Source organism: Callithrix jacchus, chromosome 8 (genome assembly GCF_049354715.1).
Source record: "Callithrix jacchus isolate 240 chromosome 8, calJac240_pri, whole genome shotgun sequence".
Lineage (NCBI taxonomy): Eukaryota > Metazoa > Chordata > Mammalia > Primates > Cebidae > Callithrix > Callithrix jacchus.
The window spans coordinates 91858203-92002381 of record NC_133509.1 but is presented as its reverse complement, the minus strand read 5'-3'; the positions used below and the strand labels follow the sequence as shown (position 1 = coordinate 92002381).

Below are 144179 nucleotides of genomic sequence, written 5' to 3'. Positions count from 1 at the left end.
AAGTACTAATTATTAAAACACAGCCACATTAAAATGCAAAATAGTTGCTAATTAATTAAGCCCACATTTCCTTCTTTCAGAAGTGGACCTGGGGACCATCTTTTAAAGTTTACATTTGTTCCAGAGGGTGGTAGAGAGATCACCATCTAGTGGCAATGCACCCTGCAGAACAGAAGCATTCATAAAAAATGCTAGGGACTATGGTAGACACACCTCCAGTGATTCCCAGTGAGTCACACCCTTGCATAATTTTCTCCTCTTGGGTGCAGAAATGGGTGACTTGCTTTTAACCAATAGAATGGGGGTATAACTCCTTAGGGTAGGTTATACTATTAATACATGGAAGAGGTGATGAGATGCCACTGTTTCAATTATGTCTATTATATCAGACAATATCTTAGCAGGCTGATGGGAGAGATTCTCCCAGTGACCTTGAAAAAGTAAGTTGCCCCCCATTGTGAGATGCTCATGGCAAGCACCTGTGGGTGGCCTTTAAAGATCTCAGGGTGGCCTCCAGCTGAGAGATAATAAGAATGTGGAAGAGGTAGGCTGATGCCTGTAATCCCAGCACTTTGGGAGATCAAGGCAGGCCAACATGGCAAAGGTCAAGGGTTGGAGACCAGCCTGGCCAACATGGCAAAACTCTGTCTTTACTAAAAATACAAAATTTAGCTCAGTGTGGTGGCAGGAACCTGTAAATCCAGCTACTTGGGAGGCTGAGGCAGGAGAATCGCTTGAACCCAGGAAGTGGAGATTGCAGTAAGCCAAGACTCCACCACTGCACTCCAGCCTGGGTGATGGAGCTAGACTTTGTCTCAAAAAAAAAAAAAAAAAAAATATATATATATATATGTGTGTGTGTGTGTGTGTGTGTGTGTGTATGTATGTATATGTGTATATATGTAAATGTGTGTGTGTATATATATATATATGTATATATATGGATCTGTAGTAATTAAGCTGAAAGAAATGAATTCTGCCAATAACCTGAATAAGCTTTCAAGTGGATTCTTCCCCAATTAACTCTCCACATAAGAATGCAGCCCAGCTGACATCTTAATTGCTGCCATTTGAAACCCTGATCTGAGGACACAGAAAAGCTTTTCCCAGACTCCTGACCCATAGACACTGTGAGGTAATAAATGCATGTTGTTTCAACCCTTTAAGTTTATGGTAGTTTGTTACAGAAATAGAACACTAAGACCGGATGCGGTGGCTCACGCCTATAATCCCAGCACTTTGGGAGGCCAAGGCAAACGGATCACAAGGTCAGGAAATTGAGACCATCCTGGCTAACACAGTGAAACCTCGTCTCTACTAAAAATACAAAGAATTAGCTGGGTGTGGTGGCACATGCCTGTAGTCCCAGCTACTCTGGGAGGCTGAGAGGCAGGAGAATCGCTTGAATCCGGGAGGTGGAGGTTGCCGTGAGCCAAGATCTTGCCAGTGCACTCCAGCCTGAGTGAGAGTGAGACTCTGTCTCAAAAAAAAAAGAAGAAGAAAGAAAGAAATAGAACACTAATACAGGAATTGTCTCTCTTTTCCCAATTTCCAAAATATTCATGTACTTTGTGACAATTTCCAAAATATTCATGTACTTTCTTTCGTGTTCTTTCTATTTTTAATTAATTTATTTATTTATTATTTTTTTTTTGAGACGGAGTTTCACTCTTGTTACCCAGGCTGGAGTGCAATGGCGCGATCTCAGCTCACCACAACCTCCGCCTCCTGGGTTCAGGCAATTCTCCTGCCTCAGCCTCCTGAGTAGCTGGGATTACAGGCACGCGCCACCATGCCCAGCTAATTTTTTGTATTTTTAGTAAAGACGGGGTTTCACCATGTTGACCAGGATGGTCTTGATCTCTTCTTGACCTCGTGATCCACTCGCCCTGGCCTCCCAAAGTGCTGGGATTACAGGCTTGTGCCGCCGCGCCCGGCCCTATTTTAATTTATTTTTATGAGTTTTTAAATATGCTTTATTTATTCTGTCTCTCGTCAATGTTAACTTCTTTGTTTGGAACACATTCAAGTAATGGAATTTGCTTAAATAATAGATATTTTTTAAGTATGGTGCCTCTTGAATTTAGTAATGGGATCATATTCTGTTATTGATTTTTTGCCAAGTGCCTAGACTATTAATATACTTTTATACTTTCACACCTATAAGTTTCTTCATTGTATTTTTCAAAACTAGAATCATAAACTTTAATTAGTGGCGTTAGCTCTGCACATGTATTATAACAATGATCATAATGTTTTGTGGCAAGACATACTTTACTACTCAGGATATTTTCCATCATTTCCCGAATGCGTACTTTTCATTCACAATATAACATAGAGCAAAGATAATAAAGACTTAATAAGAAAACAAGTTTAAAATGAATGTGCCTCCTAGGTAATAGAGGTTATATCTATTCATTCTAATTTATTTTAGGATACCAAAAATACCATATTCCACATTTTTATGTTTCACTACAACTGCTTCTTGAGTGAAACAGGTATAAAAATGTAACAATATGGACTTATCAATAATCGTTTGTTGCTAACATAGAAATATCCTGAAGATACTATTTTCTGAATTGTGATTAAAGTGAGTGAGTCCCCAGTAGACATGAAACCAGAGGCTTCTCAAGATGATAATGTCTTACTTTTGTGCTTCTTCATTTAGCTTTTTGCTTTGCCCCTCTGCCAAAGCTAAACTCTTGCTTAATTTTGTAACATTTCTATTGAAACGGTGGTATCAGTTGCTTTTTCAAAATTATTGGTTTTATGAAATCTTAGAACATCAGTGTTGAATCTATTGGCCTGTCTGTACAGGTTCTAAGAATATGTAATCTCATCAGTACTATTGCTCTTGTTGTTCAAGATTTGTGCATTTTCTATTTATATGTTCAGTTGTGTATAAGTTCAGACTCAGAAATCAGATTATTTACTACTTCATTTTTGAAGTCATCTTGTATGGGAATTACCCAGCTATGAATTTCCAAGGAAATTATTTGTGGAAAATGATTGCCTTGTATCTTCCAGAGACTTTGCTTTCACTATGGCTATTGGTGCCCCTTGCATGTCTCATGATGCTTGTCATGGTCCATACTGGAAGATTCTGTGATTGACCATGAATGAAAAATCGCAGTGTCACTTTTACGTGCTTCAGTTTTTAGAATTAGACTCTACGTGAACTACTAAACACATATGAATTACTAGATCTATTGTGAAATAGCTATGTTCTTTGCCCTTTCACATTATATTTTCTTCCCAATTTTGGGAATAGTCTATAGGGATGGATCTTAAGAGAAAGTAATGGTTGAACAGTAGTCATCACAGTGTTATAAACTTCTTTAATGTCTTTATGTGCTACAGTCACAAATGATATTTGAACTTAATCCAGTGCGATTTCCATCTTGTTCAACTGAGAAAATGGCTCTTGTGGGAATTCTTTTGATGAATTCCACCTGCCACAGGGTATTAACAGATTAGAGCAAACATTGGGAGGTGCCCTGTGTCATCTAAGTGAACAGTGGCACATTTGTTTGCTTTTCTACCATCAAGGATATTTGAAGGTCCACTTTTGAACAGAGTGTTTTGTGAATATGATAATGCCACATACTTGTGCAGAAGTAAATAGATGCTTGACCAAAAGAAAGATCTTTCAACCACGTAACTACAAATAGGAAAGAAAGCTAACATGAGCTGTCTGCTTTTTCAATATGCCCACTGCTTCACCCACCCTTAGACATCTCCTGCTCGGAGAGGCTCTGGCTTAGAAATACCCAAGATCCCACTGGAGCTGTGAACACTGGTCAGCAGTCCTATGCTATATCTAGTACAGGAGAAAACCCAAGAGGGAGAGTGCTGAGAAAAGTGTTTCTTCTTGCCTCAATTTTGCATTCTATAAAAGATTGAAATGTGCAGATTTCTTGATGCTGCTCCTACACTGATAAATGTCAACACAATGGTACCTAAATCATTATTGCTGAAATTTGTCATCATAAACTTGTCCCTCCACTGCATGGTAGAGGTCTGCAGAAATCATACAGCTGAGGATTGCTTGAACCCAGGAGTTCAAGGTTGCAATGAGCTGTGATTGCACCACTGTACTCCAGCCTGGGTGACAGAGTGAGACGCTGTCTTAAAAAAAAAAAAAAAAATTACGTAACTGGACTTAATTTCTTTTTCTATAAAGTGAAAAGAGTAATAAAAGGCTTTTGCTCATGTAATAGATAATTTTATACACATTTAAGAAATAGTCATTTAAGAAACGAACCCTATGGGCAGATAGTTCTTAAGATCCATAAATATCACATTATTCTTTTTTTCTTTTTTGAGACAGAGTTTCACTTTTGCTGCCCAGTCTGGAGTACAATGGTGCAATATCAGCTCACTGCAACCTCCACCTCCCGGGTTCAAGTGATTCTCCTGACGCAGCCTCCTGAGTAGTTGGGATTACAGGCATGCGCTACTACACCCAGCTAATTTTTTGTATTTTTAGTAGAGACGGGATTTCTCCATGTCGATTGGCTGGTCTCAAACTCCTGACCTCAAGGTGATCTGCCCACCTCGGCCTCCAAAAGTGCTAAGATTACAGGCATGAGCAACTGCGTCCGACCAATATCACATTATTCTTGATACTAGTAATATTAAATGAAAGAAAGTGCTTTTTCTTTTCACTCTTTGAAGAAAAAATATAATTTAAAAAAAGTTGATATGCCTTGACAATGGGCAGAAAGCACTCAAAAAATTAGTCTGTGAGAATTGATATTAGGGCAAAAAGAAAACAGATGATTAAGATGAATGGGTTTGAGTTTTTAGAGGATTGGGTGGGCAATATAAGTGCTAGTATTAGAGGGATGTGGCTAATTCCATGTGCCTCCAGAAAAAGGAAACGGAACTGGGGTTTGGTCATTGAAGAAGAAATTATTTTTAACAGGTGCGTCATGCCTCATTTTATAGTTCATTGAAAAAAAAAAAAGCTCAAGCTTAAAATAAGTGAAGACTGAGGAATAAAAATCTCCATATGAATAAGCATTCGAGCCTGTACGGAAACAAGAGCCTTCAATGACCGGAGTCCCGTCTTCTCGGTCCTCTCGTTAAGGAGAGTTTTCCAGAGGTCCGGAGGAGGAGACGTGACCAAGCTTCATCTGGACGCAGGTGAAGCCGCGCTTCCACAGGGAAAGAACAGTGTCCGGAGCTAGCCAGCACTAGTTTGGCGAACCCCATGGCAAGCCAGTTGTTTGCAGGCTTTTGTCTATTCTTTGCGTACTGCTTGACTCAGCTTGAGCCAAAAGAATCAGCAGCTAAAGCTGGAGCCTACCTTTTTGCAGAGAGCACAGCGTTTGATGTTTCTGGACGTATTTGCAACGTGTAACCGCTACCCTGAGCTCCTGCTGCCTTACTAGCACTTCTACATGAAAGTAACAAGACTCTAAAATGGTACCTTCTACACACTATATTCCTATTTACGAGGCAAGCGGACAATGTTTTCTGACCGCTGGCTGTCCATCTGGTGTTTGATGTGTGGCAGAAAAGCACTGTGGGGTAATGTCGGAGATGGATGTTTCTCTGAGGTGACAGCTCAGTGTTCCTGAGTGCAGACTCCCTTGGGCTTCCTGCCCTTCTGCCCTGCATGCTGCCTCTTTACATAGCATGATCAATTTCCGCTTCTTATTGTAGTACAGGTAAACTATTTCTATTAACTTACCTGACTTTTCATTTGTTTGCAATTTCTTGATAACAACAAACATTGCAACTACTTTGTTATGGTGGTATCAGCATGAATGCATTGGAATTGGTCAAGGTTTTCGTTTTTTTTTTTTATTGGTGATTTGTTTTTTGAGACAGAGTCTCGCTCTGTCACCCAGGTTGGAGTGCAGTGGCACGGTCTTGGTTCACTGCAACCTCTGCCTCTCCTGCCTTAGCCTCCCCAGTAGCTGGGACTACAGGCACACGCCACCACGCTGGGCTAATTTTTGTATTTTTGGTAGAGACAGGGTTTCACCATGTTGGCTAGCCTGGTCTCAAACTCCTGACCTCAAGTGATCTGCCCGCCTTGGCCTCCCAAAGTGCTAGGATTACAGGCGTGAGCCACCGTGCCCGGCCAGAAAGTATTTTCAGTTTTATTTTCAGCCATACTGTGGAAACTTAAAGTAAACATCACTTAAGACTGATTATAGACAAGTGCCCCAATGCTGTCACTTTAAAGGAAAAACTCTTCTGAGCTGTGATTATCAGGAAATCCACTAGGAAATAGATAAGCATCCCACAGAGTAGCCTGGGCTTTGCTTACTTCGCACCCTCTCTGAGATCAATGAGCATTTAACTGCAAAGATGACCCTGGCCTTCTTCCTCTATACCCAGTGTGCTGTTCTTTGTTATTATTTATCTTCACATTCTCTGCTCATTTGCACAAGAGTGAGGCCATCATGGTTAGCTTCAGTCAGGGCCTGGCATCTATTCTCAGGAACCCTTAGGTTTACATAAGGGAGAAAATAGCACAGGGATGGCCAAGCTCAGCTATGTTCTCATCTTATATTGAACAATCAGCGTTTCTGTGCTCTCCTGGAAAACAGCGAATCCGATGTTTTTGCTAGTTGTGAGGCCAAATTGGCTGGATGTAGGTATAACTAATATGGAAATCCCTGTTGTGGGATGCTATGTCAATATAGAAAAATGACTGATAATGTGAATGGTTTCAAATAAGTTAATTGAGGCGTACTTTTGGGGTACTACAGACATTGCCACTTGTTTAAAATGAAGAAGAAAATGTCTTGTTTTAAAAGACACAATCTTAACAAAACTGTTTTCTTTCTTCCATTCTATTCCTAAATTTAAAAGATACAATTTTTAGCGGCCTAAGTAAGACAGAAAAGGCTTATTTTGCTTTTTGTAGATTAATAGGCAAAACAAGGAAGTGTGAACAACGAAAAGATGTCAGAATAAAACTCATTCAAAACCAAACCTAATTAGGGATTCCAGTGTATGCCGCATAACTGCAATATGTAAGTCTAACAAAAGAAAGAAAAGAAACAAAAGAGAGAAGAGACAAAGGAACAAACAAAGAGAAAAACTTTAGTGAAAGAAAAACATTAAGGAAATGCCTAGCCTTGCCTGTAGATGGTTTTTGATCTAAAACATAATGTTTTAATATGACTTTTGATTTTTTTTTCTGAAACAGCCATTCTACAGGAAATTTTGCTCACTCCTGAACTAAAGAAAGGTCAGAGAGAGAAGGAACAGCAGCAGCATCAGAGACAAGAGAAGGAAGGCATGGCCAGAAGTCACAGGACATAAGGACAGCCTCTGTTTCACCCTCCCTAAGGCTGAAGTAGGCCTCCATTTTGCCCAGTTTTCTAGAAGTAGACACATGCTACAAACAACTAATGAGCTTTACAGTTTGTACTGAATGTTATACACTATGGACAGTGGGTGTTACAGATCACAGATTTTCTTAAAAATCTGCCAGTGAGGGCAGGTGTGGTGTCTCACACCTGTAATCCCATCACTTTGGGAGGCTGAGGAGGGTAGATCACCTGATGTTCTGTGTTCGAGACCAGCCTGGCCTACATGGTGAAACCCTGCCTGTACTAAAAATACAAAAATTAGCCGGGCATGGTGGCACATTTCTGTAATTCCAGTTACTTGGGAGACTGAGGTAGGACAATCACTTGAACCCGGGAGGCAGAGGTTGCAGTAAGCTGAGATCACACCACTGCACTCCAGCCTGGGAGACAGCAAGACTCCATCAAAAAGAAAAAAAAAAAAAGCTCTAATCTGTTTTGTTTTTTCCCTTTCTTCTAATTGGATAATTTATATTGATCTATCTTCAAGTTAATTGACCGTTTTCTCTGTTACCTCCATTTGGCTGCTGAGCTCATCTGGTGAATTTTTTAATTAATTTCTTATATTTTCAGTTCTAAAATTTCCATTTGGTTCATTTTTTATGCTCTCTACTTCTTTGCTAAAATCATCTATCCCTCCATTCATTTCAAGAGTCTTTACCTTTATCTCATGGAAACTGATTATAAAAACTACTTCAAAATCTTTGTATTATAATTCCAACATCTGGATAATCTTGGATGTGATGGTTAAGACTGAGTGTCAACTTGATTGAAGTGAAGGATACAAAGTATTGATCCTGAGTGTGTCTGTGAGTGTGTCTGTAAGGGTGTTTTCAAAGGAAAGGCAGACCCATCCTTAATCTGGGTGGGCACAATCTTACCAGCTGCCAGTGTGGCAACAATATAGGCAGGCAGAAAAACAACCTCCCAGCCTACATGTTTTTGGGACCTACATGTTTTGGGGACCTACATCTTTTTGGGACATCTTTGTGGGACCTGTGATCATCACACACACACACACACACACACACACACACACACACATATTTTGGGGTTTCTGGAGTTGGCTGCCTAATATGATTAGACTAAAAAATGCTAAGGACTCTACTTCTAATAGTATGGAGAACACGGATTGTCTTTGACATGAACTGTTTAGAGAGTTTTGCAAAATAAATGCATTTGATATTCCTGACTCACTGCTCATGAGAGGCAAGGAGTTTGGTGACTCTATACGTAATACCTTTGACTATATGTGGAGAACCAAGGAATGTAATGATGCTGGTTGGTTGCTCCTAGGTTCAGTGGACAAAGTGATGGAAGAAAATGATGAACTCACGGCTTCAGAAGCAGATACTGAGCCTCAAATCTGCTAAGATTGCCCTGAGTGAGAGTCTTATCTCCTGTAGAGAAAGAGCTGAAATTGTGAAAAAACAGACACAAGCTCTTACAATGCGAGTGGGTGACCTGCAAGGAAAGGTGCATGCACAGCATTGCCAGGTGTTGACGGTTGAAGCGAGGGCTTCATTGGAAAAGAATGGGACCTGCAACTTGGAATGGGGATATGTGAGAGGACCCTGATGAAGCTGGGGACACTGAGTTTGTAAACTCTGAGAAAACATTTTTTTGCCAGAACAAACAGCTTCCCCATCCCCAGTAGTGGCACCATCCCCTCCCCAACCCATGCTGCCATCAGCGTTTCCACCTCTGTCTGAGGAGATAAATCCTGCACTGCCTGAGGCATCAGTGATGGCCTCCTCTGAAGTAGTTGCCAGGCAAGATAATGTTGATTCTCATCAGGAGCCACCCCCAACACCCCTGTTTGCTTCTAGACCTATAACTAGACTAAAGTCCTGGCAGGATCCTAGAGGTAAGGTTGAGAATGTGACTTATGAGAAGCTATGCTACGTTCAAAAAGAACTGCTTGGATTTTCTAATTTATATAAACAGAAATTTAGAGAACAGGCATGGGAACGGGTCTTAAGGATGTGGGATAATGGTGAAAGGAACATAGAGTTGGTTCAGGCTGACTTTATTGATTTGGGCCCATTAAGTAGGGACTCTGCATTTAATGTTGCAGCTTGCGGAGTTTAAAAAAAGTTCTAATAGTTTATATGCTTGGTTAGCTGAAATACGGATTAAAAGATGCCCCACTCTGTAATCCCAGCTACTTGGGAGGCTGAGGCAGGAGAATCACTTGAACCTGGGAGGCGGAAGTTGCAGTGAGCCAAGATTGCGCCATTGAACTCCAGCCTGGGCAACAAGAATGAAACTCCATCTAAAAAAAAAAAAATAGATGGCCCTGTGTGAACGAGCTGGAAATGCCTTATCTCCCTTAGTCTAATGCAGAGGAAGGGATCCAAAGGCTTAGGGAGATTTGGATGGTGGAGTGAATTAGTCACTGTAGACCTACTCATCCCAGCTGGGAGGGTCCAGAAGATATACTCTTGACCAATGTCTTGCAAAACTAATTTGTGAGGGCAGCACCTGCATCTTTGAAGAGCCCTGTAATTGCTCTTCTCTGTATCTCAGCTCTAACAGTGGGAACCACAATCACTAATCTACAAAATTTAAATATAATGGGAATAATTGGCTCCTGAGGTGACAGGGGCCAAGTGGCAGTACTCAGCCGTCAAAGGCAAAGTGGGCATAGCTACTACCAGAGGCAAAGTGGCAATCAGAAGAGCCTGACTCATGTAGAGCTCTGGCATTGGCTAATTAATCACGGTGTTCCTAGAAGTGAAATTGATAGGAAGCCTACTGCATTCCTACTTAATTTATACATGCAAAAAACTTCTGGGTCAAATGGACAAAAGACTAATTTGAATTATAAAAACAGAGAATTGTGGCCCCTCAATCAATTTCCAGACTTGGAAATTTACAGACTCAAAACCCCTTGAATGAAGGGGAGGCTGGGTCCCCTTGAGGAAGGACCCCAGTACATTACTGACAATTTATGCAGTGAATCTTTCTCCCATCCTTTTCCAAGGAAAGACTTCTGGCCATTTCCCTTTCGTCAGGGCACAGGTTACCAGGGTAACTGTGCACTGGGGAAAGGGAAATGATCAGACATTTTGAAGACTACTATACACTGGCTCTGAGCTGACGTTGATTCCAGGGGACCCAAAACATCATTGTGGTTCTCCAGTTAAAGTAGGAGCTTGTGGGAGTCAGGTAATTAATAGAGTTTGAGCTCAGGTTTGACTTACAGTGGGTACAGTTGTCCTGGAACTCATCCTATGGTCATTTTGCCAGTGCCAGAATGTGTAAGAGGCATAGACATACTTAGCAGCTGGCAGAACCCCCTCACTGGCTCTCTGACTGATAGGGTGAGGGCCGTTATGGTGGGAAAGGCCAAATGGAAGCCATTAGAGCTGCCTCTGACAAGAAAAATAGTAAATCAAAAACAATATTGCATCCTTGGAGGGACTGTGGAGACTAGTGCCACCATCAGGGACTTAAAAGGCTCAAGGGTTGTGATTCCCACCACATTCCCATTTTTTTTTTTTTTTTTTTTTGAGACGGAGTTTTGCTGTTGTTACCCAGGCTGGAGTGCAATGGCACGATCTCGGCTCACCGCAACCTCTACCTTCTGGGTTCAAGCAATACTCCTGCCTCAGCCTCCTGAGTAGCTGGGATTACAGGTGCGCACCACCATGCCCAGCTAATTTTTGTATTTTTAGTAGAGTCGAGGTTTCACCTTGTTGACCAGGATGGTCTCGATCTCTTGACCTCGTGATCCGCCCACCTCGGCCTCCCAAAGTGCTGGGATTATAGGCGTGAGCCACCGCGCCCGGCCCACATTCCCATTTAACTCTCCTATTTGGCCTGTACAGAAGATAAATGGATCTTGGAGAATAACAGTGAATTATCGAGGCTTAACCAAGTGGTGACTCCAGTTGTAGCTACTGTACCAGATGTGGTTTCATTACTTGAGTAAATTAACACATCTCCCAGGACCTGGTATGCAGCCATTGGCTTGGCAAGTGCCTTTTTGCCTTTTTCTCCATTCTTGTCCTGGCCCACCAGAAGCAATTTGCCTTCAGCTAGCAAGGCCAACAATATACCTTTACTGTCCTACCTCAGGAATCTATCAACTCTCTGGCTTTGTGTCATAATCTTATTTGGAGAAACCTTGATCTCTTTTCACTTCTGTGAGATATCACACAAGTCCATTACATTGATGACATTTTGCTGATTGGATCCAGGGAGCAAGAAGTAGCAAACACTCTGAACTTACTGAAGAGGCGTTTGCATGCCAAAGGGTGAGGAAAAAAAATCCAACTAAAATTCAGGGACTTTCTACCTGAGTAAAATTTCTGGGGGTCTAGTAGTGTGGGGCCTGTCGAGATATTCCTTCTAAGGTGAGGGATAAGTTGTTGGGATAAGTTGTTGCATTTGGCCCCTCCTACAACCAAGAAAGAGGCACAACACCTAGTGGCCCTATTTGGATTTTGGAGGCAACATAATCCTCATTTGGGTGTGTTACTCTGGCCCATTAATCAGTGAACTGAAAGGCTGTCAGTTTTGAGTGAGGTCCAGAACAGGAGAAGGCTGTGCAACAGGTCCAGGCTGCTGTGCAAGCTGCTCTGCCACTCAGGCCATATGATTTAGCAGATCTAATGGTGCATGAGGTGTCAGTGGCAGATAAGGATGCTATTTACAGCCTTTGGCAGGCTTCCACAGGTGAATCACAGCAGAGGCTTCTAGGATTTTGTAGCAAGGTTGTGCCATCTTCTGTAGAAGATGGCACTAACCTTTTGAGAGACAACTCTTGTCCTGTTATTGGGCTTAGGTGGAAACTGAACATTTGACTATGGGTTATCAAGTCATCATACAATCTGAAGTGCCTATTTTGAACTGGATTGTTTCTGATTCATCAGGCCATAAAGTGGGTCATGCACAGCAGCATTCCATCATAAAATGAAAGTGGTATATACTTGATTGGGCTCAAGCAGGTCCTGAAGGCACAAGTAAGTTACATGAGGAAGTGGCTCAAATGCACGTGGTCTCCACTCTTGCCACCGTGCCTTCTCTCCCCCAGCCTTCAACAATGGCCTCAGGCAGAGTTCCCTATGAGAAGTTGACAGACGAAGAGAAGACTAGGGCCTGATTCACAGATAGTTCTGCACGATATGCAGGCACACCCTAAAGTAGACAGCTGCAGCACGACAGCCTCTTTCTAGGACACCCCTGAAGGAAATCCATGAAGGGAAATCTCAATGGGCAGAATATCGAGCAGTGCACCTAGTTGTGCACTTTGCATGGAAAGAGAAATGGCCAGATGTGTGATTATGTACTGATTCATGGGCTGTAGCCAATAATTTGGCTGGATGGTCAGTGACTTGGAAGAAGCATGATTGGAAAATTGGTGACAAAGAAATTTGGGGAGGAAGTATGTGGATGGACCTCTCTGAGTGGTAATAAACTGTGAAGACATCTGTATCCCATGTGAGTGATTTTAATAATCAAGTGGATAGGGTGACCTGTTTTGTGGACACCTCTCAGCCTCTTTCCCCAGTCACCACTGTCATCACCTAATGTGCCCATGAACAAAGGGGCCATGGTGGCCAGAATGGAGGTTACACATGGGGTCAGCAACATGGACTTCCACTCTCCAAGGCTGACCCAGCTACTGCCACTGCTGAGACCCCAATTTGCCAGCAGCAGCAACCAATACTGAGCCCTCGATATGGCACCATTTCTTAGGGTGACCAACCAGCTACCTGGTGGGGGGTGGATTATATTGGACTTCTTCCATCATGGAAACAGCAGAGGTTTGTCCTCACTGTAAGAGATGCTTTCTGCTAATATGGATTTGCCTATCCTGCATGCACAGCTTCTGCCAAGACTGCCAACTGTGGACTCACAGAATGCCTTATCCACCATCATGGTATTCCATATAGCATTGCCTCAGACCAAGGCACTCACTTTACAGCTAAAGAAGTGCAGCAATGGGCTCATGCTTATGGAATTCACCAGTCTTACCATGCTTCCTATTATCCTAAAGCAGTTGGATTGATAGAACAGCGGAATGGCCTTTTGAAGTCACAATTACAATGACAACTAGGTGACAATACTTTGCAGGGCTGGGGCAAAGTTCTCCAGAAGGCTGTGTATGCTCTGAAGTGGCATCCAATATATGGTACTACTTCTCCCATAGCCAGGATTCACAGGTGCAGGAATCAAGAGGTGGAAGTGAAAGTGGCACCACTCACCATCACCCCTAGTGATCCACTAGCAACATTTTTGCTTCCTGTTCCCACGACATTACGTTCTGCTGGCCTAGAGGTCTTAGTTCCAGAGGGAGAAATGCTGCCACCAGGAGACACAACAACAATTCCATTAAACTGGAAGTTAAGATTGCCACCTGGACACTTTGGGCTCCTCCTGCCTTTAAGTCAATTGGCAAAGAAGGGAGTTACAGTGGTGACTGGCGTGACTGACCTGGATTATCAAGATGAAATCAGTCTACTGCTCCACGATGGAGGGAAGGAAAAGTGTGCATGGAATACAAGAGATCCATGAGGGTGTCTGTTAGTATTACCATGCCCTGTGATTAAGGTCAATGGGAAACTACCACATTGGGTAGGACTACCCAATCCAGGCAGGACTACAAATGACTCAGACCTTTCAGGAATGAAGGTTTGGGTCACTCCACCAGGAAAAAAACCCAACCTGCTGAGGTGCTTGCTGAAGGCAAAGGGAATGCAGAACGGGCAGAAAAAGGTAGTCATCAGTACCAGCCATGACCATGTGACCAGCTGCAGAAACGAGGCCTATATTGTCATGAATATTTCCTTCTCCTTTTGTTAAAAACATTTGTGCATGTATACACTTGTACTAAGAAAATATATTCATTTTATTTCCTTTTTTCTTTGCCATGTGACATAAGATTTATTGACTTCACATCAGCATTTAAGTATTGTTAACTTTATGTAATAGTATTTGTGTTGCGGATGGGTGCATTTCTGGTTGTGCGAAGGATACTTGTATTATGTTAGGTGTAATTATGACTTTATTATTGTCTTTATTTGAAGATTATGTATGATATCAGGAGATGTGTATGGATTCAGGTTAACAAGGGTTGGACTTGTGATGGTTAATAATGAGTGCCACCTTGATCGAATTGAAGGATACAAAGTATTGATCCTGGGTGTGTATGTGAGGGTGCTACCAAAGGGGATTAATATTTGAGTCAGCAGGCTGGGGAAGGCAGACCCACCCTTAATCCGCGTAGGCAGAATCTAATCAACTGCCGGCAAGGCGAGAGTATAAGCAGACAGAAAAATGTGAAAAGAGAGACTAGCCTAGCCTCTCAGCTACACTTTTCTTCCATGCTGGATGCTTCCTGCCCTCAACATCAGACTCCAAGTTCTTCCGTTTTGGAACTTGGACTAGCTCTCCTTGCTCCTCAGCCTGCAGATGGTCTACTGTGGGACCCTGTGATGGTGCGAGTTAACACTTAATAAACTCATATATATATATATACCATTAGTTCTGTCCCTCTAGAGAACCCTAATACATTGGGTTTGGCTTTAGTTGATTGTTTATTCTCTTGAGAATTGATCCAATTTTCAAGGTTGTTTATATATCAAGTAATTTTGGATTATATCCTTAACATTTTAAATATTATGTTGTGAGTCTCTGAGTCCTGTTAAAATTCTCTGGAGAATGTTCATTTGTTTGTTTGTTTCAGCAGGCAAAAACCCACATAGGTTTAGATTACAAATTCTGTCTTTCGGTAGTATTTCCAATACTAGTTCAGTTTTCAAAGCCTTTGCTATGCGTGTGTGTGTGTGTGTGTGTGTGTGTGTGTGTTCCTCCATGTACAACTTGGAGGTGAGCCTGGGACTTGTGTCAGTTCATTCACAGAATTAAATTTATTCTCAAAATCTCTCCTCCGTGAGACTTCCTCCACTGTGTCTAACTTCCAGGGATCTCTTTTCATGCTTCCTCTGGCTGGAGAGATGGGGTTTGTTAAGAGTTTTGACCTCTGTGCTAATGAAATTTCCAGTTCCATACAACTGGGCCCACTCTCAGGGGGTGAGAGAGAAGTGGAGAGAAAAATAATGGAGACCTCTCTTCACCCTTTAACACATGCATGCCATGCCAGGGAGATGCATGACTGGCCTCAGGTCAGGGCAGGGAGGGGAAAAAGAGGAAGGTGAAAAACAGGGACTTCCACCACACTCTTCCGTTTACAGTGGTTTTTTCTTCCCAGTCTTCTGGCCAGAAAGTTTTTGTTTTCTGTGTCTGCTGAGCAGTTTTCTGATTTGACCCACTCTCCAGTAAAAGCAAAAACAAACCAAAAAAAGCCCCAAATAAAAAATTGCCCATCCCCAAAGAAAGAAAGATTACCATTATTAACACCATTGAAGTTTTTCTTCAAGTTTTTGTTTTGTTTTTGTTTGAAATGGGGGTCTCCCTTTGTCACCCAGGCTGAAATGCAACAGTGCTGTCGTGGCTCACTGCAGTCTTGACCTCCTGAGCTCAAACTCAACATTCCATCTTAGCATCCCAAACAGCTGGGACCACAGGCTCGTGCTACCAGGCCCAGCTAATTAAAAAAATATGTTTTTTTTTTGGTAAAGACAAGATGTCTCTATGTTGCCCAGGCTGGTCTCAAACTCCTAGGCTCAAGCAATCCTCCCACCTCAGCCTTCCAAAGTGTTGGCACTTGGAAGGTGTGAGCCACTTCACACAGCTGTTCTTTGAATTTTGAATTTCTTCCTCAAACTGTTTTGTTATTTTTCTCAGAGTTCCCAGGCAGTTGCTTCTTGAATTTTGTAGTTTTTAATCTATATTTGGTGGGAGAGGTAAAGTTAAACATGTATGTGATTACTTACATGTAAAAATATGTGTAGTTTTATATATATATATATATATTTTAAAGACCAGGAAGTCAAAATTATCATCCTGGTTATTTTGGACTGGTGTCATTTTTTCCTCCCATTTCCTATTTCCTAAACATTTTATGACACACCTTCCTCAAACCTTCGTCTTTACTCCTACTTCCAAATCTTTGGTTAGCTGAGTCTTCTGAAGGAGCTTACAGTTATAGTCATTAGAAAACTATTAATATCTGTGGCCAGGCATGGCGGCTCATGCCTGTAATCCCAGCACTTTGGGAGGCCGGGACAGGTAGATCACTTGAGGTCAAGAGTTCAAGACCAGCCTGGGCAACATGGCAAAAGTCTGTCTCTACTAAAAATACAAAAAAAAAAAAAAATTATCTGGGCGTGGTGGCACGTGTCTGTAGTCTCAGCTACTCTGGGAGCTGAGGCAGGAGAATTACTTGAACCCGGGAGGGGGAGGTTGCAGTGAGTGGAGATTGCACCATTGTACTCAGCCTGGGCCACAGAGTGAGACTTTGCCTAAAAAAAAACAAAGTAACTATTAGTATCTGTAACAACTAGAGTGCTTTCAGCTGCAAGACACAGAAATGATCAACTCACTGGCTTAAACAATACTGAGGTATATTTTCTTGCATAATAAATCACCCTCAGGAAGGGGATCGCAGGACTGTTTGATGCTAGCTGTGCGTCATCCCTTGCTACCTTATGTTTGACATTGGCCTTTGGCTGGTTCTTCTCATGCTTGCAAAATGGATGCAGCATTCCAGACATAACTTCTAGATACAACATTTAGAGACTGAAAATGGGCCATCTCTTTCTTTGTGTTCGTTAGTATAAGATTTGACTACAAATATCAGGAAATCTAAAATAACAGCCACTTTAATGTGGCTTTTTTTTTTTTTGGTTCTGCCATACAGTCTTCATTCCCAAGGTCATCCATGATCCAAGGCGGTTGTTCTGCTTCCAACTACCACATCCACATAGCAGAATTAAAAAAAAAAAAAAACCCAGAAGAGTCTGGGTGTGGTGGCTCATGTCTGTAATCCCAGCGCTTTGGGAGACCAAAGCAGGAGGATCACTTGAGGCCAGTTCAAGACCAGTTTGGGAAACCGCAAAACCCTGTTTCTATAAAAAATAAAATAAAAATTAGCCAAATGTGGTGGTGCATGCCTGTAGTCCCAGCTACACAGGAGGCTGAGGAGAAGGACTGCTTGAGCCCAGGACTTCAAGGCTGTAGTGAGCTTTGACCACGCCCCTGCACTCCAGCCTGGACAACAGCATGAGACCCTGTCAGGAAAAAAAAGTGGGTAAAAAGCACTTGTGGGCTGTCCAATAGGAAAGATTCTCAGGAGCTGCCGCACTACACTTCTGCTTCTATCTCATTAGCCAGAACTTATCAGGCAACAGAAAAGGCTGAGAAATGCATCCTTTATTCTGGACATCCGTGTACCCAGCTAAACTTTCTGCTACTGTGGAATAGGTAGAACATGTATAGTGGGAACCACTATTCTTGAGGCTCTCAAGAAGCCACTGTCAGACTTCCCTCTTATGTCCTATTGGCCAGAAAAGTACTGCATACCCATGCCTAAGCCAACCTTGGCAAGGGAATGGTAGGTATCATCATGGTTAGCTTACATCAAGACTCTCAATCTAAGCTTGGAATTAGGACTAGTCTCTCCTGAAGGATATGACTTCCAGTAAAAGGGAAGATACCTGAGTGAAGTCAGAATTCTTAGGAAGACGTAAAGGACATAGGAAAAAAAAAAAACAGGAAAGGACGGTGTAGAGTGGCCTTGGTAGGCGCGGTCACTGCACACCCGCTGTATGAAGTGCAGTAGAGTCCAGGCCCCTGATTGCATGAAGGGAAACTGAAATGTTTACCTCTGATGGCTCCTGTTACAGTCCCATCTCGCCACACTACCAGAACCAATAGTGGATTTATTGTGTATACATGTGGGAAGATGAGGAAAGGGAAGTGCCCAATAAAATGCAGTTACTGCTGGTGGCTCCCCCAGTATGCACTCTTTCCTCCCGCCTAAAAGCTCATTTGAATTGAGTTCTGAATATTGAAATTATTTGTATTCAAAAGTATTGATTAGAGAAGTTTCCCAGGGAAAAATATATCTGCTCCTTATCTATGGTTGACTAGAAAGAGTCTTGAAGAGTGCAAAACAGAAAAAACAAGCTGGCATTTCAAATTTAGGGTGTTATGATTAGTAATATACACTCTTTTTTTTCTTTTGCCACACATAAACTTTTATGGGAAGAAGGAAGCCAATATAGGAAAAAGGATAAAAAATATAGATGGAGAAAAATGGCGATGAATGAAAACAGGTGAAAGAGAAACAGTAGCAGGGCATATGTGTGAGAGGGATGGAGGGAGTGCTGTGCTTTTGTCATTATTATGTTGCTATGGTAATGAAGAAAAACTGGGCTGATATTGCTCTATGGGTTTGCTTTGAATGAGAGGCCAAACATGTGCAAGCACCCTGACCGATTAACTCTTTAGTAAACCAAAGGGACAATTTAATTGCACTTCATCTAAAAATTCAATGTAATTTTTTTAAGAACGCCATATTCCATTGGAATAATAAGACCCAAAGAAGACTCCGAAGACACACAATAATTTTGAAGTTTCTTTTTGTGAAGTAGCAGTGAATGAAAACTTCTCAGTTATAAAGAACATATTCAATGCACAAAACATGTAAATATATAAAAGAACAAAACCGATGATGAAAAAGACACTTGATTCTGTCTGTTAACTTTTTGATGTGTAGCTTTTTAGTCTTTGCATGGATGTGTTTTTACCAGTTGAGATCCCCCCTTACTATTGTATGTTGTATGTTTAGGCTAATTTCAGTTTTCCACTGTTAGAAATAAGATTGTTTTTCTTTTTTTTCAAAAGAGCATCAATTGCTCAAAATAAGATTTTAAGGAAAAAATTTTACATACTTTTGGTTGAACCTAGAGCTGTTCTTGACACATTGTAGCCATTTGACAAATAAGAATTATTGCGATTACTGACAATCACTCATAGGTACAGCAAGGCCAATAACTATTTGTTGACTATCAGTTGGTGCTCTGTATATGGCTGGAGGGGTCAGCAAGCCTTCTGCCAGAGAGTTTCACAAAGTGGAGTTTATTTTTCTCTGGCTTTCACACCTTAGAGTTTGCAGAAAGTACATCCACCTACATAGTCAGGATTTGGAGGTGGCAACTCACATAATTAAGCCCAGTCGAGATGGTTGAATTAATACAAATTTATTAATTGGCAATATGATATATAACTGCCAGGAAAATGGTACATTTCCTTCTGTACAACCAATATATCCTCTTCTATAATCAAACAGCTAGCAAAAAGAAAAACAGAAGTTTACAAACAGACAGAATCAGAGAGGATTTAAACGTGTATGCAGCCTTGTCATTCAGATGGGTTACGCTCTTTCCAGGACAGTTCATACAGTCTATCTTGGGGCCATATAATTAGTTATATAAGGTTTTCCTTTCTAAACATTCTTTCCAGGTCACCTTGATTGGGATTGCGTGGGTTTTCAATCGTAAGTGTTTATGTCACATATTTATAAATGAGGTCTTGGTTTACTTCCTCAGATTGCTGTTCATGTTAATTATATGTGGATACGGATAGTTTAACTCCAGGGGTAATTGGGTACGTTTATTTCTCTTTATCATCATATTTATCAGTGGTCTCTGTGGGTCTGGCATTTTGGCAGAGAGCTATAAGGTTTAAGTGTTTTATTATTAAAATATTTATAGAATAATTTTAAAAAATAGAGACAAGGTCTCACCATCTTGCCCAGGTTGATCTTGAACTCCTTAGCTCAAGTGATTCTCTACCTCAGCTTCCCAAAGTGCTGGGATTATAGTCAGAAGCCACCATTTCCAGCCTAGAATCAAATGTTAAAGGTTACAGACATGCCTTGAAAATACCATTTGCTTAACACATATTTATTGAGTACTTACTGAAAGAATAAACAGAACAACTCATCAAGTCTAGCAACTGTGAGATTTGTCTAATGGCTCAGAGAAGCTACCATTTTTAAATTGTGGTAATCTTCCTTGGCAGCTTCTGAATTTTCTAAAGGGAGAGGATTTGGTTCACGAATGCAGTCTCGGGCAACTTTAAAACATACTTGGCGGTGGCTGAGGCCTGTAATCCCTGCACTTTGAGAGGCCAAGGCAGGGGGGTCACCTGAGGTCAGGAGTTTGACACCAGCCTGGCCAACATGGTGAAACCCTATCTCTACTAAAAATACAAAAAATTAGCCAGGTGTGGTGGCACATGCCTGTAATCCCAGCTACTCGGGAAGCTGAGGCAGGAGAATTGCTTGAACCCAGGAGGTGGAGGTTGCAGTGAGCTGAGGTCACATGCTGCACTCCAGCCTGGGCAACAAGAGTGAAACTCCATCTCAAAAAAACAAAACAAAACAAAAAACAAACAAACAAAATACCTGGTTTGGGACGATGCAGAGGTAGTTGTGTGGAAGTTAGTGGGGCATCATCTAAACGCTGGCTTTTTGGGGGAAGACGTGTTAGCGACCATGTGAATATTGAGGTCTGAGTCTAAGAGATCATTCTGTATGGTCATGGTGAGTGTCCCCTATGTGTTTCTCGTGATCCTGGATGGTATCAAATAAGACCAAATATGATTTCCTTCTCCAGAAAGGGAAGAAAGTAAAGCTGGGAGGAACCTGGTGGGGTGGGGAAATGTGCAGCAACCTGCACACTGGAGTCCTGGATGAAGTTGAAGTTTAGGTAAAGTGAGTATGAGACTGGGAGTTTTGGAGACAGGGGCAAGATGACAGAAGGCTGTGTTTAGAACTGCAAGAACAGTGGCGGAGTTCCAGAATAATACGCTTTCATGATGTGGTCACGAGAATGAGTTCTTATTCAGAAGATAATGGCTGGTATGCAGAAGGGTGCTTGGAATATTTTGTTTTGCTCTAAACTCTTTTATCCTCCAGAAACCCTAAAGACATCTTCACTCTAGTGTCTCATTCATCCCCAGCCCAGACAGAATTCTGCATCTTTCCCCACCCAATCTGATCTCCATTCTGCATTGCTGGTCCCAGCATCAGCCATCCAAGCCAGAAATCTGAAAGTAAGTCATTCTCAACATCTCCCTCTCCCTCACTCAAACACAGTCACTGAACCATGTTAATTCTATTTTATAAACATTTTGCAATTTTGTTTTCAATCTGTATTTCCACTGCTGTGGCCTTGGTGCAGATCGTTATCGCAAGCTGTCACTGGTGCTCTTCTTGCCACCAGTCTTCAAAGCCTCCAGTCTGTTCTATCCTTTCCCGCCCCCGCGCTGGGTAGAATGAGCTTTTTCCTTCAGCCCTTCAGCCTCCACCTGCTCTCCCTCTACAGCAGCTTCTCTAGACACACCCTGATCTCAAGCCACACTGAACTGCTTGAAGTTGCCAGAATCGTCTACATTTTCTCCCTGGTCTAGGCTTTAGTTCAAAGACTGCTCCCTTTGCCTAAAATGCCCCTGCTTTCTTTTTTCTTCCCGGCAAACTCCTGTTCATGCTTTAAGGTCAGGCTTATGGTTTCCTCCTCCATGCATCCCTTAATGACTGCTTTCACCCTTTCCTCCCTGTTTGAGATCCTCCAGACAGGCTCCCCATTACGCCAGCACATGCTAGGAGAGAACTCTCTATCCTCTATTGTGAATACAGATTGATTTGTCTTTCTTCCCCATTAAGTTGCAAGTTCTTTGAGAGAAGAGGTGTGAGTCTTACTCAAATTGGTATTCTATTGCCTGGTTTGGAGTCTGACACATAATAGACCCTTAATAAATACCCATGGAAGGATAAATGAATGAGTGAATCCAGGGAAGATTCATCACTACTATAGTTCTTTGATCTTGTGAAGCCCACTCCCTTTTTGCACCATGATCATTTTATGAAGCACTGTTTTAGATCATGTCTTGTCTGAACACTAAATCCTCATTAAAACTTATTTGTCGTCAAAGACTGAGATAGAAATGTAGTCAAGTGTCTTCATTCTTACAGAAGAAGAAACTAAGGCACAGAGCAGTGGAATGACACGCAGGGGCACATAGTGGGGCCAAAGTGGGACAGGATCCTGGGCTCCTGTGTCCTGACTCCATGCTTTTTCCAACTACTATGCAGAAATACTTTTCACTGTGTTTCTTTGAGGAATGCGTAAAATGCTGCTTTTTTTTTGAGCTGGGGTCTCACTCTGTCACTCAGGCTAGAGTTCAGTGACATAATGTCAGCTCACTACTACCTCTGCCTCCTGGGTTCAATATTCCTTCCCCTTCAGCTTCCTAAGTGGCTGGGACCACAGATGCATGCCACCATTCCCGACTAATTTTTTGTATTATACAAAAAATTATTTTTTTTTTGTATTTTGCTAAAGATGGGGTTTTGCCATGTTGCTGAGGCTGGTCTTGAACTCTATGCTCAAGTGATCTGCTTGCCTCAACCTCCCAAAGTGTTGGGATTATAGGCATGGGCCACTGTGCCTGGCTTGTGATGTGCTTCTAACCTCAGGAAACAAACACTCTTACCTGTAGACAACTTTAAGTAGATGCTCACCCTTTCTCTGAAATGATTTTACTCTGTATTTCAAGCAAGAGGGTTAAACAGAGTGCTTTCCAATTTGGCTGCCCCTGGCCTCAGTGCACTTCAAAACTTCCAAGGATGGAAAAGAAAGTCAGCTTCTCCTCTCAGTTGTCTAGGAGAGTGAACATGGTCTGAGATCGGATCGCCTTCGTTAGGTACTGTGCCTCCTTGGTGTATTTTTGTAAATAGCACTCACATGAAACTCATGAAACTAAAGCATTTGGTGCTGGAGGTGGCGGGGTGGGTGTTCATAAAGTAAAATGCAAAGCTCAGAGCTGTTCCCATCTTTTTTCACAGTAATATGGACTTCTTTTCAAGCCCAATTTGGTTTTAAGGGTTGCTTCTATTTTCCTCTTTCTTCCATTCTCTCTACAGATCTGCACCATCTGTTAAAAAATGATCCCTCCTGATTTTTTTCTTCAGTTTATTTCTCTGATCACTGAGCTTACTGCTTGTGGCATGTACACATGTTGAGCAAGTCAGCTTGACTGAGGTTTCCTTCAGTAACAGCACATAACTCAGTTTAGAGATTTGATTTATTTAATTGCTGCATTCAAAACACTGTTGGGCATTTCATATTAATACTGTTTTCAGTCTAGAGATCACCTATGCATATGTTAATATTTTTAAAACGGTGTTTTGTAGATCTGGCTAGTCTGTTTGTCAAATTACTGCCTTTTATCATCTCCCAGAAGTTTTCATATTTCTCTTGTAAGTCATTGTTAAGGATACGCACTCACCCAAACAGCATCATAGAAAAAAGCCATAAACCTGAACACTTGAGGGTAAACTGATGGCAAAGACTTTCCATTTTACTGAGGCTTCTAGGCGCTATGTTGCTTCCTTTTGAACCATAGTTGCACCTTGTGTGTATGTGGTGTGTGTGTGTGTGTGTGTGTGCGTTTGCATGTATTAATATTTGCATATAAATGTGTAAGTATAGCCACCATGCATGCTTATTGGGGTTTCAGAACAAAGCACCCTCAGAAATGTTTTATCTACTAAGAAAAGAAACAATTTTGAGCACTGTGGGGGAATTCCAAGGAAGTCTAATCGATATCACTGATGACCAGATATCTCTTTTTTTTATTGTCAGGTATTTATCACGGAATTTTAGCTTTCTCAAATAAACAGACATACCAAATATTCACTAATAAACCATTCTGAATCAATTTCTGCCCACTTACAGTTGAGGGAACAATGAAAGTTCTAGGTAATGAACCTGAAGTTTGTGACTATGAAATAGAAAAGAAACGATTCTAACACTGATGATGCACTTGAATTCCATGGTGGCTCCACTTGCTAGGTGGAGGTTTGAGCAGCCTCACAAATTCCGTCTCTCCGGCCCATCAGTCCCTGCAGACTCAAGCTTCCGGTAGGGGGTGCTATTGTCTAATATAAGGCCTATACTTTGCAAAAGAATTTGGTTATTACTTCAGATCATTTCTAATCTTTACCCTTTTCCAAGATTTAATGTGTTTAAATTGATATTGGCAATTTGCTCTTAAGTTTACTGTGAATTTAATCTCATGCTACTGTTTGATACATTAAAGTGCCATTTTGCTTGCTGCCACTGCACTGATTAGCATTAATCTCCCCCAGAATGTGTTCTGAATATCAGCGAGCTTGTTCAGGAAAATGAATAATTTTGTTGTTTTTAAAACAATGAAATATTTGGCTGCTTTGTAAAAATGCATGAACTTTGATGAGAAAGGCTTGGGAATTGGGAATCAAACTAAGACTTTTAGAGGAATTGAATATACAAGTTTTGCCTTTAAACTTTTATTTTTCTGCTGGTAGAGATGTGTTATATTTGCACTTTTGAGCCTGAATAATTTTAATTCCATTTTTATTGTACAAACCCAAGAGGAACATTTGCTTTGTTTTCACTGATTAGTTATACAATTATTCTCTTCAGATACTACATGAACCATGAACCATAATATTATATTTCTTGTTAATACATTTTTGGCAAAAGTATTTACATGACAACACAATACATAAATGTAATGACTTTCTCAAATGAGTACATTGTTGCCATGAAGCAATCACCTTTATTTTAATACAAGTAAAATTCATTAAAAATTTTCTCAATTAGCAAAGCGACTTCTCCAAATGAACTAGTGAAGGAAAAACATTTCCTGTTTTATCCTAGCCCAGCTGATTTGCTTTTTATTACCAGATGTCTATTTGGGAAGGAGAGGAAAAAAGAGGAGTGTTTAATTTTAATAAACTTTATGCAATGCTGACTCCTAGGGGATTAAGTATGGTTCTGATACACTTAGTTTCTTTTCAGTTAGTTTCAAAGTAAAAGTTCAATTTGAAAGCAAAAGCCTCTGAAGCAAAGATACTACTTTCAAGACTCTCTCATGTTGAAAGGTAAAAGTTGGAGAATCAAATGAACAAACCCTTCGAACTGCAAACTTAATTTAAACAAAAGAATATTTTATTTTTCTCCTCTCACTAAAATGTTTAAATCCCATCATAAGTCTAATAACCAGATTATGTCATTTGACACAGACAGTTGAGTTGAGCCCTGTATCTGTAAGTGCAAATGTAGCTTTTTGGGAAAAAATATAATTAACTTTGAATTTGCATTTACATTGGATAGATTTCAGATTAATTTAACTTAACTGCTCCTTTAGGAAGTAATTGTTTAGGCCTAGTATTTGTTATTCATTTTATGTGTAGAATGAAGATATCTTTTTTTCCTTAAGCTGAGTTAAAAAAATAAATGACAATAGTTGTGTCCAGACTTAATGACTCAGAGTATGGAATTTGTAAAGTATGTTAGATATTCTTTTCTTTTTTTTCTTTTTTTTTTTTTTGAGACAAAGTCTTGCTTTGTCACCCAGGTTGGAGTGCAGTGGTACAACCTCAGCTCACTGAAACCCCCACCTCCTGGGTTCAAGCAACTTTCCTATGTCATCCCAAGTAGCTGAAACTAAAGGCGCCTGCCTGGCAAATTTTTGTCACCATGCCCGGCGAATTTTTGTATTTTTAGTAGAGATGAGGTTTAACCATGTTGGTCAGGCTAGTCTGTTAGCTGTTCTTAATAAAAATGTGAAGACTAAGAATATTAATTATCCTATACGTTTATGTGGCCCTTGCGTTTAAGATACTTGGTAATACAGAATCTGATTCTTACAATACCTGGTTAGTATTCTTCAGATGGATTATAAATTGCTAGTTAAATAATAGTTCTAAAGGAATAAGGTTAAGAATGAAAATTTCAACTTTTAGTAATGTTTCCCTAGGATAAGTGACAATTAATGTTGTCTCTGTCTTGTAGGAAGCCAGATTAAGATGTTAAAGTAAATTATACGTTAATCATGAGGAAAGTAATCAGTATCTTTCTCCTTCCCTGGACTTCCAAATAGCTCTTAACTTTACAGAAGGAATTGAGTCTTAAAACAAATTACAGCAATAAACAAGAGGCACAGCCAAGCACCTTAGAAAAATGACTGATTATAGAGCTGATGCAGGGAATATACAAGATGGAACCTAGAGCGTCTTGTAAAACTAGAGGGTAAAAAAGTGCTCAAAACACAAAACAAAAAAAAAAGGGGGCATGTCAGAGGAACACAGGAGCCAAACTAAAGCTGCCAGTGGACAAACCTGGAATAATTTTGGCAACAAAATAAATACGGTAGTATTAGTATTACATCATAACCCAAAGTATAAAATAAATATTCATGAGTCAAAGCTTGAATAAACAAAGAAATAGGAGAGAAGAGTTAAATCTTTCTATATAAAATAATTCCAAATAATTTACATAGAAACTCAACACCACCCCTCAAGTAGGCAGGATTTAACTCTCCACCCCTTGAGTTTGAGCTGTGCTTAGTGACTTACTTGTGAGAAGTAGGATGTGGAAAGAGAAAAATACGTAACAATAGTGGAGAAATGTATCACCTGGCTCCAAAACATCATCAGTGCTAAGGCATGCTGATAGCATGTTCTCTTTATATGATGAGAACTACACTTTACCTTCATTGTCTTCCTCCCAAATACTCATAACTCCAGTCTAACTGATAGGGTTTTGCTCTGTGTCCCCACCCAAATCTCGTGTTGAATCGTAATCCCCAATATTGGAGGTAGGGCCTGGTGGGAGGTGATTGGATCACTGGGATGATGTCTAGTGATTTAGCATCATCCCCCTCATGCTGTCTCATGGTAGAGTTCTCATGAGATCTGGTTGTTTAAAAGTGTGTGGTACCTCCCTGCTTCTCTATTCCTCCTGTTCTGGCCATGTAAGACACGCCTGCTTCCCCTTCGCCTTCCACCATGATCGTAAGTTTCCTGAGGCCTCCCCAGCCACAATTCCTGTGTAGCCTGTGGAGCTGTGAGCCAATTAAACCTCTTTTCTTATAAATTACCCAGTCTTGGGTATTTATTTATAGTAGTGTGAGAACAGACTAATACATTAATCATGATTTAAAAAAAAAAAAGGCAGACAAACCCAAATTGAAAGACAGTCTACAAAATGCCTAACCAGGAGAATCTGAGAAATTGTCATAGATAGAGGAGGTTAAAAAAGACATGATGAGTATATATGATGCGATATCTTGGAAATATGATCCTGGAATAGAAAAAAATTAGTGAAACTGAAGAAACTGAAATTTCGTTGATAGGAATGTACTGGTATTGGTTCCCTAATTGTGACAAATGAACCAGGAGAAACTGGTTGAGGGGTATAATAAATAAGGGAATTCTGTACTATTATTGCAACTTTTTTGTGAGTCAAAAACTGTTCTAAAATTTAAACATTTATTTAAAAAAGAAAAGACATTTAAGATTTCATTTCTATTACATAGATCTTGATAGGTTTGTGGGGAAATTCAGGATGCAGTATAGAAAAATGTGATATAAGAGCTAATTCTCTCTCCAAAAAGCATACATGATTTGTGAAAAATGCCTCCCCCCATCCCCACACCCAAAGCTTTTCACCCTTCTGGATGTTAGTAATCATATTGCACGTTGGGTTTGAAGAAGTCCATGTTTTGTATTAAGCTGATGGTTAGTGAGAAGGATTTGCCTGATCTAGCATAGGCTGGAACTGTGATTCTGATAAAACCTGGACTGGCACCTGTAATTACTATTGTGCTGGGGATTACCTTTGCCTCTTAGATATGTAGGATCCATCCCCAGTCTATTGGTCTATTGGATTCCAAGTTTTTTTCTTAACTGGTTTTCTCTCTCCTCTCTCTCTCTCTCTCTCTCTCTCTTCTCTCTCTCTCTCTCTCTCGTTTTAATGGAGGACCTCCTTTAGAAGTTTCATGAAAAAGAATACATAAAAAAGCAAATTTTGGAAAATTTGAATCTCTAAAGTCTCATTTAATTGACATTTTGACTGGGCCTAGAATTCTAGAATGTAAATTATTTTCCCTTAGAATTTTGTAGCATTATTTAACCAACTTTATTCTAGCTTTCTGTGCTCTCTTAAGAAGTATGATCCAATACCGTCTAATGTTTTCTCTTCTCTTTAGAAACTTTGTGGATCTTCTCATTGTTCTCTGAGTTCTGAAATTCAAAATTGTGAGCCATGTATAAGTCTGCTTTTTTTTCTTTGTCTTTTTTGAGACTGAGTCTTGCACTGTCGCCCAGGGTTGAAGTGCAATGGCACAATCGCAGCTCCCTGCAACCTCTACCTTCGGGTTTACACGATTCTCCTGCCTCAGCCTCCCTAGTAGCTGGGATTACAGGAGCACACCACCATATCCTGCTGATTTTTTGTATTTTTGGTAAAGACATGGTTTCACCATGTTGGCCAGACTGGTCTCGAACTCCTGACCTCAAGTGATGCACCTGACTCAGCCTCCCAAAGTGCTGGGATTACAGGCGTGAGCCACTCACCTGACAAGTCTATTTTTAATTATTGGACTGGACACATACCAGGCCTTTTGAATGCAGAAAGTCATATTCTTAATTCAGTTTTGGAAAATTCTCATGACTGTTTTTTGTTGGTGATTTCTAACATTCCATTTTCCCTGTTATTCATTATTCAGACATCGAATCTTTTGTATTTCTCCTCTGATTTTTAAATAAATACTCTTATGTTTTCTATTTGGCCTGACCTGAGGGTCTCCTGACCTCAGGTGATCCACCTGCCTTGGCCTCCCAAAGTGCTGGGATTACAGGGGTGAGTCACTGCACCAGGTTTTTTTTTTTTTTTGAGGCAGAGTTTTGCTCTTGTTACTCAGGCTGGAGTGAAATGGTGCAATCTCCGCTCACTGCAACCTCTGCCTCCTGGGTTCAGGCAATTCTCCTGCCTCAGCCTCCTGAGTAGCTGGGATTACAGGCACGTGCCACCATGCCCAGCTAATTTTTTGTATTTTTAGTAGAGATGGGGTTTCACCATGTTGACCAGGATGGTCTCAATCTCTTGACTTTGTGATCCACCCGCCTCGGCCTCCCAAAGTGCTGGGATTACAGGCTTCAGCCACCACACCCGGCATTTTTTTTTTAAACAAAAAACGTTTTTCTGTTATTTTTGTGTGTTTTGTTAAGGCTGACAGAAGACATGCATGTGTTCTAACTGTCATCTTTAGATGGAAATCCAATATGTCTTTATAAAGGGCCTACCATGGACTGGACTGTGCGAGGAACAACGGGGAATATAAAGATATTCCCCGGGTCGTGAAATTGAATCACTGTCAGAACTCAGTTTTTGTTTTTGTTTTTGTTTTGAGACAGAGTTTTGCTCTGTCACCAGGCGCCAGGCTGGAGTGCAGTGGCGTGATCTTGGCTCACTGCAACCTCTGCCTCTTGGGTTCAAGCAATGCTCCTGCTTGCTATTTTGGTAGCAAATTTTGGAAAATTTGAATCTCTAAAGTCTCATTTAAGTGACATTTTGATTGGGCCTAGAATTCTAGAATGTAAATTATTTTCCCTTAGAATTTTGTAGCGCATGCTACCATGCCCAGCTAATTTTTTTTTATTTTCAGTAGAGACAGGGTTTCACCATGTTGGCCAGGATGGTCTCGATTTCTTGACCTTGTGATTCGCCCACCTTGGCCTCCCAAAGTGCTGGGATTACAGGCTTGAGCCACCGCCGCCTGGGCCAGGACTCAGTTTTAACCTGAAATTTAGAATTGGCCTTAGGAAAGACTAAGTAATTCAAGATGCTAATTTTCCCATGAGTGAGGTTCATATCAAAGATGGAAAAAAACATGATGTAATAATTGTGCGTTAGAATGAAGAAGAAAATCTTTCTTAGATACTTCATGTATTGAGATTTCTATATGCTGTAATAATTTTTTTCTTCTTTCCTTTTACTACTAGACCCAAAAAGTTAATGAAGATGAAAAAGAGAAAAACTTTTTTTTCCCCAAGCATTTTCAAGATAGTCTTGGGAATGGGAAAATAACTCTTCTCTGAAGGGGTGTTCAAGTCCCCCAGGATTCAAATAAAATGAACTTAAGGTCACATAATCAAATGTCCATAGAAGCAACCTGGGAATAAAGAAAGAGAAGCAACAGAGCAAGAGACATAATATATGGCAGAAGGCCCTTGACCTTAAAGTTAGAGACCACAGAAAGCAGTCAGAACTGGGGAGAACTGAAGAGGAAATACCCTATTTAAAGAGGGTCCTCACTATTGAACTACAACCCATTGTTGCCTTGTGGAAATGAATAATCCAAGTTGTCAAGAGAAACAAGAAATCTGTATTTTTAATGTGAAATTTAAAAATAAGATATTAAAACAAAATATTAAAATGTTAATATGAAGTAGACCAATTAAAACATTTTAGGCCAGGAGCGTTGGCTCACGCCTGTAATCCCAGCACTTTGGGAGGCCGAGGCGGGTGGATCACGAGGTCAAGAGATCGAGACCATCCTGGTCAACATCGTGAAACCCCGTCTCTACTAAAATTACAAAAAATTAGCTGGGCATGGTGGCGCGTGCCTGTAATCCCAGCTACTCAGGAGGCTGAGGCAGGAGAATTGCCTGAACCCAGGAGGCGGAGGTTGCGGTGAGCGGAGATCGCGCCATTGCACTCCAGCTTGGGTAACTCCATCTCAAAATAAATAAATAAATAAATAAATAAATAAAACATTTTAAATATTAACAAGTAGCTAAAAGTTAAAAAAAAAAAATACTATGCCGGCCAAAGAAAATGTATTTGTGAAGCAGGCTGAGTTGTAGGTCTCCAGTTTACAACCTGTGCTACAGTCTTCTATTTGCCCTGGATACCTTTTTCAAGATTATATAGAGTCATTCATAATTGTCTTGGCAAATGTAGCCACAGAGATTGATAGTAATCTCTGGGAAATATTAGGCTTCGTAGGAGGCTAAAATAAATGGGAGATCTCTACTTACTAAAAAAGTGGGACAAAAATTCTATATGCTCTTTGCCATAGAGTTACACTGTTTTTTCACATAGAGTTGACTCCATTTCTCAAAACCAACCTGCTTTTCCTTCTGATCAGAATTGATCTTGTCATGCTATATAGCTGTATACAGGACTGAAGAAGCTCTCTATCTATTAATAGGAAAGGACTGACAATATATATTCTTAGGTGAAAAAAAATCAAGGTGAGGAACAATGTCTAATGTGCACTTTTTGTGTTAAAATAGAGGAAATAGAGAATATTTATCCATTTGCTTGTATATGGTTGAAGAAAATCTAAAAGTTTACATTTTAAAAATTAGAACCTGTGGGGTGGAAACTGGGCGGATGGGAATAAACTGGGGAGAAGGCATTCATTATATACCTTTTCCTTGCATTATGATATCATATTTTTTAAAAGTTAGATTAAAAATTATTATATTTTAGCCAGGTGCAGTGGCTTATGCCTGTAATCCCAGCACTTTAGGAGGCCAAGGCAGGTGGTTCACTTGAGGTCAGGAGTTCAAGACCAGCCTGACCAACATGGTGAAACCCTGTCTCTACTGAAAATACAAAAAATTACCCAGGCATGGTGATGCATGCTTGTAATCCCAGCTACTTGGGAGGCTGAGGCAAGAGAACCATGTGAACCCGGGAGGTGGAGGTTGCAGTGAGCCAGGATGGCATCATTGCACTCCAGCCTGGGTAATAGGAGTGAAACTTTGCCTCAAAAAAAAAAAAAAAAAACCCAAAAAACCAAAACCTCAAAACTATTCTATTGTAATCACAAATCCATATCAAACTAAATTAAGTTTGAAAAGGGTGTCGTATTGGCCTGTGTACCTGAAGAGTCCAGGAGCAGGACTAGCTGCATAAGGCATGGCTTGATAAATTAGGAATTTCTTTTGTTCTCTTCCCTCTCTAACTCTTGACTCTCAGCTTGAGGGTGTTGGCTGCATTCTCTTACAGCAGATGGCTGCCCCCTAAGATTCTGGAAAAATGGCTGCAAGATGCATGAGTCACATGCCTACAATGGCTACAAGCTATTATTATAGATTGCTAAGGAGGAAGAGAAAATATCTTTTTTCTCTGGTAGTAAAGTCCAAAAAAGAACTCTGGATCATCTGGGGCTATATACCCATCCCTGATCTCTGAACCAATCATTATGGTAGAGTACTTTGATTGGCTAGGCTTAGGTCACATGGGGATATTTAGCTTTTCTTCACTTGTACCAGATAGAAAGGGCAGGGAATTCCCTTAAGCTAGGGGTGATGGGCCGTGAACACATATCTAGTATAGAGCCAAATAGGCTCAAAGTTGAAACAACCCTCCTAAATCCCTGTTGTTGGGGTTCGGCATGTCAGCCGGGGGACTACCGACCTGCAGGAATCCCGGAGACTGCCAACGTAGATGTCTCGTTCAACCTGAGGGAGAGAGTGCGCGGAAGTGAAAGAAAATAGAAAAGCGGAGTCTGGAGGGCTAGCTTAGGCTATGTCCAAGCAGCAATTTTATTTTTGCAATACGTTTCATTATATACTTTTCTGAAGTCAAAGTTGTTTACACCAGATCAACGTACTTAAGTTACAGTAAGCAAGTTACGCCCACTAAGTTATGCCCAGTAAGTAAGTTAAGTCCAGTAAATCAGTTGCGCCCAGTAAGTAGGTTACTTCCAGTAAGTAGGTTACGCCCAATAGGTCAAGGTAAGTAAGTTACAGTCACGCCCTGTAAGCTATGGTAAGTAAGTTACAGTTACACCCAGTAAATTACGGTAAGTAAGTTACCAAGTGTAAATACCTAAGTTAATATTTTACAATGAAGGTAAAAAGGGTCCAAAATGAACACAATCAAGCAATAAACCATAAGGAGCCAAAAGTGGTCACAATGCCTTGCAAGTCTTCATATCCATAAAGTAATATCTGTTAATTATTTTGAATAACATATAGTTCCTCTCTCGGTTCCTGCTTTCCCTCAGCTCAACTCCCCCAACCAGGGATCTGTGTCTGGGCTCAAGCTCACCGCATGGCGAGGCCCATTTCCTAGGGGCCTCACATGGGAGCGATCCCCACAGATTCCCTCACCCTGTGACTCAGATCTTTATCACAGACCCACTGTAGAACTCAGTGAACTGCAAGATGCCAGGTACATGGAAAATGACCATTAATTATCCAAAAATACACTCTCAATTTACATAGGCTGCAAAGTTGAGACTAGTATATGAAATCTTTTCTAAGGCCCTGCCTGATTAAACTTGCCATTTTGCATATCCGGAAACACAGTAAGCCCCTTTCCCTCACAGACTGTTTATTTCACTCAGGTATAAATTGTTTGAGAGCCCAAACTAAAATGATGAGAGAAAAGGAGCAATACAGCAAGCTCTGATTTCAGAAATGCTGAATTCATCTTCACCAACTTGACAGATTTTTTTCAAAAATAAAAACTCAGCTAAATACATTAAAAAGTCATCTATTGGTCTGATGACTGAAGACAAAAGAATGAATATCCTGTCAGCGAGTCAGCTAATTTATGCATTCTGCAGCTTTTCAGATCTGGTAAAGTCAATTTACTTCAAGAGAGAATTCAGGTACACTCGAAAATAGCCACACCTTATGCATTGTGTGATCCTTGAAGGCTAAATCAAGCCACTTGAATCCCTTGAAACATCAGTTATGAAAATCAGTTTGAAGTATCAGTTTCTCCACCTTTAAAATTGAGATGATAGTTTGGTTTCATAAAACTGTTGGGAGCTACATTAGTGTCTGCTATAAACTGAAGGTTTATATCCCTCCACAAAGTTTGTACATTGAAATCCTAACCTCCAGTGTGATGGTGTTGGGAGCTGGGACCTTTGCATGAGTGGAATTAGTGCCCTTGTAAAATGGACTCCCAGACAGCTCCTGTTCCCTTCTGCCACATGATGTTACATGAAAAGACGTCTGCCTATGGACCAGGAAGCCCTACCTTACCAGATGCCAAATCTGTTGACACCCTGCTCTTGGACTTCCCAGCAACCAAAACTGTGAGAAATAAATTTATGTTGTTTGTAAGCCACTCAGTCTACAGTAGTTTGTTACAGCCACCCAAGTGGATTAAGACAGTATCCTGCTTAGTCCATCCGGTGGCTTGCAAATTACCACAAACTTAGTAGCTTAAAACACCACAAAATTATTATCCACAGTTCTGTAGGTCAGGTGTCCAAAATGGGTTGGCAGAGCTGCATTATTTCTGGAGGCTCTAGAGGCAGAAGCCATTTGCTTTCCCTTTCCAGTTTCTAGAGGCTGCCTGCATTCCTTGGCTCATGGTCATATCACTGACTTTTCTCATGGTTATATCTTCTTTTCTGTCTCTCACCTTTGTGCTTCCCTTTTATAATGACCCTTATAATTACACTGGCCCACCCAGGTAATCGAGGATAATCTCACATCAAATCCTTAATAACATTTGCACGGTCCCTTCTGCCATGTGAGGTAACATATTGACAGTTTTTAGTGATTAGGATATGAACATCTTTGAGGGACCTTTATTCTGTCTACCACCAGAGTATAAAATAAAATAATATCTGTGAATGTTCTTAGCAATGTGCTTGCCACATAATAGACACTTGATTAATGCTGATTTTAAGTTTCTAAATTTTATCAATTCAGATGTTTGACCATGCATCTTGTCTAGCATTACATTTTTGGATGTTTAATATCCTGGGAGAGCAGAATACATAATAGTATATTCCGTGAATACCAACCTAAGTTTTTGCACTTATGAGCTCTTTGTACTTACCCTGAAAGAGATTGCTAATTCAAAAATAAAGGGCAGTTATTCAATAGAACTATTTCAAGCAGCAAAATTGCCACCATGCACATCCTTTCCAGTTACTCTGTAAAGGAAGACCAAATATAATCATGGGTTGTGAAGAATTTTCAAAGAATACTCCACGTTCTAAAGAATGCTCCGGGCTGGGCATGGTGGTTCACGCCTGTAATCCCAGCACTTTGGGAGGCCGAGGCGGGTGGATCACAAGGTGAAGAGATCGAGACCATCCTGGTCAACATGGTGAAACCCCGTCTCTACTAAAAATACAAAAAAATTAGCTGGGCATGGTGATGCGTGCCTGTAATCCCAGCTACTCAGGAGGCTGAGGCAGGAGAATTGCCTGAACCCAGGAGGCGGAGGTTGCGGTGAGCCGAGATCGAGCCATTGCACTCCAGCCTGGGTAACAAGAGGAAAACTCCGTCTCAAAAAAAAAAAAAAAAAGAATGCTTCATCTTATAGACGGTAATAAAATGGTTATTTCATCAACATACACTGCAGGAGGTCAAGATTTGGGAGTACGGGAGTTTGTACCTCAGCACATCTCCCCATTTGTGTGTAGGTTAACAGGCTTCAAGGGCATCCCATTGTCCTTCTTTTTGGGGAGGTTTCTGCTGGCCACTCAGCTGGCACAGTGGCTCTGATTTAGGAGTTGAATGCTGAATTTTGATGTTTTTCTCCTGGCCTATTATACTCTAAGCATTTTAATGGCCAAACAGAACACCCTACCACATTGAAGAATGGTGCAGTGGACTTTGAGAGCCTCCCAAAATGATTCATGAAACCTAGTCATATATCTAAAGAAAGGTAAAGATTAAGGCTTTATGAATTCTAGCGGAAAAAAATAAACGCCCATATTCCCAGAGGGGTTGATGTTTGTGGTAATGAAGTTTATATTTGGGATGATGGGCCATCGGTAGTATGTGTTCTTTTGGTTAATAATAGTCTTTGTTTAGTAGTCTCTCTCCTAGGAGGGAATGCTAATGCAATACTCACTGAGTTTTCTACTGCTGGCTGGGAATTATCAATAGGTCATAAATAAACTACCATCGCATAGAAAAGACAATAAGATTATATATACTCCTACTACCTCCAATTACTGTAAGAGTAACAATTATAAGGTTGTACTCCTACAGCCACCCCAGGGAGAAAATGAGAGGAAAGTGTTCCATTAGCTTAATGAAGAGAGCACGGCAGAGCCACAGTCTCATTTCCTCACTATTAGCACCTATGGTGTGCCCCAGCACATGAGGGAAGCTCAAGTTGCAGGGTAACGATTAAACTTTCTGACAATTAGCCCCTGCAAGGTATGGTCTCTGAACCTGAAGGAGACATTGCAAGGAATGCCATTTACATTTTTCTCACCTCTTGCCTCTGGAATTTGAGTGAGTCATTTGCCTGTGGAAATGGAGGGAGTCATGGTGGAAAGTTCTTTTACAGATGACTACAAAGCATCATTGGCAGGCTTGCCAGAGAGCACACATCAACTGAATGCCCCCATTAGTAAAAGGGAGAGTTAAGAAAGGTGAAAGATCTGCAGAGAAATGTTCACACCAACCCAATTAAGGAAAATATGAGCTGGATCAATGTAAGTAATTTAGCTTCAGTGTTATCTACGTTAGAAAGATCACTAAAGAATAAAAATAGATGTAAGGTCTGGCATTGCAATTGCCAAAGAGTCAGGCTTGCTCCTGGCAGGCCTTGCATTAGAGGGAGAACAAGTCAGGCTCCTCAGACAGGCTCCCCTATACTCACATTTTGGCTCTACCATTTACTCTCATCAAACCCCAATTTTTCTCCTATGCAAAATGGAGGTACCAATAGAACAAACTTCCACAGGTTTGGGGAGGATTAAAAGAGAAAAGCTGCAGGGATTAATCAATAGTAAGTGTTTGATGAATGTTAGGTATTGTCTATGTTCAGAATTAGCTTACAACACAATGCATTTATATAGCACAAGTAAATATGTGTGATAATTAATACTCTCAACATTTCCTTTGCCAAAATTTCCATGTTCAAACTTTACTTGGGTGTTAGTAATTAAATCTTTTACTTAAGATTCTCTCCATTTAAGAAGTACAGAATATTTATACAATTTGGAGATGTAATAAGTCTGATTTGTTCTACAAATTGTTCATAAATATATGGATAGATATGGGGAAATAATGGGCTTTTCTCCCCATTTATCGAAAATGCAAGGGGATTTTGTTTGGCTCGACTTTTCCACCCAATTGAATGGAATACTGATGTTGACCACAGCAGTCCACTACTGCTCTTGGTCCTTATTGCAGCCCAGAGTCTGTTGAAAAGTGGGTGGTCTACTGCCTACCTCTCTGGGCAAGACAAAACGGTTCTTAGACAAAGCCCAACTTCTCTTCCTTGGAACTGACTTTGACCAAGGTGCAGTGCAGCTCTAACGTATGCCTCTTTCCCTTTTATACCCCACATCCTCCAGGGTACCAGTTGGTCTCAGCAAATTTGGATTAATCACCTCATAATTACAGCTCCCTCTCCCCACAATTTTGCTCAAAACATTCTCAATGGATTTCCTGAATTGAAAATTTCCAACCTCTGACTTCCAATTATAGTTAGCAATAGAAAGCTTAAAAAAAAGTCAAATAGGGCTGGGCACGGTGGCTCAAGCCTGTAATCCCAGCACTTGGGGAGGCCGAGGCGGGTGGATCACGAGGTCAAGAGATCGAGACCATCCTGGTCAACAAGGTGAAACCCTGTCTCTACTAAAAATACAAAAAATTAGCTGGGCATGGTGGCACGTGCCAGTAATCCCAGCTACTCAGGAGGCTGAGGCAGGAGAATTGCCTGAACCTAGGGAGGTGGAGGTTGTGGTGAGCTGATATCACGTCATTACACTCCAGCTTGGGTAATAAGAGCGAAACTCCGTCTCAAAAAAAAAAAAAGTCAAATAGCAGACTCTCTTATTGAGAAACAGTCTTGCTTTGGATACGATATTTCAAGCAGTATCCTTCATACCTGTGGATTTTACACTGGTGTTTCAGAAGGTAGTTAACAATTGCAATTAGGCTTTAGGCGTTTTGTGAAATTTGTTTTTTTTTTTTAAATAGTTTGAAATAGCAAGATATTGAGTTTGAGAAGTAGAAGTACTTCTCAATGATACCTTCACCTGTCCTGTGACGCCTAGATGTCCTTGTGATGATTAAGCTTGGGTCACTTCTTTTACCTGGTGTGTGGATTTTGCCTTCCCCAGCACTTGCCTCCCTTTTCCCAATCATTAGAGCGTTCACTTTTGCCCCCTGCCACCTGCCTCTCCCCCATTTTATGACCATTATACATGATGTTGCAAAAATTGTACCCCACCTTTGAAGGGACTTGGATGAATCTGGAAACCATCATTCTCAGCAAACTGACACAAGAACGGAAAGCCAAACACCGTATGTTCTCACTCACAGTGAATGTTGAACAACGAGAACACGTGGACTCAGGGAGAGGAGCATCACACACTGGGGGCAGTTCTGAGGGTAGGAGAGAGACAGTGGGGGGTGGGGAGGAATAACATGGGGAGAAATGCCAGATATAGTATGCACCTAAAGTAAAATAAATAAATAAAAACTGTACCCCATTTGCAGTCCTGGGACTCTTTGTCCTGATTCCCTATCCTCTCTCTTTTTTTTAACTCCAAAGAATTTATCACATAATCCTATGTATTTTACTCATTTGCATCTCTATTTTCTAGCTCCTCTTATTGTAGTTAAGCTCCTTGAGATCAGGGGATTTTATTTTATTCATTGCTGATCTCCAGTGACTAGAATAATGCCTGGCACATAGTAGATGCTCAACAAATAGTTATGTATAGATACAATTTACTAATTTTTAAAACTTGTGACCCAACCCCCAAAATTATACAAGGTGAAGATTTTTATAACTCTACTTCGTTTCTTAACTATGAGCCCTATCATCATCACCATTACTTTTTTCTCATTAATTTGTCTCATCTCTCAAAATTACATGGCTACTAAGAACTAAATTTGATACCTACACTGATTTAAAGAGATCCAATTAAAAAAAAGAGATTGACTTTTTAAAAGTTTTTAAAAAGATAGATAAAAAACAGATCATCTGATCGTCTTGCCTCGGTTCCACATTTTTCAGATTTAGACACTGAAAATAGATGCAATTGTGATTGCACAGTTACTTGCACTGTATGGCTCTTGGGGAGTGTTGTTTTAGTTTTAAGATAGAAAAGCCCTGTGACTTTATAAAGATTTGACAACCTGTCCTCGTGAGGATAGAAGCTCCCATAAGATCATGAGCCCTAACTCCCTGTTTGCAATCACAAGTAATAGGTTTGACTGTCCCTTTACCAAGGTGGACCACATGATTAGGATGAATAAGGAGCTACTGATGTAGTGTAGTTTGAAAGGTATCTAACAGTATGGAGGCCGTATAGTCCAAAATATAAAACACTCCCAATGTCAGAAATTGCACCATTGGCCTTTTTGTTCGGTTTTACTCACTTTGCAATTTTATCTGAAAAGCAAATCCTCTGATATTAGAGCACGTAAAGCACTAATACTTTAGTGGGGACACAGAGACTTGGAAGTAATTCCCAAAATCTAGGCACACACAAGTACTGAGATGTTAGGTATGGAGAAGGGGCAGAGTGGATACTAGTAATGTACTCAAAGAGAAAGCAAAAATGCTGAGGGCCAACTGCCCACCTAAGGCCTACTCTGAATTTCCTCTCCAGTAAAATGGGTCAAAGGAGCCTGCATAGTGTTAATGATGGGATATGATGCAGAACTAATCATGTTGTGTAAAGGCCCTGGGAAGCATATGGTTCATACACAATTATCTGAGAACTGTTAATTTACTAAGTGAATATTGATGAACATACAGTGTTCGAGATTGGTGCAGCACATCTTTGAATGTTTTCTGCAGTTGGATGTACCTGGCAAAAAACAAAGCATGTTTTTGTCAGCAGAGATGAAATGCGGGTATGTAGTAAAGTTTTGGAGGGCACGGTTGTCCCCTCCTCCTGATGCAGGCAAAGGGGATGCAGTGTCTTTAGAGAAGTACACAGTAGTAAAACTGACCAAAAATTTGTCTGCTTTTCATTATCACTATGTGTCACCAATCCTAAACTATACAAATCGTAAATAATAATCCTGAAACTACGTCATGTTAAATTCTAAACAATTGCTCTGGTTATTGTTGAGTTGAAATAAAACATGAAAATTTCAAATGAGCATATCTTGATAACATCCTTTAATAAACATTGTATCTTACATGTAAATTAATTTGGACAATTTCCAATTATACAGTTAATCCCCCACAAAAAGGCTCTGCTACACCCATTATTTTTCAGAGTAAGTAACAATTGAGAAGTGCTGAAACTTGCTTTGAAGGCAATTTCTATGTTGAAGCCGTACAACTGAAATTAACAATTAGTACCACGATTTTAAAGATGATGAAGTAGAACCTGAGTTACTTCAGTTAGGTCATTCTGTGTAGTTTTTATTACCATAGTGAAGCAGCATGCTAACTCCGAGGTGTAATGTTTTTGAGAAGTGCAAATTTTATTTCAAGCATCATCTTTTACTAAATTTGAATGGTACTACTTTATTGTTAACCCTTCTTTTGATTTTGAGACAAGGTCTTGCTCTGTTGTCCAGGCCAGAATGCAGTGGCACAATCACAGCTCATTGCAGTTTCGACTTCCCAGGCTCAGGCAACCCTCCTGCCTCAGCCTCCCAAGTAGCTGGAACCACAGGCTCGCACACCACACCCAGCTAATTTTTAAAAATTACTTGTAGGGGCCGGGCGCGGTGGCTCACGCTTGCAATCCCAGCACTTTGGGAGGCTGAGGTGGGTGGATCATGAGGTTAGGAGATCAAGACCATCCTGGCTAACATGGTGAAACCCTGTCTCTACTAAAAATACAAAAAATTAGCTGGGCATGGTGGCACATGCCAGTAGTCCCAGCTACTTGGGAGGCTGAGGCAGGAGAATCACTTGAACCCAGGAGACAGAGGTTGTAGTGAGCCGAGATCACGCCACTGCACTCCAACCTGGGTGACAGAACAAGACTCTGTCTCAAAAAAAAAAAAAAAATTATTAGTAGAAATAGGGTCTCCTTATGTTGCCCAGGCTGGTCTTGAACTCCTCAGCTCAAAATATCCTCTCACCTCAGCCTCCTGAAGTGCTGGCATTACAGGTGTGAGTCATCATGTCTGGCCTAACTATTTGTTTTTAACTGAAGAATAACTCAAGAAAACAGAATGTTACATCGGTGGTGTAATCTAGTTGTCTAAACTGTACCTTTTGCAGGTGATTTGGTTTTACTAAAATTCAGTTATCAGTTACTGTCATGTTATTATGCATTACTGAAACAGACTAATATGTAGGTAAAAACCCTACCCCATTTTTGAGATACCTAACGTAATTTAAAAGTATTGGTATTTTTTATTCTATAATATTTCCTTTTTAAATTTTTGTACTGGCGTGATTATTATGAATACATACACACACACATTTTCAATAAAAGACCATCTTCAGTATCTGCACTCCTTTTTCAGTCATCTTTCTTGTTCCTTTCATGATTATTACCAAAAACAATTTTGTCCTGTGGAGGCGGGTATTAAAAAAATCCACTTTAGGTGTCAAATACTCCAGATATGACACCAACACCTACAAGATTGGTAATACAATGAGAGCTTCTACTCAGATCTCTTAATTAGCTGCAGCTTTGTAAATACACTTTGTACCTTCACTGGCTGATTTTTCTAGTGATTGCTAAAGCAAGAGCTACTTAAGACCCATGTGAGTTCCATTTAATTTGTTTAAAAGATAAGAATTCTTATTCTTGCAGTTACTTTGTCTTCATTGGTTAAATTCAGTTATTGGAGTTGCTGTGCAAATATACAATATTATTTTACCTAGAGTGTGTTCAAAGTAGTCTTGTCACAGTAACAGCATGCCAGCATAAGAAGCATTATAACAAATAGGTAAACACATGTCTTTTGTGAATTAAAGGGGGTAATTAGGTCAGCCTTACTGCATTTGTGGGTGAATAGCTAACAATAATTAAAATAAAAAATGCCAGAAAATATTTAACATTAAGTACAAATGACCACAAGATTGCCATAAGAATCAGAATGACCTGTAAAACATAATTTTTAGTTTCTCTTGATAGAGTATTTCAAATTAGAGCATGAAAACATATACACAAATACTTCCATTTTCCCTTCATTGAAAGCAGTCCCAGTGCTAGACTCTACACTACAGGTAAAATTGCTGTAATTTTCCTGTCAAAATAGGAATTTGCTATAAAAGACTTCCAAATAATTATTTTTATTTTTACAATTTATCTTTATGTTTTGTACAAACAGAACCAAAATAAATATTGATATTCCAAATATTTTGGCTTCCTAGAAACATGAAGGATTATGCTGTAAGGGGTGTCCCTACTATTGAGATTCATTTAAAAACAAACACACCAGAACTTGCAACTGAGCTTCAAAGTAGTCTTTGGTTAACAACACACTTATTCCAATGATTCTGCCATTGTGCCAAATCTTTCTGGGAATTTCTTTTTCTTGTGAATGGTCTTTAAACCATGTGGCACATTCTTCCAAATATTTGATTTATTGAGCCTTGTGAATATAAGGTGGTTAATTATGTAAGATAAAATGGTTTTTATTTAAACAGAAGAGGAAATTATGAGGTTCATTTTTCTTTTGTAGCTTCTAAATTAGCTTCGAAGGCTTTTGCAAGAGAGGTCCCCTGAATATTTTTCTAGCTATGATACACTGGAATCATCTCTGGAGGAGGCTAATTTGAAAGACATGTATTTGAAGTGGTAGAGTTGTTAATGATGTGAGTTCTCCTTTTTCTTTTAATAATCAAATAGATTTTAATGGCTATTGATCTAAAGCAGCAACCAGTGGCATAACACAGATGTGTGTGAGCAAGAATGAAATGCTTACATTTAGAAACCACCAGGGAATTAGACATCAGTTTTAGGATCACATTACATTTTCCCCAATCTTTTTTTTTCTTAAATTTGGCTTAGAACATTACTCAGCAGTGGATTGACATTATTTTTGCATATATAATTATCCTCAGCCTCATTCCAAAAATGATTTGAGAAAACTATAAAGGATATAGTAGTATAACATTAATAAAGATCAGTACAATAGGATGCAATACAAAAAAATAGATTGAGGCTGGGAGAGGCGACTCACACCTGTACTCACAGCACTTTGGAAGGCTGAAGTCGAAGGACTGCTAAAGGCTAGGAGTTCCAGATCAGCCTGGGCAACATAGCGAGACCCCATCTCTCAAAAAAAAAAAAAAAAGTTTTAAAGATTAGCTGTAGTATAGTCCCAGATACTTGGGTGGCTGAGGCAGGAGGAATGCTGAGCCTGGAAGGTTGAGGCTGCAGCAAGCCATGATCACACCACTGCACTCCAGCCTAGGTGACAGAGCCAGACCCTAGCTAAAAAAAAAAAAAAAAATTAAGAAAATACAAAGTTATTAACAAAGCATGTACATGAAAAGGCTTTGCATACCTCTAATAAAGAAAGGAATTTCAGCTCTCAGTTTCCTACTTACCAAACCAGAGAGGAAAATAATCTGTTACAAGCATATATATACTAATGTGTGTGTGTGTGTGCATGTGTGTGTGTGTGTGTGTGTGCAGGGGAGGTGGCACTGTTTAGCTTAATTACATGAAAATCTAAACCTGACTTTGCCATTGACACAAATTTTTGATTTCTAGGTGTTGCAGTAAACATGAGGATTTAATACTTGGCTTTTCCCTATTTTACTAGAACATTACAAACAATAATTGGAATGTAAATAATTGTGACCTATTTTCAGTTCATAAGTCATTAATTGGAACAGCTGACATTGATATTTGAGGGGAGTCAAAGGGAATGAATGGGTATCACCTATGTAGCATTCACATTGTATGTGCTGCATCATTTAATTCATATACCAATCTGAAGAGGTAAGGTTCCTATCTTATAAATGAGGTCCCTGGGCCCCAGGAGACCTCTTTAAGCAGAGATAGCATTTGAAACGTGGCCCATCTAATGCTAGAGCCAGAGTATATTCCCCACTGACTATACTGCTTACTAAGCCCTCCAAAGGCTTTACTGAAAAACTGTCTTAGGTAGCATAATAAAAAGTTATCTTTCTTTTGGATTCCCTAAGCGTCAACTTTTGGTTTTCACAAAGGCCCAAGATTACTGTGCATTCATTTGAGTTTAAACTTTATGTTAGCTATACTCCACCAAAAGAATTTACTTATTTTTTAATATGAATTCATTTTAAATTTATCTAAAGAGAACTTTAAATCACTATTAAAAATGTAAAACCAACGTGTTTGTCAGACATAGAAGACACAAAGAGAAGTAACTATTAAAGGATGGGAATAAATGTAGTTCCTAAGGCGCTCTCAGGCATTACCGACTGTGCCTCCCTGGAGGGTGGGGGGCCTGCTACGCAGGACTGGGAAGTCAGGAAGCTCCGAGTGTAGTAGGGGAGTGGTCTCCGGGAGTTTCTGAGGGGTCAAATCCAGGCTTCAATGTCTTTCAGTTTACTTTCCTACTTTCAAACATGAGAGAAACTTGGCATTGTAGCAGAGAGGCAGCCCTAGGGAAGATGGAAAGAATATGTCCACTGCCATCAGTAATCTGTAGCTGCAGCTTAGGATACCTTATTCAATGGAGCAAAGTTGGGCAAAATGCTGGTAGAATAAAACAAAATGTGTCTTTTCTGTGAGAAGAAAACAAATTATCTTCCATTTCTTTTAGCATTACTGAAATTTAAGTGCCCTTGCTCTGAAACTTCAGATTTTTAGGAAGCTAAATTTGACAATTCAAATGTTTCACCACATGAATAAATCAAGCAATCTGATACTAAAAAATTTTATGTTGTCAATTAATATTTCTCTATTTTTTTTATGAAAAAAGTCAAGAAATTCCAAGAGATAACAGCTGGTACTCAAAGCATTTCTACATCTTTTAGACTGTAAATTTTAGGAAAGCAGATACTTATTCTAATTGTACATTCCCCCCACCCCCCTATCCCAACTAGGCCCTGGTATATTATGTAATAATATGTGTCTTAGAATATTCTGAACATATTCATCTCTTTACCAGACATCCACCTCAGGTTTGATCAGGGTCCATCTTAAAAAGAAATGACTTCCACAAACAGCAATTTGCTATAAATGGTACACAGACCATACATTAGACAATGTAAAAGACCCCCAGAAGTTAATTGAGCTCTATCAATAGTCCCTGCATTATTACCACATTTGTTCAGTGTTCCTGTGGATGAATTTCATTTTCACTCAATTCCACTTTTGGTAGAAGATAACTGTTTTCTTATAATTTGTGAATTTTGAGTAAATGTCTTTTTATGAATAATGATGAATTGTTAAACTTTGGTAAACTTTATAAAACACTTACACCCCCTCAATTCTACAGCCATTTTATTAACTCCAAAGGACCATTCAAGCAACTAAGTAGGCCTTTCTGCAATACAGAGCTGAACATTCAAAACCAAGGCACATGGACAATTCATATAATTTTGATAATCTGAAGGCACAGTCACATAATTATAGGTAGAGACAGTTCCATGAAAAGGCCCTTATAAATCTTTGCTATAGAAGGGAATGAACACCAATTGAATACCTATGCACTTAGAACTTGGTATCATTCAATGCTCACAATAACCCTACGAAGCTGGGAGGAAACTAAAGACCACAGAGGTTAAGTAATTTATCCAGGACCACCCGGCTTGCAAATGGCAGAGCTGGGATTTGAAATCAGGCCTGTGTGACTTCAAAGACTATCATTTTCTCTATACTACTATGCCTTTATGGTTAATGAAAATGTTCTAAATAATCACTTGGAATTTTTGAATACTGGCAACTCCATTTCATCAGTATATGAGGATCACTGACAGCTGTGGCTTGGTAGGATAGGGAGTCATAGCATGTCAGGTCATAGTATACCAAATAAAATCAGGATTGACTCTGGTAAATAGTAGGGAGCCCACAAAGCTGTTGTAGAGTGTTTCAGAATGACATTTCTAAGACACGAGTGCCAAATGCTTTAAGGTTCACTGAAGCATAACTGCAAGGAATGTGTCCTATGATGGGCAGCCTCAGCTGTTGCCAGTCTGGCAGTTTAAGCCAAGGCTCTACACAGTGTGTCTGAAGATCAGTGTCATAAACGGCAACAAATTCTCTGCAAAGTGTTAAGGGTGGCAATCACAGGGCGGAATTCATCTGTGCCCAATACAGATTGAACCACTGTTTGCACAATGGCTTTTGTATACACATGCAAAACCCTAATTACTCAAACATCACTAATTTGTTTTAGGTGACAGGACAATTTGCTTTATTATGCATTTAACATTTTGCTACTTTATTAAAACAACACTAAGCTGCTTTTGTGTTTCTGGTGGCACCAGAAATACAAAAATATGAACATGAGTGTCATTGTCCACAAGAAGTTTGAAATATTACGGAGGTAGGGGAAAGACTGGCACACTAATATAATCAGTGTGAGGCCGCTACCCAGAGCTTGTATTTTTCTTGTTTCCCACACATGTACACACACACATATTCAAAATAAACAAGGCTAAGAATGTGTTCCAAGGTAGAAGTTCTGGATGTGAATGTTGTGCCTGAGCGAGTCAAGGAATGTGCCACGCTCTGAGATTGAATTATGAGTCCTTTATTATGCCAGTGACCGAGAGGTGGCTAATGCCCAAAAATCTCCTGGTCCCTAAAAAAAAAAGTTAGGTGGTCTTTTACACCCTAGTTTTGAAGGGGAGAGGGAACCTAGCTGAAGCAAATTTTTCACAAAAGCAGAATAAGCAAAAAAGTTAAAAGATAAACTAGTACTTGAAAAATAAAACAGTGCCAGGTGCCAGGGGTAAGTTGTCATGAAAGACATATAACTCATAGATAATGGTGGCTCTGGGCGCTCAACAGCACCTGCATTCCCAGGCTCTGCTGGTACCACTTAATTTCTTATCAACAAATGCATTCCTGGAGGTGCCAGTGCCAGCCTGCCCCAGCTATGTACTACAGTTACATACTTAATGGTGGGAAAATAACTAAAATGAAGATGCTAAGATGGAGTCTGTCTGGCTCAAGAAGCTAACATAAAGCCTCAACAGCTTTTAGTCTGAGAAAGAGAGAGTTAGTTTTAGCTAGCAAAAAGCAGGTTATCACATGAACTATCCTAAAGAAAAATTTAGTTTATCAGTTGAATACACATTAGGATAGTTGGTAAATCCAAGACACAATAGCATACGGATGTCACATTACATAACATTTCTTCACATATATATTTTCTTCTAATTCTATATAGACATATTTTCTTTATTGATAAGGCAGAGGTAAATCTCATACTAGCAAATTGAGAACACATTCAAAATCAGTGAAGAAGGCAGGAGGGGAATCAGCGGGAGACATGTAGACTCAGTATGTAGGAGTGTTTTTCTATTTAACTTAGTATTTCAGTATTAATAAATTAGATATCAAATATAATAGTAATCACTTTCATTAGACATCTATATTTACCCTACATATCCAAACCACACACATCTGGAGGCAAAAAAAAAAAAAAACAAAAAACATTCTCTCATGAATATACTTACTATAATCTTTATCTCCTGCTGTAGCAGATACTCAGGTTTCTGGGATTCTGTTTGCTAGAGATAGACCCATGGAGATATGCTGCTCCTGCAGCGTGCCCTTTAACTGGCTGGGGAACTTCAACCACCACCTTTTTGGACAGCTTCTGTACTAACAACATATAGAAATAGTCTTCTACACTACAATGCTAATACATTGCAAGGAGGTACAATGTATCATTCAGAATATGGGACTGTTTTTTGTCTTTGTGTCTAATCCCAGAAGGGCATATAATGAGCACAAAGTTTAACATTAATTATGAATTTTCATTGGCCAAAATATGGTCTCCCTCTCAACTATACTGCTCTGCAGTTTTGAATTCCAAGCTATACCTTATGTTCAATTGTGTTTAGGCCTTCAATATAAAATAAAATAATGTGCTATTTTAATATGAGGGAAGTACTTATGGCATAAGACCACTGTTATTCATATTAAAAAGTCCTCTTGCTCCAGTTAGTTAACAAGCTACAAATATTACTAACAACTTCTACTAATTATTGCCTTAGCAAAAGCAGAATTAGAGACATGGCATCTGCTTTATTTTAAACACTTTTTGATTATGGACAAAGATACAACTTTTTATTGTTTCTAGACTTAGAAATGGTAAGTCATGAAGTAACAGGCTGAGTTTCTTAAGAGCCTTTAGCAAGGGCCAATCTTTGATAACTGTGACGGATACCATGTTTAGGGTGAAATGTGGGAAAAGGCCGATAACTTGTCCCGTTGGTAAATCTAAGAAGATAGTTCTTCAAAAATCAGACAATCCATAAGGGATTACAGAATACTAAACTTGTATTCAATAATACTAACAGACCAAGTACTATACAGCATTTTAATCCCTGTTAAATACTATATTTCAATTTCTAAAGTATAAGAATGAAATTGTTTTTAGAAAGGTAAAAGCTAAAATTCTTTCTAAATTTTTAATTATTAACATTCCCATTTATCAATGCACATAATAAAGATTGAAATTTAAAGGTCAGATTGGTACATCTATTGTTCAACAGCTTTTTCATTTTCAATGTAGTCTTTGAGGTAGTTCAAAATAACTGTAGCTTTCAAAAGTTATCATAATCAACTGAAATTTCTCCAATGCATATATTACCTACTCAATTACATACTCATTTCAGTAATTTCACAATTGTTCTCCTTTTTTGATTATTTTCAGCTTATTATTTCTTCTGTATTGCAGCTTCCAGGAGGAAAGTTAATAAAGCATCTGGAAGTAACTGGAAGGTATACTCAAATAAATGAGTTTCTTTCTTTCTTTTCTTTCGGGCTATATTTCCTAGAGACAAGTCTTTAGCAGAGAAGGTAACATTAACTTTAGCACTTAAATATTTTGAAGTAACATAGTTGAGAAATACTACATTAAAAGTTATTTATTTTTTCTAAAATGTACAAGTGTCTGACTCATTTTTATTATCACTCTTGCACTGTAAGTCTGGAGAGCAGCAGGTTGCTTGAAGATGCAACAAATATTCTTTCAACACTTCAATAAACACAATGTAAACATTCACTTTAATAATGTTTCCTTTGTTAATGCAAAACTGAGTGCATTTTTTCCTTCCCTCTGGCTGAGCTATGACTAGCTGAGTAGCAACAGCAGAGTGCTGAAAGAATTTTTCAACAGCAATTTGCTTGTTCTAATTTACTTTTCAAGGTTGATGATCAGAATCATTATGTTGCTTGCAAAAAGATCTGTTTCTATTAATTTGATCCAGTCATTCCTCTTGTTCTCATCATATTTAGTTTCCCTGGCAGCTTCACCAAGTAAGTTAATTGAATCAGAAGTACCATTAGCACTTCAGTTCTACAGTTTCATATACAAAATGAACTCCTATATCCTTTAGAAACAAATCTGCTACACCTGTTGAGAAAGTATGGCTGTACTGAAATGAGTAACTCATGTATTTCCACAGATGGTGAGGAAACCTTTGTCATTTGCTCTTCAAATAATCTTTCTAGTTTAGTAGACCTATGTCTGCAACAGGCAGTACCAAAGCATTATTTGTTTAATATTCACTTTTTTAAAAAAATAAGAAATTCTAAAAAGGTCTGTTTTTTGAGCTAGAACACAATTATCACCATCATCATCAAGATCAAGAAAGAGAAATCTTGTAATTTTTGAACTATTTTCTTTCATATAATTTTACATGACGCATGCATGTTGAAAAAGCAAGGCTTATTCCAAATGTGTAATATTCTAACAACATAATGGGAAACAAGCTATTCCCTACATCTGCAATACATTTCAAAATAGCTATTTTCCCAATCTCCTTTCTGTGAGGGAATGTGTGTTACTATAGTTAAAATTTAAAGAGCCCCAGCTAAGTAGTCTGGAAGTTCAATGGTATCACATTCTTCACACTAAACACACCTATAAAACCAGTGGAGAAAAGAAACTCCAACTTCAACCACTGGCAATAGAGTCAATATAAATAAATGAGCTCACACTCTCTTTGAAATTCGGTGTAAGCAGGCTATGTGTATGAAAGGGGAAAAAAAATCAGTGTTTAAAAATAGATATGGTCATTAATTATCTCGTTATAACCTGCAGAGGGCACCCAAGTCCCTTGAAGGAAAAAGGAAAAATTTAAGAGGAATAACTAATTTTTAATTACAATAAAATTTATAAACATAAACTATCATTTAAAAGACGCCATTTAAAGGAAACAGACATGCAAATTTTCACACTCTACTGAAAAAAAATTTAGCAGGTGGTTTTTATTGTGGAGCATTCGTCCAACTATAAATGCTTATGCATCATACATCAACATTACACTGATGTCAATTATACAGATCAGCCAGGGCATTAGAGAAATCAACCAGACCTTGCAGCAACCTGCTTATAAGGCAAAAAACTAGTGATACAGATACAGCATTGTATTGTTCCAGGCTAAACACAAACACTAATGTTATATCCATAAAACAGCTGGTGAGGAAAGTTAGTGGCTAGCTGAAAAGTCTTCAGCTCCTAAGAGTTTTAATCACTTTGTTAAGAGTAATCTCACAAGTTCCTTGGCAATTCTCATTTTAATGAATCCTTTCACAACTATTAACTGTGTTTGGAAGAAAGATATTTGAATATTTGACCTTAAAATATTCCTCATCTTACATTATACTGACATGTTTCACAGGGAAACCAACCAAGTCAGATACTAGTGTTGTAAACATTTACATGAATTCATGTATTTGTATATATATGTTGTGTGTATATATATTCTGTGATGGTGAATTTTGATATATATCCTGTTTTATTGAATAAATGTAACTGCATGGAATGTAATGATTAAAAACACTAGTTTCTTAGCAACAGAGCCATGGGAACCTGCCCTCTATCTTTATAGACCTGCCATATCTTATATTACTCCTGATTTCAATTTTGCTGCTGTTTAGGAACTTGTTTTCAAAATATATTTTGAAACTAGTTATTACATTGAAACTAGAGGAAGCTGGCTTAGCACAGACATAAGTTAAAGATATGTACTTCTTTGAGTAATTGTTTCAATTTATAAATTAGATCACAAAAAGTCTGAGCTAAAAAAACTATAATAATCTAAATATATCACTTGTATTGCAAAATGCTACTAGAATAGTAATCACTAAGGATTAAAATGCTTTGTCTATAACTAATCAAAATCTAATCTTTAAAAACATATTTTATAACAAATCATGATACTTTTATTTTTTTTAAAAGGCCTTAAAATAATACACTAGAGGAATAAATCCTCTAATTTGATCACCTTGCAAGATAAACACTGACATTACTATTCAAACAGTTTTAAACAACAAATTGAGAAACCTAGCATGAAACATTAAATTTTTTTTCTCAAAATACTGTACAAAATTCCATATATTTCAAAGTTTAAAATTATGGAAGAAGAGCTACTCAGATAACTGAGAGAAAGGCAGGCAGAAAAAATTTAATTACTTGAGTGTTTTGGTAATGCTGTCATTTTCTTTTGAAAAAAGTATTCTGAAAATGAATGCGATTATTCTTATAATGGAAATCTAAGAAGCTCCTTTGCCTCAAGAAAAGAGAGTTAACAAACGAAGCTTCAAAACCTGAAGTCTTAAGGTGGGTAACTGTGTACTGCAACACATTTTCCTCAACTGGATTTCTTTATCACACAGTATGACATTTTCTAATGGTGGTGGTGTTGGTGGTAGGGGAAAGGTGAGAAGAAACCATGCCACTTAATAAAACAGAGGCATTTTCTTAGCCCAAGTTGTAGCCACTGCTTTGATTTTTGGGTTATCTCAGGACCAGTAAGTATACTCTAGTGCATGAAACAAAACTAGAAGGAGTACTTAGAATGTAGTCTTTGTTTTTTATGTAGTCTTTGCTTCTTCTTTCTTCAAAGCCTATGTTTCCTAATATCATTGTTAGGCAAAGCAAAAAGAAATGTTTGTTCTATTACGTAAGAAATAAACTTCATTTGGTATTCAATTGACTTTCTAACTTAGCAGACAGAACTTTACATCTTCAAATACTGAAAATAAATTGCATTCTTGGCCCTTGCTTTAAAAGGTTATAGAGAATAAATGCACACCCTGGTAGTGTTCTAGTGATCTCCCTAATCTCAGTTGCACTTTGTCAGAACGAGGTAACTGGTAGTTAAGTGAAATACCCTAGATCAAAGGGGGATTAATCACCAACTGAATCCTTGCTGAATAAACCTGTCATTCAAGAAAATTATTTCCACTGAACTTAGCAGAGGATTGAAGGTATTTGCATAACAGGGACCAACGTACTTCAGCCAGGTTAAAAGGTTCAGAATTCATCCCATGTTTAGCTTTTTGCCTCCTTTTCCTTTCAGCAGCCTGGTACAATGGTTTCTAATCTGATAATACAGCTAACTATCTAAATGATGTCAGAACAGGAAAGTATTGCAAAGTTTGGATGAGGGATGGATCAATTTCACTTTCAGTAACTCCTAAATCTGATTTGTTGGAATTTAAGATGTAATCCTAAAAAAGTCCCTTAAACCTGAGGACTGTTTATTAACACCCCTTTTTTGACCTTTGTCTTAGGAACAACCATTCTGTTGTGGCAGCAGTCCCTACAGAGGTCCTGGATGATAATTCCACCTACCTAGCTCCCAGGGGTAGTGTAGGAGTCTATGAATGTCTATGAAGTATTTTGAAATACTGTAACAAAAACCAAAAGAAGCATATTGGCAATTGTTACTAAGTATAAATGTCTGCCTTGAAAGATCTTAAATTATACAATATATAAAACACCATAATTTTAATCCAGTAGAAATGTTGAATTGGTGTGAAAAAATTAAATTATATTTTGGATATTTAATGTTTAACAAAAAAATTTTTTTAACAAATAAGTGTTATCAGAGTTCCTGACAAAACTACTTCAAACTTGACATTTGAATCAATTACTTAAAAAGTAAAAAAAATTGCTGCCACTGTAAGGGTATTGCCTAAGCAGTATTTTGCTGGCTTTAAGTTTTTAAAAAAATATTGTTTAGTAAAAAAATGGAGAAAAGAAGTGGTTTACCAAAAGATGAACCATCTTTTCTGTAGTTCATTCTAAAAAATTTAATATTTTTTTAACCTTTTGAGTTTATTGAAGAATAATTACCTATGTGATAGACATCAGATTTCATAATCATATTTTGGCACTAAAAGGGAATTTAGCAATTTTGCATCTACAGTAGGTCTACTTCACTGGTAGTAGTTGCTCACATTCACTGCAAATGCAAAGCATCTTTCAAGTTAAAAAATGCAAAGAATAGTTATCAAAGAAAATGAATAAAATCCATAGTGAGATAATTTTTTAGAAAATGATTGAAGTTTTAACCCAAGAAAGGACTCTTAGAGTGTCTTATAGCTTAGAATAAGAACATGTCAATCACGATTAAGCTTCTGGAATCGGAATCCCTTTGAAATGCAGCTGTTTCTTCTTTAATTGTGGCAGCGGACTCTGAAGAAAAGAAAGGTCCAGCCTTAAGGATGAGTAAGGAATACAAAATAGCTCAGGATTAGTTGTGGAGTTCAAAGGTCGCTAATTACACTAAGGAGTTCCCAGACACAGAGAAAACATTAAACAGGTCACCTACCAAACGGGAAACAGACTTTGTCTTCAGAAATTATCCTGAAGTGACAGGTTTCTAGACAAAATCAAAAGCATCACAGTGTGCCCAGCTGATCTCAATGGGATGAAAACCCAAGTTGGTTTAGTTCTGTAGCACTATGTTAGAATGGAATGGCAACAGATGGCATCAGGTTCCCCAACACCTCACCACTTTTCCAGGACACCCTAGATTTTCCTCCAGTTTCTAGAAATGTCAAATTGAAGATTCATTTATTTTTCTAACTGCTTATGAAGTTTTGCCTATGGGATTATTATATTAACACTTTGCCTACCCACTAGATAATATGCCTCTTGCTCACCTTTGTGTATTTGGTAAACGTACAATCAAGATTCCAAATGACTCCATTATCATTAACTTATTAACATAAGTGAAATGTTAAGCTTTATTTGAGTTTAAGAGAGATCAAATAACTTACAGGGAATGGTATCTTCTTTCAAAAGGAAAGTGTTGACTGCTGATTACCTATGATTAAGCTAGAATAACAAGTTAAAGTCTTGGTCAGGCAGTTATTCTCTTTTCTTTGTTACTTGGCATGATTTTGAACAGAGAATCTTATGCCATGATAATGCTTTGCAGAAAGTGAGTTTATAATGATTAGGACTGACCTTAATTAAAAAATCATATTTCAAATCCTAAATTTATATGCACTATCTTTTAAACTATCATGCTCTCTTTTGAGGAGTTAGAGCTTTTCTAAGTCTTCCCTTAGAAGACTCATTAAAAAAACAGAACTAAAGATGTAATTAAAATGAATATTAATCTTTAATGCATATATTTTTCTCATCTGTAAAAAGAACCTTGACATGAATAAAGTTTCAAGGTTCTTGAGATTTCATGTTTTCTTGCATGGTCACTTAAAGTCCAACTTGACAATGAACTGCTCTGAAAACAGAATATGACACATAATTGCAGAAGCAGGTAGAGAATAAAGATGATGACTAGATGGTTTCTGAAGAAATCAAGAGAATGGTAAGAAAGTGAGAGTGACAGCTTTAAGGAGATATATACTACATGTGACTAAAATAAGCTTAAATGATACTCTCTATCCACAGAGTGCCTTTTGAATTTTTACCTAAATTCATTAATTTTAACTTAATAAAACACAGAAAGAGAAATATTAGATCTAAATTATCTTTAAAAAATTTGGCTGCAGATATTAAACGATTACAAAACACTATGATCATCCTCTGAAGGTATCCCACACATCTTAATATGGCTATTGACATCCTAAGCAAAATGTCAACATGGCAGATTAACAAGCTTACTTAAAAACTAACTCTAGAACAGAGATTACACACTTTAAATAGAATTATGCAGATTCTTTATTAGTCAATAGGATAGTTCTGATTAAGAAGAACAGGTTACTATTTAAAAATTTTTCCTTTGTCTCAGTTGGCTGCTTTTGAAGAGGTAGTTGTTTCTAACACCAGTCTCTGGTATTCTGTAACAACACCTTATACTACGAGCTTAGTATTTAGATATGGAAGAGAAAATAGTTTTTATCTTGCACAGAACTAAAAAAGAGGCGGACCCTTTATTCAAAGCTCAGTATAGAAAAGGAGCTGTAATCGACTGGCAATGTTTGCCACGGAAACATTAGGAAACAAGTGTGGCTGGGTGTCCCAGAACTAGTCTAAAATGAGCCCAAGAGAATAATTACTTTAAACATTCTGAATTATACTGGCATAAAATCAAAGGGTAACAAAATTGGAGACATTAGCTTTCAAAACAACCCTTCAAACTTTATCAGACTACACACACTAAATACGAGTAGTTTTACAACTGAATCATTCAATGGTTTTTCACTCAATAGGTTATATGCATCCACATTAAAAATATAAGATTATGATTTCCTTTAAACCATTATTATATAATCCAATTTAAACATGAGAATATCACAGTAATAATGATCCATATGTTACTGGAGCAGGGGCTTTAGAATTCCAGATGTAATAATCAGAAGAAATTAGTTTCCGGTCTAAAGAAAAGAAAAAGAAATTAATGATAAGACTATTTTATCTTAGCAAAAATTCAATGAAAGCAAACTTATGGTTTTTAGAAATTGTGAAATATAGTTATCCAAGGCAATACTTTGAATTATTTATTTTAATTTGACATTATCGAGACTTTAACTTTTACCATTTTACAAATATGGACTCATTAAAGATCTGAACAATCCATCTTTAACCTTATATCAAATATCTCTCATTATGCCAAATCTGCCAATTTTATCCTCATGTTTTCTTTAAAATCTTTTTCTTATGTACTATTATTCTGACTGCAAACACATTAAAATTTTTTCATTGGTTTCTCTTCAATAACCTTATCACCATGGCCCTGATTCAGGTCTTGCTATTCTTTACCCAAAATGTCAGATATATAAAATAATACCCAACTTCGTGGCAACATTCTAAATAGTTTGCTTCACTGGTTTCTTATTACAGTTCTGATCAATTTAAGTCTTTTAAAAGACAGCTTTGAAACTCTACAAAAATGGCAACCTATTCGAACTAAAGTTTTTCGATATGTAAAGTTGAGATAATAATGCTCATTTGCAGTTACACATGTAAATTCTCACACACACATATAAATATCCAATTCAGCCTTTTCTATCTTTCTTCTTTGTGCCCTTCTTCATAATGAAAAGAATATAGACTATATTGTCTTTTTGTTTTCTTCAGTTTGAGAAGTCAGTAATAATGAGAGCCAAGACAGCATACTGTTAAGTGGACAGGTTCCAGAGCCAGACTGCTTGAATATTTGACTCCCAGTTCTGCCATTTGCTAGCTATGGGACCCTAATCTCTCAGTTCCATCAGTGACCTCATCTGTAAAATGGAGCTAACACTTACATAGGGTGCTGTGAGGATTAATGAGGTATTATACATAAAACACTTAGAACTTTGCCTGGCATATAGCAAGCAATAAGTATTAGTCACTATTTAAATTAGTATTATTACTATTTTTAAACTAAGTTGTATATTTTAAAAATAGATTTTATTGTCAAGATGATGGCAAAATAAAGGTCTTACATAATTCACAAACTGGCAGTCACATTTTGAAAGTAACAGAGGAAAGAAACGATGGGTCACAATATTAATTTAAAATGAGTTCGTTCATTCAGTATATTTTGAATTAAGAAGCAGGTATATTCTCATCATGTATTATGCTCTCTGGAAATTACTGCAATATGTTTAATTAACATAAATCAATTAAAATATTTTCCCATAGGCAATCTAAACTATTGGTCTGTTTGCTTTCAGTCTCCCATATATACAACAAAAAAATGATGTAACAGAAAACACAGGGTAAGCCTAGGATAGTAAAGAATACTCATTTATTCTGGTTACATTACACAGAAGTTATATTGTCATGCACAAGTAATTGCTTAGAATTCTGTAGTTCTGAGTTCTCTAAGTCTCTTGAAATGTTCAGGTAGAGTCCTTTCCTATTCTTCTTAGAATCCTAATCCTTAGTTTAAGAAATATTTATCTAACTATAATAATAAAACCGTGTGTAAATTAGGATTCTTATCCACATATATAACAGCTTTATTCTCCTTGATGGATGAGGTAAAAAGGTTCTGCTTAAGTTTAGATAATTTTACCTCATTCTAGCTACTTTTTTGTTATATATTTCTATTTTATCTGAATTAAATAATTTTGATTCATTTATAATTTGTTTTTTGTCTCATCATATTTTCCTGTGTTTCGTGTGTGTGTTTGTGTGTGTGCGTATACACATAAAGATCTGTACTTTACCAACCATTAAACATACTAAAGACAGAAAGCATCTTTTTTTATTGTCTTCCTATTGATACAATAGAGAAGGTGCTAGATAATTCTTATTGATTGTAACATTTGCTAAAGATATTTAAAATTTTAAAATAAGAATCATCTCTAGTATCTACTAAATCTATACTATATGCTAAGCATCATACTATGTCAATATAATCTTATTGAAACCTCATAACAATACTGAGGTAAATTGTACTATTATTTCCATTTTATAGACAAGAAAATTAAAACTTCAGGAAGTTCACTAACTTGCCAAAGTTATACAGCTAATGAAATGGCTGAGCCAGGCTTAAGCTTTGTCTGTCTAACACCACAGTCTCTGTGAACCATCTCTGAAGAAAATAAACAGAGAAAAACAAATCTAATTTTATATTAAAGTTCACCTCTATCCCAATCTTTGCTCAGTCAGACCACTTTATAAACAAGAGAAGGCAGAGGGCAGTGTAAAGTATACAAACTGTTATATCGGGTAGGATCAGTCCAGAATTTTATAAATTGGGATTATTCTCCAATGTCTAAGTTCTGTTACATTCAAATTTTACCTTAGGTAATAACTCCAAACACCATTTTAATTCCCTTAAGTTAGTTTGAATCTGTATAACTTACATGCACTTATTTTTGGTTTTCCTGATGCAAAAACTTGAACCGAATGCTGATCTGCATAACACCCAGTGAGTGTGTAATCCAAGATCCTAAAATGCAGCTAGAAAGGAGAGAGAAATGTACCAAATTAAGGTGATTATTTGGTAAAAAGGACGGTTACATTTTTTCCCTTGACCCAATTTTAGGGAATTTATTTTACACAGTTCACAAAATAAAAATCATAAATATTAAACTGGAATTGTGTATGCGTGTACGTGTGTATGTGCGTGCACATGTGTATACAAACACACACACACAATTTTTTTTTCCCTTTGCATTAGGGCCATTTCTTTGTAAGGCTGTCATAATGAAGTACTTAACATATAATATGCACTTCACTAACAGCTCTAATACATACTCCAAGGTATGCTGAGTAAACTGAGGTTCAAAGATGCAAGGAACTGGCATCCCAGCATGTAGGCAGCAGAGCTGGCATTTGAACTCACACCTCACCGACTCCAAAAGCTGGTGCTGTCTCCCGCTATGCTGCTGTCTTGTATACTGTATATTCTCTTCTATCCCTAGCGCTATGTGGTTATGATATATTCTAGATCATAAGTCTTTTACAGGCAGGAAAGTATACACCTTCTAGCCAAATAAAATGTAATTACAAAAACAGGAACATCAGTTTAGCTTGTGTTTAAGGGGAATGAGCTTCTCTACTTAAATTTTCAGAAGGGTGAAATTTAACTTTTTTAGAACTAAGCTTAGGAATTACCTTTTCCCTCACCTAGAAAATCTTTCTAAAACATACTCCATAATTCCTGGATTTCATTGACAATGTGGGGCTATCACTACAAATGTCAATTATCATACTGTGCTCTAAGAGAGTGAATCATTAGTACCTCCTCAGAAGACACAGTACCAGGGTCCCTCTAGGTTACAATGACATTCACATGGCCTACGAAAAAATCTGTTTCATGGAGCTCCAATTCTCCTTTGCCGTGATTCTCCTTCACTCTGCTGCTAAATGCTCCAGATTTTTACAGTATCCTGATACCCTTTTATGTATTTTTCTCCTATCTCTATTCCCTGAAAATTTCTCCTGTTTCCTAACTTTCTCCATTAATTATCAAACTAACTGATCACAGGCATAAGATGTGATTTAGAATATAATGCAATTTTCAGATCTTCTCAGCAATTTTTTTCCTGTTGCAACTCAAATGATCTCTGATAATAAAAGGCTTTTGCTTGCTTTTTTGGTATAATTCTGAATGCTAGAAGTTATGACAAGACTGACTTTCACACAACTAAGATATTGTAAAACACACTTAGACCATTCAGTGAACACAAATATATATTACATGCTTTCAGTGTGAGTGAGCAACTGGTTAGTGATGGGAATGAATAGAAAAATTATAATTCCTTTGAAGGACATACAATGTGTGGTAACATTCCACATTTTCTGAAAGGTATCTGAAGTAGGAATTTTTATAATAATCCTTCAAACAAAGCTTCTGGCAAACAGGTAAAGCCAAGATAGAAGAAATGAATTATCACCAGAATACTTCTGACTTCACTACTTCACCTAATCGCCTGTATTTCTTGACTTTGATTTCTTTACTCCATTTTATTTAGGTTTTCTTGCTACCTTTCTAATCACTCCTTCAATTCCCTCATTTGTTCTTCTGAATCTTCCTGTATTATCTTACCTTCTGATCTTATTTATTTCAACTGCCTCAACTATTTCTTCTCTGTGGATAATTCCCTTTTTTTTTTTTTTTTTTGATGAGCAAACTGAACTTTAATTTGCTTATCTGAAAGGCTTGCTCTTCATTATTGGCACAGGCCACATCTATTTACACAGAATCATCGTACAGTATTTGCAGCAAGATGCTAGACACAGCATCATTCTGGATAAGCAATGAAGGGATAAGAACAGGCTAGGGAATAAAGCTCTGAAATCAGTGTCAGCAGAAATCTGAAGGTATGTGTACAAGGAAGGATAAGGGCCAAATCTGTCTTCCATCTGCCCCTATTTGTTATTCTCTGGTAGTTTAAGATCTGAATGAACGCTGGGCCCACTTCTCCTGATCCACACAAGGAGCCAGTCCAGACTTTCTAGCCCACAGGACATTGTCACAGGCGAAGTATGAGGCTCGATTGAGGTGACTAACAGTGATGCAAAATCTCAGGACAACATCTGATAGGTGAACAGCTCTTTTGGCTGACTCAAGGGCATCTGCTGAGTTACCCAGGTGTAGAAGCTTTCTTCCAAGGCTCAGGTGGCCCTCCAGCTGTCGAATCTGTTTCTGTAACTCAGGACTGGCTCCATGCCTCTGTAGCACATGGCCAAGAAGAGAGCAAGCATACTGAGCGGCCCTACACAGCCACTCCCGGGCTTGGCTCTGAGCACTGAAGCGGACCCAGGCGTCCATGACAGCAGCAGCCCCCGAAAATTCCTAATCCTTGTATACAGCTGAGCCTTCTCTTAAGAATCAAGCTTTAGATTTTTAGCTATCCACTGAACATTTACAATGGGCTATGTTGCTATTACCAGCAAGAAATACGATATGAAACCCATTCCTTCCCAATTTTCTCCATATCTATATTTTATTTTAAGTATGTTCATCCATTCAGCAAATATTTATGTGCTAGGTCCTGGACTAGATATTTGGAATAAAACGATGAATGAATGAATTCATGTCTTTATCCTCCTAAAAAGCGTCCAGTTTGGTTTAAGTTCCGTATTATTTGGAATAATACCATTCCTTGTGTCTGTATTGAATTAGTGGTCAAGGTTTTACTTTTATCATGGCTTTTATAGCAGTCCCTTCACTTTTCTCTCTTCCTTCCGCTTTCTGTTGACACTACACTAACTCGGCATTATTAACTCATTATAATATTAACCTTTCATATGGAATATTAATATGCTGTAGAATGGCTTGTCTCTAGATTTTTACTTACCTTCCTTACATCCATTCCAGATTAACATTCATGAGGTATCACTTGTAAAAGACTACCCCCCTACTTAAAAAAATACATCATCAGCCAAAGGAATAAAAGTCAGATTCAAACCCCCTATAATTTGAATCTAAATTATGTATCCAGTCTCATATAGTACTACTATCTTTAGCATTGGTTAAAATAAGCATGCCTTGTTTATCTTCACTCTTTTAAGTAATTTCTTTACCTAAACAAATGTTAGTCCACCTTCAAGTCTTCATATTCATGCATATCTAGGCCTCAGAGTTTGGCTTAAACTTCACCTCCACTGTAAAGGTTTCCACGACAACTTCAGCTATATGTAGCACTTTTTTCTTGAAATACCAAAGCTGATAGCACTGACAAATAGTTGACATGACACTGAAAAATTCCTGGAGGGCAAGGACTACATCTTTTATTTTTTTGTATATAAATCTCCATTTTTTTGTTGTTGTTGTTGAGACAGAGTCTTATTCTGTGACCCAGGCCAGAATGCAGTGGCACAATCATGGCTCATTGCAGCCTCAAACTCCTCAGGTTCAGGTGATTCTCTTACCTGAGCATCCCAAAAATCTGTGACTAAAGGTGTGTACCACCATGCCCAGCTAATTTTTCTATTTTTTATAGAGGCGGGGGCTCACGATGTTGGTAAGGCTGGTCTTAAACTCCTGGGCTCAAGCAATCCACCCTCCCAAAGTGCTGAGATTACAGGTGAGAGCCACCATGCCTGGCCCAAATCTCAAATTTGATAACCGAGAGCTGAGGAGAGTTAGGTTGAGTTAGGGTATTTAGGTTAACTGCCTTTTTTTTTTTTTTTTTAAAAAAAAAAAACCAAAAACCAAAAAACCTTTTTTTAAAAGAGACGTGGTCTCACTCTGCTGTCCAGGTTGCAGTGCAGTGGCACAATTTAGCTCACTGTACCCGTGAACTCCTGGGCTTCAGCGATCCTCCTGCCTCAGTCTCCCCAATAGCTGGAACTACAGACACCCACCACCATGCCTGGCACCTTAAAATGTTCAAGTATTAAGTGAAGTAGAATGATTAATACTAAACAAAACAACAAAAATCAAACAAAAATCCAAAAGAGAACTTAGCCCAGATGAAAAGAACAGAATTCTAAAATAATTGGTGGAAAATATAAAATAATCAACTAGAAATATGCGATTTAGAAACAAAGGAAGGGGCTCTACTGTAGTGAGCCGTATAAATAGGTTTACCTTTAAATATGCTGTTTCTCCAATACAAATTGGGTCAAATGGCTGCTTCTCATGGCTCTTGGCTCCAAAAGTTATAGTTCCAGAAAGACTAATTTCCATTGATTTTGGGAACTTCTGGCCTAAAACACAAACATATCAATCAACTATTCTAAATTAAGTAGATTCTACTGCAAATGATAAGAAAAAAATCAATAAACAAAACTTGCTCACCAATAATCCAGATCAATAAGCTTTTCTCTCGAAATACTTCGAGTTGGCCAAAACTAGTTTTGTATTCCAAATGTGTAATTGGACCTCTTTAAAAAGAAAAGGACAAAATAGAGGAAAATCACAGATACAACAGTTTTAAGAGATCTAAGTCAAACTTGGTCACTGTTACTTAATACAAGGACATCATAAAAGCAGATCTGTATTTAAGTTTGCTGAATAGAACAAATAATGAATATTAAATCTTGAAAAACACCAAAACCCACAGAAATATTTTTGGTGATGATATGTATTTCATTATTAATCCTTAAGACAACTATGAAATCATATGAAATGTATTAATATAGTCACATGGGTTGCTATAACATTAAAACTATAATTTTACTATACATGTAGATATGCTTTGACAAAAAAAAACTATGCTGCAGAATAAATTTAAAAGTAGAACTAATAAGAAAGTAATATTACATTTGGCTAATTTACCAGATGTTGACAGTTTGGTTGGACTTGTATACAGAAAAATTGCTAGAAATAAAGCCAGTAGAAAAATAATCCCTGAGGAAGCCATAATAGCTTAAGAGTATAATTTACTAGTAAGTTTAACTAGAAAGATAAAGACATACTTAAAAGTAAACAGATTATTTTTAGGACTACATCATGAAAGTCAGCATTTGTTTGAATAAAATAAAATTCTTTAGACCTTAAAAATAATGTAAAAGACAAAGACAATGTATTATGGGGCAGTGGGAATGTATTAAGGAAAGTAGAAATTATGGCAGTATGTATTTTATTCCTACCTATTGAAAAAAGGTATATGAGCTTCACAGAATTCAAAATTATTTTTCACACTTTCATGAAGTTTTAAATTAACAGTTATTCTTAGTTGTACTTCTTCCTCCTTCATTTGGTAAAAACCCAAAATTGGTGGGACAGGGACCTAAAAAAGAAACATAAATGTCTATATAATTCTCAGGTTAATGGGTCTAAAACACCAAAAGTAACTGAGAAAATAGCTACTTTTAATGACTTAGGGGTTATTCCAAGTTGTTTTGGTAAGAACAATGATGAATATGTATTCATTATAAGGATAAGAATTCGTCTATCTCTTTCTGTTTTCAGAGATGAGAAAACTGCTTTACAAAAGTGTCCAATGCATTCTTGTTCCTACACTTGCTCCTCCAGGCTCCCATCTCCATGTTCTCTGACCTGCAGCAAAGGGCATACAGTAGGCATACTATACTGATCACTGCCAATCTGCCCACAGCTCCTGTTGCTCCAGCTGAATCCCATAAATTCTCCAATCCCCCAGTTCAGCAGTAACTTACTTGGTTGGTCAATGAATAACAAACTGAAGGGGAAACAACTTGTAGCCTAGGGTGAGCCAATCACGACTTCTGGTGCATTTGAAGTAAGACACAAAAAGACTACTTTTACAGTGCAAGCCCTAGAGCTGTAAGGTCATGTGTAAGCAGAGACAGTCAGCTGAAAAAGACTGAGAAGCAGAGATGTGATGGGGTGGACTCTGAGTACAGAGTGGTATTGATTTTAATTTTCTAGTTCTAGTCCCATTAGAAGTGGGTCTGCTTCTTTTCTTATCCTTAAATGGCAATGAGATTGCCTGTTGCATTCTCAAAATAAATTCGTTCTACGTAAACTAGCTTGAATAGGTTTTTCTTTTTCTTTTTTTTTGAGATGGAGTTTCGCTCTTGTTACCCAGGCTGGAGTGCAATGGCGCAATCTCGGCTCACCGCAAGCTCCACCTCCTGGGTTCAGGCAATTCTCCTGCCTCAGCCTCCCGAGTAGCTGGGATTACAGGCACACACCACCATGCCCAGCTACTTTTTTTTTTTTTTAAGTAGAGACGGGGTTTCACCATGTTGACCAGGATGGTCTCGATCTCTTGACCTCGTGATCCACCCGCTTTGGCCTCCCAAAGCGTTGGGATACAGGCTTGAGCCACTGCGCCCGGCCTGAGTAGGTTTTTCTAACTTACTCATTCACAACTAGGACAAGAGATAAATGGTATAGTAGAAAAGGGGTTTGGGAGTCTGAAAAATTTGGGCTCAAATGCAGGTAGTGACATTTATAAATTATACGACCTGGTGCAAGTCATTTCACTTCGAGACTCTCTTCAGCTGTAAAATGGGGATAATGTCTACTCTAAAGACTGTTAACAGTACTAAAGAAAATACATGTAAGTGCTTAGGACAATGTCTGACACAGAAGCAGTTATTCAATAAACAATAAATAGCTATTAATAATAATATATATCTGTAATTCAGGTTGCCTGCAATGAGAGGTTATTTTATGTTCATGGTTAAAACCATGACTAAATCATACCAAAATCTATCCCATGACCATGAGCTCCTCTTTAGGGAACACTAAAAAAAAAAATCAATTATTTTGAAAGCCATTTACAAACAATTACAGACACCAAAGAGGTAGCTTATTCAAAGAAGGGAATCTTCATCTTATTTATTTATTTATTTTTTGAGACAGTCTCACTCTGTTGCCCAGGCTGGAATGCAATTGTATACATCTCTGCTCACTGCATCCTCTGCCTCCCAGGTTCAAGCATTTCTCTTGCTTCAGCTGCCTGAGTAGCTGGGATTACAGGCGTGACATCATGCCCGGCTAATTTTTTTGTATTTTTAGTAGAGACAGGGTTTCACCATGTTGCTCAGGCTGGTCTCAAACTCCTAACCTCAAGTGATCCACCCGCCTCAGCCTCACAAAGTGCTGGGATTACAGGCATGAGCCACTGCACCCGGCCTGAATCTTCATCTTCATCCATCAATTATTGTCTGATAAATAGAACTTTTTCTAAGTTTTCATAACCAAGAGTATGAATTATTTACTTATCAAGAGTATTTATGAATATAAAGATTAGTAAACTCTCAAGATTCTAAGGTTGTTTACCTGGGAAGTGTAGTAGCATAAGTTGAATGACTCTAAAGGTGGAGTGAATGGAAATTTGTAAGGCCCACTAAATGCAGAGTCATCCATTGCATCAATGCTACTAGAAGTCAGAATTGCAGAGTCAAGAGAAGTTACACAAGGATGAACTAGAATATCTTGAAGTGGAGATCCATTGGTGGGGAGACTCAAGCTGATGGTAACATTTGGCATGATTCCTTCCAAATCACACTGAAATGCAAACAGAAAGATTATCACCAAAATCTTAGAAGCAAATCTGTTTGAGGCTTTTCTAAATTTATCAGTCATTTTCCCCAACTTAACTCACTTTTCTCTAGGTACTGTTTTCTTTGCTTTCTGTGTTATTAATGGTTTCATCATGTTCTCAGATACCCAAGCCGCAGAAGAGGAGAGCCCTCATATACTCCTTTGCTTATCTCTAAAACTCTGTTACAAAGATAATTAAATCTTCTGACTTCTCTCCATTCCTGTTGAACCACACTGATACAGGCCCTTACAATTTCTGCCATAGCCCTCTAAGTATTTCTGGACTTGCTTTCCCTTAAGTCAGTCCTCTAATCCTCCATCAATGCCAGAGCTATCTTAACGAAACACAATTTTTATTATATTTTTTCCATGTTCAAATCCTTTCAGTGATTCAATTCTGTATTACTTGTAAAGACTTTCATTGTTTGGCTTTCATCTACCTCCTTTTTATTTCCCTTCAACTTTTATTTTAAGTGCTGGGGACATGTGCAGGTGTGTTACATAGGTAAACGTGTGCCATGGTGTTTTGCTGCACAGATCATCCTATCATCTAGGTATTAAACCCAGAATCCATTTGTTATTCTTCCTGATGCTCTCCCTCTCCCAGACCCCACAACTGACAGGCCCCAGTGTGGTGGTTCCCCTCTTGTGACCATGTGTTCTCATTATTTGGCTCCCACTAAGTGACAACATGCAGTGTTTGGTTTTCTGTTCCTGCACTAGTTTGCTGAGGATAATGACTTCCAACTCCATCCACGTCCATGCAAATGACATAATCTTGTTCCTTTTTATGGCTGCATAGTATTCCATGGTGCATATGTAACACATTTTCTTTATCCAGTCTATCACTGATGGGCACTTATGTTTATTCCATGTCTTTACTGTTGTGAATAGTGCTGTAATGAACATACATGTGTATGTAGCTTTATAACAGAATAATTTATATTCCTTTGAGTATATACCCAGTAATGGAATAACTGGGTCAAATGATATTTCTGCCTCTATGTGTTTAATTGCCAGTCTTCCACAATGGTTAAACTAATTTACACTCCTACCAATACTGTAAAAGTGTTCCCTTTTCTCTGCAATTTTGCCAGCATCTGTTGTTTTTCAATTTTTTAATAATAGCCATTCTGACTGGTATGGGATGGTATCTCATTGTGGTTTTGATTTGTATTTCTTGAATGATCAGTGATGTTGAGCTTTTTTTCATGTTTGTTGGCTGCATGTATGTCTTCTTTTAAGAAGTGTCTGTTCATGCCTTTTGCCTACTTTTTAATGTTTTTTTTCATCTACCTCCTTAATCATTTTCTACCATGCAACTCACACGTAGTCACATTGGACTCTTGCATTTCCCTAACTAAATCATACTGTCTTATACCTCCATATGCACCTTTGCATGTGCTATTCCTTCCACCTGCAATGTTCTTTTCTCCCTGTAAATGCTTTCATTCTTCAGGTCTTAGTTCATTTGATGCTTTGTGTGAAGCCTTACATTCTGTATCACCTCTACAGCCTACCTTTGCTATGTAGAGAAGCCCAGGATCTTCTTTCCTATGTAGTGTGGGTTAGTTTGCCAATGAGAGGTACTTATGAGGGATTCACAAGGGAAAAGGAAAAAGGAAGTAATTATTTTGGAAAGGTCTTTAAAGCCAGATAAGATAGCTTCTCACACCTGTCCTTGAGCTCCTACTTTGAGGCCAAAGTGGCCAGATGCCGCACTTCTGCAGACCTTTCTTTGAATTTCCACTGTGAGGTAGTAACAGAAATTTCTCAGACTTCTTTGTGAACTTTTGCTCCTCCAGTCTCCAGACTAAAGTCTTTAGTGACTGTTTCTGAAAGGCTACAAGTAGAGGATCAAAGACTTATTCCCTCAGTGTCTCTTGAATGAGCCCTAATTTCTGTATTAAACATCTTTACTTCCATAAATCTTATAGTGGCTTTTTCTGGCCCAACCAGACTGACACACTTCACTTGCATTTGTGTAGGCAGTCAGGGTCTTTGTACCTCAACTCTAAATTCACCTCTGTTAAAGTCTAAATCAAAATGACCAACTGAGCCCTATAAGAATTACTGATATCTTCTGTTTCACCAGAACTACACAATATTTTAAGAGTTAGTGAACTCTGAAAGCATAACACTTAGCTCCAAATGCACCATCATATAGATTGCACCATATATTAACTGTCTACTATCTACAGGTATCTGTGTCCATTTCTCTCTTCAAGGTTTAAATTCTCTGAAAGCAAGAATCTTTACATTTTTCTTAGTACCTCTAGTGCCTGACACATTTCTATGCACAGGAAACAATAATAAAAAACACTTGCTGAGTGGCTATCTTTTTCTAATTTCTAATATGAAATGTTTCACCTTTTAATGTTTACCTACTGTTCAACATGTGTGGGAATTCACTATGTATCTGCTATACAATGTAAGTACTTAAAGAGCAGGCAGGAATTACAAAGAGTACTATATATAAGAGGTGCCTTTTTAAGGTCTGTCAGTGACAATTACAATAATGCCAGTCACATTAAAAATAAATATGCCAAATACTCTTACTTTATGTGTTTTTTTTTTAGACGGAGTCTCACTCTGCGACCTAGGCCAAAGTGCAATGGTGCCATCTCAGCTCACTGCAACCTCCGCTTCCCGGGCTCAACCTCCCAAGTAGCTGGGATTACAGGCGCATGCTGCCACACCCAGCTGATTTTTTTTTTTTTTTTGGTATTTTTAGTAGAGATGGGGTTTTACCGTGTTCCCCAGGCTGGTCTCAAACTACTGAGTACGGGCATTCCAACTGCCTCCGCCTCCCAAAGTGCTAGGATTACAGGTGTGAGCCACTGCACCTGGCCTAATAATCTTACTTTAAAACTTAAAAAGATATTTGAGGTTTCAACTTTTAAACCATCTGCTATTCTCTATATGTGAACTAATAAGAATAAGCGGAAGTAATTTTCTTTTTGATAGATATTTATGGAGATAAAATAAGCAAACATCAATAGTAAATACCATTAAAATTTCAAAATATTCAGTTTATACTTAGTAAATTAATCTCTTAACATTCTTAAAGGGTCAGAGAAACATCAACCATCATGGAACCTGCCAATGAATCTATCTAGGCACTTAAAATGCCAGATCATCAGTCATTTATTACAGGATGAGAATATTCATTCTAGAAGGAATTGTTGTACTACCCTTTAAACCAATCTGGCATATGTAAACCCAGACTTTAAAAGTAGAAGTTGTTTAAAAAAAAAAAAAAGGCACCTAAGAGTTTATCTCATTTTAAAAATTAGAAAAGATTCACAAAATTGTGTAACTTTCTAAAGATAGAACAGAAAATTAGTGGTAGAGTGAGGTCTAGAACTTTGGTTCACTGGCCTTTGGCTCACCAGGTTTTCTATCAGAGTAGGATAAAACAAAGATGATTATTTCCACTTACAATGGGCTTCACAATAAAATTCCTTTAAATAGTAAGCTCCTAAACTACTTAAAGAATGTTTAGCTAACAGTTATACTATGTACATGCAATTTTAAAGAAACATTTAATATATAGGTTAAGGTATACTCCCATTTTTTTTCTTCCCTTAAGAACATTTTTTAAACAAAAAAGTTGTCCATCATGATCATCTGTATCAGGACTAAGAGTAGAAACCAATCTGAAATTCCCCTAAAAGTAAACTAGGGTCAACCTATCCATGAAAGGAAACATTAAATGCCATGATATTAATTAGCATTCCATCATATATAACATATTCCATGTTTATTGCTACAAAATGAAAAAAACAGAAATGATGAATTTTTCCATTTTCTTTTTTTTGAGACAGAGTCTAGCTCTGTCACCAGGTTAGAGTACAGTGGCATGATCTTGGCTCACTACAACCTCCACCTCCCAGGTTCAAGTGATTCTCATGCCTCAGCCTCTTGAGTAGCTGGGATTACAGATGTGTTCCTGTAGAGACGGGTTTCACCATTTTGGCTAGGCTGGTCTTGAACTCCTGGCCTCAAGTGATCCACTCGCCTTGACCTCCCAAAGTGCTGGGATTACAGGAGTAAGCCACTGTGCCGGACCCTATTTTTCTATTCTCATTTCACTGAACTTATGAGAAAAAAGATTGCACTACTGTAAAATTTAAGAATGACATCATCCATGAACATCTCAATTTTGGAGCCATTTACAATAGTTATTTCTAATAAAGTGAATAACTGGAGTGTATTTTTGACCATGATAAATGTGAGTTTAAAATAGACACAAAAACTTTTAGGTAATTTTAACATTAAACAGGAACATAATAGACCCAATTTTTGTGTCAGGACTGTTCTAATTCTCTCCTCTTGAAATCTAGTTTTATTGATAAGATTTATATATAGCCACACAACATTAAATTTGATATATAAAAAGTGTATGTAACTGCAGAGAATAAAGAAAGATAGAAAAAATAAAGAAAGGAGAATATTATTAATATAAACTTGTAGAAAGTTTACTTGGAGGATTTTATTTTATTTTTTATGGATTTTATTTTTGATCATTATTCAACATGGCAATAATCACTGCTAACTGTATTGTTATTTCCATTGTCTTGAAGTTATTTGACACTACTCTTTTCATAGGTGGAGCCTAATTCCATGCCCCTTGAATATGGAGCACTTAGTGACTTACTTCTAATAAACAGAAAGTAGCGGAAATGATATTACGTAATCTCTCAGGCTAGGTAATAAAAAGAATAACATCTGCTTGCCTGTCTGTCTCTCTCTCTCTCTCTCTCTCTCTCTCTCTCTCTCTCAGATCATCTGGTCTGAGGAAAGCCAATCACCAAGTGTGAGGACACTTAAGCAGCCAGTCGAGAAGTCCATGTGGAAAGTAACTAAGGCCTTCTTCCAGTAACTAGGACCAATTTGGTTAGCCATGTGAATGAGTCATCTTGCAAGTCGATCTTCCAGTCTCAGTCAGACCTTCAGATGACTACGACCTCAACCAAAAACCTGACTGCAACTTCATCAGTGATGCTACACTGAAAGTTTCCAGCTAAACAAATCCCCACAGAAACTATTAAAATAATAAATGTCTATTTTGGGATAGTGAGACAATTCATTACACAGTCACACATAACTAATATAATTGGTAAGGAATATAAAAAGATAACATTATAAAATTCTATATTACTCTGCCATTTAACAACTGCTGAAGATAAAAAATAAAAAATGTTATTTAAAACACAACTAGCAAATTTTACTTTTCTTCATATGTTAATAAAACGATAAAGCAAACACCAGAGAAAAATCTCACCTTGCAAGTCACTGTTCCAACAACTTGCCATGTATCCGCTATACCCTGTTTATCATATTGCATGGATTTTACTTTCTCGGTGATAGAAATAGAAACTTGTGGTTTTCCTTTGTAAGTTCCAGGTTTCCAAGCTGGCTGTTTCTGTGGCTGAGTCACAGATGCAAAATTGGTATTATCTAATGAATTCTGTAAGTTGGCATCTAATACAGTACCAAATGGACAGGCCTGCAGAAGCAAGTCAGGCAACTGGCTCAATTTTGTATTTAGCTCATTGTCATTTTTTTGACCTGAATAAAGAAAATCCTGTATCCCAAAAAGAAGTTCAAAGCCTTGTGAAACTCCACTAACACTAATTAATGGTGGACGAGGGGACAGAGTTTGTTCAACTAGTGGAACACAAGCATATATCATGTCATTCTTCAGAAAAGCAACAACTGGCCAGAGTTCTTCACCTCCTACCAGGAGTCCATAGACGGATGTTTTATTGATGCGTGAACAGCTATCACGACTCTCCACGAAGTCCTTATCATCATCCAATAATCTAAGTTCAAAGAGCAGTGCTTTAAGAAAGGGACCATCTTCAGGAATAGGCACATAACTTGCTCTGTTGAAGACTCTGGCTCGTTTTTCAACGGTTGGATACCGTCTACATTATGGAAACAGAAACATTATAAATAATTCTTCCAAGTAAAATCAAGATGAAAGAATTTTTTAAAACTCCCAAATATAAGGGAAACTGAAATAACAATAAAATATACAAGAAACAAATACACATCCACAAGAGCCAACAACCAAAAATTTATAATGCTCATTAAGTTACTACTAGAGTAACTGTTTCGTACTTGGTATTGAACCTATTATTGAAAATGCTTAATTCAGTTTAGTTATTTAGTTTAAGTAGAGTACATGATTCTAATTCAAAATCCTTGTCTCTCAGCCACTCAGATTCCATCTTGGTCAGCAAGGAGCATATACTTGAACCATTTTAGGCACCTATAAGATTTTTTTTTTCCTTCTGATTCTATTTTAGATAGAGTAGGACTAACAAAGTGGTTCAATTTAACCCTCCACAATTTTGGGTTCATTAGCTGAGGTAGTACAATTTTAAAAGGAATGTTCTATTCTACTCAACCTACAGTGAATGACAGGTATCCTGTGTCTTCTTGCCAATCCCTACAAAAACATAAAAGATCATTTTAGTAATAATGGTTTATCTCTATGACTCTGGAAAAGACTTTTAGCAATAAAAAAGAATAAAATCAGAATGGAATGTTTTTGCATGTTCTGAGTTGAACAGTAAGCAGTTACTAATTTATCTTTTCCCTGGTTGGGAACGGAACAGAAGATGCTTTTGCTCATTTACAGAAATCTGCTAAACTGTAGTTTCTTAGTTCCAAAACATGTACTTTGCCTCATTCCTTCTCCCTCCACTCAAAGTCCAGAATAATGTCATTTTATCAGCTATTAACTTTTGAGTAAATCACTTAACTTCCCTTAGCCTATTTTCTTGTCTGTAAAATAAAGGGGTAGCAACAAATCAGCAGTTTTTGCTAAGAATCAAAAACATACCTGGTTAAAACAATTTTTTACTAATAAAATATTGATGTTTACTAATATTTTTTAAAAACCAAAATAAGAATGTATTCAAAGTTACCTATATGTAGGCTGGGTGCGGTAGCTCACTCCTGTAATCCCAGCACTTTGGGAGGCCCAGGTGGGCAGATCACTTGAGGCCAGGAGCTTGAGACCAGCCTGGCCAACATGCTGAAACCCTGTCTTTACTAAAAATGCAAAAATTAGCTGGGTGTGGTGGTGCACGCCTGAGATCCCAGCTACTTGGAAGACTGAAGCAGGAGAATCTTGAACTCCGGAGGTTGCAGTGAGCCGAGATCATGCCACTGCACTCCAGACTGGGAGACAGACTCCACCTCAAAACACACACACACACACACACACACACACACACACACACATCCCAAAACCAAACAAATAAAAAAACCAACCAACAAATCAACCAACCAAACAAAAAATCCCCCAAAGAACAAAGTTATTCATGTGTAGGTAAATCTCACCTACATTCTGATGCATTTTCTTGATTGAGAAAGAAATTGTTACTTGTTAGCACACCAGTAATGGCATAGCAAGTAAACGCCATTTTTTTCTCTAAGTCTCTGTATATGAATAGTAGAGATCTCTGGATGAAACTCTAGTCTAATCTCTTATTACCTAGTTTTCTAGATAATAAGAGGATAATTAAAGTTCTTAAGTATAAAAATTTCACGATTGACTGGGACCTTATACAATGCCCTAATATGTGTTAAATAAATATTTTGTTGGATGACTCAACCTATCATTTAAAATTTATTATATGCTTTTTCTAAAACAGAACTCAAAGTTTAAATGTCCCTATAACTATGGGGTATGATACCAACCTAAGTCAGATGTAAGCTGACACTATTACTATCTGACAGCAAACCTTAAAACCAGAATCTGAACCAAGTTTTGTTATGGGAAATAAGTACTTAGATAGAGGAAAGATCATTTGCCTTCTTAAATCTTTTTTTCTTTTATTTTTTTTTTTTGAGACAGTTTTGCTCTTGTTGCCCAGTCTGGAGTGCAATGGCGGGATCTTGGCTCACCTCAACCTCAGCCTCCTGGGTTTAAGCGATTCTCCTGCCTCAGCCTCCCGAGTACCTGGGATTACAGACATGTGCCACCATGCCCAGCTAATTTCGTATTTTTAGTAGAGACGGAGTTTCTCCATGTTGGTCAGGCTGGTCTCAAACTCCTGACCTCAGGTGATCCGCCTACCTCAGCCTTCCAAAGTGCTGGGATTACAGGCATGAGCCACCGTGCCCAGTCTTAAATCTTAAATACTGGCCACCTCTCTTTGGCATATATGTGGATTATGTGTCAGTGCATATCTATTTAGCCCTAACACCAGCCCCAAAAGGTCAGAAAACTGAAAAGATAATGAAATTTAACTAATTCATTCAATGATACAGAATTAAATTATTTGAACCAACTTGCTACCTCCATAAACATGTTGAAAAGTCCATCCGAACATATCTGACTTTTTATTCTGAAATCATAGCCTCAGCACAGGGGAAAAATTTTCTGAAAACTAGGATTTAAGAAACTTATTTTTTTAAGCAGTAAAAAGGTCACCTCTATGAGATATTGAGATAAGCAACAAAGCAACAGATATGGTATTGGCACAAGACAAAGTAGTAGAACTCAGGCAGACCAACATTTATATGAGTGGTCATAATTAACATTACCAATAGCCCCACAAATTAATGAAGAAATGACATACTAATTAAAAGACGATGTCAGAAAAACTGGCCCACAGTACAGAAAGAAACAAAATGGGATTCCTACTTAACACCATATCCAAAGATGGACTACATATAGGTTAAAGACCTAAAGGTAACAGATGAAATTATGAAGAGAAGATAATGTAGCAAGATATTTTTGGGAAATACGGATATGAAAAAACTTCAACAAATTCCCAAAAGTCATTAACTATTCTGATTGCATCATAATTAGTGATTTCTATTTAACCAAATGCAACATAAAGTTAATTGACAATGGCAAATTAAAGAAAATACCTGGCTCGGGCCCACCCAGCGACACCAAAAAACCAAACTAAAACAAAACAGAAAATATCTGTGCTATCTAAAAATGACATAGGACTAATACCAAGAATACAAAACAAACTCCTACAAATTCACAGGAAAAAACAAGCAACTTCGAAAGAAAAAAAGGACAAGATGTGCACAGGTAATTCACAGTGGAGGAAACTTAAAGGACTAACAATAATTACTACATACAGAAATGGAAATGCAAATAAGATGTCCTTTACTGACAGAAATTAAATGTTAGGGAAGAATGGAGATATAGGAACCCATTCTTGCTCATATGGCTGAAAGCATTCTGTGGAGCAAATTATTTGGCAGTATTTAATCAAAATTGGCATAGACATAAAAAGTGGATGGGTGAAATGTGAAGGATGTGAACTATGGAGTGCTACAGAGCAAAAAGAAACCATGGCTTAGATCGGCACTGTCCAACACAGAACTAGCCACATGTGGCTATTAAAGTTAAATAAAAATTAATTAACATTACTAAAAGTTAACAATTGAGTTCCTCAGTTATGCTAGCTACAGTTCAAAAGCTCAACAGTTACTTGTGGCTAGTGGCTACAGTATTAGCCTGTACAGATTAAGAACATTTCTCCTTTCGATCATCATAGAGCATAGGACAGGCTGCTCTAGATGAACACAAAGTATCATGGACGTTTCTTTAAAACAATACTGAGAATTCTGACAAACTTAACATTAGGAAGTGAAGTCTAAAGCACATTTAAAGATGTAATCTGTAAAATGCATACAATGAAAAAGGGTGACATTGAACATGTAAGAGTTATCTGTGAGGGGAAGGGGAACAGCAGTTAGAAATAGGTAACCAAAGGGAACGTAAGTAAAATGACAGGTACAATGGATGGACTGATACGCCTGATAAAACCATGGACTTAAGAATGTTAATCTCCTGTATTTGAGGTCCAACAAGAAATGATGGGGTTAGGGTTAGCCAGAAATCCTGGGGGAAAACAGTAAACACTTAACTCCGATGCCCTCAGGAACAAAATCTTTTTAGGTTGCAAAGAAGGAATTTTTCGTATCTCCATTGCCAACCAATTTTCATTAAAAATTACAATCATTTTTTTCGCCTCGATCTCAATTCTACCATGCTAACACTTCACTATAAACTTTCTTCAGGGAAGAACGAATCGTGACAAAAAAAGAACTATCAATGGCCAGAGAATAAAAGGTGAAATAGATTACTCGATTGCCACCAACATTTTACAATTAGTTATTGTATAGTTTTCTTAACAGAGCTATTTTGATTACACAGGGCAAATTCTAAAAGTGGGACAAGGTCAACTTAACACAATCTATGAAAAAGTGAATACAATTAATATTTTTTGTGTTTCTATTTTCTTCAACAATTAGGAACTGTAAACTGATGATTTCTACCAAATGACACATATTAACAAGATAAAAATAAAAGTCTGGTTTAACTTATCATGGATTTATCAGTAGAGTAAGTTAAAATGTTCTAGAATGTTTGTCAATGCAAGTTGAAAAATCTGAAACATGTTTAGTGCTCTGTAAATTTTCTTCCTTTCCTTTAGCCATTTCCGCATCAATCCTAAGCAGACCGAGGTCATTTTAAAACACAATACCAATAGAAAACATGTATCGTAATACTTAACAGGTAGGAGTCAGCCACTCAATTCTCACAACAGTGTAAGGTAGGACTATTAAAATCTCCATTTAACAGACGAAACAGAGGTCTGTTAACCGGCAAGGTCGCGCAGCTATTAGTGGAGGATCTGGGCCACGACGCATCCCCAAACTAAGCTACTTCATCGATCTTCTGATCCATCATCCCCGAGGATTCAGATTTGCATTTACCTGGAGAATCTCACGGTGCCACGAAGTGGAGTTCCCGGTTCGTGGCTTATGAGCCAAACTGCCCGCTGAGCCATGGTAAGCCACTAAAGCTTTAGCTCATCTCAGAACTAAGGTGGCCACCAAGGAACAGCGCAGACCGGCTTTCTCAGATGGACTCTTACCAGAAGCCCCGGGGCTCCTCCTGAGCCACATACCGGTCGCTCTCAGCAGAGAGGGTAGCTCCTTTAGGTGAGATGACCAACACATACCGCAGAAAGTTCTAAGAATCCCCGCCTAAAACCTCGAAACATTTATCCCCTTCAACTCCGGTACTTTCTTCCTCTAAAGTCTACTTCCGGGATGGTGGCCCGCATGGGTCACAGTTCCTCATACACCGCAGCGTCGAGCCTCTCTTCGGTTCGCCCTCCCCTCGTTTTCTTTCCTGGCCCCTCCCGACAACCTCTCGGGCGCGCGCAGTTCCACTTCCGGCGTATGAGGCGGTGACAATGGGAGCAGCGCGGGTGGCGCCGGGAGGCAGCTGACAGGCGTCTGCGGCTTCGCTTCATGGCCGCTCTCCCGGCCCGCCTGGGATCTGTGGGGAGTCGGGGAGCCCGCGGCGGCCTGGAGCCGGAGCTGGCGAGCGGAGCGGAGACCTGTGCGCCGCGCCTCTGAGGCGCAGCATGTGAAGCGGAGACGGCATCCAGTGCGGGGCGAGCCTCTCAGCCGGCCGGGATGGCTACCACGGCCGAGCTCTTCGAGGTGGGCCCGGTCGGCTCTTCAGGGAGTGGCAGGCCCGGGGTTTGCAGGCAGCTGGGTGGGCGGGCCGAGGAACGGGCGTTCGCTGGCTGCCCAGGAGGAGCCCTCGGGAGAGAGGTGCGAAACTGAGGGGTTGGGGTGGCGAATCCGTGTCAGCGCGGGCGGAGCGTGAAATGGGGGAGGGGTGGCTTGGGGCCGAGGTGGGCTGGGCGGCCGTGCGGCAGAGAGAGGAAGCCGGGCGTCCGGAGGGAGGAAGGTTGGTTTTGTCTGTGGGGGCAAGAGTGGGAATCTGGAAGGTTCGGATGTTGGAAGATGTCTACTAGGGATGAGGAGTGGGAAGGTCTGACTTCAGGACGAGGAAAGAGAGTCAGGAGCCTCAGGTTGGGCGAGCCTTGTCTTGTCGCTGGAATCCTCGCGGCAATAATAGGAGGAAGCCACTTGAGATCGGGACTCTTGGGGGCTTCTTGTTTTGAATAATTATTCCATTAGTAAGGTTGCTGGTGGGATGCATATGCCTGTCAGTTTAACCTTGCATTTGAAAAGGCTGGGACCTTTTTTTTTTTTGGGACAATAGGACCTACTTAACCCTTTCGACTGAAGGGAGGCAAAATTCAAGTGAACACTTTATTTCATGTAATAAACTCAAGGCAATTACGTGTATTATGAAACCAAAATGGATACTATAAAACTAACGTTTCCTATATATAATACACCTTAAGTGTATTATATGCATTTACGTGTATTGTAAAATCACCTAACTGCAAGCTAGAGAATCCTTAACACTTAATAGTGAAAATACTAATGTCATTCCTCGAGTGTTTTCAGTATGTAAACTTTAAAATTTAATTTCGTGAAGTCCGCTGTAAGAAGCTGTGATAAAAGTTTGAGATAATAGAATAGGAAAACTCTAATTGGACAACCAAACCTATAAAAAGCATCTCCTTGTGTGAAAGAAGTGAAACCAGATAAAAAAAGAAATACCCCTTTTTTGTGTGTATGTTTGTGTTTCACAGAGTGACAGGTGTAATAATTAAGACTTTAATCTACAATAAATGAAAATTGTATCCTTTTTCTGCCTAAGATTCTGCAGTTTTTGTGGCTTACAATTTGAATGCCACAGTTTTAATAAATGGAACTTTACATTTGTTATTGTTACTATATTTTGCATATCAGTCAGCTTTTGGATAGATAACACTTTTTTTGGGAGGAGTAACTTATGTGTTATTGTTATAATAAGTTGTAATAAGACAGTAATTTGTGAATGAAGGATTGTAATTACAAGAAAGACTTAAGAGATATTGTATTTTCTCAGATAAATGTTGAGAGATGTGCTACATTAATTTCTGTAATTCCAAAATTGTGTCATCTGTTTATTGACACAAGAACGAGGAGACATTTTTCCTGCTAAGAACTTTTACTGAGTCCCTGGGCAAAGTACTAAGTAGTGCTGTGGTTCTTTGTTTTATTTTTCACATCTTATAAAGGGAGAAAACAATGAAGTTGTTTGAGATCTTTAATTAATACATTTGCTGACAAGCCAGCTCTTACCAGAAAACTATTATATATGTTGTCATACAGTTCATAAGACATTATCCTTTGAGTTTATCCTGCTTGACAGTTTCAGTTGTGCCTTGGACCATCTTATGTATATTTTTATTTAAATGTTTTACATTATTTCAGTACCTTATTTGGAAATATGTTTGATTTTTCCCTGCCCCTCCATAGAAGGGAAGGGGAGGAGATGGGGAAATACATATTTTAGCGTTCTGGGGTCCTGCCATTAGGTTAAGTAGTGAAACCAGATTAGTATTTAACATAATTTAGTGACTCCAGTTACATGGTAGCCAGAAAGATTCAGTGATAATAGAGACAGTAGTCCTTAGACTACCCTTAGGCCAGAGGATTTTTAGAACAAATCTAAACATATTTATAGATCTTAAAACTTATGAGATTTTTTTTCCTGACTGTATGTAGCCTGTTGCTTCATAAAAATTAAAAGCGTAATAGTTACAGTTAAGTTTTAGTACTTAAAATTAAGAAGTGCATCTATCTTTTCTGATAGGGCTATGAATCCAGCCCTCCAGTGGACTCTACTCTTGTATAAGTTTTCAGCCCCAAGTGAAAAGTTGATCTCTTTGCTTTGGAAGGAGGAGGAAAAAAAATCCTATCACTGCTCAGTTTCCTGCCATAGCATCTAGGTTGTAGTACAAGTCACAGGAAGTATCTTTTTCTCCTTCTTGCCTTTCTTAGTCACAGCTGGAGAGCTGTGGGAAACAGAAGGCGGGGTATAGTCAAGGATATTTGGTTTTTATGCATCCTGATTTTTATGCACTATTAAATAGAATTGTCCTTTCATTTTTCATGTTAAGAGAAGTTAAATGAAAACAAACTAAAGCTTTTGAATCCATGAAATTTAATTGTGTTAACTCTTCTTTTAAAATCTTGTTGGTCCCGTGACACTTAACAAAAACAACTTCATGTAACAAAATCAAACTGTAATGTTTTCTCAGTTGACTGAAATGATTTAGTAATAGATGATTTGGCTATTGTAATAGTGTATCTCCTGGAAGTTTCTCAGACTACCTTCTTAGTTTCAACCTTTGTTGACAGATCTTTCTGAAAAGATCCATCTACAGTGATTTTAAATCTCAGGATGGACATTCTAAATAGGGATTCTTGTGTGGTATGGATAAATTATATCTTCTACATATACAAAGTGGCTGGGCTCAGAAATTTTAAATTTTTTTCTCTTTTCTTTGTTTTTGAGACAGGGTCTCACTCTGTTGCACAGCCTGGAGTACAGTTGTGTGATCACTGCTTACTGCAGCCTCTACCCTCCAGGCATAATCCATCCTCCCACTTTAGCCTCCAGAGTAGCTGAGACTACAGATGTCTGCCACCACACCCAGCTAATTTTTAAAAACTTTTTGCAGAAACAGGGTTTCACCATGTTGCCCAGGCTGGTCTTGATCTCCTGGGCTCAAGCAGTCCACCCACCTTGGCCTACCAAGGTGCTGGGATTACAGGGGTGAGCCACCGTGCCCCACCAGTTCTTTTTATGTTGTTGCAAATATTCCTCTCTTCTTTTATTATGCTACTGAGGACCTTCTTTTCTCATTTGCTTATTTTTTCCCCCATGATTCTTCAAGAATCTTCTGTTTTCTCTGTGTAGGCAACCATTATGGGAGAGTTCCTGGTTAGTAACTACGGTTAATTATTCATTCATTCTACAGATATTTGTTGAGTACCTATTAAGTTCAAGATAAGGTTCTGAAATTAACGAGGCTGCATGTCTCAAAGGGCATGTCATAGAAATATTAATCATTCGAGATGTGCTGCAGAAACTAAAAAGGGTTCAGTGACCAAATAAGTTATGAAAATGAGCATAGTCTGTTTCATTGGAGATGTAGAGTGTACCTTAATATGTTAAAGATTCTGAGAAATCCATTTCCCAAACTTTTTCCACAATCAGACTGTTTTCTTTCTTTTTTTAGAGACTTTTGTTTTTTTACTGCCTGTTAATTTTGTGAATTACATACTTTGGAAATTAAGTATAGAACCTGCCCTTTTTATCAAATAGAGGGAGAGAAGGTAGCTAGATAATTTGATTCCTTACTCTAAAAATAAGATTATAATTGGTTTCAGAGAGGTCTGCATAAAGTACGATAGGTATTGAGAGGATGGGAAGATTACCTCTAGAAGAAGGAAAGGATCGGAAGGTGTCATTTGAATTATCTGCAAAGGATAAGTTAGATTTGAGTGTGGAACTGGGTGGAGGGACTTTTCAGTAAAGCAGACAATAAAAGCCAAGACAAAGGGAGGGTTCATTTTGGCTGGAGTATAGCATACATAAAGAGGATGAGTGGCATGTAAGGTAAATTGGGGTTTAACTGTGGAGGTCCTAAATGTCAGGATTAAAAATTCATTTGTTTTTCTTTCTGTAAGCATAGGTTCTTTGATAATAGTGCTTGAGGTCAGGTAATTTTGCCATGATAGCAATGGTTGTTTGACTTCCAAATTAAAGTGTGAATATCGAAGAACACATGTTCCCATATTTATTTGTCTCAGTTCTTCAAACTAAATTACCAAAGCTGTTTAAACAGACTCATTGAAAATGATGTCTCTTGTTCAATTAGCTAGCCAGGTATATACTATTGAACATGAGATATACAAGTAAGGAGCACCCCGTTGCTGTCAGGGTGCCGAAATGCTATTTATTTTGACCATATTAGTTGTTAAGTAAGTGTTTATAGAACTTGGTTACCAATCGTACTATCTTGTATATGATAAAATGTATTCATTCTGCAAACTTTGGATGAATGTTTAGGCCAGACATCATTCCAGGTACTAGAGTTAAAAGATAGTGAATGACACATCTGGCTGTGTGAGACGGACATGTTAATACATTAATACAGTGGGAGTACAGAATCTTTTCCGGGTATTATTAGGAAAGCTTTCAATGGCATATAGAAACTGGATGTTCATGGATGACTAGAAACTTAAGGAGATGGGTATTTCAAGGCAGGGACACAAGATGACTCCAATTTGTTGTAAGGTGAGGCAGTTGAGAACAATTAGGATGTGCGTGTGCACGTTTTAAGAATAGGAGTGGTGGCAAGGCATTGAGACCATCAGTTTTTCTGTTTTTTGAGGCAAGGTCTTACTCTTGTCACCCAGGCTGGAGTGCAGTAGTGTAATCACAGCTTACTGCAGTGTCGACCTCCCAGGCTCAAGCGATCTTCCCACCTCAGCCTCCTGAGTAGCTGGGACTACAGGCATATGCCACCACGCTTAGCTAATACTTTATTTTTTGTAGGGACAGAATGTCAGTATATTGCCCAGGCTAATCTCAAACTCCAGGACACAAGTGATCCCCTCACCTCGGGCCTCCCAAAGTGCTGGGATTACAGGCTTGAGCCACTTCGCCAAGCCCCGGGGGAAGTTTTAAGAAGGCCTTTTATACATCATGGAAGAGGGCTGACCTTACTTTTTTGGGTAGGGGTTGGTGAGACAAACAATTTTAATGTTAGTGTGAAGAATGGCCTTCGATGGGGAAGAAATTGTTAGCTGGGAAAATAGGGATCATGGGCAACCTGACATAGTTTCTGTCATTTGGTAATGACAGTTCTTGTCATTTGCTAGTGTTCCAGAATTAACTGTTGATTGATTAGGCAGGTGAAAGTCTAACCTAATTCAATGGAGGCAGAGCAGAAATTTGAAAAGACATTTCAGAGGAAGAATCAAAAGAATTTGATTACTGAGCAGTTAAAATTCCAAATTTGTGAACTTTGGAGGTGATTAAGTGTGACAGAGAAAATTAGAAGGACCCTTTCAGGGGGAAGAAATAATACGTTCATTAAAAATGCATATTTACACTTTGAGTTTTTAGCAAGACATTCTGGTAAAGAAGTCCACAAGGCAGATGGGAAATATGAGTGAGTAACTCAAAAAGAGATCACAGTTAGAGATAGCAGTTTAGGAAGTATCATTTTATATGGGTGGTAATTTAGCTGGGAGGTGGATGACATCTATCAGCTCTGCCCCTTATTAGTTGTGTGATCTTGGGCAAGTTACCCACCTCTTTGTGCCTCAGTTTTCTCATCTGTAAAATGGGGAAAATAATAGTATCTACTTCAGAAGTTTATTTTGATTACTAAATGGAGTTGAGAAATTTAAATTGCTTAGGAGAATACCATTAAAAGAGTAGTATTCATTTTGAAAAATTAAGTGGTAGCCCCTTTCAATTTAAGTGGTTTCACATGAGAACTAGATTGATGCTCTATTAGGGAGGGAAAGCCTTCAGTCTTCTCAGTCTAAGCTGACTCAGAGTAATTGATCTAAGACGTAGGAGATTATAGTAGGAGAGGATTACAAAAAGGAGCTGTGGAAGGTTACATTTTTTAGGATGGCCCCAAGATCTGCCATTCTACATTGTGATGTTTATGCTCCTCCCATAGGGAAGTAAGGTCTATGCTCACTTCTTGAATCTGTACAGGCCTATGACTACAGTAGAAGTGATGCTTTATAGTGATTTACAAAGGTAGGCCCCATAGAGGGCCAGATGGATCACCTTTGATGACCTAACCTCTTGGACTCGAGCAGCTATGCCAAGAGAAAGCCCAAGCAGCCCTTTGAAAGAACCAAGGCCCTTCACCCTTGGCTCTGGCTGAACTTCCAGCTAACAGTAAACATCAACTTGCCATATTGGAAGAGTCTCTTCTAGCCAAGTTGAGCAGCCCCCGTTGATTTCACTTGGAGCAGAGACCCATTTCCCTGCTGAGCCCTTCCCAAATCACAGATTTGTGAACAATATGATTATTGCTATTATAGGCTGCTGAGTATTCAAGTGGTTGTTAGGCAGCAATAGATAATTGGAACGGAGGCTGATTAATTTCTTATTTACACCAAGATCTAATAACCTTTTTCTGGTCTTAGTGGAAAGAATGATAGAGGTAGAGGTTGATGCTTAAGAATAATAGAATTCCATTTAAGTATTTTATGCTTTGGAGTCCTCCAGTCAAACCAACTTGGAAGTGAACTCTTGGAATAAGCAAGTCATTAAATTGAGGACAGTATTATAGAATGCCTGTGTGTAATTTAAGATAACTGAATTCCTGTTGTTCCCAGGAAATTAGATAGTTGAGGGGTGTGTGAGACAGATTTGAAAGAGTGATTGATTGCCTTGTTCTTTTAAAAGTCGATTCCAATTTAATGTAACCCCCTGCAAATATAAAACTTACAAGTTAAATGAAAGTTCTAGTTGACTGATACATGATTTAAAAGTTTGATTGTTAGTAGTTTATATATATATTTTTAAAACTTCACAGACTTTTCTGATGCTATTTCCTTGAAGCTGAAATATGAAAATAAGAATATAGTTGTTTATATATCTTTTCTTATTCAGGATATAATAAACCAAAGAAGCAAATGTTTCCTTGCTTCTCATTTAATTTCATCTCAAAGGTGTTTATTAAATGCCTGTAAAAATATTTAATGTGTAAATTTGTAAATATACTTAATTTTATTTGAAATACTAGTGGCAGATTTTATTAAATATTTTAAGTAATAATTTACACAGTCTATATAATGTTAAAGGCAGTATAATAAAGTGGGAAAAATCTCTGGGTTAGATTTACTGGTTTAGTACCTTTATGAGACTTAAATTTCATTTCCTCAGTTTCCTTATATGTAAAAATGAGGTGAAAGAGCTGGACTATGATGATATTTAAACATTCTTGCACTGCAAGTTTTAAATCTAGTTGTATGATTCTGCTGAGACTAGCATAAAAGGAATTGTAACATTTTGTTACCTCTCCCTTTTGGACATAGATATCAGATATATTACTTTATTGTTCAAAATGAGATATAGACTAGCCTATTAAAATATTTTGCTTAAGAGAATCTAAAATATTTTGTAAGAGTCTAAACTACCATCATTTAGATAGTCTTCAAAACAATTCTGATAACATGATTAATTGGCTAATTTCATAGTTTACAGGGCTTCAAGATTGGATGTTAAAATTGACTTTAATTTTAAAAGGTCAAATTATTTTTCTTGTAGTGTCACAAGTAGTTTTCAAACGTACTGTTTCAAAATTTGTCTTATATTTGTGTCTTAGTGTATTTTATTTTTCTGCCTTTTCATGCTATTTTTGAAATCCATTTTGCTAGCCTGAGACAAAACATTGTGGTGCTTTTTAAAAAATCGGTAGTCAATAAATATAATTTATTTGTTAAAATGCAGAAAACATGTAAAGAATCTCATTGAAAATCTAAGAAAATGGGGTTAGAAAGTAGAGGCCAAATGTAAAATTATTTTAGTTCTTTATCATGCCAGAATTGTCTTAGGTTCATATTTAGTTTCTGTTAGAATCTCGGATTGATAGTAGCATATAATGCCTGTTCTTTATTTCTGGATTGTGGGTTGGTGGTCTTGCCTTTTTCGTTTTGGATATATGGATCAGGAGCATGTCTTTCAAGACCTGCTGCAGGGGTTCCAGCCATGGCCACCAATTAACTAGTGTTTTGGTGTGCTCAGCATTGTTCTATTGACTACAGCTGAAAAGCGAGAGAAATGTATGACACAGCTCCCCTTGCCTTCAATTTAAGTACGGAGAAAAGAGTGAAACTTATGAAAGTGATTATAAGTCAGTAAATGACAAAATGACAATTAGTAATATTCTCTGTTGGAATTTGAACTTTTAAGCTTCATAGGGGTTTAAGAGTGGAGAAATCAGTGGAGACCGTGTAGTGAAGGAACCCTTCAAAGAAGAAATGGGAACGAAGCCAGGTTTTGAGTAATGGTTTAGTAGTGTTTGAATTGTTGGAGGAGAAAGGGCATACTTGGTGGGGTGAGTTACCTGGCCACAGATTAGGAAGCAGGAGTAGCGTGGGCTTGAAAGGAATACCGGAATAGTCTGATGGAAGTATGGCTATTCGTTTTGAGGTACAGAGCAATTTGGGTGGGTGGCATAAGTTAAGAACCCTAAAGGGTAGGCATAAGAGTATGGACTTGGCTGCGTGTAGTGGCTCACACCTGTAAGCCAAGCACTTTGAGAGATGGAAGTGGGCAGATCACTTGAGGCCAGCAGTTAGAGACCAGCCTGGCCAACATGGCAAAATCCTGTGTCTACTAAAAGTACAAAAATTTGCTGGGCGTGACGGTGCACATTTGTGATCCCAGCTATTCAAGAGGCTGAGACATGAGAAATGCTTGAACCCACGAGGTGGAGTTTGTAGTGGCGGAGATTGTACTAGTGCTTTGCAGATTGGGTAATAGAGTGAGATTCTGTCTCAAAAAAAAAAAAGTGTGTATGTGAGTTTGATAGTGTAGTAGCAATTATATAGGGAAGTTTCTAACTAAAAGGAGGTAGTGTTTTAATGATTTGCTAGACAGTGGTATCCATAATAAATTTAAGGAAAATATATGATAGGCAGTATTTTTGAACCAATGGGTTAGTTGGTTTAACAGGATACAGAAATATCTCTGAAATGACCTGAGACTTATTTTTTTTTTTTTACTTAGGATAGGGGAAAATATTCTAGTTTCTTTGAGTTTGTGGGTGGTTCCAACACAATCTATTTGATCTACTACTGGGAATGGAGCTAGAAAAAAATATGAAAGTTGGATTTTTGTCAAGGATGCAACATTGTTTAAATTAGGGATTTATGTTTCTGACCAAGGGATTGACATCTAAGGGATTTTTCAGTAGAAATGACCACAAACACCATTTAAAAAAATACTTAAAGCTCTGAGATACATGTGCAGATCATGCAGGTTTGTTACATAGGTATACATGTGCCATGGTGGTTTGCTGCACCCATCAACCCATTATCTACATTAGGTATTTCTCCTAATGCTATCCCTCCCCTAGCCCCCTATCTTCCAACAGATCTGTAATGTTCCCTTCCCTGTGTCCATGTGTCTTATTGTTCAATCCCACTTATGAGTGACAACATGCTGTGTTAGTTTGCTGAGAATGATGGTTTCCAGCCTCATCCATGTTCCTATAAAGGACATGAACTTGCCCTTTTTTGTGGCTGCATAGTATTGCATGGTGTATTTGTGCCACATTTTCATTATCCAGTCTATCATTGATGGGCATTTGGGTTAGTTCCAGGTCTTTGCTATTGTGAACAGTGCTGCAGTAAACAAATGGGTGGATGCGTCTTTATGGTAGAATGATTTATAATCCTTTGGGTATATATCCAGTAATGGGATTGCTGGGTCAAATGGTATTTCTTGTTCTAGATCCTTGAGGAATCACCACACTGTCTTCCACAGTGACAAACACCATATTTTAATCTTAAAATTGGTAACATTTGTAAAGCATGTAAAATCAGTTTAATGGAGCAATATAACAACCAATTATGTAAAGCTAAATTTCATGTGATAGTATCTTAGTGCATAGTTCTTAGATTTTTGTTTTGGCTTGATAATTTTTGCTTTTGATTACTGTAGTAAAATGAAGTGAAGCTATACCTTTGTCAGGCTTATAAAATTTTAAAGGATTTAAAAAATTGTTTACAGGTATTTGTATTACAGGGAATTGTTTGAGCAGTCTCTTGGGAGGATTTGGTCATTTGGAGGTCTTAGGATGTGTTAATTTGGCTGTCTTTTTCTCATAAGCACCTTTGCAGCAAGGTAAAGTACTAGAAAGCAAGGCATTGGATTTATTTGCTTTTATAAGCATAATTTTTTTTTTAATTTTTAGCTTTTTTAGAACTTCCATCCCTTAGGGATCAATTGCCGATTTCTCTTAAACCCTTATGATCATTTGTCTCTGAGGATAACATGCACTTTGCTTCCAGGACACTGGACCTCTAATTTTCTTTGGTGCCTCCTGCTTTCCTTTGTTGGATTGTTTTTCTCCTCTCCAAATGTTTATGGCTTTCTTCCTCCTAGATGATCTCATCCAGTCCTTAGGTAACCATCTATATGTTGATGATTCAAATTTTATCAAGCTCCAGCTTCTTCTGTGCAGTACAAACTTGTTTTTCCATCTACGTGCTCTATGTTTTTCTCATGTATCTAATAGGCATCTACAGTATAACATATGTGGAACAAAACTCTTGTTTCACTGCTCCCTCATCCATCTCCTTCACTGATCTTCCTCATCTCAGTAATTAGCACCCCCATTCACAAAGTTGTTATGGCTGCAGTCCTCTACCTCTATGAGTAATCTTTGATTTCTTTTTTTCTTCACATATCCAATCTATCAGCAACTTAAATGAATGCATACCTTAAAACCCCTTGAACCTGACAGTTTCTCAGCACCTTGGCCACTGCTACTTTCATCTGAGTCACTACCATCTGTTGACTGGACTACTAAGGTATAGCAGCTTGGGTATTTTGGGAAGCAGACTTTGAGACAGTTTAGTGTGCAGAATATTTATTAGGAAGTAACCATGAATAAACATTTATGAGGGAGCAGAGCAAGGATGCAAGATTGGGCACATGGAGAAGTAGAGTTACAGTATTGGTCCAGTGGCAGTGTTGATGGCTCCTGTGGGGAGATCTGAAACTCAAATGACCTGTCAGAGTTGTCTTGCTTTGGGCCAAACCACTTTGGCCCTTATACTCCCATGTTAATCAGTCATTGGATATGGACTGCATTGGGAAAGGCATGACAATGGGTGAAGCAGCTCTTTGCATCTGACGAGGTCCCTGAAAATACTGCCCGTGAAGGCTTTTTGTTGACAGCACTATTAGCAGTTAGGGCAAGTCGCTTCTTGAAGGGCGATCTGGATAACACATCATTGTGTTCACCACAGGCCACCCTTGTTCAACTACTAGACTTCACTTCTTCATATACATTTGGGGAGCAGCTCTTCCAACATTCTGGTTGGGTCTTATCCTGGAGGAAAATTAGAAGAAGGCTAGTGAGATGAACTGTGGCCCCCACTGCTACAGCTGGTCTAAAGAGTTGCAACTGATATTCGCTGTCCCTCACCTCTACTATGGATTCTAACTTTGCCTTACCTTCAGCCAGTACCTCTGATGTTCTTGATGTCTTAACTGGTTACAATACTCTTTTTAGGCCAGGGTTGTAATGCTTGTCCATACATTTTCAGAATTGGTTGAGGGAGTGTTAAGAGATCCCCAAGAGAATCAACTGTGTGCCAAACATACTATTCTCTGCCCCCATTGTGTATTAGCAGCCCTGTCTCATCCTAATCATTATGGTTGATTGCCCCGGCCAAAGGTGATCACTCATCTTCTTTTCCTTTATTCCCTGGATATAAGGAGCCAGTATGACAAAGCAGTATTTGTAGTTACGGTTTAATGACACTCTGTATTCATAGGCTAAAGTGTTCCTTCTTTGGTGACCAAGAATTCTAATCCTGAAGAACCTAGAGTCACAGGGATCCCAAGCACAAATTGGGAGTCATGACAAGTTAACCCACTTTCTGCTTTTACCCTTTGTAGCTAGACTGATGTTTTTCCTATGGGAGTCACAACATCATATAAGGGTTTTTAATTCAGAATATATGCTGCATCTTGGAGGATAGTGCTTCATCTTAATAAAGTACCTTCTCTGAACTGGTGCTTCACCTGTCTCTTCATCAGGCTGTTGCAGTGCTCTTTTAGTCTGCCTACCTCTAGTTGGTGTGGTTTATGATATGACCAGTGAATCCCATGTTTACCTCCTTTGCTGTAAACTGGGTACCTGGGTCCTTTGGTCTGATGTGATATGTGGAGTCCTGTGCCAGAGGAACAAACACTCCCTCTGAGGAAAGGCAAACCCAACTCAAATATTTCTCTTCTTATCAAAGTAAAATATTCTTTCTTTTTGCGTAGAAAGGGCCCAGTGTAGACAACTTGCCAACCATTTGGTTAGTCTTGAATGGGGATATTTTAGGGGCTTAGAGTTGGTCTCTGTCACTGTTAAGCTAGATATTTGGTTTCACAGTAGCTGAATCAGCTTTAGGAAGTAGGACCCCTTGCAGTTGGGCCATGTTCTGTCTTTACTGTGTCTGCTTTGTTCATGTGCTCAATGTAATAATACCGAGCAAAGTTATTTTTTTCTACTTGGTTGCTTACTTTCCTCTTTCATGGTACATGTTCTCTGGTGCTAACATGTTATACAAAGATTTTCATACTTTGCAATCTCATGTATCTGTCTGTCTTAGTCAGCTCAGGCTGCCATAACAAAATGCCGTGAACTGAATGGCTTCAACAACAGAAATTTATGTCTCAGTGTTCTGGGGGCTGAGAAGTCGGAGCTCAAGGTGCCAGCAAGGTAGTTGTCATGCTGAGGCCTCTTCTCTTAGCTTGTAGGCACCACCATCTCACTTTGTGCTCACATAATCTCTTCTTTGTGTGTGCAGAGAGATTGCTTTTTCCTGTGAGAACGTAAATCCCATCATGTGGGCCTCTACCTCATGACCTCGTCTAACACTGATTACCTCCCAAAGGTCCCATCTCCAAATAACATCACTTTGGGAGTTAGGGCTTCAACGTTAGAGTTTTGGGAGGGCAGTTCTTTCCATATTATCGTCCATATGCCTCGGCTCTAGACATCCTTGTCCTTGGTCTTACACTCTTACTTACTCCTCTGATAGCTACGCCATTTGCCATTTCCTGTGTAAGGTAATGGTAGTCTTGATTTGCATTTGAGACAGAGTCACTCACTCTGTCACCCAGGCTGGAGTGTAGTACAGTGATCTTGGCTCGCTGCAACCTCTGCCTCCCTCTGCCTCCCGGGTTCAGGTGATTCTCCTGCCTCTGCCTCCCTCGGCCTCCCAAAATGCTAAGATTACAGGTGTGAATCACTGCACCCAGCCAATGTTGGGCATCTTTTCATGTGCTTATTGACCATTTATATATCTTTGGAGAAACATCTATTCAGTCCTTTGCCTATTTTTGAATCAGTTTACTTGTTTTTGTTGTTGAATTTTGAATCAGATTACTTGTTTTTGTTGTTGAATGCTTTTGCATTTGAATATCCAGTTTTCCCATCATTGTTTGCTGAAAAGACTGCCATTTCTCTCTTGAATGGTTTTGGCACCCTTGTCAGAAATTATTTTACTAAATATCTGAGGATGTTTTTTTCTAGGCTTTTTTTTTTTAAGTTTTAAAAGTTTGCTTGTTTATTTATAATTACAATTTACATTACTCCAACAGAGGAGCCCCCTTCCTGTGTTCTAATTCCTAGCCATGAAGTCCTACAAAAATAACCCAAGCTTTTACAGTGACTTAATCAATACAGAACTAAAGCCTTTGTAGCTATTAGAAGGGTTTAGTTACCAAGGTGCTTCTGTTCAACAAAATGACCTGTCACTCAGGACACATGCGTATAATAAAGTTCTGACCCATCGACTCATGTAACAAATGTAGACCCTGCCCTCCCTCCACCCACTTTTAAAACAAAAACACAAAAGAATGATGTACAATGGAGGGGAAATATGCTCTTGGTCAACTGACCTTGCAAAAAAGACTGGCTCATTTCCAAGTAGATGAGAACACGAAAGTATGTGGCCAGAGTCCAGCAATGACTGACTGGCACAGGTCAGAGCTTGGCAGGGACCACCAAAGGGCCAAGGTGCCACAGGGGCTCATCCCAAGCTCCAGCTCCAACCTGGAAGCTTATGGACACCAGGCTTTGTGCAGCAGCTCCGTGGCTGGCGTCCAGGGCCACTGGCCACTCCTCCCAAGTGCCTCTAATCCACCCACCCCTGGCCAGTCCCAACCTTGACAACATTACTGTGGGTGTCATCAGGGTGCTCTGGTTCACTTATACAACATGATTCGTAGCACAACCCCTTCCGTGCCCTTCACCCACCCGCCCCCCTTCCACACCTGTGCTGGCCCTGCCTGACCCCTGAGACCCCAACCTTGGCAGTGGGGGGTACCAGGCCAGCAGCACCAGGGGCCAGGGTTACAGAGATGCACTTGGCTGCCAAATCTGCCAAATGAGATTTGGTTTCACTTTTAAAAGTCGAAGCTGTCATTAAAAAAAAGTCACAAAGTAAGGATTCAGCTTTCGCTATAGAACCCTTTTTGCAAAATACCAAAATCTTAGAATTAGGCTATGAGCAACTAAAGGAAACATAGGTAACACCAAAGAGGTTACCCATGAAAGCCTTTTCTAGGCTTTCTACTCTGTTCCATTGTTCTGTGTGTCTGTCTTTATGCCAGTATCATATACTGTTTTGATCAATGTAGCTTTGTAGTAAGTTTTTAAGTCAGGAAGTGTGAACCCTGCTGCTCTGTTCTTTTCCAAGATTGTTTTGGGCTTTTTGGGGTTTCTTGTCTATTTTTGAATAAAATGAAGAAGTCATTGGGATATTGACAAGGATTGAGTTGAATCTCTAGATCACTTTGGGTAGTATTGACATTGTAACAACATTAAGTCTTCCAGCCTGTAAACATAGGATGTTTCCATTTATTTGTGTCTTTAATTTCTCTCAAAGTTTTACAGTTTGCATTGTACCAGTATTTAACCTCCTTGGCTAATCCTTATTTTATTCCTGAGTACTTTATTCCTTTTGATGCTATTGTAAATGGAATTGTTTACTAACAATTGTATAATTGTTTAGATTATTCATTGTTAGTATCTAGAAATGCCAACTGATTTTTCAGTTTTTTTTTCATCTAACTGTGTATTTGTATCTATTAACCAGGCTCTCTTCTTCTCTCCCCCCACTTTGCCTTTCCCAGCCTTTGTTAACCACCAATCTACTCTTATTTCTATGAGATCAACATTTTAAAGTTCCACATATGAGTGAGATCATGTGGTATTTGTCTTTCTATTCCTGGCTTATTTTACTTAATATAATGTTCTCCTGGTTCATTGTATTTTTCAAGTGACAAGATTTCCTTCTTTTTAATGACTGAGTAGTATTTCGTTGTGAGTATATGCCCTATTTTCTTTATTCATTCATCCACTGATGGACACTTAGATTGATTCCATGTCTCAGCTATTGTGAATAATGCTGCAGTAAACATGGTGGTGCAGATACCTCTTTGATATACTGATTTCATTTCCTTTGGATATGTATTTAGTAGTATGATTGCTGGATCTTTATGGTATTTCTATTTTTAATTTTTTCGGGAACCTCAATAACGTTTTTTCACGATGGCTATGCTAATTTGCATTCCCATCAACAGTGTGCAAGGGTTCCCTTTTCTCCACATTCTTACCAACACTTATCTTTTGTCTTTTTGATAATAGCCATTCTAGTAGGTGTGAGGTGATACCTTACTGAGGTTTTAATTTGCGTTTCCCTGATGATTAATGGTGTTGAGCATTTTTTCATATACTTGTTGGCTATTTGTATGTCTTTGAGAAATGTCTTTTAGTGCCCTTTGTACATTTTTAAACATCAGGTAATTTGTTTTCTTCCTATTGAGTTGCTTGAGTTCCCCTTACCAGATGTATAGTTTGCAGATATTTTCTCCTGTTCTCTAGGTTGTATATAATCAGGTTAGTAATGCTGTTGAATTTGGTTTGCTGATATTTCATTGATGATTTCTGCATGAGTGTTATAAAGGGATATTAGTCATAGTTTCCTTGTGCAGTCTTTGTATGGCTTTGGCATATCAGGGTAATGCTGGCCTCATACAGTGAGTTAGGAAGTGTTTCTTCTTTCTCAATTTTTTTTGAAAAAGTTTGAGAAGGCTTGATATTAGTTTTATAAAATGTTTAGAGAATTCAACAGTGAAGCCATCAGTTCCAGAGCTTTTCTCTGATTGGAGATTTTTGATTACTGATTTAGTACCCTTACTGGTTATAGGTCAATTATTTTCTGTTTTTTCAGGTAGATTTTATGTTTCTAGGAGTTTTTCTATTTCATCTAGGATATCAAATTCATTGGCACATAATTGTTTATAATGCTGTCTTATAAACCTTTTTGTTTCTATGAAATCGGTAGTAAAGTCTTCACTTTCAGTTGTGATTTTAGTAATTTGAGCCTTCTCTTCTTGGTCTGTTTAGCTAAAGCTTTTTCAATTTTGCTGATCTTTTCAAAAAGCCACCTTTTGGTTTCATTGATTTTTTTTTTTTTTTTCTATTTCTCTATTCTCTAATTTGTTAATTTCTGCTCCAGTCTTTATTATTTCCTTCCTTCTGCTAGCTTCAGTTTTGGTTTTTCTTATTGTTGTTACTTAAGTTTTTCTTCTTCTAGTAACTTAAGTTTTAAAGTTATGCTGATTTGAGATATTTTTATTTTTTAATATAAATATTTCTAATTGTAAATTTACTCCTTAGCATTGCTGTCACTGTCTCTTATGTTTTTGTATGTTGTGTTTTTAGTTTCATTCATCTCTTAAGTATTTTCTAATATGCCTTGTAATTTCTTCTTTGATCCATTGGCTTAAATCCTCTGGCAGTCACTTTATCCAGAGGAGAGGGGCTTGCAAAAATGGGGAAGGTGCAACAACAAAGGCTACCCACCTCTTTATGCCTCTGCCGACTGAAGCAGCAATTAGCCCTTGGAGAAGGGATCCCAGATATTTGGAGGACAGGGTCCTTTTTGCCCAAGCTGGCTCCTACAAAGCTGTGTGCAGGTTGTTCCAGGAATATGTGCACAGCACTCTGCCACAGGGTTGGGGTGGAACCTGGGTAGCTGCTATAGTGCTAAGAGCTGAAATTGACTAAAATTACCATGTTTTCTTGTCTTAGCCTTCCCCTGGGAAGATATAAGCCTTCATTATCCTACAGTGTTCCCAAACAGAAAGATTCTGTCATTGCAGTTACCTAGATGGGGAGATAGATTTACTCTGCCATCTTCCCAGAATCCTGTTTTATTAATACATAACCATGCTCATTTATGTGTTGTGTATGTTTGCATTTGTACCACAGTGGCAGAGTTGAATGGTTGTAACAGAGACTCTGTGGTCTGCAAGCCCAAAATATTTGCTATCTGGTCTTTTAAGAAAAAAATTTTGATCTCTACTTTAGATTTTTTTTTTTACTGAATGGAGTCTCACTCTGTCACCAGGCAGGAGTGCAGTGGCGCAATCTCCGCTTACTGCAATCTCCACCTCCTGGGTTCAAGTGATTCTCCTGCCTCAGCCTCCTCAGTAGTTGGGATGACAGGCGAGTGCCACCATGCCCAACAAATTTTTGTATTATTAGTAGGGATGGGGTTTCACCATGTTGGCCAGGATGGTCTTGATATCTTGACCTTGTGATCCACCCACTTGAGGCTCTCGAAGTGCTGGGATTACAGGTGTGAGCCACTATGCCTGGCCTACTTTAGTTTCTTAAGGGTAGTATTAATTTTTGTCATCCCACATGATTAACTATCTTGGCTGGATAGGGGCAATTTTTAGAGATTTTTTACTTGGGCTTCCTCATTATAATAGTTTTTATTCTGTAGACCAAGGACCCAAATGTTGGAGTCGTTTCAGCTACTAAGTGTGTCTGTCACTGTTAAAACATTTGTAGACTGCAGAAATGACCACTAGGTGTGATCACGGATATATTGGTTTGATTCTGCCAGATCTTGGCCAGGAATCTATTACCTGGCCCCCATATGTTTTCTCTCTCACATGGTCCATGATGCTTTCAGGGCCACGTAGCACCCTATATCCAACAGACTTCAAAATATTTGTGTGTTTTCCTTTCCTTATTAAAGTAAATGGCTGAAGCTCCTTTTGGGAGAAGGAATAGAATAGGAGAGTTATTATTGTGTATAGGCATTCCCAGGAAGAAGGTAGGCAGGAATTATGACTTTGTCACACTAGTCCTGCCACACTTGGCACAGTGCCTGCTGCAGAGTCAGGGTTCTCAAATTATTGGCTGAAGAAAATAAATATGTACAGCCACCTGTCTAAAGTAGTACTACTAGCATGAGTCAAAATGTGCTTTGAACCATGGTTGCCCCTCACATAAGGCACCTTTGTGTGCATTAGGAAAAGACTCCCCCTCTGAGTAGGTGCACTGCAAAAAGGCCAGTCTTCTGGGCAGACCAATTGGGAAAAGGCACAAAAGAACTGATTACTAAGAATTTACACAAATATGTATGCCAATAAAGCATAGGGAAAAGGAACATGATTACTATATGAAGTTTTTTAATGGAAGTATTGTAGATTTTTAGAAGGGCTGACTCCTTTCTCAAGTAATTTCACAACTGTAAAATGAATTGGTATTAATAGAACCTACCTTGTAGACTTACTACTTACCATAATACATATTGAGTGTGCTAAAGTGTAAAATACTAGGCAGTGCCTGGCACTTAGTAAGTACTTAAAAACTTTAGCTGTCACCACCATTTCATTATATATGGCATTTCATGTGATGGCCAGATTTTTTTAAAATTTTTAAGTAGCTCAGTTTCTAAAGTTCTGAGTACTGTAAATATAAATTCATCTTGAGTCAATATTTCTCAATTTTAGATGTACGTTAAACATTATTAGATTTGCATCAATTCTTGTTTCATCGGAAGTGAGGCAGACTAGAGGCTGATTATCTAAATGATGATATGTTGCTAAATGAGTTCGTTGTACTTCAGGGTGCCAAATTTTTTACTTTGCAAGGATGTTAATTCATCCTTAGGACTTAATTCTTAAACATGTCAGTACTTTATATCTTTAAAAAGTTTAAGAAAAAACTTTGTAGATACAAAAGTTCAAATTGGAATCACTAGCAAATGCTGATCACTAGTTTAAGTTACATGCTAGGTAGGAGGCAATATGTGATATCCATGTACATGAAAGAGGGTAGTATGAAAAGTATGTAAATTAGTGTGTATTAGTCTAAAAATGTATTATATGCTGATGGTGAACATTCAAATTTTTATTTTCTTGATTGAACCTTCTCTAATATCCTTTTTAAAAACTTTTTTTTAAAAGAAAATTGTAAGATTTCGTATCTTTTTTCATCAGCTTTTATATGTTAGACTTTGTTCTCATTTCTAAACTTTTTACATGATCATAATTTTAATAGGAACATTGTTCTTCATCCTGTAAGTTTACCCTAATTTGTCACTTATGGCCTTGTGAATATTATTTATGTAAACAATTTCTTAGTATATAATGCTCAATGAACATTCTGCAAAAATGTTTGTATTTATATATGCTTTTCCCTTAGATTTTAAAAGTAGAGTTACTGTTAGGGTATACAAGCATTTGTAACACTGTTGATGTTACCTGATACTTACCAGTGGCCTCCAAAAGATTATACCTATTGACATTTCTAACAATAATGAGAGTGTGAATTTCAGTTTATCCTTTCCTGCCTTGCTCATTATAATTAAAAGAAGAAAACTTTGTCAGAAGATTTTTAATTGAAAAAAACCTGCACATTTTAATAATATAGATGTATTTAAATAATTAGTAATTTAATTTCATTTTAAGTTTATACCTAGTAGAAGCTGTTTTAATTTTATAGGTAATATTAAGTACTTGTATATGAAACTTTGTTAAAGTGTATTTATTTCATAAATTAGGAGCCTTTTGTGGCAGATGAATATATTGAACGTCTTGTATGGAGAACCCCAGGAGGAGGCTCTAGAGGTGGACCTGAAGCTTTTGATCCTAAAAGGTGAAGTGAAAAAAAAATTTTTCCCCATGGATCTAATCTAGTACGCATTAGTGTTAGAATGGTGATGACTATTGAGATTGCTTTCAACACTCCTCTACAAGCATTTTAGTTAACAATTGGCCAATAAAAGATATAATACAACAGAGCGTTCAAAGCTTGAGGTTTTGTTTTTTCTTTGACGTCCTGTTAAAGAAGCAGTTTAACTGGTATGCAGAAGGAATTTTATTGAGTATAAGAAGTTAGCATTTCTTATAGTTTATAACGAGTCATAAACTAGAGATGGTTGGTTATACTTCTAAAATAAAAACATTAAATATATTGTTTTGAATATAGTTGTACATTGGGGAGCAGAAAGTCACTGAACTCTGGAATGTATATTTTTATATGGTACATTTACCTTCTTGACTATTTTTAAAAGGCTATAAAATGTCATTCTATTCAAGGGGTTTACTGGGAATTCTGGGTGAGGTTTTCATTCACCTCTGAGTTATTTCATCAAAAAGTCAAAGTCTGGCTATATTTTTTTTCTTTTCTTTTCTTTCTTTCCTTTCATTCCCTTCTTTCCTTTCTTTTCCCTTCTTTCTTCTTTCCCTTCTTTCTTCTTGCTCTTGTTGCCCAGGCTGCAGTGCATTGGCGCAATCTTGGCCACCACAACCTCTGCCTCCCAGGTTCAAGTGATTCTCCTGACTCAGCCCCCTGAGTAGCTAGGATTACAGGCATGTGCCACCATGCCCAGCTAATTTTGTATTTTCAGTAGAGACAGGGTTTCTCCATGTTGGTCAGGCTGGTATTGAACTCTCGACCTCAGGTGGTCCGCCCACCTCAGCCTTTCAGAGTGCTCGGATTACAGGTGTGAGCCACCGTGCTCGGCCAAGTCTGGCTGTATTTTCAAATGACATGTTTGCTTGAAAGCCATGTGGCCTGGACAAAACTATGAGAATGTTATGAAGTTACAGAACAATTATTTTTTGATGAAGAAATTTCTAACAAGATGCTATAGAGAAAGTTAACACGATCATTTCAAGCTCTAGGAACTCTTCTTATTAAGATTTTCTTTATGATTATAAGTGAACTCATCAGTTTCTAAGGATTAATAATAGGTAGATTGATACATATTCAAACTTTCCTCTATTAGATTATTAGAAGAATTCGTAAATCATATTCAGGAACTCCAGATAATGGATGAAAGGATTCAAAGGAAAGTAGAGAAACTAGAGCAACAATGTCAGAAAGAAGCCAAGGAATTTGCCAAGAAGGTACAAGAGCTCCAGAAAAGCAATCAGGTAAACATTTTGTTAAGAAATGGGTATTTTATATATGCTGTAATATCTTGATTTCCTTCAAGTTTTAAGCTCTTAAAAAAAATCTAGTCAGATGATAGTAACTGTCAAGATTTCTCTCTACTGCTTCAGTCCCATGGGATGAAATATTAATGAATCGTTATCGGGTACTCTTGGCATTCGCTTTCTACAGAGTGTTGGTTTAGGATCACAGTACTCTTTTCAGGATAGAGTGGTATCCAGTTGAGTGTGGTCCTTGATTCTCCTCTAACAATGCAAACTTTCAAGAATGACACTTCAGTAGACCTCTAGTTTTAGGGACTCTATTAGCTTGGATATTTAGGTAGTCATTTGCATTCTCTTTAATCATAAAGTAATATGAAATGAGCTATTGCCTGGATTCAGTTTTCCCTAAAGAAAACCTGGTCTGGGAAGTTTCACAGAAGTTACAAGAGATATGCATCAGTGAGAATTCAAGTGTAACTATAGGAAAAGTGTTAACTATAGGGAAAACTGCCTCCATCTGTTTTGTAGTAAAACCAAATCACTAGATTGGTCCTGGGGCTAAGCAGGCCAAACTTCTTAATCGTTCTTAGGTCCTAGATTTAATCTGGAACCTCTGAATCCCATTTACAGGCTGGGCTTTATCTGGAATTTGATTACCTCCCCACCCCCGCCCCTCTTTTTTTTTTTTTTTCACTCTTGCTCAGGCTGGAGTAATCTTGGCTTACTGCAACCTCCACCTCCCAAGTTCAAGTGATTCTTCTGCCTCAGCCTCCTGAGTAGCTGGGACTACAGGTGCACGCTACCACACCCAGCTAATTTTTTTGTATTTTTAGGAGAGGTTTTGCTATGTTGGCCAGGCTTTCCTTGAACTCCTGACCTCAGGTTATCTGCTTGACCTCCCAAAGTGCTAGGATTACAGGTGTGAGCTACTGCTCTTGGCCTTAGTGTAGTCTGGAAGATTGTTTAGCTTTGCTACCTCCCAGGGATCATTAGTTATTTAGTGTTAGGGATTAGCAAACTGATTTCTGCTAAAGTTTCAATGTTTTAGATTCCATTACTTTAACATATGTGGCTATGAGAAATAAGGAAGTCAGTAATTTAAGATAAGGAATGCATTTTTAAGTAGTTAAGATGACAGTTTCCAAGTACTTCAAATGCAGTTTTCCCTTGGTAATAATAATGATATTAATAGTTAAGCTAATAAACTCTGGAGCCAGTCTGCCTGAGTTTGAGTTTTAGCTCTGCCACTTATGATCTGTGTAATCTCAAGCAATTTAACCTTTTCTTGCCTCATTTTTTTTTAAATCTGTAAAATGTGTTGTTGAGAGGATTATATAAGTACCTACATGTAATATGCTTAGAACGGTGTCTAGACTGGCACAGATAAAGTCCTCAATAAATGTTTACAGCTCTTCACCTAAATTTAAGGTTAGAACAAAAGTCCCACACTAGATTATTAGCAGTTCTTCTGTTGGCAATTACAAGGCATTCATTGCACACAATTTTCATATGCCACAGGCCAATAAGTATACCCCATGAGAAGGAAAAGAATACTCTAGAAAGTAAAATACACTTTTGCCTTAGTAGTATAATTACTACTTTTTTGTTTTCAAAACTGGGAAAGAACTATTTTACTTTATATGTGAACATCACTTTGTAAATATTTAAAATAAATTGGTATATTTTACTACTGACTTTTTTTTTTGAGGCAGAGTTTTGCTGTTGCCCAGACTGGAGTGCAGTGGCACTGTCTTGGCTCACTGCAACCTCTGCTTCCTGAGTTCAAGTGCTTCTCCTGCCTCAGCCTCCTGACTAGCTGGGGTTACAGGTGTCCACCTCCACACATGCTCAGCTAATTTTTGTATTTTTAGTAGAGATGGGGTTTCACCGTTTTGGCCAGACAGGTCTCGAACTCCTCATCTCAAGTGATCTGCCTGCCTTGGCCTCCTACTGACATATTTTTTATTCTTTTCAGTTTAGTAGCAAGAGAGCTCTTTAGAGGTCTGATCCTATTGATACTTAGCTAATTGTTTTCAGGATCATTATTTGGGGCTAAATGGTGTTGAATTTTTTGTTAAAACAGGAAGAGGAGTAAATAGCTTTTTTTGTTTACTTTTTTGTTGATTAATAAGTATACTCATGATAAATATTATTTTTGATAGTTTGCAAACAGGTTTTCAGATCATATCACCCTAATGAGCATGAATTTTATAGATTATCTCATATATAACTTCTGTTATCATTAGTTAGTAGCAATGAGATTAGTGGTTTGGTTTTGATGTGTATTTACTTATTAACTGAGCACACTGATTATATTTTATGCTTATGCACATTTTTCCTAGGTTGCCTTCCAACATTTCCAAGAACTGGATGAGCACATTAGTTATGTAGCAACTAAAGTCTGTCACCTTGGAGACCAGTTGGAGGGGGTAAACACACCCAGACAACGGGCAGTGGAGGCTCAGAAATTGATGAAATACTTTAATGAGTTTCTAGATGGAGAATTGAAATCTGATGTTTTTATAAATTCTGAAAAGGTAAGTGATGTCAGAGGATAAAACCAATCACAGCATTAACAATGCCCTAATTATGAGCTGCAATAATGACTTTCCAGAGTTAGACTTCAAATCACTGAGTAGCTGACTTATTAAAAGCTTTTATTATTCTATCATTTTTTGATGAAATTTTCTGGCATTTTTTGATGAAATTTTTTTGTGGCTTAAAAATGCTGTGGTAACTGTGTTTGTAAGTGTCTCACAGATGTCTTTCAATAATAACAGAATTTCTGTGGTCTTTAAATAGGTACAGTCCATTGGGTGGTGATGTGGTGGTCTGACATAAATCATTGATGAGCTAAGATGCCATTCTGTAAAGGAATAAGGAATTCAGAACTTCTGCTTTTTATTACTTGAATAAAGATCTCATAAAGAATTAAAGCAGTTTGGACCAAGATGAATTGAAAAAAATTCTGAATTGTTTGTTAATCCTTTTCATAGCACTAGTCACTTACTCCTGGTCTAAGGGTACATGGTATTGGCTGCTCTGCAATCTTGAAAGAAGATAATTTAGCTCACTTTCTTTCCCTCAGGGGAAAAAAAATCAAAATGCATGAGAAAATGGACATTCTTATGGATCGTATGTGTATATCGCAACATTGTCCACTCATGTATTGAATAGTCTTTCTGAATTATTCTAGATTTGCTCCATAGAATATTTCAGATAGTGGAATGTAAAGGCTAAGTATTATTGACACTAAGTTTGAATCAAGCAACACATTTTTAAAAAACAGAACTCTATAGGGTTATCGAATTTATAACTTTTAGAGTTCTTTGAAAAATACTTATGTGTGTCTTGATAATTCCTCTAAATAAAAGATGTTTTTGAAAAATTTAGTAGTTTTTGGAGTACAGGTGGTTTTTTGGTTATACGAATGAGTTCTTTAGTGGTAAATTCTGAGATTTAGTGCACCTTGCACCCAAACATTGTACGCTGTACCCAGTATGTAGTCTTTTATCCCTTACTCCCCCTCAGCTTTCCCACTTAGAGTCCCCAGAGTTCATTATATCACTCTGTATGTTTTTGTGTCCTCATAGCTTAGCTCTTGCTTATAAGTGAGAACATATGGTATTTGGTTTTCCATTCCTGAGTAACTTCATTTAGAGTAATAGCCTCTAGCTCCATCCGTGTTGCTGCAAAAGACATTATTTTGTTCCTGTTTGTGGCTGAGTAGTTTTCCATGGTGTAAATATACCATATTTATCTTTATCTGCTCATTGGTTGATGGGCACTTAGATTTTTTCTATATCTTTGCAGTTGAATTCATTTTTGGCCTGATTCTATCATTTAGCCATCCTTAAGAACTCATGGTATTAGATTGCCAATTATTAGATAAACTCTTAGCTATCTCAATTTCTGGACTCTGTACCAGTCCTTTCCAATGGAAAGAAAAGGAAAAATTACCCACAGAGCTAGATCAACGTGTTATTGTGGGAGGAATAAGAATGGGATAAGATATCAACATATCATGTTATTTTTCTTCTTGCCCCCTAGTCATTTTTGTTTTTTTTAATTGTTCCTTTTTAGAATCTTGGCTGGATATGGTGGCCCATGCCTGCAATCCCAGCACTTTAGCAGGCCAAGGCAGGATGATTGCTTGGGCTTAGGAGTTTGAGACCAGCCCAGGCAGCATGGTGAAACCCTGTCTCTATAAAACATATATATATGTTAGCTGGTTGTTGTGGCACATGTCCATATTCCTGGCACTCAGGAGGCTGAGGCAGGAAGATTGCTTGAGCTCAGAAGTTTGAGGCTGCAGTGAGCTGTGATTGCAATAGTGCACTCCAGCCTGGGTGACAGATAGACCTTGTCTCAAGAAAAAAAAAAAAGGGAATCTTCTCATCTGGAAAAAAAAAAAACTTACTATATGTTTACCTCTATGCTTACATGTATGTTGGGTTTTCTTTTTCTTTTCTTTTTTTTTTTTTAACTAGAGTGGCAGCTTATTGTTTCTTCTGTGGATAATACTTGATGACTGATTATCTTTAACACTATTAGCAAGGGTAGTCTCTTACCTCACCCAAATATCAATAACTATTAGATTATCGTTTTTGACAGCTTTTGTTACTTACTGTTGTAGTATGTTTTAACTGACTAAATGTGTCATATTGTAACCTTAAGAGCTACCTGTGCTTTACACAACTTTTATAAAATAATTCGCTGTGGAAATTCAATAAAAACAAGTGCCATTTGCCTCCATACTAGTTAGTACATTAAACACAGTTTGCAAATAGCACATAATGATGACTTCTTGAAATAACAAAAACAAACTCCTGTTGGAAACATAGAGCAGGTTGTGTGCCAAGTATATTATTTCTGAAGGGGGTATTGGTGAGGAGAAAATTATGGACTTTGCTAATACAACTAAATGGCATGGCGAGGACAGATACTGCAGTGCTATCTGTGCCCATAAACAGCAGGACAGAGTTAGTGTTTGGTAGTTGAAAATGACAGGGACCTGCTGACTAGGAGAAAAGAGATAACTGAAGCAGAAATGCTATATTCACTATAATTTGGAGTAAGAAGTGGGAAGAGGCTCTGCGGTTATTCACAGTTGCTTGTCAGAGTTCACATGCCTACTTAGAAAAATCTATTTTGGGCAGGGCATGGTAACTCAAGCCTGTAATCCCAATATTTGGGAGGGCAAGGTGGGAAGATCACTGGAGGTCAGGTGTTCAAGACCAGCCTAGCCAACATGGCGAAACCACATCTCTACTAAAAAATAAAAATAAAAATTAGCCGAGTGTGGTGACACACACCTTTAATTCCAGCTACTTGGTAGGCTGAGACATGAGCATAGCTTGAACCTGGGACATGGAGATTGTAGTGAGCCGAGATCATGCCACTGTACTCCAGTCTGGGTGACCAAACAAGACTGTCTCCAAAAAAAAGAAAAAAAAATCTATATTGATGTTCTTAGCTCTTCTTTCATGTTAATGAGTCTCACTGTCTTTTCAAATGTAAAATAGAATGAATCTTCATAAAATCAGCTTTAAAATTGTGTCAAAGTAAAACTAAGAACTAATTTGAAATTTAAAGAATAAGTGAACATGATAGGACTCCCCTATACTATTGTGTAAATAAGCACAGATATCTGCATTAAAGAATTTTAAAACTCTTGCCTAAGTTCCTTAGTTCCACAACTTGAATAAATACTCACATTTCTATATTATATTTCATCCAGGGTCTTTACGTTAAACTTTATCTTTGCTTTTACAAATGTTATAAATTCATATGATTATTAAATAATAGGCATTTAGCTTAATGTAGGATATATGTGGCAGTATGCCCTAAATCATTTTTATAAATCTTGTTTATCCTTTTTGGATTCATCAACTTAGAAGACATTTATACTTCGTTTCCAGAATTTCTTCAGAATAAACTTGATCTACAGGTTTTATTGGGAAGGGATTGTGGCATCAAAAAAAATCACAGAATTTCAGTACCAGAAAGTTAAATGTTTATGTTTTATTGACTTATTATTGGCAACACCCCAGTTGTATTCTTGTTGCTCATAAAGTTTTATTTGTTGTGGATTTTTAAAGGAAACTTTTTTAGGGAAGAGACTGTGGACATGTACAGGGAGATATTTCTAATTTCAAATATAAAATTATTTTTTGATATGATATGCCTAAAAGTTTTTTTAATTGTTTTTATTTATTTTTTAATAGATAAAGGAAGCAGCAGACATCATTCAGAAGTTGCACCTAATTGCCCAAGAGTTACCCTTTGATAGGCAAGTACATTCTTAAGAGTTAATTTGAATGTATAGTATAATTTATAAAATAAAATTGTGTTTTTTTCCTGTACGATTTTCTTTGCTCATTAATTAAACAAGAATATATTGAGCACTTGCTGGTTCATTTACTTGCTAGTTCATTCACTTTGTATAAGGTGAAGTATAAATTAGTTTATTGAAAAAATATAGTCTGTTCTTAATATCTAAATTTCATGATAGGCCTTGAAATAATTTCAGTCCCTGTCTTCTAAAAAATAATTGGATGGAGGATTTTGAAATCGACTAAGGTAAAATTTGGATTTTCATACTTTGGACTTTGAGAACCAGGAAGGGGTTAGAAAGAACACTTTTTCTATTTCTTGATGAAGGTTCTTATGCTTTTGGGGGCCTTGGGCACCCTTGAAAAGCTGATGAAAGCTATCGCCTTTCTTCAGGAAATTAAGATACACACAGATGATTGTTTACAATTTCATGGAGTTTTAGACTCTATCCAGGGAACTCTTCCTAGGGACTTCAGGTTAAGAACCAACCCCTTTTTTGGCCGGGCGCCGTGGCTCACGCCTATAATCCCAGCACTTTGGGAGGCTGAGGCGGGTGGATCATAAGGTCAAGAGATCGAGACCATCCTAGTCAACAAGGTGAAACCCCGTCTCTACTAAAAATACAAAAAAATTAGCTGGGCATGGTGGTGCATGCCTATAATCCCAGCTACGCAGGAGGCTGAGGCAGGAGAATTGCCTGAACCCAGGAGGCGGAGGTTGTGGTGAGCCGAGGTAGTGCCATTGCACTTCAGTCTGGGTAACAACAGCAAAACTCTGTCTCAAAAATGCAGGGCCCCAGAGCCATTGCTAAGTTAGATTTCATCCTAAAATAAATTATCCACTGAGAAGGAGATTTTCTCATGATTTCTTCTAGTCTGTGGAACGTCAGACTCTTTAATAAAACTCCATGTGAATATTTGAAGGAAATATAATTTACTGTATTTCAAATAATATATATTAATAAACAGTTATATTTTGATGATGCTTGAAAATCTTAGCAACAGATAAAATACAGATATATTACTATACTTAAAGCTTAACTATTATCTCCCAAACATGCAGTGGAATTCCCCCAAAAATGTATCTGTTTTATTCTCAAGTCTGGTAACCATGAAGAATTAGTAATAATGATCATCTGTCATTCTTAATAATAATATGGTAGTTGCCCAGTATTATGATTTAACTTACTGTAATAATTTTTAAAGTCACCCACCAACACTTAACACTTCTTTTTATCTCATTTCAGAATTGGACTATTTACTTAAATGGGTAAAATGTCTAGCTCAAAATAGGTTCATGATAATTATTGACTGCACCACCCCCATACTCTCTTCATTCTATTTTTCCACTCCAGAACACACATGCACACACGCACACGCGTGCGCGCACACACACACACACATATTCTCTCTCTCTCTCTCTTTCTCATATATTCACCACCACTCAGGTACATATTTCTCTTATGGTTTTGTTTTAGCCTCTTCACCACGCCTTGGAGTTGAATATATATACTATTTAGACTTAATTTTTTCACACAGATCAAGATGGCCTTATATGCGATCTGATCTGCTATGACTTTGATACGTCATTGTATAACAGTCTAGATTTGTATTTCCTTCTTCATTTGCCTTTGGTGTCTCTTTTGGTAGCTACTCTCCTCTCCAAACAATTGCACACAATCTTAAAAGATTCCTTTTTCATGCTAAGCATTTCACTTTGATATTTAAGATTTGAAAAAATACCACTGTGTGGTATTTTAGCTTTTTAATTTGTAAAGATTGAATGGCTACTCTGCTAGGCACATTGCTGGGTCCTTTTATCATTTGTCATTAATATATCATTATCATATAGTATATTATTTGATCATCGATCATCTTTTTCTTTTAAATAATAGTGATGGAACTTTATTTTTAAAAATACCAACCATGGGAGTGGGGAGGAAGACAAATAATCAAGTGTATTTAAAATGTCAGCAAATATAAATAAGAACGGTAACTCAGTTTTGGGACTGGCTGTTAGTGCCTTATGCAGAGCAGTTGATTCTTTTAAAAGGGAATCAGATTTCAATGTGTGAATTTCCTAAATGAGAACCAGCTACCCCATCTGAATTACCTACATTCAGTTTTATCACCTGGCATGCTTCCTATCAGTATTTTCTCTTCTGACTTTTTTTTTCTTTTACAATAACCTTTTAACTTTATAATAGTTTTGGATTTACAGAAAAATGGCAAAAATAGTACAGATGGTTCTCATATAACCTGCACTCAGATTTCCCTTTTGTAACATCTTAAATTGGCATAGGATGTTTGTCACAACTAATGAACCTCATCTTTGGTTTTTGTCTTTCAGATTTTCAGAAGTTAAATCGAAAATTGCAAGTAAGTGATGTTGTATTTATTTTACTCTTCTATAATAAGTAAAAAAAAACTACTTGGGTAAAAATAAAACAGCAAAAGGAGAAAAAGTGGGAACAATGTCATCTCCTTACCCCATCTCTGAGTTTGATTTCTCTTCCCTGAAAACAACCATTACCAGTTTTTTGGATATTCTTGCAGAATAATCTGTGGATATACAAGCATAAGACATAAATTCTATATCTATCTGTGTGCATATATACATATATATGTGTGTGTGTGTGTGTGTGTATAAATATTTATATATACTTCTATCCTCATTTATTTTTAAATAATTGCTACCATACTATACAATAGCTTTATAACGTACATTTTTAATGTAACAGCGTATTTTGGAAATTGTACGCTTTCCATACATGTATCTCTGAATAAGATTCTCTCTCTCTTTTTTTTTAAGATTATATAAGTGTTTTGGTATCTATTTAACTCTTTGCATGAGTAGTTTGGTTCTTGCCAGTCTTGTCTTTTATTTTAGGTTAGATCATTCTAGGTTTTTGAAAATAGGACTAAATTTACAGGTTCCATGGTAGCCAGAGTGACTGTTTAGAGTGGGCCACTGCATAGAAGATTCAAAGACTCATGTTTTCTCAAAAAAGTCTTAAAATAACGATGACACAGCTACTTAGACATGCTGAGAATATTTTTGATCACAATAGATTAGTTTGAAGTTCAAGTATTCATTAAGAACTATACTAACCTCAAGAATATAGTGAATAGGGCTGGACACAGTGGCTTACATCTGTAATTCCAGCACTTTGGAAGGCTGAGGCGGGTGAATCTTCTGAAGTTAGGAGTTCGAGACCAGCCTGGCCAACATGGTGAAACTTCGTCTCTACTAAAAATACAAAAAATAGCCAGGTAGGGTAGCGGGCACCTGAAATCCCAGCTACTTGGGGGGCTGAGGCAGGAGAATCGCTTGCACTCGACAGGTGGAGGGTGAGACAGGAGAATCGCTTGAACTCGGCAGGTGGAGATTGCAGTGAGCTGAGATCATGTTACTGCACTTCCGACTGGGTGACAGAGCAAATCTCTCAAAAAGAAAAAAGAAAAAAATATGAATACTGCATATTATCAGGATGAGATTTGGTTTTCAGTCATCAGTCCACTATTGTTCATGGTAGAGGCATCAGAACTCTATGAAAGAGTTCTGTAGTCCTTTTCACCCTTTCCATAGCTTCATGAGTAAGATATTTCATATGTATTGCTTTCAGAAATAGCATCTGGAGGATTTTTTCCAGTTAGCTGCTGGTTTAAGTAACAATGGCAAATGACAGTCAGACTCTGGAAAGCTCAGCAGTTTTACCAGTTTGGAAGTCTTTTGTTTTGAAATTGTAGATTTCTATGCCACAGTATATAACAGGAGCTAGGTTCACTGCCTGTAATCTCATGTTGTTTTTGTTATTCCTTCAAAAGAAAGCTATATTCATAGTTACTATATTTGTAAATAATGTAGATACTCTTTAAAAAGTTGGATACCTTGTATGCCTCAGTGTAACTGAATGACTTTATTTTTAGGTAAATACCATGATTTAGAATGCCAGCTGATTCAGGAGTTTACCAGTGCTCAAAGAAGAGGTGAAATCTCCAGAATGAGAGAAGTAGCAGCAGTTTTACTTCATTTTAAGGTAAATAGTAAGAATTACAAATGAAGACTAGTTTTCAAGGTTATGGAAATTTTACAAGTTCTATATATTATAGTCTCTGATTTCCCCCCATTCGTTATGTAACTATATCTCAGGATAATTTTTATTGTTTTTAATAATTTGTACATTTTACACTCTGTAAGTGGTATTAAATGTTAGTTAAGATTTTATATTAAATAATACTAATATTGAATTAAAATTGATTTATCAATTAAATATTTTTATAGTTTGATAAAGAAAATCATATTGTTTGCCTTTTTGCTTTTTGTTGGGTTTTTTTGTTTGTTTGTTTGCGACAGAGTCTCGCTCTATTTCCCAGGCTAGAATGCAGTGGCGCAATCTTGGCTCACTGTAACCTACACCTCCCGAGTTCAAGCAGTTTGCCTGCCTCAGCCTCCCTAGTAGCTGGGATTACAGGCATGTGCCACCATGCCCCGCTAATTTTTGTATTTTTATACAGGGTTTCACCATGTTGACCAAGCTGGTCTTGAACTCCTGACCTCATGATCCACCTGCCTCAGCCTCCCAAGGGCCTGGGATTACAGGCATGAGCCACCGTGCCCAGCTTGCCTTTTTACTTTTACATATTATGATATAGGTGAAAAGAAAGAAATCTTAACCATAAATATCTGGTAGAATATAGGAACCAGAGAGTAGATGGAATATGACTAGTAAAAGACTTAAATCCAGGGTACGTCAGGAAGTAATACAAAATAATGTTGTATTATGGAATTGTTTTTCTAGAATGTGAACTTGGGAGAGAATTCCTGTATAGGAATATATTTCTGCAAAAAGGTGCTTAAAGAAATGATTCTTCCTTCAATTTGTTTATTTGATTTGTATCAGATTGGGGAAAGGGAAGCTATTTTTGTTGGACTTTTCATTTTGGTACAATCTCAATGAGTATTGAGAATGGCTCTTGAGATAGTAGTGCACTTCTTATGTTGCTCATGTTGCACATGGAGGTGTGTGCCTATAGTCTCAGCTACTTGGGAGGCTGTGGCAGGAGGATCATTTGAGCCTGGGAGGCAGAAGTTGTAGTAAGCCAAGATCACACCATTGCATTCCAGCCTGGGTGATGGAGTGAATCCCCTGTATACATACTTTTTAATTTATATATATATACACACACACTTTTAAATACATAAATAAATATTTTTATATGAATATAAAATACATAATATATATGTAAAACCTTTTCCCACTCTGTGTGTGTGTGTTTGTGTGTATGCATGTGGGTAAGTGTGTGTGAGTGGGTATGTTTTGAAGTAGAAGGAGATGGCTACATGATTATAAGACAAAAATTACTCTAAAGAACCCAGTTATATACTTCAGCTTTCTTGTTTCAGTCTAAGGTTCAACAAGGATATGTACCAACTCATAAATTTCATCGTAGAAGTCACTAGGGAGAAGATGCCTTTGTTGTTATTGGTTTTCTACAGTTAATTTTATTTAAGTCCAATAGCTGTTGCTATTGGCCATTTACTAGTAAATAGACATAGCTTTATGACATGTAATGCTTTTATTGAAATAATAATTATTATAATTGAACCAGAATAATAACAATATGTTTCTTCCTTGTAGGGTTATTCCCATTGCGTTGATGTTTATATAAAGCAGTGCCAGGAGGTAACATAACAGTACATTTTATTGGATTTTATTTTATGCTAACTGGTCTTTTAAAATCATTTAGAAATTATGTATTCACTGTGTAAAATGCCTCTGCTGTTTAGGGTGCTTATTTAAGGAATGATATATTTGAAGATGCTGCAGTACTCTGTCAAAGAGTGAACAAACAAGTTGGAGATATCTTCAGTAATCCAGAAACAGTACTGGCCAAACTTATTCAGAATGTATTTGAAATCAAACTACAGGTAATTTTAAACAGTAACAAATAGTTCTTAAAGCAGTGTGTAATTTTTTTCCTATATTTTTAAAGTGTCTTTAAAATTTAGTTTACTTATATAGTGACCTTAGAAATAGTAATGTAGTTAAGGAGAAAGGAATCCTCCTGCTTTTAAAAAAATGTTTTGTTATTCACTAAGAGAAAAGTGCTAATCAATAAGTATCATCAGAGAACACACTTGAAATTTGTGTTTCATTGTAGTGGTAATATAACGTATTGTGGTAAGATAACCTTGGGGATTTTTTTTTTTTTGGTCCCTGCCTTCACCAATAGATGTCATTTGTAAAAACGAATAAGAATTACAAGAGCTGTCTGTAGAATTTTTAATAATATGGTACTAACATGAAAAGGGAAAACACAGAAATTTAATTTATATCCCATATCACTGTACTTTTAGACAACATTTCCTAAACTATGTTTACCACTGGATTAAACAACATTCAATAAATTTTTGCTTTTTTTTTTTTTTTTTTTTAAACACAATTCAGGACTTTTGATAGTGTTTTAATTTTCTAGAAGTGGGGTTGTAATATACAGCATTTCACACATTTCCTGTCCAAGAAAGCCTATTTTAGAGTCATGCCTGAAAGAACACTATTGTGCCTGGAGCTCAGTTTGGGAAATGCTGCTTTAAGGAATTCACTCTATTGTTCATATTCTCAGTTTTGTTTTTTGTTTTTGTTATTTGATGTACCTCATGGAGCAGAATAGGCCAGTTTAAGAGAAAAGATATTTCTGAATTCTTAATACTTATTCCTAAGACTGATATAGATCCTCTACAGGTAAATAAGAGAAGCGATACATTTTAAAAACCTGTTTGAAAATTTTTTCTGATGGGTCTGTTTTCTGTACATTGCCTTTTTGATTGGATTGTAAGTCAGAAAAGTTCTATACTATGGAGTGAATTTTAAAGAAAAATATCTTGAGGAGTTATAGAATTTAATATTTACCTAATTAACAGAGTGTTTACCTTTTTCTTTTAGAGTTTTGTGAAAGAACAGTTAGAAGAATGTAGGAAGTCTGATGCAGAGCAATATCTCAAAAATCTCTATGATCTGTATACAAGGTAAAATTTTTAATTACTAGAAAATAATAGATACCAGATTATATTTTTCGATAAAAATGAGGAAGAAGTATTCAGGTATTTTTGAGTAAGTTTGTCAGCAGTTTACCTTTTAGCATTAAATGCTTGGCTGTATAGACTAGTATTGTACAAGAATGTATTGTAGAACATTCTTAATACATTAACTTGAGGAGTTGGATATGCTTTATCTTGTCTCTAATTATTAATGTAATTAAATTTATCTGCAATCAAAACTTTAGAAACTGCAAAAGGAAGTGATGTAATCTTAACAAATGACAATTTCAGCTGTAGGAATTTGTCTTGTGCTTCTGTAAATGTCAGTGTTACTCTTAGAGGTTGTCTCAGAAGCTTCATATATAGTTTTGTTTGTTTTTTCTCCTTGACTTTTCCTAATCCAATTACTATTCTTCAGTGTCTTCATTTTGGGAGAAGGTTTTTCCAAATGAGGAAGTCCATCTCAACAGCAACACTGTTATGACCCTATTTTCAGCAATGAGAAATAGAAAATTAGAGGAAAGTCCGCAGGGACAAAGACAAAAGAGGGTGAACAGACAGTAGACCTCTTAGTACTGTTTTGGGTACCATGTGATAAATAATGGCATTAGACAGACTTGAGGCCAGTCTGCTACTATCACTATTTCTGGACTGGTACATTGCCTCACATTTTCTTTTCCTAGGAATTTATAACAGTTCTCAAAACCATAAAGTTGTTCATAATATTACACTCTATACGTAACCCTGTCGAGTTGATTTCTGCATGTTAAGTACTCTCCGATAGTTTAAGAAATGGTGGCTTAACACAAGTCGTTAAAGTCACATTGTAAAAATTTGTATTCCTTAGTATTGTTACTATACCTAAAGCATATGTTAATGTTTTTCTTCCTCTTTTCCATGAAAAGAACCAGCAGTCTTTCCAGCAAGTTGATGGAATTTAATTTAGGTACTGATAAACAGACTTTCTTGTCTAAGCTTATCAAATCCATTTTCATTTCGTATTTGGAGAACTATATTGAGGTGGAGACTGGATATTTGAAAAGTAGAAGTGCTATGATCCTACAGCGTTATTATGATTCGAAAAACCATCAAAAGAGATCCATTGGCACAGGAGGGTGAGTGTCTTTGTTAAATATTACTGTTAAAACTAAAGACATTAATAACTTTATTATATTTGGGCAAGTTTATCAAATGTTGACTATCATTAAAATTTTCTATGAAGAGTTCTTTTAATTCAGATTGTTATGTTGTTAATCAAATCTGCTCTTAAACCACATGTTGAAATGACCTAACATAACACGATTAAAATGTAGGCTGGGCAAGGTCGCTCACACCTGTAATCCCACCACTTTGGGAGGTTGAGATAGGCAGATCACCTGAGGTTTTGAGTTTGAGACTCGCCTGGCTAGCATGGTGAAACCCCATCTCTACTAAAAACAAAAATTAGCCGGGTGTGGTGGCAGGCACCTGTAATCCCAGCTACTTGGGAGGCTGAGGCAGGAGAATCACTTGAACTTGGGAGGTGGAGCTTGCAGTGAACTGAGATTGAGCCACTGCACTCCAGCCTGTCTCAAAAGTAAAGCAGAACACGATGATACAAAAGATTCCATAGTTTCTTTTATTTTTTTTTTCTAGATAGAATAAATTCCACGTTATTGACCAGGAAACAGTTTTTGGTTATTGTTGCACATATGAAAAAAATAGAAAATAGTTCGCAGTTTAAGTATCTTGAAATGATGAGTTTTATTCAGAGACTTTATCGTAAAAAACTATTAAATTAATACCTTAAAGCCTGCAATTGTTCACAGACTAGAAGAAAATAACTTGCTGTAAGAATAGTTGGCATCTCAGCTACCAGGCTTTAACTGCCTAGAACCCAGTTTATTCTAAAAGGAGACAGGAAGACAGTGGAGTCATGCAGAGTCCAGAATCCCCACACATATGTATCCAAACTAATTTCTTATTTCCCATTTTGTTGTATATTAAACAATGATTAGAGGGAGTTAAAATTAGTAGTAAGAGGTAATACCTGAAAGGTAATAGCAAGGAAGGGAAAAGAAAAACTAATGAGTAATCGGAATTTTTTTTTTTTTTTTTTTTTAGTAAGTTTACAGTAGTCTGGAATTAGACATCCTAGGAGCAAAAAAAGTCTAACCTTCCAGAGATACCCCATATAAGTGTTTCAGGTGATCCTCAGTAATTAAGAATAGCTAATAGCTAAATTATATTTAATACATCTTGCTTAATATCATGAATAAATGTGAAAAATCTTAAAATGACTATTAAAATTGTAAAGTTTTCTTTTTAAATGGAACTATTTAGTTATTTAGAATGGTAATTTATTTGGAATAGCTGACTTCCTAAAGAAACCCAAGTTTTGCCGTTGAGTCAGAATTGTAAGGCTGAATTGATAAGTGACTTCAGAATTAGAAGTCCAAATCTACTCATTTATCAGAAGAAAATTTTCTGTTTAGAGATCAAGGCTTGCTTTATTTCACAAAACTAGTTATTGGAATTAGAACTGAGGTCTCTTGGCCATTGGTCCATTTTTGTTGTTGTTGATGTATATTAAGTTTGGAAGTACTTGAAGTTGAAATCTAAGTAAAGTGTTTTCTTTTTTCATTTGTCTTTGTGATGTACTAGTATTCAAGATTTGAAGGAGAGAATTAGGCAACGTACCAACTTACCACTTGGGCCAAGTATCGATACTCATGGGGAAACTTTTCTTTCCCAAGAAGTGGTGGTTAATCTTCTACAAGAAACCAAACAAGCCTTTGAAAGATGTCATAGGGTAAGAGTGATTGTAACTTTATTGAATATTTTTGATCTGTGGCTGGTTGAAGCTGCTGTTGCAGAATCCACAGAGAAGGACCTTACAGATATGGAGAATTGACTGTATGTATGTGTGTATTTTAAGTCTTACCTTGTTTTACTAAGATACAAATTTACTCTCTGATTAGGAACAACTATTTTTTGTAAGAAAAGATAGGATTTTGTTTTGGAGAACAGAATAATTTTAATATTAGGAATAAATGTGATTATAACTTGAAAGTTGAGCAGATCAAATTTTTGTCCTATAAGATTAAACGAAGATGTGAAAGGGTCAGTTAGACTTTTCTCATGAAGAAATGGTACATCAGGGAAAGAATAGTGTTTTAAGGACATCGACATCAAAGAGAAAGAATGAACATATGGCTCCAGTAAAACTTAGAATTTCCTCTCTAATAAACACACTTTAAACAAAATAAACATGTTGGGTACCAGCCCCAACCAGGTATGTGGGTGAAGAGGGATTGAGAAAAGGAAATAAAGACAGAGACACAAGAGTAGAATTTATAGCATGGGTCCAGGGAACCAATGCAAGCCTGGGAACCCAAACACTTTTATTATGTGCATAATCTCATTGATCTTATGGGCACGGAAGTGGAGGGTGAAGGGTTAGGTAAGATGGGAAGGGGAGCACTTGAGATCCTTCTAAGACATGCTAAGCTGGTGTTCTGAGCATTTAACAGCACTTGAGACCTTCTAAGATGTGCTATACTAGTACTCTGAGTTTATCACCGAATGTTATCAGAGTGTGGCTACATCAGAAGCATAGCGGATGGCATCTGGTCTGACCTCACCCAGTGCATCAAGGGACTTTTGTCTTCAGAGCATTGAGGACACAGAGCAATTAAAATCACTCCATATTCCAAGAACCTAGGCTGAGCCCCAGGCGTTCTGTGATCTCTGCCCTGCAAGGCTTTTCTCCTCCTTACCAGCTCCCATCTGCAAAGACCCTCCCAGATCTTGTGAGCAGAGGTCGCCTCCCTTCTCAGAGATCTTTGCATAAGCCCACTTTATGAGACCCTCATGCAGTCTCCATGTTGGAAAGGTATTCATGGGACCAGAACAGTATTTCCTGCTGCAACCACCACCACCACCCACCCCCGTGTTCCCCGGTGTCACTGAACTCTCAGATGATGTTTACCTTAGGCCTTCTGTTGCTGCTTGATTTCTTTCTTTTTTTTTTTTGGGGGGGGGGAGGAAGGCAGGAAGGGAGGGAAGAAGGACGGTAGGGAGGAAGGAAGGGAGGGACGGAGGGAGGGAGGGAAGGGAAGGAAGGAAATCAAGCAATGAGAGAGACATTGCCAACCTGGATCTAGAGGTTTACAAGTTGATTTTTTTTTTTTGAGAGAAGGAAAGAAAAGAAAAATAAGTAAAGGAGAGGAAGAAAGAGGAAGAGAAAGAGGGAGAGTAAATGGAAATATTGCTTTATTTTGAAAAAAATTGGGTATTAATAATGGCCAATCAATGTTTCATTTAAACCTATGAGTAGGTGTGATGTGGTATTGACAAGAATGTATATTTTGTGTATTTGAAGTGGAGAGCTCTATAAATATTTATTAAGTTTACTTGTTCCGGATCTGAGTTCAAGTCCTTGATATCCTTATTAATTTTCTGTCTCATTGAATCTAAGTCTCGTATCTGGGTGTTAGGATCGTTAGCTCTTGTTGTTGCATTGATCCTTTTACCACTATATCTTTGTTGCTTTAAAATCTATTTTATCCGCTACGAGAATTGCAACTTCTGCTTTTTATTTATTTATGATTTATTTTTGCTCTCCATTTGGTTGGTAAATCTTTCTCCATCCCTTTGTTTTGAGTCTTTGTGTATCCTTGCATGTGAAACAGGTCTGGATGTAACATGCCATTGGGTTTTGGCTGTGTCTTTTGATTGGGGGATTTAGTCAATTTATATTTAGGGTTACTGCCATTTGATGTTGACCAGCTGTTTTATCCATTCATTGGTGTAAATTCTTCTTTATGTTGGTGCTCTTTACTTTTTGGTGTATTTTTAGAAAGGCTAATACTGGTTGTTGCTTTCTGTGTGTAATGCTTCTTTCAGAAGCTCTTGTAAAGCAGGCCTGGTGGTAATAAAATCTCTGAGTTCTTGCTTGTTCATAAAAGATTTTATTTTTCCTTCAGTTGTGAAGCTTAGTTTGGCTGGATATGAAATTCTGGGCTGAAGGTTCTGTTCTTTGAGGATGTTGAATATTGGCCCCCACTCTCTTCTGGCTTGTAGAGTTTCTGCCGAGAGATCTGCTGTAAGTCTGATAGGCTTGCCTTTGTGGGTAACCTGACCTTTCTCTCTGGCTGCCCTTAGTATTTTGTCCTTCGTTTCAACCCTGGTGAATCTAACGATTATGTGCCTTGGGGTTGCTCTTCTTGAGGAATATCTTTGTGGTGTTCTCTGGATTACCTGGGGTTGAATGTTGACGTGCTTTGCTAGTTTAGGAAAATTTTCCTGAATAATATCCTGAAGGGCATTTTCCAGCTTGGATTCATTCTCTCCGTCGCATTCAGGTATACCTATCAAACGTAAATTTGGTCTTTTCACAAAGTCCCACATTTCTTGGAGACTTTGCTCATTCCTTTTTATCCTTTTTTCTCTAATCTTTTCTTCACATTTTATTTCATTAAGTTGGACTTTGACCTCTGATATCCCTTCTTCTGCTTGAACAATTCGAGTGTTTAAACCTGTGCATACTTCTCGGAGTTCCTGTATTGTATTCTTCAGTTCCATTATTTCACTCATACTCCTCTCTAAGTTGTCTAATTCTCAATAGGATTTCATCAAACTTTTTTTCAAAGTTCCTAGTTTCTTTACGTTGGGCTACAACATGTTCTTTTAACTCACCGAAGTTTGTTATTATCCATTCCTTGAAGAGTGAGTGATTCTGTCATCAGGATGCGCTTGTTCTCCATCAAGCCTTTTTCCATTGTTGATGTGGAACTGTGATCATCTTTAGAGGGAGAGGCGTTCTAACTTTGAGTATTCTCAGCTTTTTTACGCTGGTTTCTTCCCGTCATTGTAAATTTATCCTCCTGTCGTCTTTGAAATTACCAACTTTCAGATTAGGTCTCTTGAGGGGACGTCCAGGTTGTTAGTTCCCAGGGCCAGAGCAGCGGCGTTAAAACTGATGGTGCTTTTCTGCCCAGGATTCTCCTGTGGGGCTTCCTTCTTGTGTCCGTAGTAGGCGACTCTGCCTTCCCGGGGCTCCAAACCTCGGTCAGAAGGGGAACCGGTCCCGTTTACTCTGCGCCGAGCGCTGCCGCGCCGAGGTGCCGTCACAGCCGCTGCGCCAGGCTCTGGTGTCCTGCTGGGGACCCATGCGGGTCCTCCAAACCTGTTTACTCTGCTCCGAGAGCTGCCGCGCCGAGGTGCCAGAGGAACCGCTGCACCGGCCACGAGAGTCGCGCTGGCCACCCGTGTGTTTCCTCCACTGGGGGATCTTCTGCTCCGTTAGCGACCAGAATTTGTCTGAAAGTGTGGCGTCCTCTAGTTCTCCGCGCTTTCCCTGAGACCTGCAATCCCGGGATGTTAGCGATCGGCCATCTTGGATTGTTCTCTGCTTTATTTCTAATTAACTGTATCAATAATATAGTTTGGTGTATAAACTTCAGTATACTCTGAGCCAAGCAAGCTTATAATTATTTAGCTAGAATTAACATAGGTCTCTGTAAGGGTTATTGCAGAGTTTAAAATGAGGAAACTGAGGCCAGTATAAGAAAATTAAATGCCAATTTATTCAGCTCCCAGGTGAGGTTCTATGGTCTGGGGAAAGAGGGCCAGAGAAGTCGCGCTGACTTCCTGGGGTGTGGGGTTTTTATGGCTATGAGGAACGAGCAACAGGTGGGTGCTCTGATTGGCTCCAGGGGAGCGGGATTGGGATGGAGCGGGATTGGGACAGGGTGGGCCGCTATTGGTTGGCGGGTTGTTGGACGGGTTTTCCGGTGCAAGAGCCGGCCAGGGTTGCATCAGCCGGAGCCTTCCAGGGGAGCCATGAGGCAGAGCTAGGTGCTGAGTGCAGAGCCTGGTGCCAGGTGCAGAGTCAGGTGCTGAGTGCAGAGGTGGGTGTGTCCGGCCTCCCAGCCAGGCACCCAGCCTTACATTTTGACCCTTTTGATGATATAGGATGCTGCTTCTTTCTGGCTACTTCCTGCTGAATAGGGGCAGAGTGAGAGAGTAGGGTCAGTTGGCTGGTGCCTCGGTTGGGAGTCGGACATAGGGGTGAAGTAGCATCTGGTTTATGGCGATCCTGGAAATTTCTCTCATGTGGGCCTGTAAAAACTTGAGGAAAAAAGGGGCTAGCATTAACAGAAGACGAACTACAATGATGGGAGTGATAATAGGGGTTAGCCAGGTTAGCATGGGGGATTGCCACCAGTTAAGAGGCGAGACTGATGCATTCTGCTTCTTGTGGAGGTCCTCTTGGAGGCGATAGAGAGTGTTGACATTTTCTTCTACAAGGCCTGTTTCATTGATGTAATAGCAGCACTGCTCCTGAAGAAACAGACAGGTACCTCCCTTTTCTGCTGTCAGCAGGTCAAGGGCCTGTCGGTTCTGGAGAGTTACCTCGGCCAGTGATGTGATTTGTCGCTGGAGGGAGGCCAGGGAGGTGGCCGACGCTTCGATAGCCACGCGAAGCTTGTCCTTTAGTTGAGTGGCTGAGGTGACACTGTAGCCTAGGGCGCTGCTACCCAGCCGAAGGCACCGGAGGTCTATCGGTTGTTCTACAGGTCCTGAATTATGAGTTGAAGGGTTCCGTTGGGCCAGAGGGTCAGAAGACTGTCTGGAGAGGGCGAGGGCCGTGGCCTGTGGATTTTGTATTGGTAAGAGGGACATCCTCCATAGTGACAGTAGTCATGGAGCTGGTCATAGAGGAAGCACAGACCCAGTTGATAATGTGGAGCTTCTTTAAGAATACCACTTTTAAAGGTTGGGATGGTGATGGTTATGGGTGCCTGACAGCCTGTTGTTGGGCAATCACCCGATGCTAGATATTTAGTGTGGGTGGAAGTACCATCTACCCATGACTCTTTGAACATAAAAGTGCCACGCATACGAGCTGGCTTCAAGAGGGGATATCAGAAGGACTGTCAGGAGGAGGCTCTGAAGGGTTAGGGGGTGACGGGTCAGGGCAACGGGTGAGGCAGAGGCGAGTGGGGCCCAGGGGTTCAGATTTCCACTGATCATTTTGGGGGGCCAGCTTGAGGCGGGACACATGGTACCATGGAGTGTGTCCCAGGAGTTTGGCTGCTGTTGGGGTGGTTAGGATAACAATGTGAGGTCCCAGCCACCAGGGCTGCAAAGATCCTAGTTTGAGCTCCCAGAGAACACTGTCACCTGGTTGGAGAGGTGTTGCTGGGTAGGGGTCCTCCAGTCCTGGAACAACAGGGAGGGTGCGGTCCGTGTGCTCCCTAAGCAGGTGGCAGAGAAGGGAGAGGAAGAGAAGATAGGAAGCTAGTGGGGGAGGGTTTTACAGGGAGATTATGAGATACCAGAAAAGGCCGGCCGTACAGCAATTCGAAGGGGCTAAGGCCCGTTGGCCCCCGTGGGGTGGCCCAGACCCGGGCCAGGGCAAGAGGTAGGAGTGTGGGCCAAGAGAGTTTTACCTCAATAGCAAGTTTGGCTAAATGATCTTTTATTTATTTATTTATTTTTTTGAGACGGAGTTTCGCTCTTGTTACCCAGGCTGGAGTGCAATGGCATGATCTCGGCTCACCACAGCTTCCGCCTCCTGGGTTCAGGCAATTCTCCTGTCTCAGCCTCCTGAGTAGCTGGGACTACAGGCACGCACCACCATGGCCAGCTAATTTTTTGTATTTTTAGTAGAGACGGGTTTTCACCATGTTGACCAGGATGGTCTCGATCTCTTGACCTCGTGATCCACCCACCTCGGCCTCCCAAAGTGCTGGGATTACAGGCTTGAGCCACCGCGCCTGGCCAGCTAAATGGTCTTTGAGGATGCCGTGGGCCCGTTCAACTTTACCTGACGACTGAGGATGGTAAGGGATGTGTAGTTTCTGGGAGATGTTGAGGTACTTGGCGACTAGCTTGGACTACTTGGGCCGTAAATGCTGGACCGTTAATGCTGGACCATTGTCCACCTGGGTGGTGGCAGGTAGGCCGAAGCGAGGGACGATTTCTTGAGTAAGAAGGGAGGCCACCGTGTCTGCTGTCTCCCAGGAGGTGGGGAAGGCTTCAATCCACCCTGAAAAGGTATCTACAAAAGTTAAGAGTTAGCAGAGATTTTTGTGAGTGGGCATATGAGTGAAGTCAATTTGCCAGTCTTGGGCTGGTAGGTTGCCACACATTTGATGGGTAGGAAACTGTGGCCTTAGGCCTCCCTGAGGCGAGACCTTAAAGCAAGTAATGCATGCTTTGTGTACCTGCTCAATTGTTGCAGACCTGGTGAGAAAAAGAGGGGCTGTACAAAGCGGTGTAATGCCTTAGGCCCTTTATGTAAGGATTGGTGGATTTCAGCAATAATTTTAGGGGCCTGTTCCCGGGGAAGGGCCATTCTGTTATTTAGGAAGATTCAGCCCTGATTAGATTCTGTTCCCCTCTTTAGTCTAAGGGCCTGTTTTTTTGATGGTGAGTATACAGGCTGTGTGGCCATGGTAAGGAAGAGAACGGGGGTAGGAGTCAACTTGGCATTAAAGATCTTGCTGCTGTGTCTGCCTGCGCATTGCCCTGGGAGATGGCATCATGCCTCCCTGGGCAATGATAAGGCCTGTAAAAGGTTGGAGATCTGTGTAGCATTGATTATGGGGGACCCTTTTGTGGCAAGGAATCCCCGCTCTCTCCAGAGGGCAGAGTGGCAATGGGTAATAAGACAAGCATATTTTGAGTCAGTATAGATATTTGCTCGCTTTCTCTGTGCTAGTGTGAGAGCTCGGGTTAGGACAATGAGTCCCGCCTTTTGTGATGTGGTTCCATCAGGGAGGCGACGTGCCTTGAGGATGGCTGAATCCGTGACTACCACATAGGCTGCCTTTCGCCTCCCGTCGGCTGTTATTACTGAACTTCCATCCACATAGAAAGTAAGGTCTGGGTTAGGCAGGGGAAGGTCGGATAGGCCCTCCCGAGGTTTGGCAAGTGCATCCATTAGTTCAGAGCAGGAGTGGGCTGGGGAAGGGGGAAGGGGGAAGGGGGAAGGGATGGAAGAGGAAGCAGGGTAGCCGGGTTGAGTGGGGAAATAGGGTGAAGGCTGATTGAAGGATTCTCAATGAAGAGCAGGTGGAACTCCTGTAGATGAGAGGGCCCTAGATGAGAGAGGGATTTGTGGGAGAGGAGGTCAGTAAGCCAGTGAGGAGAGAACACTGAGATGGGCTGGCCCAGGGTAAGTTTTAGGGATTCCTTGGTAAGTTCTGTTGCTGCTCCTAGGGCCCGCAGGCAAGGCTGCCAACCCATGGGGTCAAGTTGCTTCGATAAGTAGGCTATAGGGCGGAACACAGAACCCAGGGGTTGGGTTAGAACCCTGACAGCAATGCCCTGTTTTTCATCAGTGAACAGATAAAAGGGGCGATTGAGGTCCAGCAGATGAAGTGGGGGTGCGGTGGACAGAGCAGTTTGGAGGGTTTTGAAAGCCGGTCTTACAACCTCCGGATGGGAGAGAGGTCCCGTGGGGGTGTCCTTAGCCACCATGTACAGAGGTTTAGCTAGAGAGGCAAAGTTAGGTATCCAATGGCAGAAGAATCCTACAAATCCTAAAAAAGGAGAGAATCTGGTCAGCAGTCTCCGGGGCCTGCAGTGAAAGAAGTGCCTTCTGGCGATCTGTTGTTAGGCTTTTAGTTTTGGGGTTGAGGCAGATGCCCAAGTAGACCACCGAGGTGACTGATAACGATGCTTTGGAGGAGATCGTTAAGGAGAGGGAAAGTGTGCTGTTGGGAGAGGGAGGGGCTACAAAGTAACAGGTCATCTACGTACTGGAGAAGGAGACTGGGTTGAAGGGGGCAGGAGCCAAGGTTGGCTGCCAAGGCTTGTCCAGAAATGTGAGGGCTGTCTCGGAACCCCTGAGGCAGGACTGTCCAGGTAAGCTGTAGTGACAGGTTGGTGTCAGGATTGGTCCAGGTGAAGGCAAAGAGAAAGTAGGACTCAGGGTGAAGGGGAATGGTAAAGAAGGCGTCCTTGAGGTCAAGAACTGTAAAATGAGAGGTAGTGGAGGGAATGTTTGATAATTGGGTGTATGGGTTGGGGACTACAGGGCAGAGGGGTACCACCACCTCGTTAATAAGGCACAGGTCCTGAACCAGGCAGTAGCTGCCGGACGGCTTTCGGAGGGGCAGGATAGGAGTGTTACAAGGGGAACTGGTGGGAATAAGTAGTTCCTGGGCTAGCAGGTGGGTGATGATAGGCTTCAGGCCTTGACGATGGGTCTTCGAGATGGGGAACTGAGGACATGAAGGAAAGTGGGTAGGATTTTAACCAGGGGATGATGTTTGGCCACTACAGGTTTGGAGGTATCCCACGTCAGGAGGGATGGCGGTTGGGGCGAGGAGTTCAGACAGGGCGTAGAGTCAGTTAGGAGTGGCAGTAGGAGGTGGGCGGATGATGGGCTTGAGTGTGGGGGGCCAGTGAGCTGGAGAATGGCCCCCACAGTCTGGAGAATGTCTCATCCTAAAAGGGTGACTGGGCACAAGGGTATAATTAAAAAAGAGTGGGAAAAGGGGTATCCCTCAAGGACACAGGCTAAAGGATAGGTTTGATTAGGACAGGAAGACTTTCTGTCAATTCCCATGACTGAAACCTGGGAAGATATGCTAGGTCCTGAGTAGGAAGGCAATACAGAAAAGGTAGCCCCCATGTCCACTAAGAAGGAAATGGAACTTACCCACTACCTGCAGTGTTAACCCTGGGCTTGGCAAGGGTGATGGGGGTCGTCGAGACCAGGCTGCGTCAGTCGTCCAGAAGGCCAAGGAGTTCAAGCGATGGGATTGCTTCCTGCGGACCAGCCTGCCCTCCACATAGAGGTGCAGGGGGTGGGCCTGTAGTCCAAGATGGGAAATCACTGTGCCAATGTGTCCAAGCTGCTTGCAGTCCGGGCAGGGCTTGGTAGGCGGTCGGGGACATGGACACTGACGTGCCCAGTGTCCCTCCTGACCGCACTTGAAACAGGGCCCAGGCAGAATGCCTCCGGAGTTTTTGGCGGGTTTTGATGGACCCCCCCTCCACCAGGCACCTGGTAGGATGCTGACCTCAGTGCTGCCACAAGAGCTTGGGTTTGGAGGCTTACCTTTTGCTGTAGACAGGCCTGGCGGGTGGCCTTAGCCTTTTCCTCTTGGCCATTAAAAACTTTAAATGCCATGTTTACTAGGTCTCGTATGGGCGTTTGGGGGCCCTCCTCAGCCTTTTTAAGTTTCTTTCTGATGTCAGCTGCAGACTGAGAGATGAAATGGGTGGCTAGGACTGTAGCCCCCGGTAAAGAGGCCGGGTCCAGCCGGGTATGAAGGATCATAGCATTAGTTAATCGGTCAAGGAAGGCGGCGGGGTTTTCAGTAGGACCCCGAGTTATTTCCCTTAACTTATCACAATTAACTACTTTTTGCAAAGCGCAGCCCACTAGGAGGCACTGTAGCATTTGGTCTCGGTGGTGGCGGCCATGTTGACCAGTTTGATAGTTCCAATTAGGGTCGGCCTTGGGGACTGCTGCCACATCTTCTGGCATTTGATTGTCCATGAGGTGTACCTTATCAGCATGTGCCTGGGCTGCTGTAAGGACGTGGTCATGCTCATCTGGGGTGAGGGTGGAGGACAGAATCACATAGGTATCATGCCAGGTGAGGTCGTAAGCCTGGGTGAGGTAGCGGAATTCTTTGGTGTAAGCAGTAGGATTGGTGGAAAATGACCCTAGGTGTTTCTCAATGGCTGATAGATCAGAGAGGGAGAAGGGAGCATGTACATGAACAACGCCTTCCACTCCGGCGACCTTGCGAAGGGGCAAAGAAGGGAGGTTTCATCGTTAGCACAGCACGAGCGGGTGTGAGCACTGACAGGAGAGGCTAGGTTGGGACTAGGAAGACTTGGAGGAGCTGGATGGGGTTGAGGTTCTTCATATGGCGGAAGGTTTGTGGGTTGGGTGGGTGGAAAGGAGAGTTCTTTGGGTGGGTCAGGGTTGGAAAAGGAGGAGGATGGTAGAGGGCCCGAGGGCGGTGAGGGAGTTTCTTTAGCCAGGAGCACCTGAGCGGTGGTGCAAGAGGAACAGAGGGTGGGGTGGGAGCGAAGATACCAGAAGACCTGAACATAGGGGACCTCTGACCATTGACCATTTTTTTTTGACAGAAATTGTCTTAATCGGTTAGAATTTCAAGATTGAAAGTTCCCTCCAGTGGCCACTTGGACTGGTTGTCCAGAGGATACTGGGTCCGGGCCACGGTGAAGAGGAAAAGCAGCCTTTTCTTTTTTATGGAGAGACCCAGCTTGGGTAAATTTTGGACTAGACATCCCAGTGGCGACCTGGGGTCTAGGTGGGACTCCTGATTACCCATAGTTCACTCTGTTGCGGAGTAGTCAGGAGTAAAGAACGGCGTCCCGGACCTCAACACCTGAGTACTGGAGATTACTGGGAAGGACAGGAGTATAGGGACATCTCCACAATATTTCTGTCTTCCAGGACAGGCAAGCAGGGGCACAGGGATGTCTCCGCAAGACCCACAGCTTGAGACGGAAAGGAGTCCTTGACGTGGCCGCAATTACAGACAGGGTACCCCAAGGTTCGTAGCAAACAGAGGATGGGGTTATGGGCAATAGGAGTCTTACCGACTGATGGCTACAGACGATTGGAGGGGCGGCGGCTCCCTGGTTCGGCTTATGGTAGAGGAGTCAGTCTCCCCCAGGAGGTGTCTTGAACTCCTCCCGGGTCTCGGCACCACTTGTAACGGTTATTGCCAAGTTTAAAATGAGGAAACTGAGGCCAGTATAAGAAAATTAAATGCCAATTTATTCAGCTCCCAGGTGAGGTTCTATGGTCTGGGGAAAGAGGGCCAGAGAAGTCACGCTGACTTCCTGCGGCATGGGGTTTTTATGGCTATGAGGAACGAGCAACAGCTGAGTGCTCTGATTGGCTCCAGGGGAGCGGGATTGGGACGGATGGGCCGCTATTGGTTGGTGGGTTGTTGGGCAGGTTTTCTGGTGCGAGAGCCGGCCAGGGTTGCATCAGCCAGAGCCTTCCAGGGGAGCCATGTGGCAGAGCTAGGTGCCGAGTGCAGAGCCTGGTGCTGGGTGCAGAATCAGGTGCTGAGTGCCGAGGTGGGTGTGTCTGGCCTCCCGAAAAGGCAACTGGCCTTACAGTTTCCCCCTGGCCACCTTGACCCACAAAACAGATAAGTCAGAGTGAGAAAGTATTTGTTTGACATGGTAAAAGCCCCATAAAACTGCATACCTCAACCATACCTCAGCTTTCTGTTGAAACTGCTCTCTGTAACCCCTAATGTGACAGGCAAGCAGTCCAAACCCATGCCATCTTGGCCCCTGTGACTTGTAATAAGTAATTAAGGTCTGTGATTTCCACCCTACCCAGACAATGTGTAAACAAATGCTTATCTTGACTTTTGTGAACCACTTAAGTAACAATCAGAATGTCAGAAGTCCCCTGGCCCTCGGAATGTCTGAGCCCCTCACCCTCATTTCCGCCCAGGAGGTGATTTACAGAATCCACTAGCCCTCAGAATGTCTGAAGCCCCTCACCCTCACCCCCATCCCTCACCCTCACCCCTGAGGTGGTTTTATGGGTATAAAATGTCTTGACACCCTCCTTTCAGGGCCACGGGTTGGAGAGACGTGAGTACTCCGTGGCCACTGGCAATAAAGACCCTGCAATTTGGCATACTTTTGTCTTGGTGTTGACTTTCAATGCTCGGGCCAGTACAACATTTATAAATGATATTACTAGCAAAAGATTGTATGAAACAATAATAGCTAATAATTTTATAGTACTAATATGTTCCAGACACTCTTATTTTTGTTTTTTGTTTTTTTCATTATACTTTAAGTTCTGGGATACATGTACAGAACATGCAGATTCGTTACATAGGTATACACCTGCCATGGTGGTTTGCTCAACCCATCAATCCCTCATCTACATTAAGATTTCTCCTAATGCTATCCCTCCCTTAACCCCCCAGTCCCCGACAGGCCCCAGTCTGTGATGTTCCCCTCCCTGTGTCCATGTATTCTTATTGGTCAGCTCCCACTTATGAGTGAGAACATGCAGTGTTTGTTTTCCGTTCCTGTGTTAGTTTGCTGAGAATAATGGTTTCCAGCTTTATCCATGTCCCAGAAAAGGACATGAACTCAGTCTTTTTTATGGCTGCATAGTATTCCATTATGTGTCTGTGCCACATTTTTTTTTATCCAGTCTATCGTTGATGGGCATTTAGGTTAGTTCCAAATCTTTGCTATTGTGAACAGTGCTGCAATAAACGTACATGTAGATGTGTCTTTATAGTAGAATGATTTATAATCCTTTGGGTATACACCCAGTAATGGGATTGCTGGGTCAAATGGTAATTCTGGTTCCAGATTCTTGAGGAATTCACTACACTGGCTTCCACAATGGTTGAACTAATTTACACTTCTACTAATAGTGTTAAAGCATTCCTATTTCTCTACATCCTCTCCAGCATCTGTTGTTTCTTGACTTTTTAATGATTGCCATTCTAACTGGCAAGAGAGGGTATCTCATTGTGGTTTTGATTTGCATTTCCCTAATGATCAGCGATGATGAACTTTTTTTCATATGTTTGTAGGCTGCATAAATGTCTTCTTTTGTGAAGTGCCAGACACTCTTCTAAGCACTTGCGGTGTGCGCATGTGTGTATGTATATATATCTTGCTTATATGTAGATTACATACCTCACAGGGTGGTTATATGGTGAAATAAGCCTATGTGTGTGTGTGTATATATATATATATATATATATATGTAAATATATGGTTAAATGATGAAATAAGTCTACGTGTATATTTACATCATACAGGCCTATTTCATCATATAACCATATAACTACTCTGTGAGGTTGTTATTTTGCAGATAAAGAACTGAGATTCATGGCTCTTAAGTAGTGGGTTGAGAGTTGAGACAGTTTTAATTATTTATGTTGGTGTATATAATCTATAAGTATTGAGACAGTAAATTAAATTATACATGTGAATGTAAATCAATAGAAAACAAGTCAAAGCAAACACATATGCAGTTTACAAAAAAGAAAATGTGAATCAACAGTACAATACTCAGTCTCAACAACAGGGAAATGCAACGTAGAGAAATACCATCCCATTTTCATTAGGTTGGGATAAATTAAGAAGTCTGATGACCAAGTATTGTTAAGAAAGTGGAGCAGTAGCAGTTGTTGCATACCACCAATGGAAGTGAATTTAGTACGGTTACTTTGAGGATTACTTTGGCAATTTCTTAGAGAAACTTCATAGGTTCTTATGATATGTCTAACATCATAACAGCATTTTTTGTCATGGTGAAAAATTAAAAGCAAACTCAGTGTCCATCAAAAAGAGAATTGTTAAACTGGTATAGTTCATACAGTAGAAGACTATACAATTTAAATGAGTGAAGTAGAGTTACATGTATCAACATGAATAAATCTCAAAAGTACTATATAGTGATATAACTTAATCATATGCTATTTCAAGAAACTGCCAAACTAATAGTGTGTAGTGTTACCTCATTATAGTTTTAGTTTTCATTTTCCTAATGCAATGATGATTGATGTTGAGCATCTTTTCATGCACAATTTGCCATCAGTATATATTCTCTGGTGAAGTGTTCGTTCAGATCTTTTGTGCATTTTTAAATAAAATTGTCTGTTTTTTTTTTTTTGAGCACTCTGTATTGTTAAAATTCATCAGATGTGATTTGCACATTTTTTTTTTCTGTCTGTGGCTTGTCTTTTTATTCTCATCAGTATTTCATAGGATAGATGTTCTTAATTTTGATGGCATCCAATATAATAATACTTTTCTGGATGCTGATTTTGGTATCATAAATAAGAAATCTTTGCCTAACCAAAGGTTACAAAGATTTCCTCCTATATTTTCTTACAGCAGTTTTATAGTTTATGAGTCTTTACATTAAGACATATAATCAGTTTTGGGTTAAGTTATACATATTGTGGATGAAAGTTCACAATTTTACAATTAGGCATCCAGTTGTTTCATTTATTGAAAAGACTGTCCTTTCCACACTGAATTACTCTACAACCTTTGTCAAAAATCAATTGACCGTTTATATATGGGTCTGTTTCTGGACTCTTCTGTTTCTGGACCCTTCTCTTCCATTGGTCTGTCTTCTTATATGCCTGGAGTATACTCTCTTAATTGCTGTAACTTTATAATAAGTCTTGAATCGGGTAGTATAAGTCCTCTAACATTTTCATATAAATCATTTTGTATTATGTTTTATAGTAGCTTGTCAGTTTCTGAAAAAGTCTGGGATTTTCATTGGAATTACATTGACTCTATAGTTCTACTTGGGGAAAGTTGACATATTTAGATGCTATTGTAGTGTAATGTAAGTGGTCTTTTTAAAATTTATATTTGATTTCTAGTTTAACTTAGTTGTTAGTATATAGAAATACAATTGATTTCTGTATGTTGCTCTTGTATCCTGTGTGAAAGGAAAATAAATTTCTGGACCCCAGAATCAATAAGCCAAAGGGAAAAACTCAAGCTGGGAAATATCAGGCAGACTTGCCTCCCATTATATTCCTAAATAAGATAGCTATAAGATAAAAAAGCTACACATCTCCCTCACAGTTTGCCTATAAGGAAATTCCTGAGGGCCTCAAGATCTTTACCCTAAGAACAGTTTTATTGAATCACACCTTGGCAATGTAAATTGATAGCTTATCTTCACAGTTGCAGGACATAGAAGAGAACTTAAGTTATCCTTCAGGTCACCTAAGACAAACACATATCTGATTGCCTCCTCTGTCCTATTGTTTATGTAAAAATATAGATTCACTGATCCAGATTAAGGCATAAGTGATTATTCCTCTACCCGCCTCTGACATACAAATTGTATATTCAGTGAAAGGGTGATCAAAGACTCAAAAGAATACAACTGTTTGTCTCTTATCTACCTGTGACCTGGAAGCACCGTCTACCCCTTCGAGTTGTTCCACCTTTATGAATGAAACCAGTGAGCATCACACATAATGATTGATGTTTCATATCTCCCTGAAGTGTGTAAAACCAAGCTGTACCCCAACCAACTTAGATGGGCACATGTCGGCAGAACTCCTGAGGCTGTGTGACAGGAATGTCCTTAATTTTGGCAAAATAAACTTTCTAAATTGATGGACATCTGTCTCATACTTTTGGGTTCAGACCTACAGCCTAACTAAACTCACTTATTCGTTCTATTTGCTTTTTTTTTTTTGTATATGCCACTGGCTTTTCTGTATAGATTATCATATTATCAGCCCACAAAGACAGTTCCAGTATATATATTTTTTATTTTGTTCTTTTGCCTTATTTCACTAGCCACACTTCTAGTACAGTGTTGAATAGAAGTGGTGAGAGTGAACACTTTGCATTGTTTCTGATCTTGAGAATAAACCATTTAGTCTTTCACCATTAAGTATATTACTAATTGGGTTTTTCATGGATATTCTTCTTCAGATTGAAAAAATTCTTTTATCCTACTTAGCTGAGTGTTTGCATGAGGATTAGATGTTAGATTTTGTGCAAAACTTTTTTATTCTGTTAATATAGTAAATTATAGTGATTGATTTTCAAATGTTGGCCTTGCATTCCTTCTTTGATAAACTACAATTGGTCATCAATTGACCTTTTGTTATGTTTATATATTGTTGGATTAGGTTTACTAAATTTTTGTAAAAAAATTTTAACATCTGTGTTCGTAGGATATTAACTCCTTTTTTACCTTTAAAGTTTTTGTCTGGTTTTAGTATCAGGGTAATGTTGGCCTTGTAGAATATGTTGGGAAATGTATCTACCACTCCTTCAATTTTCTGGAAGAGTTTGTTTAGAATTGGTATTCTTTCTTTCTTTAAGTGTTTGGTAAAATTCACAAGTGATGTCATTTGGTCTTGAATTTTTTTGTGTGTGAAAATTTTAAACTGCAAATTCAACTTCTTTAGTAGATACAGAACAATTCGGGATATCTACTTTTTAAGTCATCTTTGGTAGTTTGTATGTTTTAAGCATTTGTGTAGTTCACATAAATTGTTGAATTTATTGGAATAAAATTATTCATGTTATTTTCTTGTTCTTTTTTTTTTTTTTTTAAATATGGAACGCTTCACGAATTTGCGTGTCATCCTTGCGCAGGGGCCATGCTAATCTTCTCTGTATCGTTCCAATTTTAGTATATGTGCTGCCAAAGCGAGTACTCTTGTCCTTTTAATATCTGTGGAATTCGTAGTGATGTCACCTCTTTCCTACTATTAGTAATTTGTGTCATTTTTTTTTCTTATCAATTTGGCTAGAGGTTTATTCATTTTACTAATTTATTTCCCCCACAAGGAATCAGCTTTCGTTTCATTAATTTTTCTCTATTGTTTTTCTGTTTTAAATTTTATCAGTTTCTACTCTTTATTACTTCTGTTATTTTGCTTACTTGGGTTTTATTCCCTCTGCCCCCATCCCCTATTTTTTTTAGTTTTCTAAGGTGGAAGCTTTGAGAACTTTCTTCTTTCCTAATCTAATATAGGTGTTTTGTCTTATAAATTTCCCTGTAAATACTACTTTAGCTACATCCCCAGAATTTTTATATGTTGTGTTTTATTTTCATTCAGTTCAAATCCTTTTAATTTTGCTTTTGATTTGTTTTGGCCCAAACATGATTTAGACCTGTTATTTAGTTTCTAAATATTTAGGTATTTGTTAGATATCTTTCTGTTACTGATTTTAAATTTTATTCCATTGTGGTCATGAAGCAGGAGCTGCCTTGAGAAACAGACCTCTCGGACACCAAACTAGAAAGGAAGGGGTTTTATTATTATGGCCTGGGAGCAAGTCTTTATGTTTTGTCCAAATGGCCAAGCTCCCCTAACAGAGAAGCTCTGCCTTTATATAGGCCTACACTCTAGATATTACACGTGAAAGAATCTTAGGTTTACAGCCTTAGGGGTCTTGGGTTTACAGCTTTAAAAATCACATATGAAAGGGTCTTGTGTTCACAGCTTTAGGAATTACATGTGAAAGGGTCTTGGATTTACAGTTTTAAGAATTACATGTGAAAGGTTTCTGGTTTCCAATGGAGGAGTGGGGTGGGGATTTGATCTTAAGTAAAAACAGTGTCTTCCGAGAGATTCCCCCATATCACTCCTGCTATCTTATAGGAAGGTGATTCAAGAGGCACTGCCAGTCGGCCAGCCTTTTCTTCTATTGAAATGCAGTATGGAGGTCCTAGATGCCTGGCTCTCCTTCCTCAGTCAGAGGACACACTTTGTATGATGTGAACCCATTTTAAATTTATTAAGACTTGCTTTTTTTTTTTTTTTTTTTAAGCCCAGAATATGGTCCATCTTTTTTCTGTGCACTTGAAAAAAATATATATTGTGATGTTGGGTGGAGTATTGTATAAATGTCAGTTAGGCTTAGTTGATTATGGTGTTCAAGTCTTCTATATACTTACCAATTTTCCATCTGCCCCTTCTGTCTGTTACACATGGATGTTTGGATGTAAATAGGTGGAGTGTAAGAATGGCTTGTGAAGAAAGTAACAGCATTTTTGTGCATCAGTGATTAGAGAGGGAGGGTGAATGTTGGAGTAGGAAGGCTGATGAGGGAGGGGTAATGGTTGGGGTAGTTATAAGACCACAAAGGAAGCTGAGTAATACCAAATCAGTATTTATAATCAGTGGGAATTCAAAGTGGGTTGTAGAATTCTTTATCAACTTCAAATTTAGTACATCAGATATTAATAAATATTAACCCCAAGAGGGTACATTAATGAAGACTACAAATAGGTTTGACAGAAGCAAAAATCAATGTATAAATAATATAGAAAGCAATTATAAGAAGTCGAGTAATTTTCTGACTGTTAAAAAAGGATTTTATTTTCCCAGCATAACTAATAATTATTTTATGAAATAGCTAGGTTAGTAGCAACAGCAGCACCAAAAGGAGTATTGTAAGCTCACTATGTACAAATACTGTGCTGAAAACACTTTATGCTTTTTTTTTTGTATTTTGTTCTCACCTCAAGGCTAGAATGTAAGTACTGCTAATATTATTCCCATTTTACAAATGAAAAAAATTGAGCCATGTTGGGGTTAAATAACATCTCAAAGTTTTACTTAATCAGGAAATGATAAAACTATTATTTGAGCCAGTCATATTTTATGGTGCATCTGTTATTAATTTCTTCATCTCCACTCCGCAATAGAACAAAGCATTCTTTTTGTTCTGAGTTTTACTACACTGTTCTTAGTTGCTCTCAAACCTCTTCGATCCACAGTAAGAAATGTGGAGTATGTATTTTATGATAGTATGCTTGGATTTTACTAGTGGATTGTAATGCAAATTTGAAAAACATTGCTCTAAGGAGAGTTACAAACAAATATGGAGCTTTATAATTGTATGTATGTGTGTTTGTGTAGGGGAGGTCTGGGGAGAGCTACGAGTTATTTTGATACCTGAAATACTGACCGTAGCTTATAAAAAATGGATTGCTTAAAAAATTGGTGTTTTAAAAAGGTAGACTTGAGGAATGATATTGCTTGATTTTTGTTTTTAAGCTCTCTGATCCATCTGACTTACCAAGGAATGCCTTCAGAATTTTTACCATCCTTGTGGAATTTTTATGTATTGAGCATATTGATTATGCTTTGGAAACAGGACTTGCTGGTGAGTGTATTTGTGTTACACTTGTGTTAAATTCCTTTGATCCTGCTTGTTTAAACTGTATACAAAATGTTTTGCATATAATCATCTCTGTATGTCAAATTCAGTTCAGTACAATAAAGTTTGAGCTTTTATAATGCAAGGATTTGCCAGGTGCTGAAAGCTATACAGAACAGTTCTCTCATATTATTTACATATAGCATAATAGAATAATAAGCTACCTAAGTCACTATAATGTATGACACAATGTCTTGCAATGCTGTAAGTTAGAAAATGTCAAGGAAAAAAATGAAGGCAAAAACAGTTGTCGTTGGGGAATTGAGCAATGTAAGATTTAGAAAGACTAGTATTCAAAACTAAGTCTGGAAAAAAATAGATTCAAATTAAATTTTTATTTTGCTTTTGGTCTTTTGGGCTTAGCAGTTAGTAGCATAATAATGACCTGAGTCCAGTCTCATTAATTCAGTTGTCTGTTTCATTTGTTCAGTGGTCATCTCAAACTTAACATAGCCAAAATGAAGCTCTTTATTTTCCCTCTAAACCTGTTCTTTTTCATCCTTCCTGTGTCATTAAAAGGCATTACCAATATGCATGATTATTATATGTCAGGTTTTTTTAAAGGGTATTACCATTTTACCAGTTGCTCAATGCCCCAACAAAACTGAGGAGTTTCTTAATTCCTCCTTTTCACAAATCAATTCTGATAGCCAGTCCATCAGCAAATCCTCTCAGTATATACTTCCAGGCATAAGTCAAATCCATGTACTTTTCTCCATTTTCACTGATGTCACCCTAATTTAAACACCATTTATCTCTGTCTACTTGTCACTGGTCTCCCTGCATCCATTCTTGCCTCTCCACGTTACTGACTGATGTAACAGCAAGTTTAATTTCATTTCGTTATTTAAAAATCTTTAGTAGTTCCCTGTTACTCTTAAGGGGAAAATAGCAAACTAGAAAAGCTTGACTTTTCATCTGGCCTAGTAGGCATTCATCATCTCTCATTGCATTTCTTCTCACTGCCCAAGTCACTCTGACCCTCATTGTTTTTCCTTGCTTAGTCTTTTTGAACTTGGTGTTTCCCTATCCCCAAAATTCTTTTGCCTCAGCCCTTCTCATGGCTGGCTTTTTCAACCATCTGATCTCAACAAAGAAGTTATCTTCTCAGAGAGGCCTTTGCTGATCACCATAGATAAAGTAGCCCTCTTTTCCTAGCCTAGTTATCCTCATTATCTTATCATTACATTAACTTTATTTATAGGACTTATAACAATGAAATTTTTATCTGTTAATGTCTGCCTCCACTCACCAAAATCCATTCATTTAACACATGCTTATTAAATGCCTTCTTCTGAACCTGTGGAGTTTACATTCTTGTGGAAAAGATAGACAAATGATTAGAAAGTACAATGAAGAAAAATAAAACTGAGAAAAAAATGAAAAAAAAAATGTGTGTGTATGTAATAATTTTGATATGCCCTTATTTTTATTTTGGAGACAGGGTCTCTGTCACCTAGGCTAGAGTCCAGTGGCACAGTCGTGGCTCATGGCGACTTTGAACTCCTGGGTTCAAGCAATACTCCTGCCTCAGCCTCCTGAGTAGCTGGAACTACAAGTGCATGCCACTGCGCCCAGCTAATTTTTTCTTTTTTTGTAGAGATGGAGTCTCTCTTTGTTGCCTAGGCTGGTCTTGAACTCCTGACTCCAAGCAATTTTCCCTCTTCAGCCTCCCCCAAGATTGTGTTTTGATTTAAACTATTTTCCTAAAGGTTTCATTTCCTGCCAACTTATGCTGCTTCTGGATTATTTGTGTGTGCCAGTTTCTCTGTAATTATTGAATATTCTTTAAAATTTTTAATAATTCGTGGTTAAAAACATACATTGTAGCTGAATTCTGATGCCTATAAAGAAAAAATACATCAATATTGTCTTAATTTTTGTGTCTTTTATTAATAACAAGGATTCATATTTTCTACATATTATTTTATTTTTTTCTCTTATAAAGTTCATTTGCAATTGGAGCCTTCAATTTTCTTACAAGTTGGTAATCTTGTCTTTTATTGGGGGGGAAATACCTTTGTTTGTTTTTTTTTTTATTTTTTGAGTCAGAGTCTCACTCTGTCACCCAGGCTGGAGTATAGTAATGCTATCTCAGTCCACTACAATCTCTGTCTTCTGGGTTCAAGTGATCTTCCACCTCAGCCTCCTGAGTAGCTGGAACTATAGGCATGCACCACCACGCCCGACTAATTTTTTTTTCTTGTATTTTTAGTAGAGACAGGATTTCCCCATTTGGCCAAGGTGGTCTCAAACTCCTGACCTCAAGTGATCCGCCTGCCTTGGCCACCCAAAGTTCTGGGATTACAGGCATGAGCCACCATACCCAACCCTGTTTTCCAGTTTTAAGACAAAAAAAATCATTATAGGACAAAGAACTTTAGGTATCAAACCTGTATTTTCTCATTAGCTATGCAATCTTCCTTAGTCTAAGTCTTTTAATTTTAGCTAGAAACATAAACAGCTAGGACCTTAGAGTTCATCTGTTATTCTTTACAAAAAGGAGGACATGGAAATCCAGAGAAGTCAGTTGATATTTGAGGTCAGAATATGGAGTGGCTTGATTCTCTTTTTATTTTATTCTGAATAAATTCCAGAATAAAATCAGGAATTTATTTTGTAGTCTGTGAGGACATTTTGAGCATTTTTTGAGGAATTAATGGAGAGTACAGTAAGGGAAATGTGTCAGTTTAGGCATATTACTATGGCAGCAGTATCTAGGATAAAAGATAAGGAGACTTGAATGAGGAAGAATAATGAGATTATTTGAACTATTATCAGAGATAAAAAAAAGACCTGTTAATAAGAAAAATGGTGCAAGTGTATTCATGGCTCATGTGAATTATGAAGGCTAAGTAGATGGTGAAAATTGGGCATAAAAATAACTTTGGATGAGTTATTAATAATGTATTAATAAGCTTAAGCTTGATTTTCCTCTTCTGTCCACAGAACTCATTATTGATGTATTAAAACAGTGGTTACATTTATTTATGTTACAGATTTAAAAACCACATTTTTTTTTCTGTTGCCAAAATGAATTTCTTCAAGGATAATTCTAACATATGTATGCCTTCCAATTTTAGGAATTCCCTCTTCAGATTCTAGGAATGCAAATCTTTATTTTTTGGATGTTGTGCAACAGGCCAATACTATTTTTCATCTTTTTGATAAGCAGTTTAATGATCACCTTATGCCACTAATAAGGTTAGTCAAATTATCTGATATTTATTAATATTTCAGTGAATAATACAGAATTCTACATAATATCTTACATATATTTTTATTAAATTTTAAAAGTACATGTTCACAAAAATGTCAAACTGGACAAGTGGTATGAAATAAAAATCTAAAAGTTCTTAGGAAATAAAATACTGTTTCTTCTTGCGTTTCTGTTTTCTCTTTCCACTATATTATTAATTTTGGTGTATTTCAAAAGATTTAATCTGTCACCTAAAACTGAAATCTAATGTGAAAGAGGACCTCCAGCTTAGTGAAACTCAGCAAATTTGACATCTTTTAAAAGATCTGATAGACACAGTTCATGTACCCACTTGACGTAAAGACATACAAATAATTTTCTGAGATCAATAGGACAGATTTTAATGAGGCATTAAATAAGGTTTGGTTTGCATCTTAATATCAATTTATGTGAACTTATAAAGCTTATGAGAATTGAATAAGATGGTGTACATGTGAACATGCTTTACAAAACTATCCCTTTAGTGTTTTTATGGAAGAAGAAAAATACATTGATATGCCAAGACAAGTCCAGAAACAGTCTCAAAGATAAGAGTCACCTGTAATCCCTGAATCATATTTTGGAAGGAAATTTACTTTTTAAGAGCTGTTATACCACAAAACAGAGAATTCACAGAGTTATTAGGGTTGCATATTTCTTGATATTTTGGGTCTTTTGACATTCTGATAGCATTCAGAAGGCAAATAGGTTGGTTAGGTTTTTAAAGATTTAAAAATACAACTGGATTGGCTGTTACCCTCCAAATTTTGTGGTATGATTTACTGTATTATTAAATCCCTAGTGATAGTCTGTAACTTTTCTTACTATTACACTAGATGTTTGTTTATAAAGAAAACCAAATAATTACAAAATTTTAAAGTCACATTTATATTCTTGAGAGATGTCTTCTCAGAGATCAGAATAAAAATTTAAGTAGTCATTGTCTTTCCCGTTTTTGAGACAGTCTTGCTGTGTTGCCCAGGCTGGAGTGCAGTGGTGCAATCTCAGCTCACTAATCTCCCTCTGCCTTCTGGGTTCAGGTGATTCTTCTGCCTCAGCCTTCCGAGTAGCTGGGACTGCAGGTGCACGTCACAATGCCTGGCTAATTTTTGTATTTTTAGTAGAGACAGGGTGTCACCATATTGGCCAGGCTGGTCTCAAACTCCTGACCTCAGGTGATTTGCCCACCTCAGCCTCCCAAAGTGCTGGGATTACAGGGATGAGCCACCATGCCCAGTCCTTTCTTCCCTTTTAATTGGTTGTTTTAGTCTTAACTATTATAATGAATTGTGCATAGTGAATGCTAAATAATTACTTTGCTTGTTATATGCGTCTTGGATTTAACAGTATTAATCTGTATATATGGATGTATTTATAAATATATATAACGTAATACCCACAGATACATGAAAAACTTATAGAAAATATTGGATTATTAATATGATTCTTTTTCCCTTTTAAATATATAATAGCTCTTCTCCTAAGTTATCTGAATGCCTTCAGAAGAAAAAAGAAATAATTGAACAAATGGAGATGAAATTGGATACTGGCATTGATAGGCAAGTTGTTGGTTTTGTCCCTTGTATTTTTTTAAATTATAAAGACACCATATCATAGCAGCATGAAAATACTTCTTCGAGAAGAAAAATTATTTGTCTTAATTCTACCATCTTGCTACAACATTTGATTTTATTTTTACATACTGCCTTTATCCTTATTAGAATGTTGTTTTTATTGAATCCTGAAGTTTTTTACTTTGGCCTGTCTTGGCATTTAACATGCCTTCCTCACTAAACTTAATCATTACTAGCTTCTAATTTAAAGTGAGAAATATGTGACGTTTTTCAGTTGAACACTTAGAGGCCATTGTAGGATTATTAATTGTCCTAATTTCAATTTTATTGTGTTTCAAGGAATAGGGAGGCCCAAGAAGAGGGAGAGAGACAGGGAAACAGCCATTAACTGGAGTAGTCAGAACACACACTATATTTATCACTTAGGTTCACTGTCTTATATGGGTATGGTTTGTGGTACCCAAAACAATTAAAATAACATCAAAGATCACTGATAATAGATTTAGCAGTAATGAAGAAGTTTGAAATACTGTAAGAATTATCAAAATGTGACACAGAAACACAAAGTGGGCACATTCTGTTGGAAAAATGGCACTAATAGACTTGCTTGACACAGGGTTGCCACAAGCCTTCAACTTGTAAAAATAAAACAAACCACAGTATCTGAGAAACACAATAAAACAAAGCAGAATAAAACAAGGTATGCCTGGATATCCAGAAGTGGGGTTTTTGGATCATATTGTAGCTCTGTTTTTAATTTTTTGAGGAATTTCTGTCCTTTTCCATAATGGCTGTACCAATTTACATCCCCATCAACAGTGTACAAATGTCTGTATGCACTCTTGACAACACTTGTTATCTATTGCCTTTTTGAAAATAGCCATCCTAACAGGTGTGAGGTGATTACTGCATTTTCTTGATGACTAATGATGTTGAGCACCTTTTCATATACGTGTTAGCCATCTATATGTCTTCTTTCAGAAATTTTTATTCAGGTTCTTTGCCCTTTAAACATTGGATTTTTTTTTTTTTTTTTTTTTTGCTATTGAGTTGTTTGAGTTCCTTTTATGTTTGGGGTGTTCTTGTGTCTGCTGTATTGTTTGTTGTTTAACAGGCAATACGGGTATTCTGGTGATGTTACTGTGCTGTTTAGTTACCTTGAGCATCTTATTATTTCTCTGTATTAATGGCATGTCATCGTTTTTACTGTTAAGTACTCACATGTGAATAAGTATAAGAAAATGATTGCTTATTGGTAGCATGTAAATTCAATGTCAGGAATGATGGTGATGCCAGACAGCCATGGATTGTCCACATAGGTGGCTGAGTGACATCTTTGTTTTCTGATGGCTTAATGAATGGGTTTCATGTACAAAACTATTAAAATATTTTATAAAATTACCCTCAGGCTACATGTATATGGTATATATTAAACATAGATGAATTTTGTGTTTAGAATAGGTCCCATCCCCAGGATATCTTATGTATATACAGATATTTTCTAAAATCTGAAAAATTCCAAAATCCAAAACCCGTTTGGTCCCAAGAATTCTGGGAAAGGGATACTCAACTTGTATATAGTTTTGCTTTGAAGATCCTTAGTTGTTAAAGAATTAAATTAGTGACAGACTTCTAAGATTTTAGGATTTCCTTGAAATACTGCACGAAGAATCTTTGCTCTCTGTTTTGAGCAGAAAGATAATAAAACCAAGAGCTCTTTCATATTAAGACCTAGAGCTTACTTTTTCTAATAGCTAAAGTTTATCAATAGTAAAAGAGTTTTATGGTGATAGGAAATCAAATAACTAATTTAATTCAGTGTAAATGATATAAGCAGAAACATAGAATAAGTTAGATGGGTTAAATAATGTTGTGTTCTCAATTCTCTAGGACATTAAATTGTATGATTGGGCAGATGAAGCATATTTTGGCTGCAGAACAAAAGAAAACAGATTTTAAGCCAGAAGATGAAAATAATGTTTTGATTCAATATACTAATGTGAGTAAAATGATTAAATTTGTTAATATTTGTTAACATTTTTATTGATGTATCCTGCTGTGCCCTAGATGTTTTTCTTTTATACTTACAGATTAATGAGAAACTATGTATTTCCTCTTTAGCTAAGCTGGTATATATTCCTATGTAATGAGTGTAGAAAAACTTTTATAGGCCTGTGTAAAAGTCTGTGCTTATGTAAGAAAACAAGTGGAGAAGATTAAAAATTCCATGGATGGAAAGAATGTGGATACAGTTTTGATGGAACTTGGAGTACGTTTTCATCGACTTATCTATGAGCATCTTCAACAGTATTCCTACAGTTGTATGGGTGGCATGTTGGCAATTTGTGATGTAGCTGAATATAGGAAGTGTGCCAAAGACTTCAAGGTATGTATATACAAAAACATCAAACTTCCTAGGCAAATAGGCCTAGGAACATAAGTTAGATCATTAAAAATTGATATTTACTTATAATTAGTAAAAGGTTTATAAGTTTTGTTGATATTATATGAGATAGATTAACACATTCTACCTGAAAAAGTGTTGTTCCAATCATTTTTTTTTTAATTTTAAATTTTTATTTTCTATGTTTTTCAGAGTCAGGATCTCACAATGTTGCCCAGGCTAGTCTCATACTCCTGGGCTCAAGTGATCTGCTGCCTCAGCCTCCCAAAGTGCTGGTGTTACAGGCATGAGCCACCACGCCTGGCTCATCTATTCAATATTAAACACATTTTTGCTTCATGCTGCATTTTTAGTTCTACAGTCTTTGACTTACTGACATCCGTGACTAATGCTGTATATGTCCACATTAGGAAAATAATGTTCTGTCTTCATTTAAATTACAAAAAATGATATATACTAATGATAATGAGTTTGAGTCCAATGCAGTATATATAATTCTTACTATTGAAGAAAATTGACATATGGATCTTTTCAAAATATTATAGCAGGTTTACGTAGCTACTGAAATCTTTAAGTTTTAATGCTTTGTAATCTTAAAAAGTTCTAACATGTTGAACCCCTCCCACACTAGTAAGTCCCACCTAACTATGAAAGAAGTTACAAGCTAATTGTTAAACTGGAAATTATTTTGTTTCAATGTTACTTTCTTTATTCTCTCAATTCAGATTCCAATGGTATTACATCTTTTTGATACTCTGCATGCTCTTTGCAATCTTCTGGTAGTTGCCCCAGATAATTTAAAGCAAGTCTGCTCAGGAGAACAACTTGCTAATCTGGACAAGAACATACTTCACTCCTTCGTACAACTTCGTGCTGATTATAGATCTGCCCGCCTTGCTCGACACTTCAGCTGAGATTGAAGGGAATTCAATGTCAATTCCTTTACACAGGAATGTCTTGTTCTTTAGTAGGCCTTGGTTGATAGAAAGCACAGGAGATACCTTATGACACAGCCAACATTTTGTGAAACAATGACTGGAACAAAACAGCAGCCATACTCACCTTTGAGGTTTTATTTCAAGTTTGGATGCCACTAGCTATATTTTGTTTGTTTTTTTCCCCCCTTAAGTTGAATTTTAATTCCATTTTTAAATGTAGAAATTTCAAATTTTGTAAAACTATATGTCACTGTTTTCATCCTAGAAAATATTGCTGTCAGAAGGCAAAGGAAATGTTACCAGTGTTTTTCATTCTTGTACTTTAACATATTCTATTAAGAAATTTTGCCATTCTGTTTTGCATTAATAACATTTGAAATACAGGAAAACTACATTTATTATTCCTCAGTTTTTAATGACCTTTTCAGTATCAATTGTTAATCAGATTATTTTAGGATTTCCTAAATAATTTTTTGCCTCTTTCAAAAAGTTAACATGTTATTAAGCATACTTTCTGTAGTTGGTTGCCTGGATTTTGTTTTCTGAGGTACAACAGTAATACTAGTCCAAGAAAAATGTCATAAACTAAACTGAAATGATGAAATGTATGTAGACATTAGGAGTGGATCAGAATACTTCTGCTTTCTGGGTAAAACTTAAAAGTTTACTATTTTTATTTGGCAAATAGATTTTAAGCCAATTCTAGTAAGAAATTAATAAAACTACCTTATTTATATTTCACTTAAGATGGGGGACCTTAACTAAAGGACCGTATTTATTCATTATTTTAATATTATAAGGGAAGTAAAAAAAGTGAGGTATAGTCTAAATTGTGCATATAAGAAATATCGACAGTTTTTAGCAACAGTGCAGCCCTTTAAGATTTCTATCATAATGCTTAACTTGAATAAGATGGAATGGCTGAACATACGGTTAGTCTTTTATTTGAAGAGGAATTGAGAAGGATAGATTTGGAGATGAGCTTCGCAAAGACCGATTGCTCTTCATGTCGGTAGGCCTGTGATTGTCCTTTTTCGAAGCATTTCTGAAGGTATTCCTACTTGGACAGAGTTATAGAATTGGCTTAATTTGGTGACATAATAAATCACTTATAAAATTTTAAACATCAAGTGAAAATTTAGAAAGGCCATTACTATTCTATAAACCTTATAAACTTGCTCTGGGAGAATGCATTTTAAATTATATGTAGTGTTTCAGCTCCCGTTGTGTTGTTCATAGTCTTCTAGGAACAGAATAGTATTCAATTCACTCTTGGCACTTTTTCTTTAATACAGACTTTTTAGCCTATTTTTGGAAAACTACTTTTCTTCCGAGATCCTTATTCTGAATGTCATCAACTTTACCAAACCTTCTAAGTCCAGAGCTAACTTAGTACTGTTTAAGTTACTATTGACTGAATTTTCTTCATTTTCTGTTTAGTTCAGTGTTACCAAGGTAAGCAAGGGAATGAAGTATACCAACTTCTTTCACAGCATTTTAGGACATTAAGGCAGCTTTAGAAGGCTGTCTTGTTTTCTAGCCAAGGGAGAGCCAGAACAGGTTTTGGATACTAGAGAAAGTCATATGCTTGTACTGTTGCCATTTTAGAAAACTCTGATGTGAATTCAAATTTTACCTCTGTTACTTAAAGCCAACAATTTTAAGGCAGTAGTTTTACTGGCCACTTAAGCTCTTTGTACAGTGTCAATTTGTAAAAAAGAAAAAAAGAAAAAAAATCTCAAATAAAACATGAGATAACATTTTAAGACTTCCAAATCAGAGAAGTGCTTCAAATTATTTTGTTTGGATTACTTTTTAAAATGTAAAGCATATACTTGTTGCTTAGTTATTTTGTTAATTATTTTCATGCTTGAGTTCTGTGCAATATTTTCTATTATGTCCATTGATAGGACAGTGACAAAATTCATAAGTGATTACTTAATTTAGAAGTGTTAACATTAATGCTCAATAAACAAATTCCCTTCAGTCGTTTTTTTTTTATTTCACTCTTTTTATATTTTAGAGCCATCCATTCTGAATTTTATAAATGATTTTTTGTTTAAAAATTTAAGATTTTTAAAATTTTTCACAGCATAGGTCTTCTCACTTTCCTAAACAAGACTAGAAATTTAGCCTAAACAGAGATGGTCTTCCTCTAAGGGGGTAAAAAAAAAAGTGTCATGTGAAGCAATATGCATTCTTTGTATTCTGATTTTTTAAATATTTTCATACTTATAGCCATCACAAAATTTTACCCAAAGTTTATGGCTCAGGAGAGATGATCAATAAGTAAAATGTTTTTCATTTGCACATGGTAGAATTTTAGGTAGAGAATGGAGCTTTGTATATTGGTAACTTTAACCAACATTTAAATAAGTGCAATCTTTGCAGTATTCCACAGTATCACATGAGCTAATATGCAATATTTAGGTAATG

At 38.2% G+C, this 144179-nt stretch overlaps 2 protein-coding genes and 1 non-coding gene across 4 annotated transcripts; 1 reads left to right on the top strand and 2 right to left on the bottom strand.

The window, feature by feature from the left end:
* Positions 1-50324: 50324 nt before the first annotated feature.
* Positions 50325-76830, bottom strand: AP5M1 (adaptor related protein complex 5 subunit mu 1). The gene is made up of 8 exons (XM_035260619.3): positions 76490-76830; positions 71010-71655; positions 65459-65686; positions 63337-63476; positions 62543-62628; positions 62333-62451; positions 58155-58251; positions 50325-55730 (listed from the first exon to the last, which is right to left on the bottom strand). The coding sequence occupies exons 1-8, from the start codon at positions 76561-76563 to the stop codon at positions 55648-55650; spliced, it is 1473 nt and encodes a 490-aa protein (XP_035116510.1). The 5' UTR covers positions 76564-76830; the 3' UTR covers positions 50325-55647.
* Positions 76831-76970: 140 nt separating this feature from the next.
* Positions 76971-143729, top strand: EXOC5 (exocyst complex component 5). 2 transcript variants are annotated; one of them, XM_002753942.7, is made up of 18 exons: positions 76971-77227; positions 97121-97215; positions 98351-98498; positions 100844-101038; positions 104729-104793; positions 107187-107215; positions 108767-108876; positions 110479-110523; positions 110628-110768; positions 111784-111866; positions 112784-112993; positions 114522-114669; positions 133427-133535; positions 136673-136793; positions 138300-138386; positions 140292-140400; positions 140572-140787; positions 141531-143729. In XM_002753942.7, the coding sequence occupies exons 1-18, from the start codon at positions 77201-77203 to the stop codon at positions 141717-141719; spliced, it is 2127 nt and encodes a 708-aa protein (XP_002753988.1). In that variant the 5' UTR covers positions 76971-77200; the 3' UTR covers positions 141720-143729. The 2 variants fall into 2 exon arrangements, with proteins under 2 accessions (XP_002753988.1, XP_009004329.1); XM_009006081.5 differs by having other exon boundaries at positions 76971-77341.
* On the bottom strand, positions 130968-131074 carry LOC118145231 (U6 spliceosomal RNA). Its single transcript, XR_004730359.1, has one exon. It is a non-coding gene; the product is annotated as a U6 spliceosomal RNA (small nuclear RNA).
* Positions 143730-144179: the final 450 nt, after the last annotated feature.

Bases quoted from the DNA above. Each gene is read 5' to 3' on its own strand.
- AP5M1 (XM_035260619.3), bottom strand. From the start codon at position 76,563: ATGGCTCAGCGGGCAGTTTGGCTCATAAGCCACGAACCGGGAACTCCA. The intron at 63,477-65,458 runs GTAAACAACCTT...TTTCTTTTTTAG, and splicing joins TATGCTACTACACTTCCCAG to GTCCCTGTCCCACCAATTTT. The intron at 62,452-62,542 runs GTGAGCAAGTTT...TTTGTGTTTTAG, and splicing joins CTTATTGATCTGGATTATTG to GCCAGAAGTTCCCAAAATCA.
- EXOC5 (XM_009006081.5), top strand. From the start codon at position 77,201: ATGGCTACCACGGCCGAGCTCTTCGAGGTGGGCCCGGTCGGCTCTTCA. The intron at 77,342-97,120 runs GTGCGAAACTGA...TTCATAAATTAG, and splicing joins GAGGAGCCCTCGGGAGAGAG to GAGCCTTTTGTGGCAGATGA. The intron at 111,867-112,783 runs GTAAAATTTTTA...TTCCATGAAAAG, and splicing joins CTCTATGATCTGTATACAAG to AACCAGCAGTCTTTCCAGCA.